We start from the raw sequence: 125099 nt of genomic DNA, 5'->3' as shown, positions 1-125099 counted from the left end.
CTGGGTCCTCTGCATCCCAGTCCGACGCTCTATCCACTGCACCACTGTCTGGTCAGGCTATATATATATTTTAAATATAAAAACCTTTATCATTTGTTATAGTATTATCATATATTTTATGCATTTATACATGTATGTTACAGATCAATACTGAATATACTAAACTATGTATACTGTTACTTTATGAGATTTGCATGAGTTGTTTTGACTAAACGAGATTTTTACCCATTCAATTATCACGCTATGGAGCATCTTGGAAATAGTTTACATTTTTCAAAGCACTCTGAGGTAACTAATCATTTGATATTTTTCATAAGCTGAGAAAACATGTCAGCAACATTAGTAGCCAGCTAGTGACCACTATATTTCAATCTCACCCTTTCATTTTACAGATGGCTAAACTGAGGCCCGGGGCAGGAAAGATGTTGGCAGAGGGACACCTAAGGAGCTGGGATTAGGATTCTGCTCTTTGTTGCTCTGTCGCTCAGCAGCTGCCAGGCACCACAGCCCCCAAACGTGTGTATGTATACCCCCAGGGGCTGAGGTAGGGGGTCAGGTGCCCAGAAGCTCCGTGGGGAAGGCATGCTGTGGTTATAATCACCATTTTTCAGGTGGGGACTCTAAAGCCACAATTCCAGGGAGAGGCACCTCCAACGGTGGCTTCTGCCAGGGCATCACCTAGTAGCACCGAAATTTGACAAGCAGCTAGGAGGCCTGGGTCTCATTGGGTGTCCCATGGGGTGGGTGCACTGGGTCTTTGTCCTATTATCCCAGGACCGGTGCCCAGTTAGGAACTGCCTCCTACCTCATCGGGTCCCCGCGGCTGAGTCTGGCCTTGCCCAACCTCCCCTGTCGCTATGGCAACTACAGGCTACTATTCTCAAGTCCACCTTCCTGAGTAACTCTAGCCAATGGTGTGCTCTGTTTCTTCAGGGCGAAAAGTTATTGGCCAATCCTAAGAGACGTTTTAAAAACCACAGGAAAGCTGCCAGAATTTTTGGCTTCTGCCGGCTGCATCAGGACCCGTGGGGAAACTTAATAGGGGTTTATCTAGGCGACCACTCAAGACTTGTGATAAACCACAAGCCTTACCATTTTGCCCACCAGCTCCTATCACTCACGCTCCAGAAGATTCTCGCATCAGTCACGCTGTCCTTTAGCAGTTTCTATAACGTGCCAACCTCGATCTTCTCTTGAGTGTTCCCTTGAGCTCTCTACCATAACTGGCTCTTTGTTATTGAGGGCTCTACCCAGATGTCATTTCTTCATCGGTGAAATGGGATGAGCTCAATATCTCACTGAGAAGGTTGTTGTGAAGATCTGAAATGAAATGCAGGTAAGTGACGAAGTGTAAGTTCCATCTCGCTAATTATTACAGTCGTGCGTTAAGGAAACATTAGTGTTAGGCTCATTGGAGGACCTGGAGTGTTGCTGAGCTGTGGACGTGCTGGGAGAGTTGGTAACTAATGCACCCAACAGGTGTTACGGGAGGGCAGGCAGCGATATATACATGGCTCTGAAACTTGGGGAAAACCGGGAACAGCAGGAGCAAAGTCCGGGAGGTGGCTCTGCGGAAGGACCCCTGGCAAGCTGCCCACCTGTCGGGCAAGTGGAGGTGATCAGTCATCTGGGCGCTACTGGACAAAGGGAGACAGGAAGCAGGGTGTGTTCCAAGGTCCTTCCCGTGGCCGCTAGAGGGGACCCGCTCCAGGTGAGCACAGCGCTCCCGCAGGACGCTGCCTTGCCAAGTCTCTCCCCGTACGCTTCAACCAAGCCTTGTGGCGCAACTAATAAAGGGTATGAACCGCCTATCCTCTCCTCGCAGCCACTCGTCTGAGCGAAGTGCCCGCCGGCTTCTGACTGGCAGGCGGCCAGACAAATCAAATCGCGGGCTTTGAAAGCAAAACAGTGCAGGACCCAGGCAGCTCTGAGTTGGGGAAGGAATTAAGGAGGCTGTGCCTCCGGGTTGCACGAAGAGTCCTAGGCATTGCTCAGACACCTCTGATAGGTGGGCCTTGGAGGAAACGGCGCCGGTGAGTAATGATTAAGACTGAGGGAGGGGACACTTGAGTTCAGCCTTCGTTTCTAGAAAAGAGAATGCCTTTGTAATCATGTAAGGTCCCCTGGTATAAATACCCTTTCTTCTTGCTGTCACCAGCCTTGTCAGCGTGGGTCTCGCTGCCTCAGAATGTTTTTTCCATTTTTGCATCGAGGGTGAAAGGATGAGGGGCATGGATTTGCCTTAATAAAGGGGGTGACAGACCTTATCAAATCAGCAAGTGAAATGGAGTAACTTTGCCAGAATTACTCTTCTACACGCTGACTCGGGCTTCCTGACGATAGCAGACGGTGGGGTTAGCAGGTGGAATAAGAGGAAGCGTTCTTGACCTACACAGCCTGCTGGAAGTTGTAGTTTCCAGCTCACTGGGAGGGGACTGGGGAGTTGTAACCCTTTAGTGAGCCACAGCCCTCGAAAGGAAAAGCGCTTGAGATCTAACTGGCACTCGCCAGCAAGAAGCTGAATCACCAGGTGGGAAAGGCGTATTATTTTTTAGATAGAGCCAAGTTCTAATACAGACCCTACTCTTAGCAGCCATGAGCTATAGATCTCTCATCTGTAAAATCTGCTCTGTGGGTTGGTGAAATAATTCATTGAGATAATGCAGAGTGGAGTGGAAGTGAGCACCTACTGAATTCCCTTTCTTTTCTTAAGGCCCAGACCCTGTGCTCACTGGGGACCGTGAGGGCCTCAAAATTAAGGGATTACTGGCACCAGAGTTGGTTACTTGCCTCTTGGGCATATGTTAGCCCTGGGAAAGTGCTTTGAAGTCTGGAAAAGAGAGTCACTAGGCAAAGAATGTGTGCCTTATAAGGAAGGACGAATTGCAAAGTGTTCTTCCAAGGATTTTATTCAAACTCCTACCAGCTGAGGAAGAGCCTGTTTTTTGTAGGCAATGCCTCAGAGGCCTTAGGGTTCCTGAGGTAGAAAGGGAAGCTGCTTTTTAAAAGCAAATTAAATGACAGCCACCACCACAAACAAAAGCAAAACCAGCTGGTCTAGAAGAGGTTAGCAGGCCTCGATTTCCATCTCCCATCACCCCATCGGCATGTCCCCAAGGCCTGTTTACTTTCTCTGACATCCTGTGGGTGGGGCAGGGTGTGTGCGTTGTATTTCTGGAGTTGCGGTTGATCGGCTGCAAAGTGGCCAGAGTGCAGCAGGTACTTAACAGGTCTGCCTGTGTAGCCTGTCAGTAGGTATGTACAGAGGTCACTGTGCAGGTTCTGGACTAGATCTGGGGAGGGAGCAATTGAACAGAGGATTCAGCAAACACCTTCCCAGAGTTTGTGCTCTCCAGTGCCCCTTCTGCTCCAGGTTGAAAGCCTCTAAGGGTCTTGCAGTGGTAGAGAGAACCCTAGGCCACTCTTTTTTCTCTATTGCACTAAAAAGTTAAGGAGACTTCTGGTCAAGATGCCGGCATAAATAAAAGTGGTATTCACCTTCTATAACCACATCAAAATTACAACTAATGTACGGAACAACCATCATTCAGAACTACCTGAAATCTGGCTGAATGGAAGACCTACAACTTTGAAATTAAAGAAGGAGCCCCATAAAGACTAGTAGTAAGGTGACCAACTTTTTTACAATGAAAAGGAGGACAAAAATAAGTGGAAGAAAACAACATTGTAAATAAAAGGAACATTTTATTCATTGCAACGATAATACACTATAATATGCACAATAAAAACATTTGTAATATTTTATATTGTAATTATGTTTACATGCCTATTTTTACTAATAATTGTAAGAAAAACGTACTCATTTAGATACAAATACGTCACATCACACGCAATGGATCGACTCTGCATCGATCGAATACGGACATTTACAGATTAGTCTTCCAACATCAAAAAGGAGGACATGTAGGAGGACAGTTTTCGAGGGAGGATAGAACTTACAAAAGAAGGACTGTCCTCCCTAAAGGAGGATGATTGGTCACCTTACTAGTAGAAGAGGCAGAGATGGGAACAGGCTGGTCCCACACCCACATGTAGTAAAAATTGGGATGGATATCTTAGCTGAAGAGGTTGCCCTGAAGAGCAAGGGGTACTAGGCCCCCCAGCCCAGGGTCCCAGTGCCAGGAAGAGAAGTCCCCAAACTTTCTGGCTGTAAAAACCAGTGGGAATTGAGGCTGAGGGAAACTGAAGACTGCTGGAGTCCCAAGGCAGTTTCTCTTAAAGGGCCTATACCTGGACTTATTCAGACTCACTCCCTCTGAGCTCCATCCAGCACCTAAGTATCAACCTGAAAGGCACCAGAGACATACTGGGAAGAACTGAATTGTCTGGCATCAGGTGGTGGGCAGCTTTCTCCCAGGCAGAAGTGCTGGCAGAGGCTGTTGTTCCTTTTTATTTATTTATTTTTAAGATTTTATGTATTGACTTCAGAGAGAGGAGAGAAAGAGAAAGGGGGGCAGTGGGGAGGAGCGAGAAGCATCAACTTGTAGTAGTGACTTCTCGTATGTGCCTTGACCTGTCAAGCCGAGAGTTTCGATCTGGCAACTTCAGCATTCATGTCAATGCTTTATCCACTGTGCTACCACAGGTCAGGTGACCATTGTTCCTTTGATGAGCCCGAACTACATTGAGTTGGCAGGCAGGTGCCATATCTTAAGTTTCCATCATCCTGGCTTACACTGTTTGCCCCACCCTGGTGATTCCCTGAGGCCCTGCCCCATCCAACTTTCGGGCCCACCCAGGCTGTTTCCAGTGGCTTTTCCATACAAATGACCTATTTTGGTTCATGCTTCAGATTTTCCTAAAATCTCTTCAACAAGCAGCAATCAGTGAACTCCATACCTCTTGCTAAGTGGCCCTAGGCCCAGCACTGGCAGCAGCCAGCTTTGGTTCACAGCTTGGCCTCACCTGGGCAGCTCCAAGCCCAGCACAAGTAGCAGTCATCTACAGATTGCTTTGTAGCTCATGCCAGGTGGTCCCTGGCATAACATAGTTGACACTAACCTTGACCTACACCTCCCGGGAGGCCCCAGAGCCAGTGTACCAAGGGGAGAGCTTCAGACCACGTCAGAGCACCACCACCCAAGGCTCCTGCACAACTGATCTTCCACAATGGTCCGTGGTCACAGTCAGTTCTTGCAGCTGATTGGCGTACAGGTAAATCCCTCCCATTGACATGCCAACAGCACTCAAGGCTTAACTACAAGAGGAGGCTATACAGGCCCAACAGAGGGGGGCACACCTGGAGTGCCCAAATTGGGTGATCGGGAAGGCTGTACCACTGGACCCCACAGAACATCTACTACATTAGACCACTCTACCAAGCCTAGGAGACGTGGCAGCTCTACCTAACACACAGAAACAAACACAAGGAAGGAGCCAAAATGAGGAGACAAAGAAACATGTCCCAAATGAAAGAAAAGAGCAAGACTCCAGAAAAATAACAAAATGGAGATAAGCAACCTACTAGATGCAGAGTTCAAAACACTGGTTATAAGGATGCTCAGTGAACTTAGTGAGAACTTCAACAGCATAAAAAAGGACCAATCTGACATGATGTATACACTAATTGAAATGAAGAATAATTTGCAGGGAGTTAAGAGTAGAGTAGGTGAAGCTGAGAATCAAATCAGTGACTTGGAATATAAGGAAGCAAAAAACACCCAATCAGAACAGCAGAAAGAGCCTGATCAGGCAGTGGTGCAGTGGATAGAGTGTCTGACTGGGATGTCGAGGTCCCAGGTTCAAAACCCCAAGTTTGCAGGCTTGAGCACAGGCTCATCCGGCTTGAGCGTGGGCTCACCAGCTTGAGCATGGGACCATAGACATGATCCCCTTGGTCACTGGCTTGAGCCCAAAGGTTGCTGGCTTGAAGCCCAAGGTTGCTAGCTTTAGCCCAGGGTTGCTGGTGTGAGCAAGGGGTTACTAGCTTTGCTGTAGCCCCCGGTCAAGGCACATATGAGAAAGCAATCAATGAACAACTAAGGAGCCACAACGAAGAATTGATGCTTCTCATCTCTCTCCCTTCCTGTCTGTCTGTCCCTATCTGTCCCTCTCTCTGTCTGTCTCTCTCTGTCTCTGTCACACACACACAGACAAAAAAAGAACAGCAGAAAGAAAAAAGAACCCCAAAAATGAAGATAGTGTAAGGAGCCTCTGGGACAACTTCAAGTGTACTAGCATTCACATCATGGGGGTACCAGAAGGAGAAGAGAAAGAGCAAGAAATTAAAAACCTATTTGAGGTCCTGGCCAGGTGGTCCAATGGATAGAGTATTTAAATTATCCCAGTGTGTCAAGATTGAGGGTCAGGGCACATATAAGAAGCAACCAATTGGCTCAGCGGTAGAGTGTCGGCCTGGCGTGCGGGGGACCGATTCCCGGCCAGGGCACATAGGAGAAGCGCCCATTTGCTTCTCCACCCCTCCCCCCTCCTTCCTCTCTGTCTCTCTCTTCCCCTCCCGCAGCCAAGGCTCCATTGGAGCAAAGATGACCCGGGCGCTGGGGATGGCTCATTGGCCTCTGCCCCAGGCACTAGAGTGGCTCTGGTCGCGGCAGAGTGACGCCCCGGAGGGGCAGAGCATCGCCTCCTGGTGGGCAGAGCATCGCCCCTGGTGGGCGTGCCGGGTGGATCCCAGTCGGGTGCATGCGGGAGTCGGTCTGACTGTCTCTACCCGTTTCCAGCTTCAGAAAAATACAAAAAAAAAAAAAAAAAGCAACCAATGAGTGTACAACAGAATGGAACAACTAAGTGGAACAATAAGTTGATGCTTCTCTTCCCCCATCCCTTCAAATCAATGGGAAAAATAAAGCCTATTTGAAAAAGTAATGACAGAAAACTTCCCTAACCTGGTGAAGGAAATAGACATACAAGTCCAGGAAGCACAAAGAATCCCAAACAAGATGAACCCAAAGAGGCCCACACCAAGACACATTATAATTAAAATGCAAAATTTAAAGACAAAGAATCTTAAAAGCATCAGGAGAAAAGCAGTTAGTTACCTTCCTAGGAGCTCCCATGAGACTGTCAGCTGATTTCTCAGAAACTTTGCAGGCCAGAAGGGATTGGCAAGAAATATTCAAGTGATGAAAAGCAAGGACCTACAACCAAAATTACTCTACTCAGCAAAGCTATCATTTAGAATTGAAGGGCAGATAAAGAGCTTTCCAGACAAGAAAAAGCTAAAGGAGTTCATCACCACCAAACCAACATTCTATAAAATGTTAACAGGTCTTCTTTAAGAAGAAGAAAAAAAGACCAAAAATATGAATAAAATGGCAATAAATACATGTCTATCAACAATTGAATCTAAAAAACAAAAATGAGCGAGCAGCAGAAGAGACTCATACAGAGCACATTTTGACAATTGCTAGATGTCAGAGGGGTGGGGGCAATGGGTGAAAAAGGTGAAGGGATTGAGATGTACAAATTGGTTGTTACAGAACAGCCAAAGGGATGTAAGGCAAAAGCAAAACATGAGGAATAGAGTCAACAATATTCTACTAACTATGTGTAAATGGGTGCGAGATTGGTTGGGATGATCACTTAGTTATGTAATGTCCAATCACTGGGATGTCCTGAAACTAATATAATAATGTATGTCAACTGTAATTGAAAAATTTTTAAATGATTTAAAAAAAATAGGGATACATAAATTTAACACAATAATGCGTCTAAAACACATAAAAATGAAGAGATGAATAATTAGATATATGTGTATATATGTGTGTATATGTACACACACACACACACACACACTGAAATATAACCACATCTGTAGGCCCTTTGATAAAATGACGCATGGGGCAAATAGTCTTCATGGCTGCCCCTGTGCTAAGCCCGGCATCTAGACATAGTGTTAGCCCAGGACATATGACTGTGCTATTCACACCAGGAACCAGCATTCCTGGGTCTAGGAACAGATAACAGAAGAAACTAGAAGCTACAGGAAAGACAAGAGGCAGCTTCCTAAGCCTGGAGACATGGCAGAGACTGTCTGACACATAGTAAGCCCTCAATAAATATTTGTTGCATGAATGCATGAGATAAAGAAAGGAAATATTCATGGGTAAACTAAATAATTAAACTGATAAGAATAAAATTAACACTAACAACAGCTGACATTCATTGACCGCTCACTGTGCGTGCATTTTATGTGCATGATTTCAGCAAATTCTCACCACCACCCTGTGGGGTAGGAATGTTGTTATCCATATTTCACAGTAGAAGAAACTGGCTGAAAGGTTAAATGACTCACCCAAGATAAAACCAGTAAGTAGCACATGGCAGATCAAAAGCAATTTAAAATATTTTTATATTAAAATAAACATAGACTTTGCGGTAGAATCCAAATTTGTATGCTTTTTTTTTTTATATATAAGGACCCACAACATTTGTGGTAGGGCCATGCCTCCTAGACCACAAGGGGCATTTTTTCTCTTTTCTATTTGGTAGAAAAGTTTGAGACACGCTGAAAATATCAGTCCAATGAAGTTAACAGGAATTACCACCATTGCTAGTTTTACTTGAAGTCACATTATTACCCCCACTTTACAGATGAAACAACTGAGTCTCCCAGTGATCAGGCCACACAGATCTTCCACCTCCCAGGCAAGTGTTATCACTCTGACCCTCAGTAGCAGCCCAGTTCTTCCCTCTTCCGTGAAATGACTTTTCTCATTCTTTCTTTCCTAAGCCAGAACCCAGATGGTTCCCTATGTATAACAGTGGGATGTATATATATATATATATATATATATATATAATTTTTGAGGCCTGGAGAAGTAGGCATAGGCAGTATTCATAAGGTGACCAACCGTCCTCCTTTAGTAAGTTCTATACTCCCTCAAAAAGTGTCCTCCTGCATGTCCTCCTTTTTGATATTGGAAGACTAATCTGTAAATGTCTGCATTTGATCGATGCAGAGTCGATCCATTGCGTGTGATGTGACGTATTTATAGCTATATGAGTGCTTTTTTCTTACAGTTATTATTAAAAATTAATAGGCATGTAAGCATAATTGCAATATAAAATATTACAAATGTTTTTATTGTGCATTTATCATATAGTGTATTATTATTGCAATGAATAAAATGTTCCTTTTATTTACGATACTGTTTTCTTCAATTTATTTTTGTCCTCCTTTTTATTGTAGAAAAGTCGGTCACCTTAGTATTCACTATGTAGAGGAGCCTGTGGCAAAGGGAGGACTTAAATTAAGATATGATGAGAGGAAGGAGGCAGAGGGGGAGAGGAAAGGGGGTTTTTAAAGGCCAGGGGAAAAGATTTTGAGGTAGATAAGCCATATCTTTATTAAGGTGGCCAAAGGCACGATATAATTTTTAAATGGCCTCACTTCTCACGGCCCTTTGTTTTTTATTCTAATGGTATTCTCAGGTTACAAACCTGGGCTCAATGTTTCATTGTACATGCAATTTTAATGTTCTCCCGCCCACCCACCCCCACCCCCCCACAGGGCGCCGTAAGAATCAGAAAACATATTCCTAGTTATCTGCTTGGGAGAGATGCAGAAATTGGCGTTTCTCTAAGTGAAGATGAGGAAAAGGCTGTAAATCAGCCAAAAGAGCCCGGAAGTCCTGTTTCGACGTGAGACAGAGACGGCTGGTGGAAGCAGGTGAACACCACAGGGAAGATGGCTCCGCGCGTGGGTCTCGCGTAGTGCAGCCCTGCTTCGGAGCCGATGCCGGAGCCCGAGCCGCCCGGGATGCACCGGTAGAGCAGCATGGACGGGGCCCACAGCGCAGCCCTGCAGCTGCAGCAGCTGCCGCCCACCAGCAGCGCCGACGCCGGGAGCCAGGGCTCCTTCTCCTACAAGGCAAGAGCTTTGGGGGTTTGGGACTTCAGTATTTCTCTAACAAGCAAGTAACAGGGCACAGCGTAAGCTAACGGAGACGTCCACGGTCCGCATGCCTATTGCTGCTGGCAGGTGTAGGCAGGCCCGCACACATCCAGCAGAATGTGTAATAAAAAGAAAAATGCTCATTTAAATAAATAAAAAATAAGGAGGTAGAGAAATATTTTTAAAGGAATGCAGTCAGACTTAGAAGATATGATTTTTTTAATAAATCACCTGTCTCATTACTCATAGACAATCTTAGTTCATGCTTCAGTATTACTTGCTTCCTGTCTCCTTCCGGTATTACAAATTTAAGGTCAGATTGTACAGGAAGTTTTGTGTCTCGGTAGTTTAAGTTCCCCTTGTTTGCGGACTGTTTCCCGTGTCTTTGAGTAGTGATTGAACGCAGGCTGTTGGAATGATTGCCCAGTAATCTGCTGAGCTTCCATATCAAAACGTGCTGGACAGGTCCCCTCTTGTTGGATGTTCAGACTGTGTCTAACCTGGGGTGACTGGCACCCCAGGTGACTGGAACCAGTGCTGCAGTGAATCCCGGAGTACACGCTCCTTTGCTAAGAATGGGCTAGGCCTGTGAGTCTGCCCCTAGTCAGCGAGGCCATAAATGCCAGAGCATCAAGGATACAGAAAAAAAGAAAATATTGTCAATACAGTTGGCCCTGCAGTGAATGGATGCCAAGGAGAAAAATACAAGATCAAAGAAACACAACACTCCCCCTGATGAGATTGCTAATAAGTTTCCATTTTAATCACAAATTAATTCAGTTACTTATTATAGAAATATAGCTTCACGCCAGAGCAAACACAAATAATCCATGGGGACTCTGCCAAAGAGCTTAAGAATTAAGATGGGAGATAAGTAGATGAAAAAGGGGGTATGAGCACCCCCAAAGGTGGGGTGAAATGAAGAAGCCTGTGTTTCTTTCTAGCTAAGTGACCTTGGACATAATGACTTAACCCCTCAGAGCTTCTGTTATGGGTAGAATGGTGGTAATACCTCCCTCCATCTCTAATCTCCCAGGGCTCTGTGTGCAGTGAAAAAGCACCCAGCCCACTGGTAGGCACGAAGCAGGTACTTGACTCGGAAACACCTCGTGGTTACCAAGTAGAACGTTAAGGTGCACAGAGCAGAGGAAGGTGAAGTTAATTCTGCCTGCAATAAGGGAAACGGTTTTTAAGGGAAGCTGCCTCCTTCTTTTGATTTTGTTAAGGCTGTTTTGGTTGCAAGGAATAAAACCCATTTCAGGAAAACTCAGGCAAAGGGGAAATTATTATAAGGCTACAGGGTAGTTCATGGAACCCAAGGAGCAGAAAGAGCAGTGGGGCTTGGAAGGTGCTAAACTGTCACATCCACTTTCAAAAGAGGGAAGATCTCAGTGGCCCAGCCTGAGTCAGGTGTCTACATGGGTCCAGTCAGTGTGGCCAGGGAGTGGGGTCACCTGGCAAACATGCTTTCTGGGGCTCCATCACTGTGGGAAACTCTCAGAGAAACATGGTCATGTGGTCGGGGCAGGCTGCCCTCAAATCACCTCTTTCCTTTGGGGCAAGAAAAACATTAAGAGGCCCCCAGTCCAGCTTGGTCAGTGGGATGAAGTTAGGAGCAGCCCTGCCCTCTGCCCTACCCAATAGGGAATGGATTCTGTTTGTTGGAGAAGGGTGGTCTATGAAGGAGAGGCCAGCAGGCTGAGCCGCCGAGGAGGCGGCATGACAGCCAGTCCTTGACATTGGGTGCTGTGCCTCAGCCCAGAAGAGTCAGGCCTGAGTTTCTTCTATGTAGCAAATAGGCATTTCAGCAATCTTGTCGATCCGTGCCTGCTCTGGGTGGGGTGGCAGCTGCATGCACTACTGAGACATCACTTCCCTGAAGGAGCCTACAGTCCACGAGGGAGGTAGGGGAAGCTATTTGCACGAGTACCTACCCTTCAGGACAGAGTTTGGTGCAACAATAGAGATAGAGCAGGGTGTTATGAGCATGGCCTATAGAATCAAAGATCCCTGTCTTCAAATGCCAGCTGTGTCTGGCATTGTAACTTGGGGAAAGCCATGTAACTCCTTTGCAGGTCAGTTTTTTTGTTTTTTTTTTATTTTATTTTATTTATTTATTTACAAGGACAGAGAGAGAGTCAGAGAGAGGGACAGATAGGGACAGACAGATAGGAACAGAGAGAGATGAGAAGCATCAATCATCAGTTTTTCGTTGCAACACCTTAGTTGTTCATTGATTGCTTTCTCATATGTGCCTTGACCATGGGCCTTCAGCAGACCAAGTGACCCCTTGCTGGAGCCAGCGACCTTGGGTCCAAGCTGGTGAGCTTTGCTCAAGCCAGATGAGCCCGCGCTCAAGCTGGCGACCTCGGGGTCTCGAACCTGGGTCCTTCCGCATCCCAGTCCGACGCTCTATCCACTGCACCACCGCCTGGTCAGGCTGCAGGTCAGTTTTAAATCCATCCCATAGGGTGGCTGGGAGGATGACCTGAGTTATAGAGGAAACTGAAGCTGCCTGCTCCCTCTGGTTTCTGCCTTTGGAAATCCTGCCCCATCCTTCCAGCTCCAGTTCAGGTGTCAGCTTTTCCATGACGCTTTTGTGACTGTCAGTCTTCCTGGCAGGAAACTATCTATCCTATATCCACACTTCATAGCCAGTTCACAATTACTGAAGTGATCTTCATCATCATCATGGCAGCAGCTAACATTTGTTGAGTGTTTATATGACAGGGACTATGCTAATCTTCACAAAACCCTTACAAAGTAGGTACTATTATAATCCCATTTTACATATGAGGAAGTTGGTACAGAGAGGTTAATTAACTTGCCCAATGCCACACAGTCAGTAGGTATAATAAAGCTGTGATTCTTTTTTTTTTTTTTTAATTTTTTAATTTTATTTTATTTTATTCATTTTTTTATAACAGAGGAGAGAGAGAGGGGGAGAGAGAGAGAGAGCAAGGAGAGACAGAGAGACAGAGAGAGAGAAGGAGGGAGGAGCTGGAAGCATCAACTCCCATATGTGCCTTGACCAGGCAAGCCCAGGGTTTCGAACCGGCGACCTCAGCATTTCCAGGTCGACGCTTTATCCCACTGCGCCACCACAGGTCAGGCCACTGATTCTTTATTTTTTAAGGTGAGAGTAGGGGAGATTGTGAGGCAGATTCCTGCATGCACCCAGACTGGGATCCACCCAGCAACCCTATCAGGGGCCGATGCTCGAGTATGGAGCTGTTTATAGTTCCTGAGGCTGATGTGCTCCAATGGAGCTATCCTAAGTGCCTGGGGCCATGCTCAAACCCCTTGAGCCACACTGACTGGGGAGGGAAAGAGGGATAAAGGGGGAGAGGGTGGGGGAAAAACAGATGGTCGCTTCTCCTGTGTGCCCTGCCCAGGAACTGAACCTGGGACATCCATATACCAGGGCCAAAGCTGTGATTCTAATCCAGTCTGTGTACTGCCAGTGCCCTTGGTTTTATCCCTCACTCCCTGCTGCCTGCATTATGCCAGCACTCTGGGAAGCCCCTTCTCTCCCTGGTACTGGTTATTAGGTGTTGAAATGGCAATGCCTCACCTGCGGCAGAAGGTGAGCATCTGGAGCTAGCCTGAGACCAGGTTATAGATGTAGCAGAGCCTGGTTAGCTAGACTGCTATATCTCTTATATTTGAATGTGAGTAACCCTCAGAGCGAGCCAGAATGCTTATACTTAACTGTTAGCAGTTTAAGCCCAAGGGATTGTGCAAGATAAGTTTAAATACCAAGTGATGACTAGTCTTGTCACCATGGGATTTAAATAGAGGCTGTTGTTGGCAGATGTAAAGCAGACCTTGGAAAGGGAGGTTTGAGCTGAGGTTTCAGCTGGATATCAATATCCAAGCAACATTTCCTGCCTCTGGGACCTCTGACTGCATTTCTGGGAACAGTTTATTTTCTTTCAGAGTTGTAGCCGGTAAAAGATCAATTCTTGGATCAGAGAATATCCGAGCCAGAAAGGTCCTTAGGACTGTTGCTAATAGTGACAATAGTAATAACAAAAACTATAGAAATAATAGTAACAGCTAAAATTGTTTTACTATTTATTATGGGTCATGTAATGTTTCAACGTGTACCTTATTTCACACAACATGACAATCATATGATGGCTACAGTCAGCTCCGTTTTTCAGAGGGGAAGCTAAGGTTCCGAGAGTCAAGCTGCTTCCCCTGAAGTCACACAGCAGTCCGTGGCAGAGGCAGGTCCCCAGCCCGGGTTTGCTGGTGTTCCAAGTTCCAAGTCCACACCAGGAAGCTGAAGCAAAGAGAGAAGCGGCTTGGGTTTGCTGCGCCCCCCAACCTTGACCCCGACCCCTGGATATTTGGGTCTGTTGAAGCCGTGGCTAGCACCTGAGTCTGAAATCCAGCTGCCTGCCCATAGTTTTGCCCTCACCCACTTTCCTTGCCAGCACCACTCCCCATTCAGAGACTGCACTAAAGTGCAGAAACCAAAAGTCCGGGTTTGTGCCTCATGTCCATGTGTTAATAAAACCCCCTATCGTTCTCAAAATATCCCGATTTTGACTGGATATGTCCTAAGTACAAGGTTCCTGATCATTGAGAAGCCTCACTACTTCCTCACCTGTAATATATTGGGGATCAAAATGTTAAGAGACCTGTGTTCAGGTCTGGTCCTACCACTTGCTTACTCTGTGACTTTGGCTGAGTCTTGGACCTTCTAAGGCAACTGAGATCCCCACCCCGCACCCAGGTATTTGCCTTCAAAATGAGGGTGGCCCTCTTCCCTTCCACCCCTCTCTTCTATCTCAATTAAAATCCAAGTAGGCATTGCAGGTGAAGACAGTGACCTGAGGCTGCCAGAAGACCAGCCCTCGGTGGGAACACCATTGTTTCAGTCTGCGTCTTTTCTTTCTTTCTTTTTTATTTTTATTCAGTGAGAAGAGAGGAGGCAGAGACAGATTCCCACATGCGCCCCAACCAGGATCCACCCAGCAAGCCCACTAGGGGGTGATGCTTTGCCCATCTGGGGCATTGCTCCATTGCTCAGCAACCAAGCTCTTCTTAGCGCCTGAAGCAGAGGCTAAGGAGCCATCCTCAGTGCCCAGAGCCAGCTCTCTCCAATCGAACCATGGCTGCAAGAGAGAAAAAGAGAGAGAAGCAAGAGGGGGAGGGGTGAAGAAGCAAATGGGCACTTCTCCTCTGTGCCCTGATCAGGAATCAAACCCGGGACATCCACACGCTGGGCTGATGCTCTACCACTGTGCCAACTGGCCAGGGCAGTCTGCATCTTTTCTTTTATTTATTTATTTATTCTTTTACAGAGACAGAGAGAGAGTCAGAGAGAGGGATAGATAGGGACAGACAGGCAGGAATGGAGAGAGATGAGAAGCATTAATCATCAGTTTTTCGTTGTAACACCTTAGTTGTTCACTGATTGCTTTCTCATATGTGCCTTGACTGCGGGCCTTCAGCAGACAGAGTAACCCCTCGCTCAAGCCAGCAACCTTGGGTCCAAGCCAGTGAGCTTTGCTCAAACCAAATGAACCTGAGCTCGAGCTGGTGACCTCGGGGTCTCGAACCTGGGTCTTTTGCATCCCAGTCCGACGCTCTATCCACTGTGCCACTGCCTGGTCAGGCTGGCTGCATCTTTTCTTAAGGAACAGAGTCACTAATGCCAGGGTCAGATTTCTATGCCTACTTATGAGCATTTAACACTTTAAATGACTTCTGTGAAAACACCTGGAATGTTCCTTGCAAAAAGAAAAGCAATGTAGACTGAGAAGTTCCCACTGGTGTCCAGAGGGGACAGCTGCCCGGGCACTGCCCTTCATTTCCTTGCAGGTCCAGCAGGCTTGGACACCCCTATTTTACAGTTGTCAAGCTCTGAGACTTGGAGGAGGAACGTAATATCAGAAGTCCTGTTGGTTGTTGCCTCAACCCAGCTGCCCTTTGCCAGACACTGGAAGGTGACTAATAGGTGTGTGCTCAAACTGGAATCCCTGGGCCCCAAGCAACTTCTTTACTTGACTTTAAATTCTTGTCAGATTGCACCAATCACCACTTCACAAAGGTTTGGGACATAATTACTGTTGATGATGTACTTTGAACCTCTGAGATGATGGGGCATTGGTTATATTACGTTGTTACTAACCGTGCCTGTAGCCAGTTATTATTCACTGAGCTTAATGTGCTTGTAGACAAAGCTTTTTAAAGAAACCTCAGCTGCCTCTGTCATTAGTGGGAAGGTAGCACTTACAAGGTGGGGTTATTTTTTTCCTAATTTATTCTGAAGCCATGGTCTGGAAGCGTAGTTAGTTACCCCTCCCCCCAGGAGACTGGAAGCCGGACCTCTAGTTTCAGATCTTTTCGTCCTCCCCTTGGGCAAGCAAGCCATTTTACTTCTCTGAGCCTTACTTTGTTTATCTATAAACTCCATTCAGCTTATGTGCTAAGAGTAGGACTCAGAGCAGTGCCCGCTGCAGAGGGTGGTTGGTGGCCCAGAGGAGGTGCAACATGGAAGGGGCTTGGCACCGTGCCCGACGTACATGGACGCTCCATCAACGTCAGCCGTTGTTACCATAGTGACCTTTCAGCTATGGGTTTGCCGCTTAGATGGGTTTATCCTTGTGAGCTTTACAGTCTTCATTTCTCACCACCCCCGCCCTGAAATAGTATTGGCCTGTCTGTGCGGACACACGGCTTGTTTCCCTTCATCTCTTCACTCCTACTTGGCCAGTTGTTACCACCACATTCGCAGGCAGCGTGGCAGCTTTAGTCATCAGAGGACAGCTTGGTCTCGCTGGGTAAAATAACAGAGCAGCTACCGGTAATAGGCTGAGTGAACCATAGGACACTGCCACTTTCGCAGGTAGACAGTTGAATATTGGCCATTTCATATGGTTTGCCCTAACACTAAGGGCTTTCTCCAAATTCTGCACCAACCCTGTCATCCCCCAGGGAGAAAGGAACCCGGACTGAAGCAAGCAAATCTCACTGACCGCTAGCCCTTGAACCTTTAACCCCCATGAGTTCTCTGAACAGCCTGGCTCAGGTCTCTGGTTTTTGCAAAACTCCTAGAGGCTGTTTCCGGCTCTTCTTCATGGCCAGTAAAGATGACAGAGCAGGAGCTGGAGTCTTTCTGTCTCCTACCGGCCCAAGGCAGTTTCTGTACAATCTGCTAGTTAGCTCTTTTTAACAATTCCTCCTCATTAGCATAGGTAAACTAAATCACTAGGCAGAACACAGGCTTGGCCACCAGGTATTTATTTGCATCTCAGGAGGTTGCAAAAGTTCTTTATAACTTTAAGAGTCACACTTGCCCCAGCCAGGCAGCTCGGTTGGTTAGAGCATCATCCTACTAAGCCAAGGTTACGGGTTGGATACCCAGACAGGGCACTTACAAGAATAAACCAATGAATGTATGAATAAGTGTAACAATAAATCGGTATCTCCTTCTCAAATCAATAAAAAAATAAAGAGCCACACTTAATGAAGGGCTCCCTTTGAGGTCCTCAAACTGGACCTTCCAAAGAAGCACTGTGTCTTTCCTCACACATTCTTTTAGTTGGTTTCCGGCACTGGGGCTCTTGGCTCCCCCAGGATAGAAATCGAGAGGAAACCTTAGAGAAATTTCCAGACAGATTTTATTAAGCTTATGCCTTGGCACACGGCAGGCAGCACAGAGGAAAGGCAGGTCCTCTGACTGGCTCGGGGGCTGGCTCTGCTTGGCTGTTTTATAAGCTGGGGACAAAGCAGGCTTGCATGAGACATGGCCTTTTTGAAAAAGGCAGGCTTGTGGAATTTTCCATTTCAAGGCAGGAGAATCAAGTGTGAGAAGGGAGATAAAATGTTGCTTTTTTGTTTGTTTGTTTTTTAGCAGGGATTAGAGTAGACAGGTGATGACATTCTTGCAGTCAGTGTATCCGACATTCCTTCTGGCCACCTGGCCTTAACCTGCTTTCCTGGTCACCCTGTCTGTGCATTTTCACTCTTGATCTCGAGTCCCTATACTGTCTTTTAAAACTTTCCATCACAAACTTAAATACTTTGCAAAGTATGTAGTTCTTGGCACATCTAAATACTAATTAAAACACACACACACAACTATAAAATAGAGCAACTATACAATATATGCAATTTTATGCACCTAACTGAAGTCCATGGAATATAAAGACCACTAGATACCTACTTTCAGCCTTCTGAAAAAGCCCTTCTTTAACAATTGGAAATTATACATCATTCCTTTTTCTCCTTGAATTTGTACTTTTCTTGTTTCCCCTAGCTGGAGCTATATCGGAACAAAGTTCCGTAAACTACTGAATTTAAATTGTTATTAATCCAGACTAAACTGTCATAAAATAAGGTGATAATGGTAATCTCCAGCACAATCACTAAGAAAATAACTAAAAAATATATAGTAAGAGAAATGGCAAAGGAATTAAAATGGTACCCTAGAAAATATTTCTATTTAACACAAAAGAAGACAGTAATGGAGGAACTGAGGAAGAAAAAGCAACATAAAGCACATAGGAAACAAGTAGAAAAATGACCCAAGTCTTTCAATATTATTAATTATATTAAATCAATTAAACTTTCCAATTAAAAGGGAGAGATTGGCAGAATAGATTTTTTTTAAATGACCCAAGTATCAATATATGCCATTTACAAGAGACTCACTTTAGATTCAAAGACAAAAATAAGTTGAAAGTTAAAAATGGGTAAAGATATTTTATGCAAACAGTAACCAAAAGAGAGCTCAAGTGGCTATACTAACATCAGGCAAAATAGACTTTAAAACAAAAAATATTATAAGAGACAAAGGACATTATATAATTATAAAAGAGTTAATCCATCAAAAGATAGAGCTTTGGCTCAGTGGTAGAGCGTCAGCCTGGTGTGCAGAAGTCCCGGGTTCGATTCCCAGCCAGGGCACACAGGAGAAGTGCCCATTTGCTTCTCCACCCCTCCCCCTCTCCTTCCTCTCTGTCTCTCTCTTCCCCTCCTGCAGCGAGGCTCCATTGGAGCAAAAGATGGCCCGGGCGCTGGAGATGGCTCCTTGGCCTCTGCCCCAGGCGCTAGAGTGGCTCTGGTCGCGACAGAGCGACGCCCCGGAGGGGCAGAGCATCGCCCCCTGGTGGGCGTGCCGGGTGGATCCCGGTCGGGCGCATGCGGGAGTCTGTCTGACTGTCTCTCCCAATTTCCAGCTTCAGAAGAAAAAAAAAAGATAGAGCAATTATAAAATGTATGCACCTAACAGAGCTCCAAAGTATATGAACAAAAATTGACAGAATAGAAAGAAGAAATAGTTCAGCAGTAATGGTTGAAGACTTTAATACCCCACTTTCAATAATAGATAGAAGAGCTAGTAGAATATCCGAAGGAAATAGAATATTTGAACAACACTATAAACTATAAACCAGCACTTAATATAAACAATACTATAAACCAGCAATAGCAAAATACCCATTCTTTTCGAGTGCAATGGAACAGTCTCTGGGATAGAGTATATGTTAGGCTACAAAACAAATGTCAGATCGAAATCATACAAAGTATGTTTTCTGATCACAGTGGAATGAAATGAGAAATCAATAACAAAAGGAAATTCACAAATATGTGTAAATTAAACAACAGATTCCTAAATAACCCATGGGTCAATGAAAATATCAAAATGGAAATTAGAGGCCCTGGTTGGTGGCTCAGTAGATAGAGTGTCATCCCTGTGTATGGATAGCCCGGCTTCGATTCCCAGACAGGGCACACAGGAGAAGTGACCATCTGCTTCTCCCTGCCTCCTCTCCTGCTTCTCTCCCCTCTTCTCCTCCTCTTCCCCTCCCACAGCCAGTGGCTTGATTGGCTCTAGTGAGGCCCAGATGCTGAGGATAGCTCACAACAGCCTCAGGCACTAAAAGTAGCTTTGTTCTGGAGAATTGGCCCAAGATAGAGTTGCTGGGTGGATCCTGGTTGGGGTGCATGAGGGAGTCTGCCTCACTATCTCCCCTCCTTTCACCTAAAAAGATAAATTTTAAAAAAAGAGGAAATTAGCAAATACCTGAGAAAGGCTCATCCTACAGTTCATAAAAAATGCAAGTCAGCCCAAGCCAAAACCATCTTGGAAAAAGAACAAAGTTGAAGGATTTCAACTTTTTTATTTCAAAAATTACTACAAGCTATAGTAATCAAAACAATGTGGTACTGACATAAGATAGATGTACAAATCCATACACAGCTCATCTCTATTTCTAAAATTTCCTTACAGGAGAACTTGATCGGTGCCCTGTTGGCAATTTTCGGGCACCTCGTGGTCAGCATTGCGCTTAACCTCCAGGTACGTTTCAGTCACCAGCGCTGTCTGGGACAGATACAGCCGACAAACCAGGGTGCCTGGTGCAGGCCCAGCTGCCTCCGCTCTGTGGGACATTGCCACTCCGTCTGTGCCCTGGGCCTGGGACAGTATTCTGCGGGTCTTTCCGGAATGTCTTGATTCTTTGCCACGACTTCATCCACCCATCACCCCTCATCTATAATGACAGTGCTCTTCATAACTTAAAAATCTCTGGCATGCAGGTTTATGTGGGAAGCTTGGTGTACACCTTGGGTGGTGGTGGTCGTGAGTGCCCATGGGGCAGCCTTCAACCAGTGGGGGTGGGAGCCAGCGGATTCATGCCCTAGGCTTCCATCCTCAGGGGGTCTGCTCTGAGGTGAGTTCACAGGGCTCTCAGAGGGTCCCCAGGAGGACTGAGCCCCATCTGCTTAAGGCACTGATTCACCCATGAACACAGTCCTCATTGTCTCTTCCCCTTCACTGTCTCACTTCCTGCTCCCAGATCAACTTCCTGCTCCCGAGACCTTGTTTCAGGGACTGCTTCTGGGACACACAGACTAAGACTTGACACCTGTGGTCAGAATAATCCCACAGCAGGGTGGCCAACGCCCCTTCCTGGTGGCGGTGTGTAAACACATGTGTATGTCTCAGCTCCCCTGTACACATATGTGTGGGCATGTTTCTGTGTGTTTCTGAGGCCAGGCCACATGGTCCCTTGGCTACTTGTCTGGTTCGTGCTCTTCTTTTTGCAGACCGGCATCCCTGCCTCCGCATCTGCCTCCGTGTCTGCTTCCATGCAACCCCCATCGTGACCCTCCCCAAAAGGCAGCCTTGGCCCTCTACATCAACATGACTTCCTAGTTTCCTTAGTTGCTGCCTCAGTTTCTGTGTCCCAGGTTCACATTTCCAGAATAAAGGATATTGGCCATACTTGGGCCAAGTATCCACTCGAGGGAGGTCAGGGTCCACTGAGACCCACAGGGCTGCCCAGCACAGCTGCCAACACTCCTACAGAACAGAGCATAGCAGAGCAGGCACCTGAACATGGGCACCACTGGGCATTGCAGTTAGACCGGGCATTGCCAGGCTAGAGTGGGGGTCCTCAGCCCATGGCTCCCACGCAGACTGCACACGGCTGCTGTGTGTGTTAGATATGCACATCTCCAGGCTTCACACACACCTCCTCTGAGAATGAGACTCATATATTTTTTCAATCCTTCCCAAGCAATTGTTAAGGCTTCCCAGCAAGTTTGAAAACTACTGACTAGGAATAACCATTTAGTATTTAGATGACTACTGCTTTACTTCCTGTTCTAGAAGTACAGCCACATCCGGCTGGCAGGCTCCAAGGACCCCCGAGCCTATTTCAAGACCAAGACATGGTGGCTGGGCCTGTTCCTGATGCTGCTGGGCGAGCTGGGAGTGTTTGCCTCCTACGCCTTCGCTCCGCTGTCCCTGATCGTGCCCCTCAGCGCCGTCTCCGTGATAGGTAAGACCAGGGTCCCCAGCCCTCCCCTGGGACTCCGCTGCCTGTGTGACCACAGTGTAACCACCAGGACCAAAGATACTCATTAAACATAGCAGCTTTTACTTTGATAATACCAGCTAGCGCTTGCAAAGGGCTTCATACACACTGGACCCTACTCTAAGCACTTTACAGATATTAATTCTTCTAATCCTCCGGCAGCCTTTTGAGGATATTCTTCATTATCCCCATTTTACAGATGAGGAAACCAAGGCACAGAATGGTGAACTTGCTTCCCCCAAATCACACAACTAGTGAGGAGCAGGACTGAGATAAGAACTAGGCTGTCTGGCTCCAGGATCTGTTTAAGATTCAGAAAGTTGATCAGAATTGTTTTGTACTTTTACTACAGAGAGAAAAGAAACCTCAACTCATTCATCCTGATTCCTTCAAGATAATCTAAGCTTTTATAGAGTTCAGGTATCTTATGCCTCGAAGAAGTTCAGCTTCTTTTCTGCTCTTTTTATATCAACCGATATCACTTTAAAAACATCATTAAATTCTCATATGTCATTTTTCTCTGACTTCTGTAATCACTGAATCAGTGTCTCAGAACCTTGGAGCCCACTAAAAGACAAAGGAACTTTAAAACCCATGAGGTCACAAATAAAATAGAATTAGAAAATAAGTATTTTCTTCTTAAATAAAATAGTAGATTACTGTTCAATCGCTTTTTGCACATAGAAGCAAGGCAACAGACTTGCTTTGAAATGTTTCCTTCTATCTTGCTGGCAAGCAGGACACTGCCTGGGAGCTCTTTCCTGCTCTTAAAGGAGAAAGTCATATTCTGAATTTTATTCTGCCTGAAATTAAGAGGGCCTCTTCTGCAATAGGGATGGCATATGTGTGGGAACCACATGTGTCTCCTGTGCCCACGGCAGACATCATTAATCAATCATAGCATTTTTTCCTAGCGGGCCTTGATGGGCTCTCAGAATTCTCAGAGCTTCAGGCAGTCACTGCCAATTACCAGGAGCTGGCAAAGGAGCAGAAACCTATTTGCTTTTGCTGACCCCATGATAAGACCTTCTTTTTCTTGAGCAGAGTTGGTAAACTGGCAGCCCACAAGATGAAAGACATCCTCAAGCATGTTCCTTCCCAAAAAATACACTTTTTTAAAAGATTTGATTTGTTGATTTTACAGAGGGTGGGGACAAGAAGTATGAACTCATAGTTGCTTCACTTTAGTTGTTCATTTATTGCTTCCCATATGTGCCTTGACCAGGCAAGCCCAGGGTTTCCAACAGGCAACCTCGGCATTCCAGGTCGATGCTTTATCCACTGCGCCACCACAGGCCAGGCCACACAGTATTTTTTTTTTTTAATATAGTTTGCCTTTAGTTGAGATAAGTAATTGGCGATAATCCCAACCTCTCCCCATTGTCTTCTGCCTGGCCCACTTCCTACATTTGTGATTCTGCCCAGACCTTTTCGCCATGTAGATTTATCCTCTGCGATTGCTCAGCTCGCCAAAGGGCTCTCAGAACTGACCAAATGCAGTAAACATTAGTCTTTGAATTTTAAGAAAAATTAAATAATCAGTCCAATTCTTCAAAACAAGAGGCTGAATTATAATAATGGGACTTCAGATATCAGCCACTGGACATTAACAGCTTCTCAAGTCACCCACTGAGAAATAATATTAAAAATAATGACCACCATTGACTGGTGCTTATTACTTATCTGTCACTATTCCAACCACTTTAATGATGATAGTGGCCCAGTTATTGAGCATTTACTGTGTGACAAATGATATACATGTATCATCTCATTGGTTTGCCCCTGTTACTCAGAGAAGTAGATATTTTCGTGGTGTGTGGATAAACCAACTTGGAGAGAGAGTGAGAGAAGAGAAAGAGATGGAGGGAGGGAGGGAGGGAGGGAGGGAGGGAGAGAAGGAGAGAGGGAGGGAGGGAGGGGAAAGTGAGAGGGAGAAGAGGAAGACCTGAGTGTAGTGTTTCTGATTTGTACAGTGTAAACACCTCCCACTGTGGCCGTTTCCTGAATATTTAATAATTCGCAGCTGGTGCAGGCTGGACCCAGCACACTAATTTGTAGACTAGGAGACTGAGACCTGGGAGAACTGACTGACTTTGCTCAGGACACACACCCAGGAGAGGCAAAGTGAGACAGTAGTCCAGGCCTGCTCACAGGGAGTGCCAGCCCCACCCATTAGGGCGGTCACAGGAAGTTTGAGTCCATCTGCACATGTGGACAGTCAGGGAGAAACGCGATCCAGGGTGAAGATGTCAGAAGTAGACATTGCGGAAGAAGGAGCCAGAGCCCTGCCGTCCCGCAGTCCTGAGTTCACCTTTTTTAGCCTTTGCCCACCAGCGGCATGATCTTGAGTGGGATCTTCACCTCTCTTAGCCTCGGTGTCCCCATTTTTCCAATGAGAATAACAATAGCACCCACCTCAAAGTGTGAGTATACCAGAAATAACTTTAGTGAATTGCCTATGGCCCAGCAAGTACTCAACACACAGTGCTCCTGGTCTTGTAGGAAATCCTCAGGAAGTCTCTGGGAGGAACCTCCCTTTCCCAGTTGGGAATATCACGCTCCAAGCAGATGAGCCAACCCAAAGGGCCTGGGCGAAGGGACTCCTTTGACTGATGGCAACCTCAATTCTCTTTTCCCTGTGCCTTTTTTTTTTTTTATAGCTAGCGCCATCATTGGAATCATATTCATCAAAGAAAAATGGAAACCTAAAGACTTTCTGAGTAAGTTCGCTGATTTGAGCCCCGGTGCTTCATTTTTGTGCTTGTGCTTTTTCTCATTATAAAACCAGCTCGCCCCAATTTAGAGGTCATCTGTGTCCTGCTCCGCAGAGTGGTCCTGTATTCCACTCTCATCGGGGGAGTTGGGTTTTTTAAATTAGTGGTTCCCAAACCACCTACTGTGGGATTTTAGAAAGCTGAATAAAAGGCACTCTCGTTCCCTAACTACGTTCCCTAAAACAATGGGAAATAAACACAGAAGTCAAGCACAGGAGATCAGAGGTTATGCTTTATTACTGACAAAAGCTAAATTAGAGCATGCAGCTTAGGTGTGCAGCCAAATGAACTCCCCCCCCCCCCGTGTGCCCCTCTTCCCAATTAGACCTTGGGCCAGTCTCCCAAGAAAACATTTGGGTTTGCAGAATGGAACTCTTACCCAGAATTACCGCCTCACATAGTCTGGGGCAGAAAAGGAAGGAAAAAGAACAAAGCCTCAGTGTGTAAATCCTTTTGATAGATTAGCTCCAGTCAGCTGAGGAATGCAGACAATGGAGCAAGAGGCAGAAGTGTTGGTCCATTGGAGGACCCTCCACATGGAAACCTGAGGAGTGGGGAAGATATATTCCCCCAGGCACTTACTAAGGGCCACACTCTGTGTGTTGGGGTGGGGGGGAGGCATACAATAAACATGTGAACAGCTAAATAAACAAAGTAATTCTAAATCTTAGTGAGTGCTTCAAAGAAAACAAAAAGCTTCTTGGTGGGGCACAGGGGACGTAGGGATACATTACTTAGACTGGTCAGGGTTAGACTCTCTGAACAGATGATTTTTGAACCCAAACCTAAATAATACTAAGGAGATTACTGCGCCAAGGTCTATGAGCAGTGTTCCATGTAGAGGGAACAGCAGGTACAAAGGCCCTGAGGCGGAAATAAGTTTGGTGTGTCAATATCAGGAAGGCCAGATAGATGTGTGATAATACAAGTATAATAACATGTCAATTTAGAATCTAGGTGGTAAGACTGTGGATACTTCCTATACAACTCTTTCAACTTTTCTTGTGTGTCTGAACATCTTTTTAATTAAGATGTCAGGGAGAGGAAGCTCCTAAGATGCTATGGAAACCTAGAGAGGTTTGGGAACCACTGTTCTGAGTCTTTGGTGTAGATAGAATAAGAGCAAGATGGGGCCAGGAGGCTGGAAAAGGAGAGAATCTTACACTGAAAAAAAAAAAAAAAAGCAGAATTACTACTTAGCAAACAAATCACACTAGGAAGACCAAAAGACTTAGAGTGATTTGCAGTAGTCCTGATTTGGGGGTGGGGAGAAATGCAGGGGCTGGGCTCGTGTTTCCAGGGTCATGTGAGTAGTCCCGGAATGAGAGGCATACCAGTCCAGGCCGTGCCCTATGGGAATCGGAATAAGATGCTCCTCTGGGCCTCTGTGGTCCTGGGGCACGTGCCTTAGTGAGCAGAGCCTAGGCTGGGTCTCAGTCCTCCTCACTCCTCCAGCTAGGTGTCCCTGTGAGGCGGGCACCCCGCACGGCTAGCTGCACATGGCTGCCCTGCCTAAAGTGCCATTACAGTCAGCAGACCTTCCCCCAGGGCTAGCCTGTGCTGGACCCCACAGGATGGAAACGAATCAGGAAGGCCAGATTTCCTGTCGCTGCCTGAAGGAAACTTAGGACAACGGGCTTGTGTATCTTAGCACAGCACTCACTCTGTAGAGTTGAACCGGGGGTCATTTGTTCGCTGAGCAATTGAACAACTCAATTTTTGAGCACCTTGTGAGGCCTGGAATGAAAATAAAAGACAGTCAATGTGGTATCACATTTTCTGGAGACGGTGGAATGAAATCGGTTGGTTAGTTCTGTGCCAGGAGAACCCAGCAGCCTGTGGTCACAGTATATGCAGCTCAGAACTCGGCCCTGTTGCGCTTGCCTGGGCTTTTCACCAACTTGTTCACTGGATAGTGCAGGGCCCTGGGAAGGAGTCGGGGGACTCTAGTCCTTAGCCAGGAGCATGCTTCCAGGCCACTTGTAGTCTCTGGCAGGTCTGTGGAATAGAATATTGACAGTATTTAGACAGTTCCCTGGGGAGTTAAGTTAAAAAGCTAGTTGGGAAAGGATGTGGTAGTTTTTTTTGGGGGGGGAGGTTATTTTGGGTTTTTTTGGTATTTTTCTGAAGCTGGAAACGGGAGAGACAGTCAGACAGACTCCCGCATGTGCCGACCGGGATCCACCTGGCATGCCCACCAGGGGCGACGCTCTGCCCACCAGGGGGCGATGCTCTGCCCCTCCGGGGCGTCGCTCTGCCACGACCAGAGCCACTCTAGCGCCTGGGGCAGAAGCCAAGGAGCCATCCCCAGCGCCTGGGCCATCTTTGCTCCAGTGGAGCCTTGGCTGCGGGAGGGGAAGAGAGAGACAGAGAGGAAGGAGGGGGAGGGGGGTGGAGAAGCAAATGGGCGCTTCTCCTATGTGCCCTGGCTGGGAATCGAACCCGGGTCCCCCGCACGCCAGACCGATGCTCTACCGCTGAACCAATCGGCCAGGGCGGATGCGGTAGTTTTTAAAGGTACATGATAGGCTCTGAAGGTTTAGTCTTCAGGTTTTGTTTTATTTGTGTTTTTTTTCTTTTTATCTTGCCCATAAAATGATTCTAGCTTTAAAATATTCTCTGTAAAATGCACGTTAAAACCACAGTGCAATGCCAGAGTGGCTAACATGAAGAAGAAAAAGATACGTAGTTTTATTCTCATACCCCACCAGTGGGAGTGTAAGTTAGTTCATCCACTTCTGAGAACCATTTGACAGTAACTGCTGAACTGACCGTCCACACATCCAGGAATCCCACTCCTAGTTTTATACCCAGCAGAAATACAGAGGTATGGTTTTCAAACGACATGTACAAGAGTGTTCATAGCAACATAACTTGTGATAACCCAAGACCAGAGACTACTTAAATGCCCATCAGCAGTCGAATGGATAAATTGTGTCACAGTCACACAGTGGACCGCTGCACAGCTGGGAGAACGAAGGAGGTAGCACTATACATACAATACAGGCCAATCTCACAGACATCATCTTGTGTGAGCGCAGACACAAGGAACATACTGTGTGGACCCACTTACGTAAAATACAAACCATGGCCATGGCTGGTTAGCTCAGTGGTAGAGCGTCGGCCTGGCGTGCAGGAGTCCCGGGTTTGATTCCTGACCAGGGCACACAGGAGAAGCACCCATCTGCTTCTCCACCCCTCCCCCTCTCCTTCCTCTCTGTCTCTCTCTTCCCCTCCCGCAGCCAGGGCTCCATTGGAGCAAAGTTGGCTGGGGCGCTGAGGATGGCTCTGTGGCTTCTGCCTCAGGCACTAGAGTGGCTCTGGTTGCAACAGAGCAATGCCCCAGATGGGCAGAGCATCGCCCCCTGATGGGCGTGCCGGGTGGATCCCGGTCGGGCGCATGCGGGAGTCTTGTCTGACTGCCTCCCCATTTCCAACTTCAGAAAAATACAAATAAATAAATAAATAAATAAAAATATAAACCAGGCAATTCTCAGCACTGGTAGAAGTCAGAGTGATACCCTGGGGGTGGAGTGTGGTGATTGGGAGGGGACCCAAGTGGGGATTTGGGGGTCATGCTAATGTTCCCTTTCTTGATCTGGTGCTGGTTACATGGGTGTGCTCACATTGTGAGAATTCATTGGGCACTTCTTTGTATGCATGCTACCCCTCATTAAATAATAACATTCAGGGAAGATTTTTTTTTTTTAATAAAGAAAACCCAAATATCCAAACAATAGCAGGTCAGCTGTGTTGCTCCAGAGCCCACACTGGCCTGGGGCCTGGACCTGCACTGAGCCCTGTGACAGCCTCCCCTTCCTTGCAGGGCGGTACGTCTTGTCCTTTGTCGGCTGTGGTTTGGCCATTGTGGGTACCTACTTGCTGGTGACATTCGCACCCAACAGTCACGAGAAGATGACCGGCGAGAACATCACCAGGCACCTCGTGAGCTGGCCTTTTCTCTTGTACATGGTAAGGGAAACCTCTGGTCCTTCCGCCTCCAATGTTGGGGGGGGAGGGTTGAGTCCCAGAAACCTGAGTGCCCAGCAGTGGGGGAGGCCGCGTAATCTGACGGGTTTCACAGTGCTGAAGGCCATGCTTGGGGAGAGTCCAGTGTTCACAGGAAAGTGCCTTTTTCACTTAGGTCTTGAGTAATGTCTACGACTGCATGGATAGTGTGATAACTTTATTTTTTTTCGAGGTTAGGTATGCACCTATAACGTATCTCTAAAAGACTAAACAAGAAGACAAATTCTGTCGGTAGTTCTCTCTAGGAGACAGAATTATGACTGTTTATTTTGTCTTCGTCTTTACATATCATCCAGACTTTCTTCAGGAAGCATTTAAAACTTCTATGGTAAAAAGGAAAGCAAAATTTTAAAGTGGTATTTGTTTTTGCCCAGTATCACACAGCTGATAGAAACACGGGGACACTGGAAACTCTGTCTCCTAAACCCCCAGCCAGAGCTCAGTCCCGCCTCTGCCCTGGTTACATCCCGTGTTAGGTCTGAAAGTAAACTAATCGAGGAAAAAACATCTAAGGCAGTGGTCTCCAACCTTTTTTGGGCCACAGACCAGTTTAATGTCAGAAAATATTTTCAAGGACTGGCCTTTAGGGTGGGACAGATAAATGTATCACGTGACCAAGACAAGCATCAAGAGTGAGTCTTAGGGCCCTGACCAGTTGGCTCAGTGGGAGAGTGTTGGCCTGGCATGCAGGAGTCCCGGGTTTGATTCCCGACCAGGGCACACAGGAGAAGCGCCCATCTGCTTCTCCACCCTTCCCCCTCTCCTTCCTCTCTGTCTCTCTCTTCCCCTCCCGCAGCCAGGGCTCCATTGGAGCAAAGTTGGCCCCGGGCGCTGAGGATGGCTCTGTGGCCTCTGCCTCAGGCGCTAGAATGGCTCTGGTTGCAACAGAGCGACGCCCCAGATGGGCAGAGTATCGCCCCCTGGTGGGCATGCCGGGTGGATCCCAGTCGGGCGCATGCGGAAGTCTGTCTGACTGCCTCCCCGTTTCCAGCTTCAAAAAAACACAAAAAAAATAAAAAAAAGATTAGTGAGTCTTAGACAGATGTAACAGAGGGAATCTGGTTATTTTTTAAAAATAAAACATCGTTCAGACTTAAATATAAATAAAATGGAAATAATGTAAGTTATTTATTCTTTCTCTGTGGACCAGTTCCAAATGGCCCACGGACCGGTACCAGTCCGCGGCCCCAGAGGGTTGGGGACCACTGATCTAAGGTGTTAGCTGAAGCTGCTGGTATGTTCCTGTTCTGTGCTTGGCAATGTGCTAAACTCTTTATATGGATCATGTCAGATTCTTTCAACAAGGAAGTGTTTTTCTCCCCATTTTCTGCATGAGAAGACCGGAGCTCAGGGAAGTTAGCTAACTTGTTCTGAGTCCCATGACAGCAGACACTGGACTTGAAGCCGGGCCTGCCTGGCCTCACGTGCCACCATCCTTCACCATGTCCTGCTGAAGAAGGCGTCCATGCTGCCCCTTCCGACTGAGCAGCCTGGGACTGCTCTAGAGGCCTCCGGACATCCCTTTTCCTCAGATTGCCCACAAGGCAGAAGATGATTTCCCCAAGATGGTGCTGTGTCACGTCTCACCCACCAGCCAGCCCCAGCATTTACCTGGTGGGCGTGGACGAACATCAGCAGGGCATAGCCAAAGACCTACCTCTTTAGGAAAAGGTTTATACCCTCAACAGAGGCTCGAATCTATTATATGCTGTGTGCTCTGAGCCTTATTCACTTAACTGGGAGCTCTGCCTCCTTCTCTAAACTGGCGGGCGTCACTGGACCTGGGCTGGTTTTTGAGAGAGAGACCCGAGGTGACATGGAAACCACGCAGTGCTTGGCAGCTGCTCGGTGACCAATTCTTCTTTCATTATGAATTAGTGCTGCCAGCTAGAGAGATTTGGCCAAATCAAAGTCAATAAATATTTTTTAGGTGTCTATTATGTTCTAGACACTGTGGATTTTAAAAAAAATAAATGTCACATGCTCACAGAACTTACAGTCTATCAGGAGGCACCAGTTTATACACAGCTGTCTTGCGAGAGAATGGCAGGTGCTGTTCCAGCTTGGCATTAGGCATCATGAAGAACGGCCAAGAAATGGGGCCCCCCTGGATGCACGGACGATGGTTGGGAATGTTAAATTACTCTCCATCTGCTTGATGGCCCATTCTGCAGCCATTAGAGATAATTATGACAACTTCATAAAACATGAAAATTGTTTAGGATAACTAAAAGCGGCCCGGTACAGAATTGTGCATTGACTATGATGACAAGTGAGCAAAATACGCATTCACCGTGACAAAGACGGGAGGAAACCGGAAAATGAAAACAGCTGTGTTTGGTGGCCTCTCGTTATGAGGAATTTTCTAAAATTCTCTTTCCAAATGCCCATTAATGTTTCTGCATCGGTTTTATAATAAATAAACTTTGGTAGGAGGTTGGGGTAGGCACATGGAGCTGAACCATTGTCAATTTTTTTTCTGCTTTAGTTTTGCTGGGTACTGGGGCTGGCTTCACTTCTTAGGAAAGTATTGCCCAGTGTCTGAGCCTTTACAGAGTAGAAAAAACAAGTTGTTGATCTAAGAAGGAGAGGGAGCATAACTTCTCAAACTTTAGATTTGTCATCGTCTAATAGTAAGAGTCTACTGATTGAGAGCCTTCTAAATGCTAGGCACATGGTCTCCTGTCCTCAGGCAGTGTAGTCTAGCGGTCAAGCACATGGGCACTGGAACCAGACTGTCCAGGTTCAAATCCTAGCTCTGCCATGTACTAGCTTGAGGTTGTAATAGTACCTACTTCACAGAGTTATTATGCTGATTTAATTATCTGAGTATAGCTAAAATGCTTAGAATAGACCTGGCTTATTAAGGTGTCATTATGTATAGGCTGTGCTTATGGCCCTACAAGGTAAGAATTACTATCCCTATTTCACATAGGAGGTAACAGGTCTAAAAAAGTTAAGTGACTTGCCCAAGGTCACACAACTAGTTTAGAAGCAGATCCAAGTTCAAACCTGGGCCTCCCTGACTCTAGTATCCTCTTCTGTCTACTAAGCTATGCACATTGGAGGCTTGGTTAGGAGGCAGGGGGTGTGTATACTTGTATACTCCACCAAAGAGCTCTTCCCAGTGAACAAGCGTCTCCCTCCGTCACCGACCCCAGTTGTCATGGGGTTGCTGATGGAGCGGTGAAGTGGGAAGAGACCGTCTCAGCCTGATGAATCCTGTCCATTCAAGACAGAGTGGATGTGAGGCCGCCCCCCACCCTCAGAGCTCGCCCAGGAAACAAACCTTTTCTCAGTGTTGTCCAGGGATTCAGGAGGTCCACTCGGCATTCCCTCCTTTTCCACTATGAAGGCGACTATGGAGGATTCCCTCCATAGTTTGAGGAATGCTGGGTGTTTCAATGCCCTCTCGACTCAGGGAGTCTGTGACTAATGGACTTATCAGCATAAGCTCCAGCCCACCAGGGTCTCCTGGTCTTGCCTGTCTCTGTGGCCCCCGCTGACCCCCTCTCGCTGCCTTCCATAGCTTGTGGAGATCATTCTGTTCTGCCTGCTGCTGTACTTCTACAAGGAGAAGAACGCCAACAACATCATCGTGATTCTTCTGCTGGTGGCATTACTCGGTAAGCGGGGCTCTGGGTGCTTGCATCTTGCCATCGCTGAGTGAGTAGCACCAGAAGGTCCCTGCTGGCCGGAGGCAGTTCCCGTGAGCTCCATCACATTGCTGGCTGCGTGCAGTGTTCTTGTTCAAATACTGAGTCTCCTAAGTGCCAGGAATGGTGCTGAACTGGCTACAGCGATGCACAGGACAAACAAACCTGGGGGTGCCCCCATTCTAAAGGGAGGACACAGCAATGAACAAGGGGACAAAGACATAATAATACACATTTGGGTGGGGGCGACTGCAATGAAGAAAAAGGTAGAGTAAGAGTGAGGAGGGTTAAGAGGTTATTCTAGAGAAGTCAGAGGTAGGGCAAGTTTCAATAACTGAGTCCATAAAGGTCCATCCATGTAAAACCAGTCAGAGCTTAGGAGGTATTCTGGATTCAAAGGCATTTTGCAAAGAATTGGTTTTGCTCTCTCTTTTTTTTCCCCTTTCTCTTTAGAGGGACCAGTGTAATGGGGCAGATGGTTCCTAAATCAGATTGGGGCGAGGCTCTAACCCCACATAGTGTGTGATTATTAGAGCTTTGGTAAATACCTATTCTTCCTGGAGGAGGAGAAGGGAGTGGATGAAACCCTGCCGCTGCCTCCCAGTTACTCTCCCTGTTTAAGCGACACTGTCCTCAAGCTATGGGCACGAGAGAACCCCCAGGTCTTGGGGTATGGGGCAATTCAATGAGATGAGCACAGGTGCCTGATACGTGTTCCTCTCCTGTCCTTCCCAGAGCGAGCCCAAACTCCAGCGGCAGGCTATCAGCCACACAGAGAAGTGTCACTGTAAGATAGGGTTAATTATTTTGATTTTTCTAAAAACACTTGTTTTGAGATATAATTCACATACCATAAAAAGTTCACCTGTTTAAAGTATGCAATTTAGTGGGTTTTAGTGTATTCAGAGTTATGCGAATGTCATGATCAAATTTCAGAACATTTTTGTCACCCAGAAAGAAACCCTGTGCCCATTAGTAGTCACTCCCCATTTCCCCATCCTCCCAGCACCTGGCTAACCACTGATCTACCTTCTATCCCTACGGATTTGCCTTTCTGGATGTATCATAGAAATGGAATCATACCGTTCCATTTATGTGTGGCTTTTTGTGACCTGCTCCTTCAACTGAGCATAATGTTAGAGATTCATCTGTGGTTTAACATGTCAGTGGTTCATCCCTTGGTGATTTTGTTTTGTTGTTTGTTTTTACAGAGACAGAGAGTGAGTCAGAGAGAGGGATAGATAGGGACAGACAGGCAGGAAAGGAGAGAGATGAGAAGCATCAATCATCAGCTTTTCGTTTCAACACCTTAGTTGTTCATGGATTGCTTTCTCATATGTGCCTTGACGGGGGGGGGGGGGGCTACAGCAGACTGAGTAACCCCTTGCTTGAGCCAGCGACCTTGGGTCCAAGCTGGTGAGCTTTGCTCAAACCAGATGAGCCCATGCTCAAGCTGGCGACCTCAGGGTCTCGAACCTGGATCCTCCGCATCCCAGTTTGATGCTCTATCCACTGCGCCACCGCCTGATCAGGTGGTGATTTTGTTTTAAAAGTGGGTTGGAAGAGAACAGTCCCAAAATATCTTCTCTTGCTGAGTAGCAAGGCAGAAGGTTCTGAGGCACGTTGGCCGCTCTCTTCCTGTCTCCTTCTCACTGACAAGGACAGCCTCAAGACCAGTGGGTGCTTGTCTTAACTGACTGTGAGTGTTTGAACACCAGTCTGTGGAGCCGAGAGGCCCAGATGCCCCCATGGGTAACAGGCTGTTGGCAGGAGAAAGCAAAATGAGCAGAAGCTGAGAGAAATAGGAAAGCAGGGCATTCAGCCAGAATAAGAGGCTCCATTTGTACCAGAGTTGGGGGTCATTTCTTTTAACTCTTGCTTTAGCGGGGGGGGGGGGGGTCTGACAGTGTAGAATTAGGAGTCATTTAGTGGTCCACATGGTGAGGTGAGCAAGGTGGTCCACCAGGTATGTGAGAACATATTATAATTTATTTTTATCTCCATCTTTTAATGGTATTTCCTACATGTTTAATAACTTACATATAAGCAGTGTTGCATGACTATAATTTTAGAATATATAAACATATATATATATATATATTGGAAAAGCATGTGCATATACATTAGAGGTAAGGTTCCAAAACATTTGGGGACCTCTGTCCAAAGAAGTGTTTTTGAAAATGCGACTGAGTGCCCTGGTCAGGTTGCTCAGTTGCTTGGAGTGTCACCCGGATGTGCCAAGGTTGTAGGTTCAACCGCTGGTCAGGGCACATACAAGAAACAACCAATGACTATATAAATGAGTGGGACAGCAAGTCACTGTTTCTGTCTGTCTGTCTCTCTCCCTTAAAACTATAAACAATAATAAATAAATAAATAGACAATTGAATACAATACGGTAAAAGAAAAAGAAAAAGCTCTTGACACATTACATGTTCTTCCTGTGATTGCCATGAGAATGATAATCAAAAAAGATTCATTTATCTATCAAAGATTGTTTGGACCTCCCACTGTGTTCCAGGCACAGCACTGCCACTTGGGGTTCAGAGACTTGATCTCGTTGCTTTTTCTCAGTAGAGTTTGGAAATAGATACCTGTCAGGACTTTCCTTTCCTTGCTTCTTTGACATAGCAGCACAAATAGCGGGCAGCCCATGGCAGAAGGCCCAGAGATCTGGACAAACTCATCTCCTCACCATGTGAATCACTGGACTGGCTGTGCCGGGGTTCCCTCCATCCTTTCACCAAGGCCTTTGGGATGGTAAACTGACTTCCGGGGTCTGACTCCCTCCACGTCCCCAAGGTCCCCACATGCCTGTTCACCCCCCCTGCAGGCTCGATGACAGTGGTGACGGTGAAGGCCGTGGCTGGGATGCTCGTCCTGTCCATCCAGGGGCACCTGCAGCTCGACTACCCCATCTTCTACGTGATGTTCGTGTGCATGGTGGCAACTGCCGTCTATCAAGCTGCGTGAGTTGCAAGTTCTTTTCCTGCTGGGTCTTGACATGCCGGGCCCTTCCATTTTCTGGGCCTTGTTACATTGTTTTTGAAGCAAGAGGGAAGGCAAAACATTCAGATGCAGGGTACCACCAGGGTTTTGCACCTGCTGTAGAGCTCAGGGCCGCTAATGGGCTGAGCTGTCACGTGTGGGGGCTCTGTTGCTTGAAAGATGAAGCCTGGAGTGGATGTGTTTGACCTTCCACTTCAAAACATCAGAAACGCCCAGTGGGGCAGCCTCGCTTCCCATCTGCCCTGAGGCTGTGCCATCCCCACGAGGCGCCTGTTTTTCACTTAGCTGAAAAACAGGAGGTTGTCATTTCTAGTCCTCAAGATACCCCAAGTGGAAGAGCAAGGTGATCACTTCTCTCTCTAAGCACAAGAATTAAGTCAGAAGCAGCCATACTGAGGGCAGGGCTGGGCCTTGTTCACATCTGAGACCTGGTGCCCAGCAGTAGGTCTGGACCTGAGCTCACTGTCCACCAGCGTGATCTGGAGGGATCGTGGAAGTGACTGACGTCCAGGGTAAGCAGCCTCTACTCTCACTGATTCCACATGAACGGATTCATTTCATCGCCACAACGCCCCATTCAGGCAGATGATAGAATTCTCTCATTTTGGATATGAGGAACTATGCAAAGTGAGGTTAAAAGGCCAGGAAGTGGTGGAGCTGAAATTTGAACCCAGGCATCCTGCTCCCAGCCCACGGCCCTTCCCCCTCTGCTCTGCCCCTCCCCCAGCTTCTCTGAGATGCAGATTCTGTGTCTACAATTGAGAATAATAGTCCTCACCTGAGAGAATCACAGAAAACTCTCATTGCAGCCCCCAGGATAATGTCCAGTGAATATCAGCTTATTTTATGATCATTGTTACTGTTACCATGTCAATTATTGCTGCTGTTAATCCTACTACAACAGTTCTAGTCATCGCCACTGAGCCCCTGCCAGGTGCCAGTCTCTGTGCTGAGCACTCCAAGGGTTACAGGACGAATCAGAAGCCCCGCCCACCTCCTGGGAGCTTCTCACTCACCCAGTCACACGCATTCACTGAGGGCCTACTGTGTGCAAGGCCTGTCCAGGGCCTTCCACACCCAGACAGGGAGCAACAGTCACTGTCCTCACAGTGCTCATATCCCTGCAGGGGGCAGCCCAGTAAACACGATTACAGTTGAGTGGCAAGTATGCTATGGTGTAAGCAGCTATAACTACACAGAGAACGGACAAAGAGAATATTCTGAAATGATGGCAGTTTTTATCCTAGATAGATTAGGAATAATTCCAATTTTCCACCTCTTTTTCCTCTCTACTGGGGTAGGCAAAAAGTAGGTTCACAGTTTTTTGTATGGGAAAAGGCATGCAGGTTACGATTATAATACAGAGGGTCCTTGGGTTACGACATGGTTTCATTCCTACAACGGTGACATAACCCGAGTTCTGGTGTAAGTCGAAACCTACCTAGCCTAACACAGACGGAACACTTGTGCTCTTAACAGTCCAAAATGGCGTGGGTAAGCATACTGGGGGACGCCAACTCCCTCCCTCACACTCCGAATTATTGAATATTCTTCCACCGCACACAACCAAACTAATTCGCCCATGTAGTCCGTAAGTACGATACTAATGGCATAAACCAAAACACTCATGTCTCAATTTTTAGTTTTTATGGGAGTGAGCATCATAAACTCGAAACGTCATATGTCAAGGCTGTCGTAACCTGAGGACCCCCTGTACAAGAATAAACTGTGTTGACTCTGGCCAGATAGCTCAGTTGTTTAAAGTGTTGTCCCAATATTCCAAGGTTGCAGGTTTGTCAGAGTACGTATAAGAATCAACCAATAAGTGGAACAGCAAATCAATGTTTCTCTCTCTCCCTCCTTTCTCTTAGTTTCTCCCTCTCTTCCTCCCTCTCTCTAAAAATGAACAATAAACCTGGCCTGTGGTGTTGCAGTAGATAAAGCCATTGACCTGGAATGCTGAGGTTGCCAGTTCAAAACCTGGGGCTTGCCTGGTCTAGTTACACAAGAGAAGCAACTACTACCAATTGATGCTTCCCAATGCTCCCCTCGAACTTTCTCTCTCTCGAAAAAAAAATTCAATAACAACAAAAAGAAAAACCCTGTTTCACATATAACTGTAAACCTACTTTTGCCAACCCCTGCATATTACAGTGATCACATTATTTTTGAATTAAGAAGAAAATGTATTTTAAAAAATTGTTAACAAGACAGAATGTGATAAGTAACATAAGAGTTTCTTAGAGTGTTTTAATGACCAGAAATGGCTCTTTTTAGTAGGGTGGGGACTCAGGGGACACAGAAGTGAGGGTGATAAGAAACATGTGGTCAAAGGTGTGAAGCCAGGACGCATGGCCTGCTTGGAGAATGGGGATGGGCCTCGGGCTATGAATCTGGGGAAGAACAGGAGCAAAGCATGGACCTCAGACCTAGAGATACTCAAGGACGGCACCTTTAGGAACCCAAGGATGGGTCAACTTCGTATTTCAAACCAAGGCTACTATCCTCAGCTTTCACCTCAGCCTTTCCGACATCCCCACAGCCTATTGACCGGAGTGCTTTTGTCCTGCAGGTTTTTAAGTCAGGCCTCGCAGATGTACGACTCCTCTATGATTGCCAGTGTGGGCTACATTCTGTCTACAACCGTCGCCATCACAGCCGGTAAGTAAGGGTGGCAGATTGCTATTGATAGATTTCTGTCTGCTACCTCAGCAGCAGGGACAGTACCCCAGCGTGGAGAGAGGAGGCCCCGCCTTGCTCAGAAGGCCAATTCCGCTGACTCGTTCTGCTCCTGGAGAAAGTGTAGGATTTAGAGTCCGAGAGACCTGGGTTTACATCGCAGCACAGTCACAGAACTGTGTGGCTCTGGGAAAATCACTTAACCTCTCTGTGGCAAAAAGTTCTATATTCATAAAATAGAATAACTCTCACCTCCTAAAATTGAAATATGTACTTTGTAGTACCTATGCAAGGTTTCTTTAACAATTTTTGCTGTCATCTGCTAACTCCATAGCTTCCATTGGACAAAGGACCACAATTTCTTCTTCTATATAAATTTTAGAGGTGTGAGTATATGAAGCATCAACAACATAATAGGAACTCAGTGATTATTATTATTATATCCCCCTTTGCTTCTACTCTACCCATATTTTTTTTTTTCATTTTCTTTCTGAGGTGGCTTTAGAGGCTGCAAACATGTCAGATTTGTTTGTTTTTAAGTGGCAATGGTGACTAAAATCTTGAGAGTGAAAAAGGCCAGTAAGAACCAACGTGCTTGCCTTTGAGGAAGGCCTGGCCATGATGCCCTGTGTGTTGCACTGCACGTCAGACAAGTGGTGCCCCAGTCCTACTTACAGAGGTCGGAATGAGCAGCGTGCATGCCTGCTGGGGCCTGTGCTGTAAGCAGTACCAGGGACCAAGTGGGGCATCGACCCAGAACAGCCTGGAAACAAACCTAATGCGAAGAGAAGTCATGGTCAAGAACTTGGGTCCAGCCAAGGTTGACAGGAAAAGCAAGCACCAGGGTAAAGTCAGAAGTTGGGCAGGGAGTCAGGAGCTCAGGAATACTGCATGAGTCCAGACAGACGCCGGCTGCAGGGGGAGGGTGGCAGGCCCGTGCCACTCCTAGGCTTGCCATCTGAAAGCTCAGACAGCTTAAATACGAAGCCTTCTTTATCTGTCCGAAGAAAGATGGGGGAAAGGAGTATATAAAAACCGGTAAACACGGTCTGTAGTTTACCTCGTGTATTGTTTCATTGAAGGAAGCTGGGGGGAGGGTCTATGGCAGGGGTCCCCAAACTTTTTACACAGAAGGCCAGTTCACTGTCCCTCAGACTGTTGGAGGGCCGCCACATACAGTGCTCCTCTCACTGACCACCAATGAAAGAGATGCCCCTTCCGGAAGTGCAGAAGTGCGGTGGGGGGCCAGATAAATGGCCTCAGGGGGCCTCATGCGGCCCGCGGGCCGGGCTGTAGTTTGGGGATGCCTGGCTATGGTAACCCTGTACTATTTTTGTGAGTCTCATGTTACCTCAAAATAAAAAGCTTTTTTAAAAAAGATGGAGATAAGAGGGGTCTGGGCCTGACCAGGCGGTGGTGCAGTGGATAGAGCAGGGGTCAGGAAACTATGGCTCACGAACCAGATGTGGCTCTTCTGATGGCTGCATCTGGCTCACAGACAAATCTTTAATAAAAATAATAATAACGTTAAAAATATAAAACATTCTCATGTATTACAATCCGTTCATTTCCTACTGCTCATGTTCATGGTTGCGGGTAGCTGGAGGCAATCACAGCTGTCCTCCGGACAACACCAAATTTTTATTGGATAATGAGTAACGTACACGGGTCGTTGTATGGCTCTCACGGAATTACATTTTAAAATATGTGGCATTCATGGCTCTCTCAGCCAAAAAGTTTCCCGACCCCTGGGATAGAGCGTTGGACTAGGATGCAGATGACCCAGGTTCGAGACCTCGAGGTCGCCAGCTTGAGTGCGGGCTCATCTGGCTTGAGCAAAAAGCCGACCAGCTTGGACCCAAGGTTACTGGCTCAAGCAAGGGGTTACTCAGTCTGCTGAAGGCCCGTAGTCAAGGCAAATATGAGAAAGCAATCAATTAACAACTAAGGTGTTACAACAAAAAACTGATGATTGATGCTTCTCATCTCTCTTCGTTCCTGTCTGTCTGTCCCTATCTATCCCTCTCTCTGACTCTCTCTCTCTCTGTCCCTGTAAATAAATAAATAAATAAATAAATAAAAATAAAAGAGGGGTCTAGGAGAGGGGAGAAGGAAGATAGCTGTTCCTTTACATGGCTTTTATTCCATTCTTCTAATATTTTACTAGGTGCAGACATGATATTTTTCGATTGCTTTGGTTTCCTGCAGGGAAGAGAGCTTGGCCAAAGCCCAGACAGACTTGCAAGTCGGTGATTTGAAAACAGCTCACCCATGTTTTCCATTATCTGCTGCAGGTGCAGTATTTTACCTGGACTTCATCGGGGAGGACGCACTGCATATCTGCATGTTTGCACTGGGGTGAGTTCCCTCCGCCCCTCTGGCCCCAGGGCCTCGGGCTTGCCTGTAGAGTTCCAGACAGGGTGCCTCTCTCCCCACTGTTGTTCTAGCCTCAACAGAGAGCCAGTGGAGCAGGTGGGACTGGAGCTTTGTCCCCAGAGGTGAGCACTTTACTTCCCCCAGGGCTTCATTTCCTTCCCCTTTCCTCTCTTTTGGGCTAAAATGTAATCTCCTTGCCATTTCTAAAAGTCACATCCCGGCCTCAGATCAAAGAAATGCATATTGAAGCTACAGGAGAAGCCACCCTTTTGCAAAACCTGACAGGATCGGTAATGTTCCTGTTGGCAGGAGGACAAGGAGACTGTGCGAGAGGACAATTTGGCCGTATCAATAAAATTTTAAGTGGGCATATTTTTGATGTAGCCTTTCATCTCTAATCATTTATCTTGGGAAAATAATTGAAATAGGACATAAAAACACATGAATGAGGCTACTTATTAATTTTAAAGTTAATTGTACAAGCAAATAACTGGAAGCAACTTAAATGCCCAACAGTAGAAACAGGTTAAATTATAGTATATTTGTATAATAAAGTACCATGGTGCCATTTTAAAAAATGGAGGCCAGTCTATAGGTACTGACATAGAACAATGTCTAGGATCTATTAGACAGAAAACATTACCCTTTTTAAATATATGATCTGGCCTATTCTAAGATCCCACATTTCCATTTCTAAATGTATTCCCAAAAGAAATAAGTACATATATTGATAAAATGATGTATATATGAATACTTATAGTAATTTAATTCATAACATGCCCAAATTAGATACAACCCAAATGTCTACAATAAGAGAATAAAAAACAAATTGTAATATATTCAGACAGTGGATTCAACACAACAATTAAAGATAATGAACTAATATTTAAAATAAAGTGGATGAATCTTAAAAACACTTATTGGGTGAAAGCAACTAGCCATAAAAGTGTCATATCGCCTGGCCAGTTGGCTCAGTGGTAGAGTGTTGGCCCAACATGTGGATGTCCCAGCTTTGATCCCCAGTCAGGGCCTCCCCCTCCCCTTGTCTGTCTGTTTGTCTGTCTGTCTGTCTCTCTCTCTCTCTCTCTCTCTCTCTCCCTCTCTCTCTCTCTTTCTTCCTGTTCTCCTCTGGCAGCCATGGCTTGGTTCTAGTGAGTTGGCCCTGGGCACTGAGGATGGCTCCGTGGAGCCTCTGCCCCAGGCACTAAAAATAGGTCAGTTGCAAGCATGGCCCCAGATGGAATTTGCAGGGTGGATCCCAGTCAGGCACATACAGGAGTCTGTCTCTCTATCCCCCTTCCTCTCACTTGGAAAAGAAATGTGGCGGGGGTGGGGGGAGAGTCATACACACTATGATGTAGCTTGGGAGACATTCAGAAACAGGCAAGTTGACTTTGTGGTGAGAGAAGTCAAAATGGCGTTTTCCACTGGAGAAGGGTTGTATGACCTGGGAGGAGGCCCGAGAACACCCTCTGGAGTGGAGGGAATGGAAATGTCTTCTCTGTTGGCAAGTGTGTATACACAGATAGAACTCATGGAACTCTATACTTACAGCCTGTGTATTTTACTGCATGAAAGCTATACCTCAGTGTTTAGAAAATGTTCTTGTTTATCTAAGCTCTAGGGAAAAGAAAAAGAAAAGACTGGAAGAATATACACCTGCCTGGAGTAGGGGGACTTGGGAAGCACAGGGACTTGCTGATTTTTACTTTATCTCTACACCTGCATTGATTAAATTTAGGTTATAAAGAACTTCTTAAATTAAAACAAACATTTTTAAAGGCAAGATTCTGAGATACAGGCTAAGTGGCAGTGAGGAACCGCGAGAGTTATGCCTGAGAGAGTCCAATTCATTCTGCTGAAGGCCCACGCAGAGCATAGTAGGGCGTATGGGGCTGTTATTATTCGTCTCATGTCTGCGCCCTGCTCTCTCAGGGCTGCTCCACGGTGAACACACCTCCCTCCGCAGCCTGCAGCCTTCTTTCTATCTTTTTTTCCATTACCTGGGTTTGAAAGTATCCGTCCCAAGCTCACGCTGGCCTTATTTCTCTTCCTCCCTTATCTCTCTGTCCCTCAGATGCCTCATCGCGTTCTTGGGCGTCTTCTTAATCACACGGAACAGGAAGAAGGCCATTCCATTCGAGCCCTATATTTCCATGGATGCCATGCCAGGTAACGTTCACATCCCTTGTCTCCAGCTGGCCAACTTGTCCATATAGAATGACTGCTGCTTCCTGTTTAAACAGAGACAACCGGCCGCTGGGTTTGGTACAGGGAAGATGTGCTGTGCCGTTTATGGTGTGACTGTCTCTCTCCCATTTTTTTTTTTTTTTTAATTTCTGTGCAAAAGAAGAGGCAGTGGCTGAGGAGCCTCAGCTGGTTTTGAGCACATCTTGCCAGTTCCCACGTCTATTTTGGGATCTTTTAAAGACAATCCTGATTCACACTGGATATAATTATGATCGGCAGCAGCAGGCTTCATGCCTGCAAAAGGAAAAATCCATTTAGCTATAGTTGGAATGGAGTGAACAGAGAAGGGAAGGAAAGTGGGATGAATGAAATTCAAATACTATAACCTCACTCCTTAGACTACGAAGGAGTGGACTGTTCTGAAAAGTCTAATTTCCCAGGGAGTTAAGGGTTCATTCACACTGAGAAGTACAGCTCCAGTGCAATGAAGGGCTAATAATCACATGAATGTGTAAATCAGCAAAGTACTGTGCAAAAAGGAGTGGTGGGGCCTGTGAAGAACTGGAGAGCATCTGTCCAAACCAAAGGGATGCAGATTTTAAAAGTTAGGAAAGGCCCTGGCCACTTGGCTCAGTGGTAGAGCATTGGCCCAGCGTGTGGATGTCCTGATTTTCATTCCTGGTCAGGGCGCACAGGAGAAGTAACCATCTGCTTCTCTACCCCTTCCCCTCTCCCCTCTCTCTGTATCTCACTCTTCTCCTCCCGCAGCTATGGCTCAGTTGGAGCAAGTTGGCCCTGGGCACTGAGGATGGCTCCATGGCCTCACCTCAGGCACTAAAATAGCTTGGTTGCCAACAGAGCATCGTCCCCTAGTGGGCTTGCCAGGGGGATCCCAGTCGGGGCACATGCAAGACAGGAGTCTGTCCCTCTGCCCCCACCACTTCTCACTGAAGAAAAGTGTTATTTAATTTTTTTTTTAAAAAAAGAGAAAAATTAGGACATTGTGCCAGCCCCATCTAGGTTTGCTGACCTAAATTCTCTGCGTTGCCAGTGACCACTAGCTTTCACTCATGATTTTTATTTTTGATATATTAGATTGAACACTCTCCCATGCTTCATTATGACAGTCTAATGAACAAAATATAATCACATTGATGGCATAGAGTGCTCCTAATTACAGAACTCTGTGGTGTATGTGTTCTCAGGGCTGACTGAGGAGCCCCTGCCTCAAATGACCCCAGGGTTTATGTGTCTGCTTTTTATATCACTTCCTCATCTCTCTTGCTGTTAAGCCGTTGTCTGTCATTCTTGCCGTTACCAGCCTGCCATTCCTGCCGTTACCAGCATAAGCACTCCAGGGCAGTCTTCTCCTTCGACCCAACTTGTTCGAATTGGGTATAAAATTAAAACAAATAAGCTCCAAGTTGGGGCCTTCAAGTTTCTCCTAGGAGTTAAATGCATGAGCTTTTACTGCATGGACTTTTTAAACATCTAACCTGGCTGCTCAGATGCCTTTTTTGCTTACTTCCTTGTTCTCGGCTGTGTTCCGGATAGATGAGGGCGCTGGATAGCTGAATTCCAGATAGGTGAGGTGTCAACTCTGTGTGTGCAAGTATGTGTATGTATCTATATGTGTTTGTGTGTTAATAAGCTGTGTATGTGTATATATCTATATAAGAATATGTATATGCATATATACAGATGTGTTTTCTGGTAGAAAATAGAAGGTAACCTAAGGTAATCCTGAAGATCAGCATTCTGTGGCCTGTTTGTGGATGTGGCTCTTGCTTCCTCTTTGTACCGTGTGACCAGTGGGAAGTCAGTGTTGAGGAAAGGAGGCCCTGCCCTGTTTCTCTGGCATGTCAGACACTTCTGGGTAGACGTGTGTTCTGTACTATGAAGAGCGTGGGCTTAGAGTTCAGATGATCTAAATTCAAATCCCAGCTCTATCCTCTACCCGCTCTGCTGCCTTGGGTCTGGACCTCCCAGGGCCTCTGACCCTCACTTGTAAATGGGGACTCCTTTCAAGGTGGTGGGGTAACATGTTAAAGGCCCCTTGCATGGTGTCTGGGACATGGTAGATGCCTGGTTACATTTGCTTTAAAGAAAAAACCTTCAAAAATTTCAAACATTCATTTGACCTGTTGCCAGGTAGAACTTAAAGAACAAAACTGCCTAAACAAAGTGGCTTTTCTAGGTATTTGGTTTCCCTGGTCAGCAGCAGGACCTTGATTTTGGCCTGCCTAGACTGGTGTCTTCACAGCAGGCTAGTAGCTACTGTTCAAGAGGCATTCAAAACCCAAAAGTTCACTATATGTCACAATTTGGAGAGGCTTTAAGTAATTCTACCACCTGAAAGACTTCCAAAGAATGAAAAAGAGAGCCCTGGCTGGATAGCTTGGTTGGTTAGAGCATCGTCCCGAAGCACAGAGGTTGCTGGTTCTGTCCCTGGTCAGCACACATACAGGAATAGATTGATGTTCCTGTCTCTCTCTCCCTCTCTCCCCTCCTCTCTCTAAAATCAATGAGAGAAACATTTCATTTCAAAAAATGAGGTCTGACCTGTGGTGGCGCAGTGGATAAAGCACTGACCTGGAATGCTGAGGTCGCCAGTTCGAAACCTTGGGCTTGCCCGGTCAAGGCACATTATAGGAGTTGATGCTTCCTGCTTCTCCCCCTTCTCTTTCTCTCTCCCCCCTCTCTAAAATGAATAAATAAAGTATTTTTTTAAATGAGGAAGAGAAAAGCAGGTCCTGATAGGCCTTGGTGCTCCCTGGCTAAACACAATTTCACAGAACGTCTACCTCAGACAGAGCCACTCCCTGACCCTGATGGATCAAGACACAAACAGGACCACCCCAGAATCATGTCTGAACACAGACAACACATGAACTTTGTCAAAAACCCAAAAAGGACCAACCATCCCCCTGATATAAATGACCACCGCTCTTTACCGATCACAGCATTAGCCTCCATCTGGTCTCTCTCCTTCTGGATAAGAATTATTAAGATCCTCAGTTACAGAATTATCCCCACTTCCTGACAGCATCTAATCTAAAGCAAAGCCTTTCTTCCTTAAACCCTCACCAGAATCACCTAACACAAACCCAAATAACACGTCCTTCTTACTGAAACACCCCACAGCTCCCCATGGTGTCCGCCTCCCTCGTGGCAATGAGTCAGTAAATCCAAATTTGTTAGACGGTAGGTGTGTTCCTGGTGGTTTTTGGCTGGAGAGCATTGACAAAATCCAGAAGCTGAACTATGCCTGATAAGGCAACTCTCTTCCCTGAGGAATGGGCATCACCTCCTCTTCCCCACCCCCCAAATTCAAACCACAGACTTAAACTGTATCCTTCAAGGCTTGTGCAATGTGGGAGCAAAGGACCTTCCACAAACTGTGTCTTCCCAGCCTGTTTGCAGAGTAAGCGCACAGGTTTTGGTGTCAGATCCCAGCTCTGTCTCATTAGCTGTGTGACCTTGGGCAGGTTACTTCACCTCTCTGAATCTGTTTTTCTGTCCAGAAAATGAGGGTAGTAATAGATCTCTGTCATAGGGATTTTGGAGATTAGGTGCAGGTATATAGGGTGGTCCACACAGCATTCCAGTTAAGAATGTAGGCTTCAGAGTTTAAACCACCTGAGTGTGAATCCTGACACTGACACTTAATAGCTGTGTGACCTACAACTGCCTCATTTTCCTTATTGGTAGTTGTAAGGATCGAATGAGATAAATCTTTATAACTGCTTAGAACAGTGTCTGCCACTAACTAAACATTTAGTACAGGTTAGTTATTATCATTATTGCTGTTGTTGTTACTATTACTATTTAAAGGACTTAGTCCAGTGCCTAAGGCATATTAAGCAGTCAGATGTCAGCTGTTATTATCATCATCCAGGTTTCATAGAAAGCACTTTGTATTCAATTTCTCATGACTCAGCCTGGGGCCAAGAGGAGAGTCTTAAATCCCTACAAGGTAAGAGTTGGCCTCAGAAAAGACCAGGTCCCACCTGACTAGGGGATTATAGAATAAGCTTCAAGGAATTGATGACTAAAGTCTTTGCCGTAAAGTGTAAGTAGAAATCCAACATCAATGTGCCCAGGAATAATAAATAAAATCATACCTTACCCTGTTTGTGGATTGGGGATGTTAATGTTAAGGTCAAAACTCTCCCTCTGAGCATCGTGATGCATCTGTCACCATGAGGTGTCCATGACACAAAAGTTACCCTCTTCTGCCCTGGCCGGTTGGCTCAGCGGTAGAGCGTCAGCCTGGCGTGCAGGAGTCCCGGGTTCGATTCCTGGCCAGGGCACACAGGAGAAGTGCCCATCTGCTTCTCCACCCCTCCCCCTCTCCTTCCTCTCTGTCTCTCTCTTCCCCTCCCGCAGCGAGGCTCCATTGGAGCAAAGATGGCCCGGGCACTGGGGATGGCTCTGTAGCCTCTGCCTCAGGCACTAGAATGGCTCTGGATGCAACAGAGCGACGCCCCAGAGGGGCAAAGCATCGCCCCCTGGTGGGCATGCCGGGTAGATCCCGGTGGGGCGCATGCGGGAGTCTGTCTGACTGCCTCCCCGTTTCCAGCTTCGGAAAAATGAAAAGAAAAAAAAAAGTTACCCTCTTCTGTCAACAACAGAGTGAAGTTTTCTGGATTCTGGTTTAATTCAGCAGAAAAGTGTTGGCATCTACCATGTTCAGAGCACAGCACTTAGTCCACTCACCCTGCGGTCCAAACAGACATTCCCACCTCATTCTATCTCTGATGATGGTTTCTCTTGACAGCAGCTGATCTGTGCATATTTCCTGAAGATGCAGTCCTTCTTGCTTAGCAACCATAATATGTCTAGCGTATATTTATGGGCATTCTTTTTTCAATATAATGCATTCAGGAAATCAACAATGCACATGATTAGCTCTCTAACGCTATAATTAGTCTGTGTCAGGATAGAGGAAGGTACAGCCTCCTGTGGCCCCCTCACCACATAATGATTTGGGGGAAATGGATTTCCTTTCAGGTTTGCAGAACATGCATGACAAGGGGATGACAGTCCAGCCTGACCTCAAAGCTTCTTTTTCCTACGGTGCCCTGGAAAACAATGACAGCATTTCTGAGATCTACACTCCTGCCACTCTGCCCGTCATGCAAGAAGAACACAGCTCCAGAAGTGCCTCCGGGGTCCCCTACCGCGTCCTGGAACACACCAAGAAGGAATGAGCCCACCTTGCAGGAGACTCGCCCGCCCTCCACTTATAACTGCTCAAGCCATGCTGGCAGTGGTTCAACTCTTAATTCAAAAACTTGCTTTTCAAGTCTTATTAAACCAAGACCTGCATGGTGGACGGGATGATTGAAAAGGCTTTGTCTCTGGCAGAGGATATGTTATAAAATATCTCAGTCTTGGAAATTTCAGATGTTGGGAGTGAGGGGAGAGGAGGAAAGCGGTATCCCAGGTCGGCGGCATGGAATTCAGCCTCTGCTGGTTAGCCCAGCCGGGTTTGGAAAGCCTCTAGCACCCTCAAGGTTGGTAACTGGGCTTCCTCAAGTCAGTGACCAAAGGTTGCCACCATCTTCAGAGCTAAAGCACGGCAGAGATTCCTCCACTTTTGCTCTTCAAATCCAGTGACAGGCTGAAGACCTCTAAGTCTGGTCTTCCCCCACCTCCCGTTACAGGCTGGATCTCTACCCCATTACTCGTGATTCTGTCTTTCTGATCACTTGGTATTGCCTGCACAAGGCCTGTGGGCCAGTCGTGGGAATTCTGGTCCTGGTCCCACTCACCCCTAGGCAATGCACTTCTGCCTTCCATTGTCTGCCCTCCCAGTGAAAATGTGCTTCGTGTGTTTATATTGGATCTACTCTGAAAACTAATTTGGTTTCAGTTCTGCAAACTACTGGATTGCCTTTTCCCCCCAAAGGAACTGGGAAGTTAAGAGAAAAGGGGGAGAATAAAGACAGGGACAGAGTGATGACACTTCAGCCCATAAAAGAGAAAGAATCCCTTTCCATCTTACAGAAAATGACTGCATCACTTATAAAAGGGTAGATGGGGAACTCTGGCTGTTTCTCATGTATTCTCCTGTACACCAGTGCCCTGGGAAGACGGGGTGGTCGCCTCCCCTCCATCCTCTCCATTATAGATCGACAGACCAAGCTTGAGTTCTTGGTTCATTTTCTTGGCATCAGTAGAGACCGTTTGGGTCCTCATCCCTGTGCACATGTATCTTGGAGACACAGGCTTTCTCAGAAATGGACCTGCCGCCATCTTTCTGGCCGAGTACCTTCTTCCCCTACACTTACTGTGTATTTTTGAGAATAAAGGTAAAGATTTGCAAACCTTAATGAGCATAAGAATCCTCTAGGGAGTTTATTTAAAATGCAGATTCCACCCCAATCACAGATTCTCTGATTAGGTGGGACTGGGGTAGGAGGGCCCAAGAGTCTGCATTCTTAAGTGGCAGCACAGGTGATTCTGATGCAGGTTACCCAAGGACCACACATCTTGAAAGCCTAATAATTGAAAGAGATGATCAGCTTTAAAACCCCCCAGGGGCCAGCACAATCCTACTGGAAAGTTGGAATTACGATTCCTTGTTTCCTCCCTGGGGCTCATTTGGCAGGTTACATAATCCCCTTAGGATCAGAGGCATTTCTCCATTCATTGATTACTACTTAGAGCTACACTTACTGCTTCTCTCAGCAGCCTTTAACTAATAGGCAAGATAACAGTGTTAATAGACCAGTGTTGATAGATCATTAACCTTTATGGATTGTGCTTAATACCCATTCAGTACCTTGACTTCAAAAACTGACTCTGTTGCCTGTGGTAACCATTTCTGTATTGTATCTTAACCACTTCTGTATTGTGTCTTACATCCCTAAGAAGGCAGCAGTGAATGACCTTTTCCCCTTTGGGATAGGTATCCACTCAATGCAACAATATTTATGAGACATTTACTATTTATTAAGCATTTGGAAGGTGAGGGCTAAATAAATAAATAAATAAATAAGGCCAGCAGGGGGAGACACAAAACCCAGGAGGCTAGGGAAAGAGGCAGAGCAGGCCAAGGACAACGGTGGGAAAATGACAGTTATGGAGGTCCTGCTAAAAGGTCAGGCCCTGAGCCCAGAACAAGGTATTCAGAATGGAGGTGATTTCGGCCACCCTCTCATTGATGAATGGGAAATCTTGTTAAGTTCTGGACAAAGCATAGAAAGTCAGGTGATCACCCCAGCCACCCTGCCAGCAGAGGAGCCAGCGTTTGCGAAGGTACAGAAATAGGCAAGGGAGATCACAGGGAAAGGAGAGCCAGGGAGGGTGGTGGGAGTTGAGCCTGGGAAAAAGAAGCAGCGGAAGCCACATCAGAGAGGGCCTTGAATGCCTAGTGGAGGAATTTAAGGTTAGGATATCCTAGAAGGCGTGGGAGTTCCCGATGGTTCATGAGGAAGAGAATGGCAGGACCAGCACTGATTGGAAAACAGGCCATAAGCAGTGTGGAGGGAGGATCTGAAGGGATAATAAATGTCACTTTTCAAGGTCAAGCTGCAATCCTGCAAGAACAGAACACAAAAGGGGAATTACAGTCTAGCTCCGCTGCTATTCAAGAGAGAATGACAACTTTCCACTCAACATCCCTGAATCTTTATTTTTTTCTCATGGCTCTGACATCCCCAAACCCTCCAGTATGTTCCTAGCAACATTAAATATCACACCTCTTTCTCCTTTCTAGCAGCCCCATACAGTTATATCTGGGTTAAACTTTTCAGTTGTTCTGTGGTCTTCCTCTCCTAACCCCCTCGTCTAGAGGCTGGGATTCTGGGTTTCCTGATCAGAGATCAGAACCAGTTCTTCGCAGACTGGCGCCTGCGGGTTTTGATGAGAGTTCAGCACCCCTTTCTTTGACCCCTCCCGTGAAGCCCCAGGTCTGATGATGCCATCCCAATAAGCTTCAGATCCTGTGGGGGTTTTGCAGCATGGAATTGAATGCTGGGCAAGGAAGGAGGGACTGATCTATCTTCATTACTTTTCTGGTGGAAACCAGCCGGCTTGTGTGTATAAGTCATCCATGTTGGGGTACCTCCAGCCTGTGGCCTTGTGAATTCTAAATCTGGTCCAACACTGGCTGAGAAGCAATAAAGAAGTTACTGTGTTTTTCTGAAGAGCTATGTAAATGAAGTCACCTTGGAATATATTCTATGTGGATGCTTATATTTTGTTAACTTCTTGACTACCATGGCATGTCTTATTTTTCAAAAAAATGTGTGTGCAAAGTGAAAATAAAATTATGAAGTGGTATTTAATTTTAAAACAGCCCATGTGATAGCTGTTGAGTTTGAGTCTTATGTTTGGCTAATACCTCCTAGAGTTATCGAGAGCATTGCTGTCCGATAGAATTTCCTGTGATGCTAGAAATGTTCTAACATGGCAGCCACAAGCCACACCCATTGTGATTGAGATACATCCCGGTGATTCAAAGAGAGAAAGAAAACAGACTTTACTCTGGGCATTTTCCAGTCCGCTGCTACCATTTTAAAACTGAAGACTGATAAATTCAAGAAAGGCTCAAAGCTCCTTAGGACACTTGAAGTAAAAGGGCAAGACATGTCAGGGCTGAGTCAATTCACCTCAAGTCAACTCACCTAAAGCAAACAGCCTGATCTAAGACCTACTTGGATAAAAGTTGCATTTCAATTTTAACCCATCTTTTGCAAGCCTCACCAGACCATGATTTTGGCTAACAATACTTTTCCTTTATATTACAAGCATCTAAGACAGGGGTTGGGAACCCATGGCTCGTGAGCCAGATGTGGCTCTTTGATGGCTGCATCTGGCTCGCAGACAAATATTTAATTAAAAAAATAATAACATTAAAAATATAAAACATTCTCATGTATTACAATCCATTTCCTACCGCTCATGTTCATGGTTGCGGGTGGCTGGAGCCAATCACAGCTGTCCTCCGGGACAACACCAAATTTTTATTGGATAATGCATAACATACACAGGTCATTGTATGGCTCTCACAGAATTACATTTTAAAATATGTGGCGTTTATGGCTCTCTCAGCCAAAAAGGTTCCCGACCCCTGATCTAAGAGCTGGAAATTAATCCCTTTCAATGTGACATTCCCATCTGCTTTTTTGAGATTCCCAGGGATGGTTTCTAGTGTACTGTGTGCTCTGCAGTATCTCTTGGGCTTTCTATTCTTTCTCATCTGCAGTCGCCTCTGCTCTAGCAGCCCCTTTGAAACCAGCACTCAGTGAGGTCAGCTGCCCCCTGCTGGTGACCTCTAACTGATACTCCCACCCTGTGGTCCTAGAGAGGCAATAGCCCTGACCATGAGCCTCCCCCTCCAAAGCATGGAACAGACCCTCCATAGCCTCTGAAAATGGCTTCTTGGACTCCCACCAGCAAAAACAACCCCAGGAGCCTTTCACAAGCAAGCGTCTCACCTGGCTCCAGATAGGCTTCCACCCCATGGGGCCAGTAACCCATCCCCTTTCTCCTCCACCAGGTTTCTCCAAGCACACGCAAGTCCAGACATGACTGACCCCATGGAGCCAGAAAGAACAAGTCTTTTCTCAAGAACTTGACTTACATCTGCTTCCTCAAAAAATCCCAACTCAGTGGTGGCCCTCCTGGAACTGAGGCAACTCAAGCCTCCACCCAGAAGTCAGAAAATATTTCAAATGGTAGATTTTTCCAGCTTCAGAAGTCTTATTAAGGCCTTCTCCAAGTACCCCCTTATACTAGGAGAAGATGATATTAATCAAGCCCTCCAGACAACTGGCAGCATCAAGGTGAATGCTGGTAGCATTTGAAACCCACACAAATAGCCACACATTTCACACAACCAGACACTGTGATCTCTGGTTTGATCACTTAGGTGGGTTTTAAATGTCATCCAGATCTTTGCATATCAGCATCCTCTCTGCAGAGATCTGGGTCCCAACTCCATGGGGTCCCTCCTCCTACCACTCTTTCTTAACAGCTTCATTGACATAATTCAAGTACCGTACATTTCACTCATCTCAAGTGTACAGTTTAATGGTTTTTGGTATATTCATGGATATGTGCAACCATCACCATCACAGTCAACTTAAAACATTTTCATCACCTCATTACCTTTGGTAATGCTGCTACCTAGTTGAAGGAAGACCCTAGACCTAACAAACAGAAGCACAGAGCACGACACCGGGACAGAGCCCAACATTGGGGCTAAGAGTGCAACCTTCAGAAAAAACACAACCCCTCCATGCCTCAGTTTCCTTATAGGTACAATTGGGGTAATACTGCCTCCCTTATAGGATGTCATAAGGATGGATTATAGAACAATGCCTGGTACATAGTAAAGTCTCAATAATGTGAGCTACTGACATTTTTTTTTCTTTAAGCCAGGGAGCAGTATAAGAGGCACAGAGTCATGAGGCTGAAGTGAAGATTTTAGCTTCCTGTATTTTATTTGGGTCTTGAGGCTCTGCTTGTGGTCACCCTAGAGCAGGAGGAGGATTACTATTCCAAAGACTTGTGTCTCATTTACAAGATTACAAGTTTCACCTTATCTCCAAGTTTGTGGGTACCTTTTTAAAGACACCCTTGCAGACGGTCTCTGAGGTTACAAAGCTAGTCTTAGTCATACGGTGGGACAAAGTCTTTCAGTTGCCAAGGTGTGCAAGTGCTATGGTCTGAATGTTTGTGTTCCCTGCCTCCCAAATCCGTATGTTGAAACCCTAATCGCTACATAATGGATATTAGGAGGTGGGGCCTTTGGGAGGTAATTAGGACATGAGAGTGGAGCCTTCATGAATGGCATTAGTGCCCTCATAAGGAAACTCCCAAGAGCTAGCTAGCTCTGCACCATGTACCAATACAGTAGAAAAGAGCAGTAAACCAGGCAGTGGGCCCTCACCAGAACCTGATCCTGCGGGTTCCATGACCTCGGACTTCCAGCCTCCAGAGCTGAGAAATTTCTGTTGTTGATAAGCCACATGTTTATGGTATTTTGTTATAGAAGCCTGAACTGAATAAGACAGCCAGTCATTAGGCTGTATTCTCTCCTTCTAGGGGATGGCTTTGGGATGCTGTGGCTGGAACTCTGCCAACCACCTTTCTGCTTTGCCAGCTGCTCCCATGACGAGCCTGTGAGGGCGACTCTGAGGCTGGGGGCAGCTCCTTCCTATTTCCTGTTCCTACGCAAGCACCTCAGCCACACTTCGTCACCCTAGTCTAACAGCAGCTGAGTCTAGCTTTACAGTTCTTCCCAGCTCTTGCACAATCAGCTTCATGCCCCCCACCCCGAGATATCAACATCCTCTCCGCAGAATCTGGGTCCCAACTCCATGGGGTCCCTCCTCCTACCGCTCTTTCTCAACAGCTTCATTGACATAATTCACGTACCGTCCATTTCACTCATCTCAAGTGTACAGTTTAATGGTTTTTGGTATATTCACGGATATGTGCAGCCATCACCATCACAGTCAACTTAAAACATTTTCATCACCTCAGAAGGAAACCCTGAAAAGTAATTAAGTATTGGCAAGGATGTGGGGAGACCGGAATCCTTGACTACTGCTAGTGGGAATGTCCAATGATACAGCCACTATGGAAAAACGAGTGATTTCTTAAAAAAAAATTTTTTTTTAATTTTTTTCTCTTTATTTATTCACTTTAGAGGGGGGGGAGAGAGAGAGAGACAGAGAGAGAGACAGAGAGAAGGGGGGAGGAGCAGGAAGCATCAACTCCCATATGTGCCTTGACCAGGCAAGTGCAGGGTTTCGAACCGGCGACCTCAGCGTTCCAGGTCGACGCTTTATCCACTGCTCCACCACAGGTCAGGCCTCAAAAAAAAATTTTTTTTTAAAGAATTGTTCCCACATGATCCAGACATGCCACTTCTGGGTATAACCAAAAGAATTGAAAGCAAAGATGCAAACAGATTTTGCACACCCATGTTCATTGCAGCACTACTCACAATAGCCCAAGGAGGGGAGAAACTCAAATGTCTATCAACAGATGAATGGATGCACAAATGTGGCATTTACACAATGGAATATCATTCAGCCTGAAAAGGAAGGAAATTCTGACATAGGCTGCAACACGGGTGATCCCTAAGGATATTATGCTGAGTGAGAAGAGCCAGACAGAAGAGGACAAACACTGTATAATTCCACTTTTATGGGGCACTTAGTCAGATTCATAGAGACAGCAGGTAGAATGATGGTTGCCAGGGGCTGGGGGTGGGGTGGGGTGGGGCAGGATAGGTGGGAGAATAGGGAGGTTTGGTTTATTGGGTCCCAAGTTTCAATTTGGCAAGATGAGAAAAGTTTTGGAGATGGATGATGCTGATGGTTGCACATCAACACAAAGGTACTTAATGCCACTAAACTGTACACTTGAAAATGGTTAAAATGGTAACTTTTAGGTATATTCTACCACAACTTTTACAAAACCCCTGCACCCTTTAGCTATCACCTCCCTACACCCCCATCCCACCCTCCTAGTCTCTGGCAACTACTAATCTGGTTTTTGTCTCTATCGAGTTCCCTATTTCAGATTTTCATATGGACGGACTCATATGATAATGGACTTGTGTGTGTGGCTTCATTCACCTCACATAATGTTTTCACAGTTCATGCAAGTTGTAGCATGTATCTATACTTCATTCATTTTTATGGCTGAGTATCCTCTTATCTTTTAAGTTTTAATAATTGCAACCTCTTCCCCTGGTTTCTTTCCTCCTGGGAATGGTACCTGCTTTCTGCACTTACTACTCCATAACCCCTGAAAGGTCCTTTTACCTGTTCAGTTACTAGTTAATAACTTTATACATATCTAGATAACAATTCCTTCTATTAAATTCTTCCTGGGCCCTGGCTGGTGGCTCAGTGGATAGAGCATCAGCCTGACATATGGATGTCCCAGGTTTGAGTCCTGGTCAGGGCACACAGGAGAAGCAGACGGTTGCCACCCCCTTCTCTCCCGACTTCTCTCCCGCAGCCAGTGGCTCGCTTGGTTTGAGCACGGCCCCAGGTGCTGAGGATAACTCAGTTGGAGCACAACAGCCTCAGGCAATAAAAATAGCTCAGTACTCAAGCATCAGCCCCTGATAGAGTTGCCAGATGGATCCCAGTAGGGGTGCTTGCAGGATTCTGCCACACTATCTTTCTTCCTCTCATAAATAAAAATAAATAAAAATAAATAGATAAATAAATTCTTCCTATTTACATCACTGGTGTGATTCCTGTTTCCTGTTCTACCCCTAACTGATAGTCAAGAAAAATAAAAATAATTTGAATATATGAGCTGTGCTTGCAGCGGCCCATTTTCAATGTTCCATTTTCTTCTCAGCTCTCTCTGCACCCCTTCATTTCTGAGTATGATCATTTGGCTCTTATTCTCCTCAACTCACCAACAGTTCAAATTAATCAGGAAATAAGAAATCCTCCTAACAAATTCAAGTATTATACTATTTAAAGAGCATCTCCTTCCAGGCTGGGTAGTATTCCATTATTTGGATACACCATAGTTTAAACAAATCATGCTTAAACATTCTTCTTTTGATGGATACTTGGGACATTTCCAGTTTGGGGATATTATAGATAAAGAGCATTCTTTTTTCTTTTTTTGTGTGTGTATTTTTCCAAAGTTAGAAGAGGGGAGGCAGACAGACTCTCACATGCGCCCGACCGGGATCCACCTGGCATGCCCACAAGGGGGCGATGCTCTGCCCATCTGGGGCATTGCTCTGTTGTGGCTGGAGCCATTCTAGCACCTGATGCAGAGGCCACAGAGCCATCCTCAGCGCCCGGGCAAAATTTGCTCCAATGGAGCCTTGAGTGTGGGAGGGGAAGAGAGAGATAAAGAGGAAGGAGAGGGGGAGGGGTGGAGAAGCAGATGGGGGCTTCTCCTGTGTGCCCTGGCCAGAAATTGAACTCGGGACTTCCACATGCTGGGCCAATGCTTTACCACTAAGCTAAGTGGAAGAGCATTCTTGTACAAACTTTTTTCTTTCTTTGGTGGACATTTGCTTATACCCTTGAGTATATACCTTGGAGTAGAATTTCTGGGTCATAGGGGAGGTGTACATTTAGTTTGATAAACTGGCAGTTTCCAAAAATAGTCATCTCCTTTTACGTTCCACCAGCAACGCATGCCTGTGAGATGGAGATCTTTGATCGCCTCCATTACTTCCCTAGCATAAACCTAATACAGACATGTTAAAGTACTGACTTTAAATCTACTCAAATAAGAACAAAATCTGAAATGAAATCGCCTGTCTGGAAATTCTCCTGAAAGGCAAGAGACGAGCTACTCAAGATGGGTAGCATCATCTGACAGCTTCTACTTGAGTTTTCCAGGACAGGAAAACACTTATCAGCCTTGGCACAGCTTCCAAGTAGAGCCACAAGGGATCAATTTCTCTCTCTCTCTTTTTTTCTCTGCCTGAAACTCAACCCTCACAATGAGGAGGAGGAGGAGGAAGAGGAGGAGAGATGAAGAGTTAGAAATGTGAAACTGTGTAAAGTTCATTCATAACAAGCATTTATTACACACATTGTGTGCCCGGTACCTCGCTGGACACAATGGTCAAGAGGAAAGAGGTGGAAGATTCCGTTCTTGTTCTTGAGCTCCTCATAACCTAGCTGATAGATGTATAAGATGGAAACTCTTGCTTTGCCCACTGTGTAAAGATTGACGCTGTTTTGGATTCTGTCCGTTGCCCTTACTGTGTTCAACTCCACCTGCTCTCCCTGGATCATCTCATCTGAGCCCACGGTTTCAACGACCCACCACGCCTCCCTCCCAAATCACTACGCCTGCGCTGAGTTCACTCTTAGGCTTCAGACCTAGGTTTTCCAGCTCCTTTCATCCTCAGCTCCTCTCTGATGGTCATAACTTACATATATAATTCATCAGTGAACTTTGTTAACTTTGCCCTTATAATATAGCCAGGATCATACTATTATTTTTCACCACTTCCTCCCCTAGAACCCTTGTCCAAGCCACTATCATCTCCGGTTGGCATTATTACTCTAGCTCTACCAAACCGGTTTGCTATCTTACTGCTGTTGCCCGCTCTTGATCATTTCCCTTTTTTTTTTTTTTAGTAATAGAAACCTGAATTACTTTTGATGAATATAACTATCAGAACTCCAGCAGGAGGTTAATCTGAGGGGAGCTTGGTAAAGGTTATTTACAAATGTGTGGGCATGGTTGAGGGAAACAAGACATGATGGTTTGATACCCTGTGCTTCCAACAGTAGGAGCCATTACCACCTGTAGGCCAAGAGAAGGGAGACGCTATCAGAACTAGGAGAGAGACCTGTATGAAGAGCATCACTTGACAGAAGCCTCAGTAGATGTATGTAGCCTACCTGCAGTGACCCAGAAGGGAAGGGGGCCTGTGAAATAATATCCTTACTTCATCTTCCTCCAACCTCTGATCTCCTCCCAATGTCTTCTGTTGGATAAATTCAGCTGTAAGTCAGAGGCACCCGTTGAAGCCTTCCATGCAGGTCAGCTTCCTGAAGCACAAACCAGGAAGGAAAAGGGTGGAGAGTAGATCTGAGGGGACCACAGAAAATAACTCACACCGGAAGCCACCTCTCCCCAGTTCTCAGTCCATGAGATTTGAGAGCTGCTGACCTCACCCCAGCTCCACAGGGAAGCACATGAGCCAGGCCTGGGCTCTGAGAATATTCCGTACCCCTTCTCCAGAGAGTGGTATAATGATATGCAGGTAACCAAGTTAGACCAAGAAGAAGCAGTTGTAGGGCTCTTGTTGACAACATCGAGAGAAATAAAAACCCTCTTTCTGCTGGTAAGGATGTGATTGGAAGTTGTGAGCAGCCATGCTGTCATCTCATTGGGCAAAGCAGCCTGGAGAATGAAAAGTCAGCAAAAAGAAAACAGTCAGGAAATGGAGAACAAGGACTCCATCCTGATGTCACAGCTTAAGCCTTTGAATCCAGCCATGCCTGAAGTCCATGACTTTTTTGTTACATGAGTCAATGAATTTTACTGTTGCTTAACACAGTTTGAGTGGTACATTGCATGAAAAAAAAAAGACTCTTTAAGAATATTTAATACCCCAAAGACCAACACAAAGGTATACTTATATGTCCCAATATGCTGTTATTTCTATGGAATGCCCTTTTTTATATCCTCCACCTAGAAAACTCATATTCTAATAGCCTCATAATTGCAAAGCATTCCCTTAATTTTCTAGACAGACTTGCTCACTTCTTTTTCTGCTTTGTCAGCACTCTGCAAATGTCTCTATGAGTGTATGTATAAAATTGTATCATAATTAGCTGTTTACTTGTCTACCCTAGCAGTGAGCCCGTGAAGGGACAGATTTGTGTGGGCCTCACCTTTGCAAGCCCAGAGCCCCAGCACAGGGCCTAATATCTCAGGGAAACTCTGAGTTAAGGCTACCTCAGACTTTTTATTTGGGGACTTCTCAGAGCCATTTTTGTGTTAATGTGTATTATGGATCCCCAATCAGGGGTACAGAATGCTGCAGTTTCCAAACTCATTTGACCTAAAAAATCTATTTTTGCCGAAGTTGCTGTTAGAGGAATTTAGAGAAGAAAAATTACTGTACTTCTTAGTGTGACCTTAACAAAAGAAGTGGCTCAAAATTTTTGTTAAGTAAATGAAAGAGAACTCGTTTAGGTCAAGGTGGGGAGCAGGGGCAGCCAAGCTGGAAGCAGCAGAAATAATAGAAACAATGAGCAGGAAGCAGGAGGGGGAGATTCTTGGACATAACTCTCTGATGGCACAGGCTCAGTTGTGAAAGTGATTGGGAATAGAATCCAACTCTGTTTCCTTAATTTAAATCTAACAGAGATTAGATGTATTCTACACACTTTAGTCCTTCCTCCTCTCACCATGATCCAGGTGCTGAGTGCCTGACAACACCGCCTCTTTGATTTTGACCTTCAATTTGCCTCACTTTGACTCTGAAGGGGCTCATGGATGGGTGATAGGAGCCAATTTTCCTCCAATGGCACATTCTTTTTCTGGGGGGCAGGGAGGGAGATGAGAAATATCAGCTCATAGCTGTGTCACTTTGGTTGTTCATTGTTTACTTCTCATATGTACCTTGACCAGGGAGCTCAGGCTGAGCCAGTGATCCCTTGCTCAAGCTAGCAACCTTTGGGCCCAAGCCAGGGACCTTTGAGCTCAAGCCAGATACCATGTTCAAGCTGGTGACCTTGGGGTTTCAAACCTGGGACCTCAGTGTCCCAGATTGATGCTCTACTCACTATGCCACCACCAGCCAGGCTCCAACTGCACATTCTTAAAACAAATTCTTTTCTCGTTCTGTGCTTCTGTTTTCTCTCTGTGAACTTAAGAGAAGAGATACAGGCTCCCTCCTAAGCTTAGTCCGAATGTCTTGTAAAATAATAATATTTACCAAATAAAGCCCCAGTCCTACCACTAGTTGTAACTTTGGACAACTTGGAACAGCTTAGACCCTTGCTCTACTTGTGAAATAAGCATAATTATGCCCCACTGTCTCCCGGGGCTTCTGAGAGAATCAAGCAAGACTGCGTGGAAAGTGTTTTGTAAATGAGGGAAAAAAGATCTAGCCCTATCAGGGTGGCTCAGTGGATAAAACATCAATCCTGGCCCAAGGTCAAGGGTTGGATCCCTGGTTATGTAAGAGAAGTAATCCATGAGTGCACAACTAAACAGAACAACTAAATGGAACAGCAAGTTGATGCTTCTCTCCTTCTCTCTCCCTACCCCTTCTTCTTCTCTCTCTCTCTCAAATCAATGGGGAAAAAAATTTTAATCAAAAATGTAAACATTATTTTTTGTTGATTGATTTTAGAGAGATAAGGGTAGGGAGAGAAAGAAAGAAACATCGATTTGTTGTTCCTCTTCTTCATGCACTCATTGGTTGATTCTCTAGTATATGCCCTGACCCAGAATCCAACCCTCAACCTATCCATAGGACGCTCCAGGGTAATTTTATTAACATCGTACATAGGGTGAAGAGGAGTGTGGTGGAGGAGCAGGTGGAGGGGCGGCGACAGTATCCCAGTGTGGTTAAGAGCCCAGGATAAGGAGTTGCACACCCAAGTGCTACCTATAGCTCAGCTACCTACTAGCAATCTCTTGTCAAGCTTTTAAGCACGTGAAAGGCCTCCTCATCATAAAATGAGGATAATAAAATACGGTTCACTGCTTACCGAGAGGTTAAATGAGGTAAAGCTCGCAAAGTACGCGGCGCATTGTACCTAGTAACCGGCCCTCAGTAAATGCTCATCATATCCCTACTATTCCTCTGACTAACATAAGGGCTAAGCAGGAAAAGCAGATAAACTATTTCTGGTCCCGGTGTAACACGAGAAGGTCGCTAAAGGTCCTACGGTCGTGAGTACCTAACGCCCCCACCCCAGAGTGACAAACCAAACCCACAACCGCCCAGAACGAGAAAATCAGCTGTGCGAGCCAAGTGCGCGCGCGCCCAGACCGCGCCCCGCCCCCACGGCCGCGCGCCAGGGGCGGGACCGCTTCCTGACGGCGTCTGGTTCCCGCGCACCCCTCCGGGCCGCTGACCCCGGGCGCCTGCGCCACGCGCGCTCCGCTGGAGGAGGAGGCGGGGCAGGGCGGGAGCGCGCGGTGCTGGGTGCGCGCGCGCGCGTTAGGCGATCAGCTTGGCTCTGACGCCGCTCGCTCCCGGGCCCAGGCGGTGGCTCCCGCTGGCGTCGAGGGCGTGGCGGTGAGGCTGCGGCGCACTCCTGCCCCGACTGCCGGGTCGCGCGTCTACCCAGGCCGGGCTCCTCGTGGCGCCACGACTCAGCGCAGCCCCGTCGGGCCCCCCGGCCTCCGCCCTGGCTGCCTGCCTACCTTCTGCAGCGGCCAAGCGCGCAGGTGAGTTCTCCCCTTCGCTGCGTGGGGCGGGCCCGTGGCATCTCCGAGCAAGGTATGCAGTCATCACCCGGGAGGGCGGTGAGCACGGGGTGCGGAAAGTGAAGCAAAAAAAAAAAAAAAAAAAAAAAAAAGGTGAAAGAAAAAGAAGAAACAGTCCGCAGATACCCGGGAGGGGTGGGCGCTCTGGTCCCCCAGACCGTCGAGACCCTGCCGCGTCCTTGCCTCCAGGTCCAGCCCCCTTTGCGTCCAGCGTCTCCTCAGGCAGCTCTGGGTGGTGTCTTGGAAAACAAAACCAAGAAAATTGTCCTCTCCCCTCCACCAGCAGTTTCTCTCAACTGTTTGACTTTTTGAAAAGCTGACAGGCCCAACCTGCTCCTGAAAGCAAGCCAGGTGCAGTCGGTAAAACGGAGGAGACGAGAAGTTGGAAGCCCTTCTTTCTCGCTTCTCCTCCCCCGTCTCGCACGGATAACCATCGTATTCCTAATTCGCCAACTTCTTGAAACTTATCTGCTTCCATCTGCTGCCTGGACCCGTAGAGCAACGGTGCTGTTTTCAGGTTTGCTCGTTCCAGCTTCCGTGCAAAATCTGATCATCTCCTTCAAGGATTAGGAGTCTCGTGTAGGGAGCAGTTCATATCTGTGTTTCAGGTACAGACTAGGATTAAAATGATATTTTAGGGTAGTGCTCAGAGCCCAAAATATTGATCCCCCCCTTACTGAAAATTAGCACACTGCATGTATTCTAACTTTTTGTAGAACTCTGCATTTGGTAAGAGAAGCAACTGACTTATTTGTAGCTGTGATTACGCATGATTTTAAAGAATTTATTTAAGACGATTTCATTAGCTCTGGTTCTGTATATTAAATTATAAAAACACAGTGTTGTGACTGAGGATACAGATGTTTGCGTGTCACGTAAATTTGTACTTTTCGGTGAGGATTTTATAATGGTACTCTAGAAGTGCACTTTTGATGCAGGAAGACAATGAAAGGCCTGAAAACAGCCCCTTTTTTAGCCATGCCACCTGGTTTACATTTTACCAGATGGGCAAACCTTTTATTTCTTAATTTGGGAAGAGATTTCAGTGCTTTTAGGGAAAACAAGATTTTTCCCGCTTTTGAATTGTAATACTATATTTGTAAAGCTTTTAAATATGTAAATGTTAAGTGTTACAGATGAGAACAAATTTTGCATGGCGCTGGAGCAGCGATTTTCAACTTTTTTCATTTCATGGCATACATAAACTAATTACTAGAATTTTGCAGCACACCAAAAAAATATATCTTTTGCTGAGCTGGCAAAAAGAAATAGGTATAATTCTGATTCATTCACACCATACAGCTATTGTGTTGGCTATTGTCATTTTTTTAATTTGACAATCTAAGGGAAAAGAAGTCAGTGCCCCAGACTAAGTAATCAGGTATTGCATGTTTTAAAAAATTGTGGAAAAAAAAAATTGTGACATACTGGTTGAAAATCACCATGACAAAGGATTGCTGGTTGAATTCAAGACTTAAGCCAAACATCATGAAAAATAGTGGGTTTTGGAAATCCATTAAGCTGAAGCCTGTGAAATAATGGAAACTCTAAAGTTCAATATCATTTGTTATTTAAACCCAAAAAAACCACAGAAGGTGGAGGTCAGACAGTGGATCTCCATTTTTCTCTTAGAATGTAGTTAGAATGAGGGAAAATGAATTATATGCAGTGGAACAAGTAGCATCAGTCTTTTATATCTCTGCTTCAGTTATTCTTTAAAATCTATTCTTTTCCTGTGTTCTGACAGTTGATTTGTGTTTGTTTTTGTTCTCTCTCACGCGACAAGTACCACCATTCCCGGCAAAGCACTGAACCTCAGTGATTCTAACAAGACCAGTTTGAGATTATGTATGAAAAGAGGGCTTATAGGTAATTGAAACATACAAAATTTTAAAAAAATCTAGTTTCTCCTGTTTTACTTTACAGTTGTACTAATTTTATTTTTACTACAGCTATTAAAATGTAGTAAAATTCTGCCTACTGTATAAATGGGAAATGAGTAGGGAATAAAATAGAAGGTATAGAATTGTACGATAGCCATTCAGAATCCCACACTGACAATCCTGAGGTGTTTCTTTTTAAAAGAAATTTAGTCTAAATTTATAATTTAGAAGTTTTTAAAAGGAATTTAGTAGCTCAGCAGCATCTGGGAATATGTGCCTTATGTTATATGTGAGAGAACAAACAAAACAAAAGCCAAGTGGCTTTCCCAAGGTTATTCAGCAGAACACTGTAGAGCTGGAAATGGCATACTTGTTTGCTTCCAGTATTGTTCAGTAACATTTTGAACACATCAAAAAATAAGTGCCGCTAGCCTGTGGTATTCTAAATGGTCATCAAGTTGAGAAGCATATCATTTTCAAAAATTACTTAAAAAAAAAAGCGTGGAGTAGGAGGAATTCTCATTTTCTGGTTGGAACTTAAAATGCAACAGTCAAATCCTTGTGCTTGACATTTTGGCTTGATGGATTACTTTTGTCACAAGGCTTGTGTTAGCAGAGCAAATGGTCATGCTCCTTGGAGTTTTCCACTCATTTGATGTTTCCATTGAAGAAACAATTTGCCAGAAGCCAGCCACATCTCCAGTTGCGCTGGAGATGATGCTAAAGCCTGATTAGCACAGACTTTTGCTTACAGAAGCTGGAGGGTATTGGTTCAGCGCTTTCTGTTCAACCAGTTCATACTCCCCTGGGTTAGTAAACTGAGAGACTGTTGAGTCTTGCAGTAGTTGGAGTTGGGGCAGAGTTAGCGACAACTCCAGTAATAACAGCGCAGAAACAGTATACGTTTCTAATTTTTTTCTTCCCTTTAATAAAACCAACTTTTTAAGCACCAGCTGAATTACTTTATATTTTCTTTATACATGTGCTAGGATTGTCATCTCCACCGGCTGACTTTGATCACATCTCTTGCTATTAAAATCTAACTGCATTTATAATGTCAAAAAAATATGAAATGGTTGACAATGTTGACGTAAGCTCTATCCAAAAATAATCTCATGGCTTGCCTTTAGCAAGGGAACCATCATCTGAACGATAATGTCTCTAATACTGTGTGTACTGAATTACAACATAAAAGTTTGTGAGGCCTATTTCAGCTAATTCCCTGATGTTACATCTGTAAACGTTCTGATACTGCAGCCATATAACGACTGCAAGTGGCTGCTCGGGAGCTGCTTTTATTGATGGGTCTGTGCTTAAACAGTTTTCTTAAAATGGCACAAAGTGATTTATTTTTGTAGGCATTATCAGTTCCACCAATGGTTCTGATACGATTTGGGTCCTTCCAACCCAACAATGTATTGATATAGGTTGTGCCTATATTATAAAGTGCTTATTATTGAGCACTAATTATGTATATGCAAAGCATTATTCTGAGCACTTAGTGTATATTCTTTCATTTAATTCTTCTAATATCCAAGGATTATTGTCCCCATTTTATAGTTGAAGAAACCAAAAAGGAAGCAAAGCTATTTACCTAACAGAGTAGAAGGGGAGCCATAGTTTAAATCTAGAAAAGTTATTATGGAGCCTGATAACAGGTCTGATGGGGTATATACTTAAAGACTGTTCAGACTTGCCTGACCACGTGGTGGCGTAGTGGGTGGAGCATCAGCCTGGGAGGAGCCAGGCTTGAAACCCTGAGGTCATCAGCTTGAGAGCAGGCTCATCCACCTTGAGCCCAAAGGTTGCTTGCTTGAGCAAGGGGTCACTTGCTCTGCTGGAGCCCCCCGGTCAAGGCACATATGAGAAAGCAATCAATGACCAACTAAGGTGCCGCAACAAACAATTGATGCTTCTCATCTCTCTCCTGTCTGTCTCTCTGTCTCTCTTGCTAAAAAAAAAAAAAAAAAAAAAAAAAAATACCATTCAGACTTATTTGTAGGTATTGTGGTATTTCATCAATCCATCCTTATAAACTATCAAATATACAGTAATATATAAGGGAAGAAAATGTAACAAGACTATAAAGATTATTGAACTATCTTGGGACAAAAGGCAAATAGTAATTTAACAATAATCTTAAAAAAAATTGAAGAGAGAGCCCTGGCCGGTTGGCTCAGTGGTAGAGCGTCGACCTGGCGTGCGGAAGTCTCGGGTTCGATTCCCGGCCGGGGCACACAGGAGAAGCGCCCATCTGCTTCTCCACCCCTCCCCCTCTCCTTCCTCTCTGTCTCTCTCTTCCCCTCCCACAGCGGAGGCTCCATTGGAGCAAAGATGGCCCGGGCGCTGGGGATGGCTCCTTGGCCTCTAGAGTGGCTCTGGTCGCAACAGAGCGACGCCCCGGAGGGGCAGAGCATCGCCCCCTGGTGGGCATGCTGGGTGGGTCCCGGTCAGGCGCATGCGGGAGTCTGTCTGACTGTCTCTCCCCGTTTCCAGCTTCGGGAAAAATACAAAAAAAAAAAAATTGAAGAGAAATAGAAAGGGTATTATTGAGATAACTGATAGAATTTTAATATAGACTGACTTAGATGACAGTATTTACATCAGTGTTAAATTTCCTGGTTTAGCCTGACCAGGTGGTGGTGCAGTGGATAGAGCATCAGACTGGGATGTAGAGGACCCAGGTTCGAGACCCTGAGATCGCCAGCTTGAGCACGGGTTCATCTGGTTTGAGCAAGGCTCACCAGCTAGAGCCCAAGGTCGCTGGCTCGAGCAAGGGGTCACTCGGTCTGCTGTAGCCCCCCAGTCAAGGCACATATGAGAAATCAATCAATGAACAACTAAGGAACGCAACGAAGAATTGATGTTTCTCATCTCTCTCCCTTCCTGTCTGTTTGTCCCTATCTGTCCTTCTCTCTGTCTGCCACAAAAAAAAAAAAAAAAAAAATCCTGGTTTGAGTAACTGTAGTGTGGGTTATGTTAGAAAATAATATTGTTCTTACACATCTTACTCCCAGTGGTTTAGGGGGATAGTATATATATGTATAAAAAGAAAGAATGATTTTAAAAATAGGCAAAAATGTAAGTAATTGGTAACTCTGAGTTGAGTATACTGGAATTGCTTGTACTATTCTTAAAACTTTTCTGTTTGAAATTATATCCCCTTCAAAAGAGTTACCCAAAAATGAAGGTAGAAAACAGGAAATGAAGGTGTAATATTCTAAGAATTTTTTTTAAGTCAGGTGAAGGATTGTTTCCTATGCGCTGATTTTTTTTTTTTAAGGCGTTGGAGGAAGGAACTTGAAACAAACCAAAAAAAAAAATTATCAAAAATAACTTGACTTTCTGAAATTTCAAAATCTAGCCATTCAGAACTCCCCAACTCTCCCACGTCCGAAAAAAACGGGCACAGTAGTTTCCTCACCTCTTTTAAATGGGTTGGAGGTAGGGGGACATTCAAAACACGAGTGCCTATGAGAGCTAAGATCCAAAGATGGTCCATTTTTAGTGATATTGAAAGATAAATTGGGTTTGTTATATTGTTTCCCTGCCTAAAAACCTTCAGTAGCGTGCTGATACTAACTGGGTTTTATGTCAGAACTCTGTAAGCTTGTTTTTATGGGTTCCTTGCCCACGCCTACCTTTCTCACTTCGTCTCGTGCTGTCCCTACCTAACACAGACACTGACCACACTGGATCACATGGTCTTTGTGCGTGCTGATCTTTCTGTCTTCCTGCCTTTGCCCGTGAACTGTTGGTTTTGCTTGGAATACACTCTCATTTTCTTGCTGAAATTCCATTTATCCTTTAAGTCTTAGCATAACCTCCTTTGGGAAGCTGTCTCTAATCTCATGCAGAATTGAATTTTCCTTTGTCTGTGCTGCCACATCAGTGGTATAAACTCAGTACTCTCTGCTTTCACCCAGCCAGCCTTATTAAGCACATACTGTGAGCTAGAAATTGTATCAGGAACTAGGGATTCAAAGGCACTCATGACCTGGTAGGTAGGAGCGATTTGTAAACAGATAGTCACAAGATAAGTCTATAACAGACAAACAAGCAAAGTGCCATGAGAGCTAAGAACTCCACCTGACAACTCAGGTTGACAAAGAAAAGATTACAGTGAAAGCCACAAAGAGATGCCCTTTTCCCCTCATCGGGTTCCTTTCCAGATTGGAGATCTACGGCACAATAATCTAATTAAACGAATAGGTTTAAAACAATTGTAGTACCTGTGGGCTAATCAAGTAGATAATATTCAATAGAAGTCTAGAACAGTGGTCAGCAAACTCATTAGTCAGCAGAGCCAAATATCAACAGTACAATGATTGAAATGTCTTTTGAGAGCCAAACTTTTTAAACTTAAACTATATAGATAGTTCCATTGTTATTAACTTAATTAGGGTACTCCTAAATTGGCCTTTGCTAAAAACATCCTCAATCTGATTGAGCCGCATGTGGCTCGCGAACTGCGGTCTGCCGACCACTAGTCTAGAACTCAGGAGAGGGAGGTGGAGTCTGAGTATATAAATTATACAGAGCAGTGCTCTTCCGTGTGCTCAGGCAGGCAAGACCCAGGGGCAGATCACAGCCTCTTGGGAGTGTGTACCTTTTCCAAACTCCCCATCCCCTTCATTGCCCAAGATTCTGTTCCTGCTTCCCAGTCAGCTTTTGGTGACCACCTTCCAGGGCTGAGATCATTGTATGAAATGGGAGACAGTATTGATCCACACGTTATGTGAGTGCACCATAGGGAGGCAAGAAACAAAGTTGAGAAGCACTGGTGGTGAGGTAGTTAAATGCTTGGGTGTGGAAAAAACCACCCAGGAAGAGGAAGAAGGGGAAGAAGATGGAGAGGAAACCTCAAAGAGACAAACTGTAAAGTGGGGAAAGAGGAGCCAGTGACAGAGACAGTTGACAAAGAAGGAGAGGCAGGAAGGACCAGTACCCAGAAGGCGGTGGCCCAGGGAGGTCCCAGAGGGCCACTGGTGGGCGACAGGGTCTCCTGCTGTAGAGATAGGTTGAGGCCTGCAGTTAGATTTCCAGGTGTGAAGAAACCATTGCTATCCACAGTGAGGGCAAAGGGTAGTGGCAGAAGTCCAGCAACACGGAATTCAGGAGTGGCTGGAGTTGAGGAAGTGAACTCAGCAAGTCCATTACTCTTTCCAGGAAGTTGGTAGGAAAGGGGGAGAAGAGACAGAGAGGTCGATTGAGGGGAAGGTCGAATCTGAAAGGAAGATTTTCTATCTTCTTTTTTTTTTTTTTTTAGATGTTATTTATTCATTTCATAGAGGAGAGAGAAAAGGGGGGAGGAGCAGGAAGCATCAACTCCCACACGTGCCCTGACCAGGCAAGCCCAGAGTTTTGAACCAGTGACCTCAGTGCTCCACATTCATGCTCCATCCACTGTGCCACCACGGGTCAGGCAATTTTCTTTCTTCAACACCAGGTGGATGAGGACAGGGAACCTTGTTGCTGGGAACCTGGTCCGAGACATGTTTTACTGAAGAAAAGGAACAGATGGAAAAGGAGAAATTGCAAGTACAGGGACCAGTTAATGGAACAAGATCCTTTAGCAGTGGCTAGTGTTGGGAAGAAATTCTTGTTTTGTGGAAGCTCCTTGAATATAGGAACCATGTCTTACTTACCTAATATCCCTAGTAATCCCTACATGCACTAGGCATTCAAAAAATGTTTATAAAAGTGAGTGAAGCTTTTACTTTTTAGAATTGTCTTTTCCTGATTGATGTAGTAGAATAACAAGAAACCCCGCTATTTTTATCCTGTAATTAAACATTCTGCAACGTGCTCTATGTGAGCAGTAGATATGCAGCTTTTATATTCTTTGCAATAAAAGGGGAAATATATTGGGTAATATTGAGGTAATAATAATCACGATCACTTAATTTTTCCGTGCCTGATGTTTCTTGAATTCTTCATCTTCAGATGTGTTGTGTACAAGGCACTCTGCTTGGTGGGTGTGGGTGCAGTTCATTGGGGGAGACAGAGACATGCACATAAGTAGTCCGTATAGACTCTCTTCCACTGGTTGACAGAGCGACACTGTCAGCTCCACCCTTTGGGATTAAAAATACTGATTTTTAAACATTCAAAAAAGTATATTGTTTTGATTGTCATCTATGTTAGATTTTGCCTACTGTAGATATTTCTAATATTAACAAAGACTGACTTTATATAAAACTTTTGGTTCTGTGTAACTTAATTCTTTGAGAGTATATTCAAAAAAACCAAATTGGTGAAGGAAGGTAAAGTCAGCTCATCACAGACCATATTTCAGGGTGCAGATGGTGAGTGAATCAGTGTGGGTTTTATTCTGCCGTGCCAGTTTTAGTGTTGTAGACCTAAAACCCACAACAAATATGTGAAGGCAGTTCTGGTTCACATTTCCCTTCCTACGCCTTGTAAGCTAGTGTACATATTGATGTTATCTTATTTTGTATTATCTTTTTTTCCCTCAATTTCACTAGAAAATCGTTTGCTCTTTTTTTTTGTATTATATCATTGCCATTGAACACAAAATATGCTAAGCAAACCAAATTAGTTAATACAGAATTCACGTATGAAGACTGTAATGAGTTGATTTAAACGCTGATTTATCTTTGCTGATTTATCTTCACTGAATAAAATTGTTTCCTTTGATGCATTGCTGCCTTGAGAATTGACTGGAACATTATTTGGCCTTCAAAGTCTTATCTCTGTTGTTTTCTTCTTTTTTTTTTTTTAACAGTAGGTGCCTGGTAGACATCTTAGAACTTTAAAACGGAAAAGACCTGCTTTTAGGGGATAATGCTGAGGGACACTATGAAATCTTGGAATGATAGCCAGTCAGATCTCTGTAGCAGTGACCAAGAAGAGGAAGAAGAGATGATTTTTGGTGAAAATGAAGATGATTTGGAAGAGATGATGGATTTAAGTGATCTGCCTACCTCACTTTTTGCTTGCAGTGTCCATGAAGCAGTGTTTGAGGTGCCAGAGCAGAAGGTAGGCATACATCCTACCTTTCTCTGCATTTGGTAGCATGTTGAATGTACTATATGTATTCGGGGAAGCAGAGCAGATGACTGCCCATTTGCAAGTTTGTTACTGGTCCGTGACAATCACAGAAAGTGCGTATAACCGTTAGACATTGCTACAGCATTTTTATTGTATTTTATAAGAGTGTCAACCTGCAACAGGGAGAAATATTTATTTTTTTTTTTGTTTTGTTTTGTTTTTAGTTTTATTTATTCATTTTAGAGAGGAGAGAGAAAGGGAGAGAGAGAGGAGAGAGAGAAAGTGGGGAGGAGCTGGAAGCATCAACTCCCATATGTGCCTTGACCAGGCAAGCCCAGGGTTTTGAACCGGCGACCTCAGCATTTCCAGGTCGACGCTTTATCCACTGTGCCACCACAGGTCAGGCTAACAGGGAGAAATATTTAAAAATTGGTCCATCCTCACAAATATTTTGAGAACTACTGGTTTATAATGAATCAGGTTTTACTAAGCGTGTTCATTCATTCATTTATTTACTTTTCGAGCCTGTACTTAAGGAAGCTACTGATTTTTACTGTGGCCTCCGATTACTTGGGAGTAAGTTCACAAAAGAAGGAATTTTTTAAAGCCTTTTTTCTGGGGCTAGTTACATAATTAAGACTATTTTATTACTTTATTGTAACAGTTAACATTTCTTGTTTACTTTTTATAGTTTGACTTGGGCAAAATGATTGAGTTTATTTTTTAAAGGTTACTCTCCTTTAGTTTATTTATTATTTACCTGGAAAGAGAGAGGTTTTGTGTGTTTATTTTTCCATCATGACTTCACAAAAGCCTATAGGTCTCAGCCCTACAGAAGTCAAATAAATAGTTCTCCCATTGGTTTAAATTTTGCACATCCCATTCTGAGACTTTTTCTCACAGTGCTCTCAGCAGCTCTTTCCTTTTGTATCTGTGTACTCAGGGTGTTTTCCTGCCAGTAACTTTCTCGGAGCATGACTCCATGTAGTTTGACTCAATACATACTTGAGTGTCTCCAATGTGTAAGGCACTGTTCCAGTTGCTTCAAGGGACGGAGCAGGAACCAGCTTCCGCCTCAGACAGTTTAGTCCTACAGTGGAGATGATAAGTCATTTAATGTAAGATGGAACACCACTGCCTTTAGAGACATTGAAAGTACATTGGGACCTGACCAGGTGGTGGTGCAGTGGATAGAGCATTGGACTAGGATGCAGAGAACCCGACCCAGGTTTGAGACCCTGAGGACTATGGCTTGAGCGTAGGCTCATCTGTCTTAAGCAAGCAGTCACTGGCTTGAGCCCAAGGTCACTGGCTTAAGCAAGGGATCACTCACTCTGCTGTAGTTCCCCAGTCAAGGCACAGATGAAAAAGCAATCAATGTACAACTAAGGTGCTGCAACAAAGGATCGAAGGATCGATGCTTCTCACCTCTCTCTCTCTCTGTCTGTCCCTATCTGTCCCTCTCTCTGATTCTCTCTCTATCTCTGTAAAAAGAAAGAGGGATGGAGGGAGGGAGATAGAAAAAAGAAAGAAAGAAAGGGAGGGAGAGAGGGTAGGAGGGAAGAAAGGAAGGAGGGAAGGAAGAACAGAAGGAAGAACATTGGGGTGTCAGAGGAGAGAGGATCACAACCAGTTAGAATAAAAGATCTTACAGAAAGATGGCATTGAAGGAGAGCTGTGAGCATTGGGTAGGAGGTGAGCAAGGAAAGGACAGGAAATTCTGGCCAGAGGGAAGAGAATGAACAAAAGAACTGAAATCACTAAGTGTGAACCACTTCAATGTGTAGTAAGCAGTTCAGTGTGGCTGGTGCATACACAGGTGAGATGTAGCCAAAGTCAAGAGAAGTCAGGCAGGAAAGGTGAGTGTGGGCATTCTGCAAAGCTCAGGAGCTTAGCCCTCTGTGGCACATAATCTTGTGAGCAAAGGAGTGACAATTAGTGTTACACTTTAGGGAGATCACCTGACAACTTGGGAAGGCAGAGGGGGGGAGGAGAGCAGCCCCAGGGAGCAGTTAGGAGAGAGGATGCTGAGCAGTAAACCTGCCGGAGATGCTGAAGACCCGGAAGTGGGACATTGTATCAGGAGAAATTCTAGTAGCAGGTCAGTGGATTTCAGGTTAGATACAATTCTTAGTCATTGTAAATTTTATATAAAAGCCTTAATGGTAATGAACTGAAAGTGTGAAATATAAAATATCTATATAGCAAAGTTATATGTATCATTAATTGGATATAAATGTGAGGAGAATCAGATGTTCCCTTTACATTTCTCTTCTCGTTCTGCTGTGTGTATCCTGGGATAACCCGTTTATGCAGGCCATCTACATGAGTGAAAAGAACAAAGCAAACAAAATCCATTTCTGGTGGATTATAGGCAGGATAATTGTGATTGCAATTAAACACTTTTTTTAAAGATTTATTCATTTTTAGAGAGAGACGGGAGAGAGAGAAGGAGAATGGGGGAGGATCTGGAAGCATCAACTCCCTTGACTGGGCAAGCCCAGGATTTGAACCGGCAACCTCAGTGTTCCAGGTCAACGCTTTATCCACTGTGCCACCACAGGCCAGGCCAAATGCTTTATTTTTAAAAGAATTTTAGGTGTTTCTTCTGACTTGAAGAGTTTTTTGTCTTGATAATTTTATAATTGTTGGAATGAACTTTTTTTAAAAAAGTGTGTATGAGATGAGGTGGGGGAGGAAAAGCTCAGGATATAATAAACTGTAAGAAAAATAAACTGAGGAAAAGGCTTATCTCTTCACTTATATTCCTGCAGCAGCACAAGGGTTAGTTTGGTGCATTTGCTCAGCTAATCGGTAGCTCCATCAGGAGCACTGCCGCTTTGGCCCCTAATTTTTCTGTAACAGATTTGGATTTTTCCCAGTATGATTTTATTTACTTGTTTGTTGTTTTTTAGCCTAGTTTCCCCCCCTTTTTGTATGTGTGTATTTTTCTGAAGTTGGAAACGGGGAGGCAGTCAGACAGACTCCCACATGCGCCCGACCAGGATTCACCCGGCATGCCCACCAGGGGGCGATGCTCTGCCCATCTGGGGTGTCGCTCTGTTACAACCAGAGCCATTCTAGCGCCTGAGGCAGAGACCAGAGAGCCATCCTCAGCGCCCAGGCCAACTTTGCTCCAATGGAGCCTCGGCTGTGAGAGGGGAAGAAAGAGACAGAGAGGAAGGAGAGGGGGAGGGGTAGAGAAGCAGATGGGTGCTTCTCCTATGTGCCCTGGCCGGGAATCGGACCCAGGACTCCTGCACGCCAGGCCGACGCTCTACCACTGAGCCAACCGGCCAGGGCCTCCCTTTTTTTAAAATAAGGAAAACTTAATCAGGCTTCTGATTGAGCGTAAAAGCTTTTAAAAATACAAATTGACTTTTTATAATGTAAGAAATAGGACTGTTCTTTCTGTCTTAGGTCTGTGTGTCTGAGAGGACTCAGTAAATGTTAATGCAAAGCAATATTGTTGAAACGAACTAACTTTATAAACAAAAGCACATGATTTTTGGATTATAGTCCCTTCACAAAGTACTATCCTAAAACTCTCTCTACTGATCTGCTCACCATAGAACATATGATCTGAGTTGTTTTTCTAATGATAATGGTTAGGGCAGTGGTAGTCAACCCGGTCCCTACCACCCATTAGTGGGCGTGCCAGCTTTTATGGTGGGCGGTAGCAGAGCAACCAAAATATAACTCAAAGATAGATTTAACTATAGTAAGTTGTTTTATAAAGATTTATTCTGCCAAACTTAGTGAAAATCCAACATAAAGTACTTGGTAAGTAATTATTATTATATGTTTTAACTTGCTGTAACTCTGCTTTATAAATTTTATAAAGTAAAGTTACTTCCCTACTTTATAAATCACCATTACTGTGGAACCAGTGGGCGGTTAGAAAATTTTACTACTAACAGATACAAAAGTGGGCGGTAGGTATAAAAAGGTTGACTACCCCTGGGTTAGGGTATATAGAATATAGAAAACATCTCTACTTGCTCTTTTGGTCCTGCTTTTTGATCAGTGACACTTAGCATCTTATACAGTTCTCAGGACAAGATAACACCTGTTAAATGTTTATGAATGAGTTGGAGCATCTTCCTGAGCAAAGTAAATAAATGTGTGTTTATGAATGAATGGGTTCTGTAAGGTGGTTGTCAAGGATTGGTGCTGTGATGAAGAAATACAATTATGAGCTGAGTGAGGTTCAGTCGTACATCAGAGAGTTCATCTGAAATGAAATTATAATCTCAGATTATAATTATAAAGAAGACCTTTGGGTCTTCTTTTGTGGTCTGTGTAATCATATGCACAATATAAATCTTTCTATGTAGCATTTCATCCTACAACCTCCATTTAAAGAGAAAATACTATTCAAGAGAAGTAAATAGTCTTTGAAAGTTGCTTTTCGGACTAAATCAGTTGAGTGCTTTCCGACACAAACTTCAATCCAGAAGTAGTAAATCCTTCCTTGAGAAAGTGGTTTGTTTTAAATTTGGGAATTAAAAAAGGGATTTAAAATAAGAATGTTTCTGTTTAGCGAACTGTGTTTTTAATAGTGCATGGACTATAATCAGGTTTCAGTAAATATTTGTTTAATTGAATCTGTAGTGCCATTCTGGGTACAGATAAGTGGAAAAACATCCTGTGTCCATAGACTGGAAGACAGTATTGTTAAGATGTCAATACCACTGAAAGCAGTTTACAAATTCAGTGCAATTTCAATCATAGTTCAATGGTATTTCTTGCAGAAATAGAAAAACTCATTTTAAAATTCATGTGAAACCTCAGGAGATCCCCAACTAACCAAAACAATCTTGAAAAAGAACAAAGTTGACTGATTCACACTTCCTGATTTCAAAACTTACTACAAAGCTACAGTAGTCAAAACAGTATATACTTTTATGTCAATTATATCTTAATAAAAAATAAACCAGTATGATAGTGGCATAAAGACTGACATATTGATCAATGGAATAGAACAGAGACCCCAGAAGTGAACTTTTGCCAGAAGTGAACAGCTATTATAAAACCAGAGAAGTGTTGACAAGGAGGTGGAGAAATTGGAATCCTTGTGCAACGCTGGTGGGAATGTAAAATGGTGCAGCTGCTATGGGAAACAATACAGCGGTGTCTTAAATTTAAGCATAGAATTACCATATGATCTAGCAATTCTGCTTCTGGGTAGGGACTCAAATAGATATTTGTGCATCAGTGTTTATAGCAGCATTATTCACTATAGCCGAAAGGTGGAAACAACCGAAATGTCTACGGATAGAGGAATAAACAAAACGCAGTACATACTGTACATGCAATGGAAATTTATTTAGCCTTAAGAGTGAATGAAATTCTGATGTGTGCTACAGCCTGAATGAACCTTTAAAGACAGCACAGTGGGTGAAATAAGCCAGACATAAGAGGACAGATACTACTACGAGATACCTAGAATAGTCAGCTTCAGAGAGACGAGGCAGAAGGGTGGCTGCCAGGGGCTGGGGAGGGGGGATAAATAGGAAGTTACAAGATACAGGGTTTCAATCTGGGATAATGAAAAAATTCTGGAGAAGGGTAGTAGTGATACACAACAGTGTGAATATACTGAAGCCAGTGAATTGCACACTTAAAAATAGTTAACTGGTAAATTTTGTGTTTTGAATATTTTACCATTATATAAAAATGCAAGGAAAGAACCCGTTTTCTTCACTTTTTCTTTGTAACATTTATATATAAGTATTTTAAAAATATAATGGGCTTTTATATGTATGTATACACACGAGTATATATGCACCTACATGCATACATAATTCCGAGTATGTAATATGTATGTATGGGACACCTTTTCACTGCAGCTGTTGCTGCAGATTCTGTCGCAGACTGGTAGCAAAGTTGGTGGATTTGCACTGGGTCCTCAGACAGCACCATAATGTATAGAATGTTTAGGGATTTTCAAGTCTCTTTTAAGATTTTGAAATGAAAAAGCTCTCTTCACTTAACTTCAGTTATATTTGTAATTTTCATTGTGAATACTTTGTCTCAAAAAAAAAAAGGTTAAAAAGGATTTTAGGTTACTTAGTTAAGTATCCTAGTTGGCTGTTCTTGTTCTTAGAGATCGTTGGTTTACAGATCCACATTCTTCCTCCCTTCAAGTCTGCAGTAAGTGCTATTTGAACGTTGTGCTGGGCACCGTTTAGTTCTAGGGAGACAGGTGAACAGGATGAAACGCCAGCCCTCACAGCACAGGGACAGGAGGGCAGTAACGTGCAAACTAGTGAATAAGAAGTTGAGATGATAGCAAGTACTATGAAGAAAATAAAATAGTGGAGGGATGGAGAATGACTTGATGGGTGGCGATTTTTAACTAAAGTAGTCAGGGGAGGCCTGTATGAGGAAGTGACATTTGAGTGAGACCTGAATGATGAGAAGAACTAGTATAATATTTAATCACGCTTGGCTTCCTATGATTTAATTGAAATACATCCTAGCTTTCTTTTTTTTTTTTTTTTTATGATAGAGACAGAGTGGGAGGGACAGATAGAGACAGACAGGAAGGGAGAGAAATGAGAAGCATCAGTTATTCATTGCGGCACCTTCATTGTTCATTGATTGTCTTGGGTGGGGGGGGGAATAGAGCAAAGCAAGTGACCTCTTGCTCAAGCCAGCGACCTTGGGTTCAAGCCAACACTTGGGCTCAAAGCTAGCAACTATGGGTTCATGTCTATGATCCCATGCTCAAGCCAGCGACCCCATGCTGAAGCTGGTGAACCTGCGCTCAAGCTGGCGACCTCGGAGTTTCAAACCTGGGTCCTCTGACCAGAAAGAAGACATACTTCTACACTGGAATAAATCACACAATCAGCATTTGTCCTTCAGCACCTGGGATATGCTGGACCTGAGTGAGTGTGTGAATGGATGAACAGTGAGAAAGAATTTAACAAGGCGGACCTGGATGGAGAAAAAAATAGATCTTCAGGTTACTGCCGGTCACAGAGCACATAGGCAAGGCCAAGAAGGAAATTTGTTTTGATCTTTGTGCATAACTGACCTCCATGAAGAAGAATCCAGTCTTGCTGCTCCATATTTTCCTTATGTGCTTTAATAATTCCATATTGGCCACTTCCATTTGCTTTAAGTGGCTTTTCATTCTCCTTTACTAGCCTGACGCCCTGAATACATGCAGAACAAAGCACTTTCAAGGCCCTCATCGAACAGTCGGTTTTAAGAAATAGAAAAAAAATGTAAAATTAATAACATTAAAAGCCACTGAAGTGAAAACTTTTTTCAATATGTAGAATTTGAATATAACTACCATAAAAAAGAAATTTCCTCTTCCTTAACTCAAGTTCCAACTTCATAACAGCGTAACACAGTCCTCCGTGTCATAACAGAGAAGCAGTTTTCTTTGCTTCAAAGGGTCAGAGGTCATACGCCAAGTTCTGAAGGGTCCTGGGAAGATAGACATTGATCTAATTAATTGGTGGTGCGCTTTGTCACCCACTTTGCCGGTCTCCTGGGATGGCACATCTCCTAGGTGACTGCTCCAGGCCTGCGATGCCTCTGAATCACTAAAGGACCACTAGGAAGGCAGATTCTAATTTTCTGTTGGCAACCCCCATAGCAGCTGCTGTCTTCTTCATATTATGGCATGCATACACCTCCTGTCTGTTGACTCCACATCATACAGAAAAGCCACTGTTTTTTTGTGTGACCACAGAATGGCAAGTGGACTATTGCAAAAGCTCTACCCTGTTTCTGCTTAGTACAGTATTAGTACTCTCAGCTGGTGTTAAGTAGTCACTCCTTCTAACCTCAACAGTAACCCAATGAATTGGGTACTTTTATTGTCCTCATTAGCAGCTAAAACTGTAGGCACAGCTTACCCATGTCGCACAGCTGTGTGAGAGAGCCAGGAGCCACTCAGATGGACAGCCTAGCTCCAGAGTTCTGTTACTTGAGAAAAGAAGTGGCTGGTAGAAGCCTTAAGACCTTCCTGAGGTTTTTCTTTTGTGGTCTCATGTTTGAAGAAGTGAATGTTTTGTTACTGGATACTGAAAGGAGTATTTTGTCCATGCTAATGGCCAAAGAGCAGAGAGCTTCCAGTTCTCAGGAATGGATAGTGTCCTCTCACGACCCTCTCACATGTGGAGGAGGGGTTAGTATGTTCATCAACGCAAGTACTCTGTCCCCAAAGTCACAGAGAAGACCACCATGTTGATGACACTGTCTCTGGGCCATCTGAGCATCTGCAGGCTGGCACACACCATTCTGAGGCTGGGCGTGAAGTTCACCCTGAGCCTGGGCTTCCTGCTCTTTCCCACCCCATGGACAGGGAGAACAAGAAAGTGGAGTGAAGAGTCAAGCGGACATCCTGGAGAGTGGGGACACGGATCTCCCGTGCAGCTGGCATGGATATACGGTACTGACCATGACAACGGCAGTCTGGGTACTAGCAACAGCAGCCTGGGCAACTGAAACTGTTTCCTTTTCCTGGGGAAATGTACATGGTTTTCAGAGGAAGAACTCACTTCTGTGGTTTTCTCACCTCTGATGTCTTAGATTAGCAATTTTCAACCCGTGTGCTTGAGTGCGGTACCTTTATATCTTGAAAAAAAAAAGAGAGAGAACGAGAGGAGACTCTTCGGTAGACACCCTGGCTGCTGCCTAATCAGCTTAACTATCATATTAATGATAGTTAAGACACACTGGTGTGCCGCAGAACGTTTAAAACACGCATACCTGACTGTGGCGTCTGGGGCACTGACCTCTTTCCCCTAAGGTTGCCAAATAAATAACAGCAGCCAGCATAACTCTAGCCGTCCAGTGTGAGTGAATCAAAATTATACTTCTTTTATTTTTTGGTCATATCGGCAAAAAATATCTTTTGGTTTGCCTGAGAATTTTAGTAATTAGTTTATGTGTGCCATGAGATGAAAAAGGTTGAAAATCACTGTCTTAGATCAAAACTATATGTTTGAGTCTTAAGTGCCATCTTGAATCTTTGGATAATTGCCCGCCTGTGATCTGACTGCCTCTTCAAGATGCCCACCAACCAGCTCTGCAGGGTGGTGAGCTCACAGGTGGAGCTCCAGGCAGAATTCTCTGCTTCCCACCTTTTGTCTGCTCTGCTCAGTTCTGTTTATCTGCTCTTTCCTCCAGGGGGCTTTGTAATAGGCTCCTCTGTCTTTGCTCTTTTCTTTTCGTTAGACAACCAAAACAACCTTTAGGCTAAAAAGAAGAAACTATTGCTTCTGCTGGGGGACGATCAAGAGCTGGGATCTCATTAGAAGTTCTCACAGTTCTGGTTTAAAGATTGTGCTTCTCTTATCAGTTGTCCCCGACTTTCCTGTTTACCCTTGGGTTGCGGGTGGGCAACAGGGTTTGAGTGTTATTGATTGAGTGCGGTACCTTTATATCTTGAAAAAAAAAAAAAGGGAGAAAACGAGAGGAGACTCTTTGGTAGACACCCTGGCTGCTGCCTAATCAGCTTAACTATCATATTAATGTGATTGGGTGGTGGCTGTGGTTGCAGATCTCATCCTCACGAGGCTGGCTGGGTTTTCCAGGTGTTGTGAGACTAGCAGTTGGCCACCAAACTGCTTGAAAATGGCTTCTGCGTTGTGCACACATCTTCTGTAAAATCACAATCATAAATCTTTCCCAGTTTAGCCACAGGAAAAAAGAGAGGTGCTTTTATAACTACAATTATTACTAGTAATTGAAGATGGAAAACAGTAGCTGACCAAAGCCACCTGACTGTGCTCCCAGCTAGATCCGTGGCTCTGGCCTTCACAGGCCCCGGTGCTCCCTGTCTTTGCAGGCAGTGTGACCCACCTCACCCTACCCCTTCTCTTGTTTTCCCTTCTACTTTTGTAAAAATTGATTTTAGAGAGAGGAAGGGAGAGAGAAAATAAAACATCTTTGTCGTTCACTTATTTATGCATTCATTGGTTGATTCTTGTATGTGTTCTGACTGGGGATTGAACCCACACCTTGGCATATCAGGATGATGCTCTTAAGCAACTACCTGGTCAGGTCCTCCTTCTACTTTTTAAAATAATTTGGCAACGGTTGGCTCAGTGGTAGAGCGTCGACCTGGCGTGTGGAAGTCCCGGGTTTCATTCCAGGCCAGGGCACACAGGAGAAGCGCCCATCTGCTTCTCCACCCCTCCCCCTCTCCTTCCTCTCTGTCTCTCTCTTCCCCTCCCACAGCCAAGGCTCCATTGGAGCAAAGTTGGCCCAGGCGCTGAGGATGGCTCTGTGGCCTTTGCCTCAGGCGCTAGAATGGCTCTGGTTGCAACAGATCAACACCCCAGATGGGCAGAGCATCACCCCCTAGTAGGCGTGCCAGGTGGATCCCAGTCGGGCGCATGCGGGAGTCTGTCTGCCTCCCCATTTCCAACTTCAGAAAAATACAAAAAAAAAAAAAATGATTTATCACTAACACCTTCTTGTAGATGGTATAAGGAATATTTCAGATCTGGGGGGAAAATCATAGTCCTTTAAGAATTCATTTTCCAGTAAGGCAGAGTATATGTTTATAAACATGGTGACTATTAAAACAGAAATCAGTACTGAATAGGTAGTATTACATGTATTCTTTGAATTTTAATTCCATTTCATGCTTCTTTCTGATCTGGAAAGGGGTTGAAGGCGTATACATGCTACAGGCCACAGGTTATAGAAGGATTTTAAATTGTGGTGTGTTCCGCCTGACCTGTGGTGACGCAGTGGATAAAAGCGTCGACCTGGAATACTGAGGTCGCCGGTTCAAAACCCTGGGCTTGCCCGGTTAAGGCACATATGGGAGTTGAAGCTTCCTGCTCCTCCCCTTTTCTCTCTCTCTCTCTCTCTCTCTCTCTCTCTCCCCCCCCCCTAAAATGAATAAATAAAAATAATTTTAAAAAAAGATTTATAAATTGTGGTGTGTTCCGCTCCCCTCTGGCACTTCTGGATTTAGATCCAGAACTTTTACAAGTGCTCAGGTTCTATCAAAGTCCCATTATTTAATCCACCTACCTAGGAGTGTGTACTTTTTCTCTGACCAGTGATGTCTGCCCCTCTGGCTATTTAGTTAGCAGTGACCCCTAGGACACCCATCAGCACTGGAGACTGCCTCTGACACCCATGAGCCTGCAGCCTCTGGATGCTGGAGAGATGAATGTTTCTGTCTGTCTACAGAAAGGCATAGAATGTGAAAAACCTCTTGCCTTAGGATGTCAAAGATCATTTCACTTCTGAGTACAGGGAAGCATCGCTTCTTCTCTGCAGTGAAATTATACCTCTTAATGTGGAGGAATCGGTGGGCGCCTCAGGGTTTTTTAGTCCAAGGCAAAAAGTACAGCAAAATTGTTTTCATGGCTTGCTCCTCAGTGAAATGGATAAACTTCACATTCTCTGCTTCGAGATAGTATTTCCAGAAAGGTCACTTAGATGCCATCCTCATCTGTTACTCCTTGAAAGCTATCTTCCCGTAAGACCTTTCCACTTTTCTCCTTTAATAATTTTAGTACGCCTCTTGCCCAGCTACAAAGTGCTCTTCTTAAATTCTCAAGAAAGCTGTAGGTTACATGAGTTCCTTGCACATTTTAGGATGCAAGTTATTTGTTGTCATTTTTACTGCTTCTACTCTATATTTTATGGAAAACTTATTTACATAATAAGAAAGGCCTTAGGGATTATTTTGGACGGGGGGGCTGAATTATTTGTCTTATTCCTTTAGATGTACTGCCAGAGGGGTTTAGAGTGGGGGAAGAGAGAGAGTAAGAGGGGGAAAGCAGGAAGCATCAACTCATAGGAGTTGCTTCCTGTATGTGCCTTGACCAGGCAAGCTCAGGGTTTTGAACCAGTGACCTCAGCATCCTGGGTTGACACTTTATCCACTGAGCCACCACAGGTCAGCCTCTCTCTCTCCCTCTCCCTCCCTCTCTCTCTCTCTCTCTCTCTCTCTCTCTCTCTCTATATATATATATATATATATATATATATATATATATATATAATATCTCTATATAAATATTATATCATATATCATATCATATCATATTATAGTAAGTGAGAGGTGGGGAGACAGAGAGACAGACTCCCGAAAGCACCCCATCCAAGATCCACCCAGCGAGCCTCCTATGGGGGGATGCTCTGCCCATCTGGGGCATTGCTTCCACAACTGAGCTATTTTAGCACCTGAACCAAGGCTGTAGTGTCATACTCAGCACCCAGGGCCAACTTGCTTGAATGGCCATGGCTGTGGATGGGGTGGAGGGGAAGAGAGCAGAGGGAGGGGGAGGGGTGAAGAAGCAGATGGTCACTTCCTGTGTGCCCTGAACAGGAAGTGAACCCGGGATTTTCATACACTGGTCCGAGACTACCGCTGAGACAACCTGCCAGGGCCTAGCCTCCATTATCTTTTTTTTTTTTTTTTTAACAGAGACAGAGAGAGTCAGAGAACGGAATAGACAGGGACAGACAGACAGGAACGGAGAGATGAGAAGCATCAGTCATTAGTTTTTCATTGTGCGTTGTAACACCTTAGTTGTTCATTGATTGCTTTCTCATATGTGCCTTGACCGCGGGCCTTCAGCAGACCAAGTAACCCCTTGCTTGAGCCAGCGGCCTTGGGCTCAAGCTGGTGAGCTTTTTTTGCTCAAACCAGATGAGCCCACGCTCAAGCTGGCAACCTCGGGGTCTCGAACCTGGGTCTTATGCATCCCAGTCCGACGCTTTACCCACTGTGCCACCGCCTGGTCAGGCCATTATCTTAATTAGAAGTAAATGTGCACCCTGAGCAGGTAGCTCAGTTGGTTGGAGCATTGTCTCTATGTGCCAAGGTTGCAGGATCAATCCTCAGTCAGGACACACACAAGAATCAACCAATGAATGTATAAATAAGTCGGACAACAAATTGATGTTTCTCTCTCTAAAATCAATAAATAATTTTTTAAAAAATAAATGTGCAACCATCACTTAACAGGATATTATAAATTTTTTTATTTAGAACATTTTTTTTATTGATTGATTTTTTTAGAAAGAGAGGAAGGGAGAGAGAGAGAAAAAAAAATGACTGATTTATTGTTCCACTTATTTGTGCCATCACTGGCTGATTCTTGCATGTGCCCTGACCAGGGATCAAACCTGCAATCTAGGCGTGTTGGGATGTCACTCGAACCAACTGAGCTACCTGGCCAGGGCCAGATCATACTAATTTTTTATCATTAGAGAATTCAGAAACTTATAAATGTGAATTATTTCTAAACTAATTCTAAGGAGACAAATAATTTGGTTTCTGAATTGCATTATGTTTGTCACAAGTTATTTGTCACAGGTAATCTTCAGTCTGTGTTTATGGATTCTTTCTTTTTTATAGCAAGCAAAGCAAGAGTTTATTGGCCGTGCAGGAATACACTCAGGAGAGCTGGAGCAGGCAGCTCACTCGCGAGAACAAGTGCCCATGTTTATGGATTTTGTCCTCACTTCCTGCCTGTAGTCCTCCAAATCCCTTTTGCGCTCCTGCCCGGTTGCTGGGGACAGCCTCGGGAATCTCTGTGTTGACATCTGTAGGTTCATAGAAGGGCAGAGCTTCCAGCTAAGGGCTCTTACCTTATTCCTCACATAGGAAATAGCAGTAGTTTTGCTTCCACATTAATTTTTCATGCTTTCTACAGCACCTCACAGCTAGAAGTTCTACATTTCCTACACCATATTTATGCTGCACCAAGGGAAAAATTGATGTGAAAGAGAGGGAAAGAACTAACAGAACTTTAAAAAGCATGCTAATCAACTCTTGCACGGCTTCTTTTTTAATAAGTCCTTTTTTTATAAACTCATTAATTTTAATGGGTGACATCAATAAATCAGGGTTCATATGTTCAAAGAAAACATGTCCAGGTTATCTTGTTGATCAATTATGTTGCATACCCATTTTTTTTTAATTAATTAATTTTTTTTTGTATTTTTCTGAAGCTGGAAATGGGGAGAGACAGTCAGACAGACTCCCGCATGCGCCCGACCGGGATCCACCCGGCACGCCCACTAGGGGGCAACGCTCTGCCCCTCTGGGGCGTCGCTCTGCCGCGACCAGAGCCACTCCAGTGCCTGGGGCAGAGGCCAAGGAGCCATCCCCAGCGCCTGGGCCATCTTTGCTCCAATGGAGCCTTGGCTGCAGGAGGGGAAGAGAGAGACAGAGAGGAAGGAGGAGGGGGGTGGAGAAGCAAATGGGCGCTTCTCCTGTGTGCCCTGACCGGGAATCGAACCCGGGTCCCCCCGCACGCCAGGCCGACGTTCTACCGCTGAGCCAACCGGCCAGGGCCCATACCCATTTTAATAAGTCTTAATTGGTTCACGGGTATTGGAATTGAGAGGAGAGAGACCCATATAATAACCCTTTGCTGTCATCTGCATGTTACATTCAGTTACAATGTATTTCTGGAGTGCTACAAGAAATTGTTTTGAAAGGAAAAAGAAAGATGTGATTATCAAGTAGCTGTTTAGTTTGCAAGATAACTTGTGTTATTGTCACTATGAAAAATTCATTGTGGGAAATTAGGAATAAATACATGGTCCTTTTACCCTGGGAAAGGAGAATTGTTTTATGTGCAGAATTACAAAATACTGATATTTCATAAACCATGCTTAATTAGTTCTTCCTTAGTCTTCTTTTTTATTATGTTCAGTGTTGGAGTTTCTTTTTTTTTAAGAATGTCTTTTTTTTTTAATTTTTTTTAAATTTTATTTATTCATCTTTAGAGAGGAGAGAGAGGGAGGGAGAGAGAGAGAGAGAGAGAGGAGAGAGAGAGAAGGGGGGAGGAGCTGGAAGCATCAACTCCCATATGTGCCTTGACCAGGCAAGCCCAGGGTTTCGAACCGGCGACCTCAGCATTTCCAGGTCGATGCTTTATCCACTGCGCCACCACAGGTCAGGCAGTGTTGGAGTTTCTTAAATAGCTCATGTGAGAATTTTAATATTTAGTATTCAAAATATGTTGAAAGTAAGCATCTACCAAGAATTAAATGGAATTTTGAAAAAGTGATAAAGCCAGCTATCTTTGAAAAGGAGGCTGAGCAACCTTTGCAAAGTGCCTAGAAGTATGAATAATTATTAGTATTTACATGTTTATATTTATTTTTAGAAATTACATGGTATTTTAAAATCCTTACTATCTTTATAAAGTTATTTTTTATATTACTTTTAATATGTAGAAGTAATATAGTAAATAATAGGATGGATCTTACAGCTTACCTCATTTGTAGTCATTGAAAATCCAGCCCTTAGCACAAGATCTGGCATGCAGTTGGTTGCTTAATATATATTTTTAAATGAATGAACAAAAATTAAAATACAATTTTTAGGATAAGTTACATTTTTTTAAAAAATGAAGTATATTTGTACATCAGGAAAATAAGTATTTGTACACAAATCATTTTTATTTTGTCCAATTGGAGATATGTTGCAGTAGTATGTATAATGTTCAAATTAAGAGAGGTTAATAAGTGAGGTAATATATGACTATCAACAGGCAGTGGGAAGATTTCACATAGATCAAAACCAAAGCTAATTTATATTGGGTTACCATTAGGAAACCTAAGGAGTATTTCTAAAGATATTGAAAATGTTCTTAGGTCTCTATTGCTATATTTATTAAACCATTGCATAAAGGTGACCAGGAAAGCCTGACCAGGCAGTGGCGCAGTAGGTAGAGCATTGACCTGGGACACAAAAACCCAGGTTCAACCTGAGGACACTGGCTTGAGCCCTCCAGTCAAGGCACATAAGGGAAAGTAATCAATGAACAACTAAGGTGCCACAAGGAGGAATTGATGCTTCTCACCTCTCTCCCTTCCTCTCTTGTCTATCCCTCTCTCTGTCTCTCTCTCAAAAAAAAAAAAAAAAAAAGTGACCAGTAAAGAAAATTAGCCCTGGCTGGTTGGCTCAGCGGTAGAGCGTCGGCCTAGCGTGCGGAGGACCCGGGTTCGATTCCCGGCCAGGGCACACAGGAGAAGCGCCCATTTGCTTCTCCACCCCTCCGCCGCGCTTTCCTCTCTGTCTCTCTCTTCCCCTCCCGCAGCCAAGGCTCCATTGGAGCAAAGATGGCCCGGGCGCTGGGGATGGCTCTGTGGCCTCTACCTCAGGCGCTAGAGTGGCTCTGGTCGCAACATGGCGACGCCCAGGATGGGCAGAGCATCGCCCCCTGGTGGGCAGAGCGTCGCCCCTGGTGGGCGTGCCGGGTGGATCCCGGTCGGGCGCGTGCGGGAGTCTGTCTGACTGTCTCTCCCCGTTTCCAGCTTCAGAAAAATGAAAAAAAAAAAAAAAAAAAAAAAAAGAAAATTAATGTTGTTGTTATTCTGGTAATTGAAGTTAGATTTTTCACTATCCTAATTCATTAACAAATGAGAGAACTTTTTTCTTAGCCTCATAGAATGACTCGAATGCCACTCCTTTTCTGCTGTATTCAGTCTCAGAATACTTAGGGCATGTATGATATAATTTTACTTCTACCAAAAAAAAAAAGAATGCTATTTTTGTGGAATTGTATACTCTTAAGTGAAACTTGAGAAAAAGTCAGTTGGTTTTCCATCGTAAAGGAAGAACGGAGGCCGTAGGTTGTGAGGCATCCAGAAAGAAGGTGCTGAGTGCACATTAGCATCTTCCATAGAAATTTCATGCGGAGGGGGGAAGAGAAAAAGGAAAGTATCACTTGAAACGAAGGCAAAAATGAGAAAATGAGCATAGAAAATGTGAGACAAACAGATAAAATAAGATGGTAATCACAACAGTGGACTAATTCCTCCTATTAGAAGATAGTAATCGCCAAACTGGATATATTGCCAAACTTGGGCACACACACGCATTCTTTTTATGAGGTTTATCTAAAATATAAGGATGCATGGAGTTTAGATACAAAGGATGGAAATTGAGGTCCATGTAACATCTAACCAAAAGAAAGCTACAGCAGCTGTATTAATACCAGACAAAAACAGACTTAAGGCAAAGGCATTCCTCAAGATAAAAAGGACCGCTACCTAATGACTACAGGTTCAATTCACCAGGAAGAGAAAGCAGTTCTGCACTTATGTGCACACAGTGATATAACACGACTTCATAAAGTATATGAAGCAAAAATGACCAAATTATAAGGGAAAATAAATGCACCTAAGAGTGGGAGATTTTAATAGACCTCTCTTGGTAATAAATAGTTCAAATAGACCCCCCCCCCAAAAAAAATCAGTATATAGACCTTTTAAAGAGCACAAGCTTAAAATACTGCACGTTTACAAAACTGTACCTAACACGTGCAGAAACATTCTTTTCAAGCACATATAGAAGATTTAAGAATAATGATGACATTGAACCAAAAGCAAATCTCAAAAATGTTGAAGGATTGGCATCACTATGGATAAGTGATAAGAAATAAAATTTCTCCAAAAAATGAAATTATATATCATAGTGAAAATAAATTAGGCATATAAAAGATAACAAAACCAAAACTCCTGTCTACTTGGAATTTAAGAAACATCTAAACAATTCATGAGACAAGGAAGGAATCTAATGGAAATTAGAAAGTATTTAGAATCAAATGATAATGAAAATAGTGTATATCAAAACTTGTGGGTGGGGGAGGCTGTCCAGGTGGCTCTGTGGATAAAGCTTAGACCCAGCACACCAGAGGTTGCAGGTTCAACCCCCACTTAGGGCACATGTGAGAAGCAAACAGTGAATACACAACTAAGTGGAACAATGAGCTGATGCTTCTCTCTTTCTTCCTCTCTCTGGCTCTCTCTCTCTCTCTCTTTCTGCCTCAAATCAATGGGAAAAAAAACAACTTGTGGGGACAGCTAAAATAATATTTAGAAATGTATATTCTTTAAACCTTTATATTAAAAAGAAAAAAAAGCTGGAATAACAATAGACTAAACGTCCATCTTAAGGAGACAGAAAAAGAAAAAGCCTGAAAGAATAAAGGCAAGAGCAGAAATTAATGAGATAGAAAATAAATATACATAGAGCCAGTAATGTCTAAAAACGATTCCCAGAGGAGAAAGTTGTATCTACTTATTTGGGTCTTTAATTTCTCTCAACTGTGTTTTTTTTTTTAAGATTTTTATTTTTTTAATTTTTTTTACAGGGACAGAGAGTCAGAGAGAGAGATAGATAGGGACAGACAGGCAGGAACGAAGAGATGAGAAGCATCAATCATTAGTTCCTCGTTGCAACACCTTAGTTGTTCATTGATTGCTTTCTCATATGTGCCTTGAACGCGGGCCTTCAGCAGACCGAGTAACCCCTTGCTGGAGCCAGCGACCTTGGGTCCAAGCTGGTGAGCCTTTTGCTCAAGCCAGATGAGCCCACGCTCAAGCTGGCGACCTCAGGGTCTCGAACCTGGGTCCTCCGCATCCCAGTCTGACGCTCTATCCACTGCGCCACTGCCTGGTCAGGCTCAACTATGTTTTACAGTTTTCAGTGCACAGGGGGAAGGATAATCGTTTCAGCAATTGGTGCTGGAACAAAGGGAAAAATGAACTTTGACCCTTGTCTCACATCATCTATAAAAATTAACTAGAAGTGGGTCATAAACCTAAATGTATGTAAGAGCTAAGCTATGAAACATATGGAAGAAAACATGGGAGAAAATCTAAGTGATGTAGGGTATGGTGGAGATTAAAATATGACACAAAAAGCACAAGGTATTTTTAAAAAACCAACAAAGTAGATTTCATCAAAATATAAATAAAAACCTTTTGGTTTTCAAAAGATGCTGTTTCAAAATGGAAAGGTGAGGCAAGGACAGTATTTGTGAAACATAGATCTGACAAAGTACTTATATCTAGAATGCATAAAAGTGCTATTACAACTTAGTAAGACAGCCCAAGTTAAAAATGCGAAGACGCCCTGGCCCAGTGGCTCTGTGGATAGAGCATTGTCCCAGTGTGCTGAGGTGGCGGGTTCAATCCCCAGTCAGGGCACATACAAGATGCAAGCAAGGAGTACACAACTAAATGGAACAACTGAGTGGAACAGTGAGTTGATGCTTCTCTCTCTTTCTCTCTCTCCCTCTCCCTTTCTAAAATCAATGGGAAAAATAATTTTTTTAATGGGAAATGATTTGAACAGACACTTGACCCAAAAAGTTATAAAGAGGGCAAATAAGCCTATGAGAATATGCTCAATGTCAGTAGTTATTAGGGAAATGTGAATTAAAACTACAGTGAGATAATACTGCACACTCAGTAGAATGGCTAAAATTAGACTGACCATACCAAGTGTTGGTGAGAATGTGGGTAGCTGGAACTCTCGTACACTGTTGGTGGAAATGTAAAATGGTACAACCACTGTGGAAAGCAGTTGAGTGGTTTCTGAAAAGTTGATCATACACCTGTCATACAGTTCAGCCATTCCTCTCTTAGGTATCTACCCAAAAGAAGTAAAATCATATCCACACAAAACCTGTACATGAATGTTCACAGCAGCTTTATTTGTAATGGTTCAAAACTAGAAACAACCCAAATGTCCATCAGCAGGTAAAGGGATCAACACCACACAGAGTGTCAGGTTTGTCTACCTGACAATAAAAGGGATAAAAAAATAAATAAAAAAAAAAGAACATAGGCCCTGGCCGGTTGGCTCAGTGGTGGAGTGACAGCCTGGCGTGCGGAGGTCCTGGGTTTGATTCCCGGCCAGGGCACACAGGAGAAGCGCCCATCTGCTTCTCCACCCCTCCCCCTCTCCTTCCTCTCTGTCTTTCTCTTCCCCTCCCGCAGCCAAGGCTCCATTGGAGCAAAGATGGCCCGGGCGCTGGGGATGGCTCCTTGGCCTCTGCCCCAGGCGCGCTGGAGTGGCTCTGGTCGCGACAGGGCGACGCCCCGGAGGGGCAGCGCGTCGCCCCCTGGTGGGCGTGCTGGGTGGATCCTGGTCGGGCGCATGCGGGAGTCTGTCTGACTGTCTCTCCCCGTTTCCAGCTTCGGAAGGATACAAAAAAAAAAAAGAACATAGTAACGGATGAATTGCAGACCCCCTCCCCTGCAGAATCAGTAGTTGATGTTGTTTAGTTGGGCATGTTTGTGTCTTTTTTATAATACTTTATAGTTAATTTGTAATACTTTACATTTATTTTATAATTTGAATCTATACAGCCTGACCAGGTGGTGGCGCAGTGGATAGAGCATCGGACTGGGATGTGGAGGACCCAGGTTCGAGACCCCAAGGTCGCCAGCTTGAGCATGGGCTCATCTGGCTTGAGCAAAGCTCACCAGCTTGGACCCAAGGTCACTGGCTTGAGCAAGGGATCACTCGGTCTGCTGTAGTCCCCCAGTCAAGGCACATATGAGAAAGCAATCAATAAAAACTTAGACAAGGATTGGGAACCTTTTTGGCTGAGAGAGCCATGAACGCCACGTATTTTAAAATGTAATTCCATGAGAGCCATACAATATGTTTAACACTAAATACAAGTAAATGTGTGCATTTTATGTAAGACCAACACTTTTAAAGTACAATAAGTCTCTGAATTCTTTTTAATAACATTGTTATGCTGTTGCTAACCAATGATGAATAAAGTACTTCTTACCATTAATGCGACTTCTGGTGCTGCATGTTTTGCTGATGGCTTTGTAGTCTGGTTGATACGTGGTGAGGTTAAACTTCATGCAGACGTTGAGACTTCTGTCCATTAAACGCAATTGTAGGTTGGTCTTAACGTTCTTTATATGTGAGAAAGACTGCTCACATGCGTATGTAGAGCCAAACATTGTCAGTACAGCAATACTCATATGCTGCAGTGTGTGGTATATGACAGGAAGCATGTTCCAAGTTTTGACAAATCAGCTGGTCCGCGGGTTGAAGTTTTTTCATTTCTCCTCACTTGTGTTTGCTCGCCAACTCTGCTTGCTGTCGTGCAAGTCTTTACAAATCTTCATTCAGTGACTTGAACTTATTCACCTACATGTCTGAGGGCTTCAGGTCAGCAGCTTGTAGCGCAAAATCTCTGATGGAGACACCGAGGATTAACTCAGGTCAGCGCTGTCCACTGCACATTTGTGTGGATGGGTGACAAACTTAAAAAGACGAGTGCACTCACAAAATTCTCCAAAGTGCGCTTTGAATGACTGCAGGAGATTAGATATGAAGCCGCTAGCTGCTGGAGATCAAGATGTTGAGCAGGGTCACTTGCTGTGCATGCATCTTTAAACTCTCCCAGTTTTTCAAAGTGTAGTAAATGACCTGTTTCAATGTCGGCGATGAAGAGTTCCATCTTGTTTTCAAATGCAAACACTGCTTGTTGAAGGGATAAGACTGTATTTCCAACGCCTTTCATTTTCACATTTAGCTGGTTCAGATGTTCAGTCATGTCCACGAGATAGTAGAACTTCAGGAGCCACTCAGTGTTAGCTAACTCAGGATGCTCGACGTTTTTCATTTCAAGAAAAGTCTGGATTTCGCTCAGACAAGCCACAAAATGGCTGAGCACCTTCCCTCTTGACAACCAACGCACATTGCTGTGCAGAAGCAGACCAGGATAATTATTCCCAACTTCATTCAGCAGTGTTTTAAACTGGCGATCATTTAAAGCTCGGGCAACAATAGAGTTGACCACCCGAATGACCAGCGACATCACCTCACCAAGCTGCTCGACACACATCTGAGCACAAAGCACCTCCTGATGTAGGATGCAGTGAAAACTTAGGATGGGTCTCTCTTCATGTTCATGAAGAAGCACTACGAATCCTCTGTTTTTCCCCACCATGCACGGAGCACCATCAGTACACACCAAAATAAGTTTATCCATCGGTAGATTTTTTTTCTTTAGTGAACTCAGTGGAAGACTTGAATAAATCCTCCCCTCTTGTTGTCTCTTTCATAGGCAAAACAGCAAGACTTTCCTCATGTAGTGTATCACCGACAGCATACCTTGCAATCACGCTGAACTGGGATAAATGGCTTACATCTGTTGACTCATCCAAAGCGAGAGAAAGGAATGGTGCTGCATTTATGTCCTTCACTTGTGTTGCCTCAATTTGATTTGCCATCATGATGGTACGATCGTGAACAGTTCTTGCCAACAGAGGCATGTCTTTTATTCGTTTGATTATCTTGTCTTTATCAAAAAAGTCGTCAAAAAGTTCATTGGCAACATCAAGCATGAATGTTTTGGCATACTCCCCATCTGTGAATGGCTTTCCATTTCTCACAATTGCTAAAGCACCAGCAAAGCTAGCCGAATTTCAGTCACCTTGTTGGGTCCAAACATGGAGTTGCTGCTGACTAGCTTGCACTCTGCACAGTAGCTCTTGACATGCTTTCTTCCTGCTGTCCCCTGCTAGATATTTCGATGCAAATGTAGTATGGCATGTGTTGAAGAGCTGCTTTATATTTGACTGTTTCAACGATGCAATTTTATCATTGCAAATTAGACACACTGCAGAACCTGCTCTCTCCACAAAAGCGAATTCCTCTGTCCATTCCTGCTGAAAAGTACGATACTCCTCATCTTTTTTTCTTTTAGCCATCTTCTTCGTCAAAAGGGTTTCTGCAATTAGCTAGCTGACTACTTGATTAAAAGGAGAGAAATTTACTTCCTGACCTCACAACGACCCATGTATGTTAGGCATTATCCAATAAAAATTTGGTGTTGTACCAAGGACAGCTGTGATTGGCTCCAGCCACCCGCAACCATGAACATGAGCGGTAGGAAATGGATTGTAATACATGAAAATGTTTTATATTTTTAACATTGTTATTTATTTTATTAAATATTTGTCTGCAAGCCAGATGCAGCAATCAAAAGAGCCACATCTGGCTCGCGAGCCATGAGTTCCCGACCCCTGAACTAAGGTGTCGCAACGAAATACTGATGATTGATGCTTCTCCTCTCTCTCTGTTCCTGTCTGTCTATCCCTCTCTCTGACTCTCTGTCTCTGTTAAAAAAAAAAAAAAAAAAAAAAAAATTGAATATATACAATATTTAATAATTACTTTTAAAATAAGTACAATTGCAGAATTTAGCATATGAATAACAATATACCTGTTCTTGTATACCTGCAGAAAAGCATGTTTGTTTTTTTTCAGTGGGGGGAAGCAAATTATAATGGGTTCTAGCGCACTACTTGTGTTTAATGATTTAAATTTCCTTTTGTTAAAAATTTTTCTATTTTCTTTCTCCTTCCCTTCTCTCTGCCCTGCTGCTCCTCAATTTGTAGGAGAGATTTGAAGCACTTTTCACCATCTATGATGACCAGGTTACGTTTCAGCTGTTTAAAAGCTTTAGAAGAGTCCGAATAAATTTCAGCAAGCCTGAAGCAGCAGCAAGAGCACGAATAGAGCTCCACGAAACAGACTTCAACGGGAAGAAGCTGAAGCTGTACTTTGCACAGGTGCCTCAGAGAGCCCGGGATGCTGTTCTCTAAACTTGGTCCTCTCCACCCAAAAATACCACCCGTTCTCCACTTTCTGTACTCCATCTGAGGTCTTAGACATGAGCAATTCCAATCACCAAATTGTGTAAAGATATTTTTTCCTTTATTTTACAGCTATATAAATTTATGTATTAAGTGTATTTGCCTTTCTAACTTGGCTTTGCTTAGACTAATAGTTAAAGGAATTCATTCTTCTGGCAACTTTTCCTAACTGGGATTTCATGAGGAGTTAAAGCCCTAACACCTGAAGAGCGGTGGAGTAACTTTTCTCCTAACATTCAGCCTGGCACTCGTGATGTAACGTCCTTGGGAGATTTGAGAAGACATGAAATCATTTCTGTGTTCTGTAATTGATCAGACACGCCCCATTGAAAGTGGCTGCCGGCTGAAGGGGTGCCCGGGGAGGTGGCATAGCGCTGGGCCCCGGGCCTCTTAGACTTTGAAATCGCAGCAGATCCTGTGGTTCCCCAGAAGCTGCCGTCCTTATTATTCACTGATGCAACCCGAGAAACCAATTGCTTCTCAGAAGAATTGGTGAGATAAAGACATTAGATCTCTGCTGACGTATTATTATTTTATTTTCAACAAAGTTTTTTTTTTCTTCTTGGTCTTAGCTTCCAAATTCCAAAGAAAGAAGTTTGTTGTCTCATGCTCTAAATGAAAGCTGTCTGGACATTTTGTGGAGGAGTTGATTGAGATGGAGACTATATAACCTCATCTCTCCTAAAATTAGAATTTATTGCTTACTGTCATTCACTATGCATTCATCTATTCATCAGTTATTTTCTATTCAACTGTTATTGAGCGCCTGGTTCGCGTGGGCTCTGTTCTGTGCACTGAGTGTTCAGCGGTGAGCCAGACAGACCCAGACCCCGCCGCTGGCAATATAGACTGTTAAAGAGAACGTTTTAATTTTCTCCAAAGAGATGTAACAGTGAATGTAAAAATGAAAATGGAAAAAATAGCCTGGTTGCAAACTTTGGGTCTCTCCTCTCCCGCAGGTCCAGATGTCCGGCGAGACAAGGGACAAATCGTACCTCCTGCCGCCGCAGCCAGTCAAACAGTTCCTCATCTCCCCTCCCGCATCCCCGCCGGTGGGGTGGAAGCAGGGTGAAGATGCAATGCCTGTTATTAATTATGATTTACTCTGTGCTGTTTCCAAATTGGGACCAGGTAACAAATATCTGTCTGTCCTGTTTTCTTCCAAAGAAATTTTTATTTTAAAGATTGTATTTGGGAATTTGTGGTTATAGGATTAAAGGAGGTATGTGTTATACTCAGTAAATCTAACTGCATCTGGTACTGATACAAATTTTACTAGTACCTGACAGGCCGTTAGTGAATACTAGTTGCCTTTGCCTTCTCTCCGGCTCGGTCCAAGTATCAGAGAGACAACTTCTCCACTGAATAAGTATTTCAGGGAATTGATGGTGATACCATATCATCCCTTCCAAATTCTCCCCTTTATTTCTCATTTCCTCTTTCCCTCCCTTTTATTTCTCTCTCTCTCTCTCTCTCTCTCTCTCTCTGTCTGTCTCTTTCTCTCTCATCTCGATGCCATTCACTGCCGGTTCAGACTAGTTGTCCACCTAAGACAATGTTATGTCTGTCTATGGGACACAAGAGTCATTTTGTGGGGAAATAAATGGCTTTGTTTTAAATGTTAGATTTGGATCTTGCAAATCTGAGGTCCTGTAATAAAGAGATTGCTGGTGCTGCCTAGAGTGTCAAAGTGTGTCCCAAGGGAAAACCAAAACCATTCTGAAGTTGAGAGATTCACTTATTCTGTTCACAGAACAGTAATTAGCGTTTTAACTCCCAGACCTCAGCGTTCCTTACCAGCTTATTTTCTGAAATGGCTAAACTTTGTAAGAACCTTAAAGTATCAAAGCTCTAATGTCAAAACAAGATAAAGTACTTGACAGGATTTAAAGATTTATTTTTATTTATTTGAGAGACAGGGAGAGAGAGTCAGAAAGAGGGACAGATAGGGACAGACAGACAGGAAGGGAGAGAGATGAGAAGCGTCAGTTCTTTGTTGTGGCTCTTTAGTTGTTCATTGATTGCTTTCTCATATGTGCCTTGACCCGGGCTCCAGCTGAGCCAGTAACCCCTTGCTCAAGATAGCGACCTTGGGCTCAAGCCAATGACCTTGGGTTTCAAGTCAGCAACCATCTGGTCATGTTTGTGATCCCACGCTCAAGCCAGCAATCTTTGGGTCTCAAACCTGGGTCCTCAGCGCCCCAGGCCAACCCTCCATCTGTGCCACTGCCTGGTCAGGTGGATTTAAAGGTTTAAACATCAATAATCACCAATTAAAACATGAGTAGAACAAGAAGTTTCAAGACACAAAACACTTCTTTTTGCTTTTTACCTCTACAGGAGAGAAATACGAACTTCATGCAGGAACTGAGTCAACACCCAGCGTCGTGGTTCACGTCTGTGAAAGTGAAACTGAAGAGGAAGAAGAAACAAAAAACCCCAAACAGAAAATTACCCAGACAAGGCGCCCTGAACCTCCAGCCACAGCGCTGAGCGAGCCCCAGACCTTCGACTGTGCTCTCTGAGGCCTTTGGATGTGGTGCGTGGGAGCCCCGCCACTGTGGGTGTCAGTCATGGAGATCGTGCGCCTCCTGCTGGTGCTTTGCTGCTAGTGGTGTAGGTGAGGTGAGCAGGAAATGAGCTGTGTATTCACCAAGCCTGCTCTGTGGACATGGCAGTCTAGAGTAGAGGCTGATTTTACCTGTTTCATATTTTAACTGACATTCTGAAAGGCACTTTAAAGGATTAGCCCCCAACACGCAGCATTTCTTGACCGTTTTTAAAGAGTAGCGAATGAGGAAAACAGCCTCCTCCAGGAATGTTCCGTTCCCTGATTCTGTGTGGTATGGTGTACCCAAAAACTAAACCTGCTGTCACCGAGTGCAGTACCATTTTTATGAATTTAAAAGGAGTCTTGCAATTTTAATAATCTACGGTGGGTATTTTTGTACTGGTATGTAGCTTCTAATTAAATCTCTTGGTCAAAGGTTAACTGTTATTCAGTATACCTGAAATTTTTTGCACGAAAAGAAGGCTGAGATATAGAATAATTCCTAGAAAATCATTTATTCTCTAATATATTTTCTCTTTAACTTTGAGGAAGAAATGCCAAATCCACATTGACTGTCAGAATCTAATGGCACAGATCTATGTGCATGTTCTCTTACTTGGAATTTGAGGAAAATGACACACACATCACTGTCCTTGTGTGTCATGGCGCCCAGAGAAAGAGCGGCTACTTTGGTAGGGGCTGTGTCGCCAGTGAGCTTGACTGATTATGACTGCGGTGGCTGCTGCAGTCTGCCACCTGTGGCCGCGTTCTGGCCTGTGTAGCATACCGAACTGTCCCGTTCAGTTTTTCTTTGCTATACACATTTGTGTGTGTCACTTGTAGACTTGAAATTAGAAAAGGTAATGAACAATAAGATTTTTTTGTAGACCATTTTAAAAGTATCCTAAATGTAAACATTTTTCAGCTGGAAAGAAAAGTCACACGTACTCCATTTCTATGAATTAGGGGAAGATGGTGGGAAGGTCGTTTTGGTAGTCAGACTTTTTTTTTTGGTGAAAATCTTTCACCGTGGCTTACAGTGGGTGCTTTTCCCTAAAATAGAATTGTTTCTCATTTATGTTTCGGAGTAGATAGTTGAACTTCCTAAGTAGAAGCAAGCAACTTTTTAATTCTTTGGGGTCTATTCAGAGTGTAAAGTCCTTTTTATAGAAGAGTCTCTTAACTAAACGCTTTGCTTTTGGCCAGGCGGCTCTGCTGACTCTCCACTCGCACTGCCGTTTTCTTTGTGTGGCAAATGTTGGAGCCCCTGGTAGGTATGCGAAGGGGCCGCACGTAGGAGTTCGGGTGCCTATACCAATGTGGCTGCCACGACAAAGAGAAAAACGCAGAAATGCAGACTGTGATGTCTGTACAAGTTTGGTAACATATTTTGGGGGTTTATATGTTCTAAGTGTGATAGAATTGATTTCTGAGGACTCAAACTGTATTGTAAAAAAAAACAGTTTTGTATGTTTTCCTTGCCCTGGAATACTCTGAGGTGGTAAACTCTTCTATTTGTATATATCTACTACTGCTAAGCCTCAATGTAAATTGAGTTCAAATTTGTGACTCCATAAGCAGTTTATTAAATTCAGATCGCCATTTGGCAATTTAGCTGACAGCCATGAAATTCAGCTTTTTACCAGCTTTTAATCTTGTCTGGTTGTGCTAACTTATCATTGCAGAATTCTTGTAAGCCAAGAAATATATGTATTTTCAACAGCTGGCGATTTTTAAAATTTTCTTTTAGATAATATTTACTTGCTGTAATTTCCTAAGTGATCAAAATCCATGTTGTATTTATTATTCGCTTGACTTTCATGTTCTTCCTTCCACTTGAACAATATTGTGTCCTTACGTATAAAACTTTTTAAAAAATTAAGCAGTGCTAATTACCCAAATTTTTTTTATTGTTATATTTTGAGAGCATTAAATAAATTGAAGAAAAACTTAAACCAAAAGTAAGTATACATATATAATTATTTAATATATATTAAACTTTTCTGAATGGAGAACATTGATATGTTCATTCTAGTATAATATTTCCATAAGATAAACTCTTAAAAGAAAAAGTGTTAAATGCCCACTTATTTTTTAATATTGTGAAGCCATCCAGGATCTCAACAGGTTTTCTGGCCTTTTATTGACTATTATATAACCAGTTCATGTAAACATTTTGCAAGAGATGAGTCTCTTTTCTAAGTTCTTTTTATTAAGTTTCTCTACATCTTTTATATTTTGAAATTGAGTTATTATTTAGATTTAACTATGATAGTATAGTAGCCATGTTTTCTTCAGAAATCATAACCTCATTTTGGGAATCAAATTATTTAAATAACTGTGAGGGAAGAAAACGAGGCTTTGGGTTAGGAACAGTCATTTGTGAAGGGTACAAAAGCTTCAACAGAACCTATGATGCATTAGCTCTTATGTTCTAGGTCCCTGGTCAGCAAACTGCGGCTCGTGAGCCATGTGCGGCTCTTTGGCCCCTTGAGTGTGGCTCTTCCACAAAATACCGCGTGCAGGTGCCACCTCGATAAGGAAAGTACCTAACTATATAGTTTAAGTTTAAAAAATTTGGATCTCAAAAGAAATTTCAATTGTTGTACTGTTGATATTTGGCTCTACTGACTAATGAGTTTGCCGACCACTTCTTTCAACAGACCCACCTATTAAAACCCAAAATAAATCTTTTTTCAAGATTCTTTTTTTTTTTTTTTTTTTTACAGAGACAGAGAGAGAGTCAGTGAGAGGGATAGACAGGGCCGGAGAGAGATGAGAAGCCTCAATCATTAGTTTTTCGCTTTCGTTGCGCATTGCGACACCTTAGTTGTTCATTGATTGCTTTCTCATATGTGCCTTGACTGCGGGCCTTCAGCAGACCGAGTAACCCCTTTGCTTGAGCCAGCGACCTTGGGTCCAAGCTGGTGAGCTTTTGCTCAAGCCAGATGAGCCCGTGCTCAAGCTTGGAGTCTTGAACCTGGGTCCTCGGCATCCCAGTCCAACGCTCTATCCACTGCGCCACCGCCTGGTCAGGCCCAAAATAAATCTTTTTTAAAAGCCTACTTAAAGTTTAAGAGGCAGAAATGGTGAGAACAGTTCCTTTGAAGAGCTGAAAATCGGAAATTTGGAAACAAACTAGTCTTTTCACGGTCTGCTTCTTCAAAAAGTTTTGTACTAAAACCAATGGATAATTAAAAGCCAAACAAAAACTACTGGGGAGTTTTCAAGTTCAACGTAAAGGTCGATGCAGAACATTGTAGTTTATAGGATGTTTCCATCAAAAAGATCCCAGGGAATTGAAGTTAGGTGTAGCGTTTTCATTCTAGGCAACAGTTGTTTTTGTTTCCCTTTAACATTAATTCCATCTTCTGGAAATGTGATATAACCCAAGCCTGAGCTCTGCCCTCCAGGCTGCGCTGATGCTTGTCGCAGAGGCAAAAATAGGATTGGTCCTGTTTTACAAGTGGACAAGCTTAGCTGAAGGAGACCAAATGACAGCCCCAAAGTTACTCAGATGGTGCTGAGGCCAGGAGAGGTCGGGAATCCAGACGCCAGAATCTGGTCTGGCGCGGAACCAATCTGAAACTTCCTAAAAGTTGGGCGGCTAAGAGCGCTGACCCCGCCCCGCAGCTCTTCTGGGCCTCACGATAGGCTCCGGGTGAGCCGGGGCGGGGCGCAAGGCAACGTGAGAGATTCAAGCGCGGTGGGCGCAGCTTGCAGTTGTCCGCACCAGAGGCGGTAGGTAGGGTTGGGTGAGAGATTCTGGGGCTGCCTGGTCAGGAGTACCCCACTTTCCACCTCGTTTGGTGTTGCATGATTCTCCTTGGGAGCTGCTGCAAAATAGAAATGCTCTCGGTGGTGGAGAATGGACTGGACCCCCCTGGCTACTATCCGGGTCTCCAAGAAGAAGCTAGTGGAATCCGTGATAGCATTGCAGAAGCAGTACGTGTTCTTGGACAGAGGGGTCACTAGGAAGACGGAGATGCCAATAACCATGTGCAGCTCCCTGGAGGCCGTGTTTATCCACGGATGCATGCCAAACATTCTCGTGGAGGCCGGGGGTGGGGCTAGGAAGAAGAGTGCCTCCCAGAAGCCTCTGCCTCAGCCTGGCTTCTGACCTCTCCTGAAAGCTGTCACCCACAAACACATCATCTCGGAATGCTCGGCCTGGCTGTGGCTGGCCCTCACGCATGGCGTGATGGAGTGCTCCCCGAAACTGCCCCAGGAGCAGGCCTGACTGTTTGAGTACTGTCAGCCTACCACCCTCCTTCGAGGTGCCCAGGAGGGCGAGTTCCTCCTCAGCTTCTTGTAAAGACTAACCTGCTTATCCTTGGAGCTCCCCTGCAGGTCCAGTGGCCGCTTACCCCACTGGCCCTCTCTGTGCTTTGCCCACTCTGAGCTCCACCCTGTTACTACCTCTGGTACAAACTACAGGAGACTCTGGATTCCATTTGCTCAGAGGACATCGAAGTCCTGAACCAGCCAGGTTGTCCCAGCTGTCCTGCCACCTACTCTCTGATAGCCTCCAATCGGAGAGAATGACTCCAAGAGTCCTTCTAAGGAGCTCCTGTTGAAGGACTCAGACTTGGGGACAGTAGTGCTGACGATTCAGACCTATCTCTGCAGGAATGAGTATTTCTCCTCTACTCCTTCCCTTTCTTCCTTCTTTCTTCTTTCCCTCTTTGCGTCCCTCCTTCCCTCCCTTCCTGTAGCGTGGGACTGCCTGTCCCTGACACAGAACTCTATTAGAGGGCGTAAGGAAAGGCGAAGGGAGCAATCATCTCTCTTCCTCAGGGACTGAGGTTGCTGGGAGCTGTAACTGGGGGCAAAATGGGGGCAGTGAGGAGAATGGGTTTTGACAGGGCTCAGAGCTGGTTCAGGCTCCAGCTCTGTCCTGGGTGACTTGACAGGTTATAAATTAATTTAATCTCTCTGGAACTCAGTATAAAATGTTACTGTCTTTTTTTTTTATCTAGAGAGAAGGAAACATAATTATAAGCTATATTTACATCTTCCAAAAAATACAATGAAGCATGATGCATATGAGTGATCTTCTGTGACCTCACAGATCAGTAGTATGATCTTGGTAGCCAGCAATTGCATTGACATTTTATATAGGTTTTCCTAGATTTAATAGTGATGAGGGGCCCTGGCCTGTTGGCTCAGCAGCAAAGTGTCAGCCCAGTATGTGAAAGTCCCAGGTTGAATCCCAGGTCAGGGCACACAGGAGAAGCACCCATCTGCTTCTCCACCTTTCCCCCTCTCCCTTCCTCTCTCTCTCTCTCTTCCCCTCCTGCAGCCAAGGCTCCATTAGAGCAAAGTTGACCCCGGCACTGAGGACGGCTCCATGGCCTTCGCCTCAGGCGCTAGAATGGCTCCAGCCACAGCAGAGCAATGACTCAGATGGGCTGAGCATCGCCCCCTGGTGGGCATGCCTGGCGGATCCCAGTCAGGCACATGCGGGGAGTCTGTCTGACTGCCTTTCCGCTTCTAACTTTGGAAAAATACCAAAAAAATAGTGATGAGGATAAAATACAGATTCATACTTGAGATGTGATTCTAATGAAGCAGCATGAGATCTAATTATGATTTGGAAATTGCTAGCATGATACTCAGTGCTAGTGAAATCCCTGTAAAAGACTGATGACTGTGCTTCACAGTTTTATATAGACTTTTATGGACCATGGTTTTATTTATAAAAGGGAAAAATCTCAAACATAATTAGGCAGTGGAAAATGTATGAAATTCTTTGGTGCCTCAGGTTCACTGTCTGCTGGATGTGATTCTTTCCCCCAGAGTAGGGTACTGCATACCCATCACACCGGTGGACACGGGCAGTCCTCCTTTTTCCCATCACTGGGCTCCTTTTCGCCTATTTGCATTCACACCTTCCTGTACAAAAAGGAGACAGATGACTTATATAATAAGTGTGCCAATAAAGGAACAAAAGACTTGAGGAAATAGTTGCCTCCTAGCTGGGGTGGTAAGTCCACGTTGAAGAAGCTCACCTTTTAGAAAGTTAAATAAGTTTAATGAACACAGTTTATGAACATTGTCTAACAATTCAGTGAATGCTCAGTTTTTTTTTTCTGAACTCCACTAGAATGTGAGTCAGCCATATCATCTTTTTTTTTTTTTTTAATTTTGTATTTTTCTGAAGCTGGAAACGGGGAGAGACAGTCAGACAGACTCCGCATGAGCCCGACCGGGATCCACCCGGCACGTCCACCAGGGGGCGACGCTCTGCCCCTCCGGAGCGTCGCTCTGTTGCGACCAGAGCCACTCCAGCACCTGGGGCAGAGGCCAAGGAGCCATCCCCAGTGCCCGGGCCATCTTTGCTCCAATGGAGCCTCGCTGCAGGAGGGGAAGAGAGAGACAGAGAGGAAGGAGAGGGGGAGGGGTGGAGAAGCAGATGGGCGCTTCTCCTGTGTGCCCTGGCCCGGAATCGAACCCGGGACTTCTGCACACCAGGCCGACGCTCTACCACTGAGCCAACCGGCCAGGGCCAGCCATATCATCTTAAGTGGAACACCTTTGTTTTCTCTAACCATGAATCAGGGGGAAATGGTAATAACTTGAAGAATTGTGACCTTGCCGGGTAGCTCAGTTGGTTAGAGCGTCATTCCAGTACACCAAGGTTGCAGGTTCATTCCCTGGTCAGGGAACATAGAACAGATGTTCCTGTCTCTCTCCTGCTTTCTCCCTTCCTCTCTCTAAAATCAATAAAACAAACATTAAAAAAAAATTTTTTGTCTAATTATTTTTAAAAGGAGTATTGTTGTTATTACCAAATATACAAGCAACAAAGAACCAAAAATTGCAACAATTGCTAGGTTTGCTGACCAAAGAGATTATTAAAATGGTCATATTCAAGATAGAAGTTTCCAGGCAAGGTTAAGAAGAAATGTAACCTTGGGCTGAGTCAAAGTATCTCAGCCCATTTAAACAGTCTATTTTAAACATACATTTCCTTTTGAAACAAAGTCACGTCCTGTAAACACCCAGCTTTGACAGAATGTTCATTCTTGTCATAATGGAAGATTTACATCTATGCTGATAATACGTGTTTTTCTACATTGTCTTCTGTTTTGTCCCCAACCTTCCTAACTCACATTGGGGACTGAAGAGAGAGAAGATGGCTGATTGTGCCATATTCTTGCAGCTGCTTCTCAGCCTGAACTCCCTCTAGTACCGGTTTAACATTGCTGCTCTATTGTGCATATCCTCCAAGTTAAAGAAAAGTTTCATCCTTCTATCTTAATTGAACCCAGGAGTTGAATTTATTATTTTGTCTGAATGTGTTTGTAATCTTGGGTTATATTTTGGGGCACATTACCTTGCTGAAACTTATAAACTCCAGTGACCATTGTACTTCAAAAGCCTGGTCAATAATTTACATATGTGTATTCCACATTTTAGCGTGCTTGAAGTGACAGTCCATTGTAGTCATGTTACTTGTCAACTCTGGCTACGCTGTATTTTGAGGACATTTAAACATTATCCTATCCAGGTGACAAAAGCAGAATGTAGGGGTTTTTTTGGAGTCTTTGTGATTAATTGTAACAAGTTTTGTTTTTCAGGCTAATAAAAATAAAGTTAGTGGTTTTTTTTTTTTTTATCAAGCCATTGAATTGTGTTCTTTGTGTATAGTATTTTCAATAAATATCACTTATGTTTCGATAATAACACATAAAAAGATAGAAAATGAAATACTATGTTTGTTCCCTTACCTAGATTCCTGTTGAACTTGAATGCTGGTGGTGCCAGTTAGTGCCAACTCCTGCCAACCCTGGAAATAACCACCATGATTTGTGTACTTCACCAACAAAAGTTGTAAACCCTGCTTTGCTCCTCAGTTCAAAATAATTTATTCCTATTAAAGGCTTATTTTTGGTCTTGGTTTTGAAAAAAAAAAAAAGATATCTCCAAATCAAAATATTGAAGCTGCCCTTGCCGGTTGGCTCAGAAGTACAGCGTCAGCCTGGTGTGTGGAAGTCCCAGGTTCAAATCTCAGTCAGGGCACACAGGAGAAGTGACCATCTGCTTCTCCTCCCCTCCCCTTCTACTCCCTCAACCATGGCTCAATGGTTTGAGCAAGTTGGCCCCAGGCACTGAGGATGGCTCCATGGCCTTGCCTCAAGCACTAAAATAGCTCAGTTGCCGAGCAACAGAGCAGAGGCTCCAGGTGGGCAGAGCATCACCTGGTAAAGGGCTTGCTGGATGGATCCTGGTTGGGGCACATGTGGGAGTCTGTCTCTGCCTCCCTACCTCTCAATATGAACATATATATATATAGAGAGAGAGAGAAGCTAGCAGTGACTGTAGAGGTTTATCTTACACCTATTTTTAAGCCATAGAACTCTGCTCTTTGTTCAGATGAAACCTTATAGAAGAAGATGAAAACTGATTGTGAAACAAGGGTGGGGTTAAACAGAGCTGCTCCTTTTGAAGGGAGTGGGGGAGTGGGGATCTGAGGCTCCTCTAACCAGAAGCTCATCTGCCAACCTCCAACCCTGTGAGATCTCACCAGAGTAGTTCGTATACTCCCCACTCTCCAGACCCACCACTCACTTGTACAAGCAGATGGCCCAACAGGCATTGCCAATCCACGTTTCTGGGTGGGAACCCCCTTGGGATCAGAATCTTAAGTTTCTTGCCTCTGTCCCAGGTTCTTTCTACCACACACCACTGCTGTGTCAAACTGAAATCTTTAGTATTCCAGAAGAAAATGCATTAGGATTCACAGACTTTTTAAATTGTTAGTGTTCTTGTTTATTTTAATAAACCTGGAGTAGCTGGAGACATTTTCATTAAGCAGATACTTTTCCAGGCTGTGTTCTATGGGGCTGCCTGCAGGTGGAGCTGAGGTTCCAGGTTACTGGGGCTCTGTACGCCTGCTTTATTTTTATTTGTTGTGCATATGGTCATAGAATAAGATTTCACTTGAGCTAAGGATTCCTTGGCTAAAACCGCAAGTTGGGAAAACACTGCAAATAACCTAAAGATAAAATGCTTTTTTTTTTTAGAGCCAGGAACAGACAGGGACAGACAGACAGGAAAAGAGAGAGATGAGAAGCATTGACTCATAGTAGCAGCACTTTAGTTCATTGCTTGCTTTCTCATAGTTGCCTTGATGGGGGGGGGGGGGCTCGAGCTGAGCCAGTGACCGCTTGCTCAAGCCAGCGACCTTGGGCTCAAGCTGGTGAGCCTGCACTAAAGCTGGCGACCTTGGTGTTTCAAACTTGGGTCCTCAGCATCCCAGGTTAACGCTCTATCCACTGCACCACTGTCTGGTCAGGCAAAATAACTTTTTATTTTTTTATTAATTTTAATTTGAAGATAAAAATTTTTAAACGCAGAATAGAAAATACAAGGTTTAAATAATAAACTGAATTGAAAGTTAAATTCAACAATGTATGTATCAGTGCCTGATTATCACCAAGAGACATATTAAAATAGAGAGTGTGAGCAATAAGTCATTCAGCCCTCACTGAACATAAAAAATACCTTCTGTGGCTGGTTAGCTCAGTCAGTTGGAGTGTCCCAAGACGCCAAGGTTGTGGGTTTGATCCCCAGTCAGGGCACGTACTGGAGGCATGAATGCACAACTAAGCAGAACAAATGAATGCTTCTCTCTCTCTCCCTCCCTCCTGCCCTCCCTCTCTTTATCCCCCTCCATCCCCCCAAAATTTTAAAAATAAAAATAATATGAAAAATCTTGCTGTGATTTATTTAGGTGAAATTCAGATTGTATTGGTGATATTTGTGTCTTTTAGGATAAATACTTCAGAAAAAATCAGGTACCATCTATTCTATTGCTAGATGCATTGTATAAAGGATTTGAATCTCCAAGTAAGTCACATCGATTTTTTATTAAATGTTGCTGACCTTAAAAATAAAACAGTTGATTGCCTGACCAGGCGGTGGCACAGTGGATAGAGCGTTGGACTGTGATGTGGAAGGACCCAGGTTCGAGACCCCAAGGTCGCCAGCTTGAGCGCGGGCTCATCCGGCTTGAGCAAAAGCTCACCAGCTTGGACCAAGGTCGCTGGCTCCAGCAAGGGGTTACTCAGTCTGCTGAAGGCCCGCAGTCAAGGCACATATCAGAAAGCAATCAATGAACAACTAAGAAGTCGCAACACGCAACAAAAAACTAATGATTGATGCTTCTCATCTGTCTCCATTCCTGTCTGTCTATCCCTGTCTATCCCTCTGACTCTCTCTGTGTCTCTGTAAAAAATTAAATAAATAAAAATTAAAAAATAAAAACTTAAAAAAATAAATAAAACAGTCAATTATTTTAACAGCAAAAATGTGTTTATTTGGGAACAGCCAAGAATTGCAATCCGGGACATGTGAGCTATAGCAAAGCCATAGGCAAATCCAAAACACAAAGCAGAGGGGCGCTATTTTATGGAGAAAAAGGAGGATTTTGGGAGGGGTCACTGTGAACAAAGACCATTGGAGAAAAGCTAAGAATTCAGGGAGATTTCGTTTCTCATTGGCTGAGTTGCTGGGGTAGTTGATTTCTTGTAGGAGATGGAACACACATTTTTTTTTCATGGACTTCTAAGCTATTATATCTTCTTTGGGGAAATGCCTATGTGCTTCTGTAATGGGCTGAATAGTACCCCCCCCCCAATCCATCTACCTGAAACCTGTTCATGTGACCTAATTTAGAAATAGGATCTTTCCAGAAATAATTAAGATAATGTGATGTCATACTAGATTAGAGTGGTCCTGAATCAAATTTGACTTGTGACCTTACAAGAAAATAGAAATTTGTGCCCAACCAGGCAGTGGCACAGTAGATAGAGCATCGGCCTGGGACACTGAGGACCCAGGTTCAAAACCCCGAGGTCACCGGCTTGAGTGTGGGCTCATCTGGCTTGAGCATGGCATCGCTGGCCTAAGTGTGGGATCATTAACATGACCCTATGGTCACTGGCTTGAGCCCAAGGTTGCTGGCTTGAGCAAGGGGTTACTGGCTTGGCTGGAGCCCCCCCACTCAAGGCACATATGAAAAGCAATCAATGAACAACTAAGGTGCCATAACTATGAGTTGATGCTCCTCATCTCTCTCCCTACTTGTTGGTCTGTCCCTCTCTCTCACTAAAAATAAAAAAGAAGAGGGAAATGTGGACATGACACAAAGACAATGCCATGAGAAGACAGAGGAAGAGATTGGAATGATGTTCTGCAAGCCAAGGAACACCAAGCACCAGAAGTCAGGGGAGCGACAAAGGACAGACCCGCTCTCAGAGCCCTCAGCAGGAACCAACCCTGCTGACACTTTGATTTCAGAGATCAGGTAAACAAAAAATAAGTACAAATAAGCCCTGGCTGGTTGGCTCAGCAGTAGAGCATCGGCCCGACGTGTGGAAGTCCCAGGTTCAATTCCCAGCCAGAGCACACAGGAGAAGGCCCATCTGCTTCTCCACCCTTCCCCCTCTCCTTTATCTCTCTCTTCCCCTCCTGCAGCCACTGCTCCATTGGAGCAAAGTTGGCCTAGGTGCTGAGGATGGCTCCATGGCCTCCACCTCAGGCACTAGAATGGCTCCAGTTGCATTGGAGGAACGGCCCAGAGGGGCAGAGCATCACCCCCTGGTGGGCATGCCGGGTAGATCCCAGTCGGGCGTATGCGGGAGTCTGTCTCTGCTGCCTGGTGCTCACTTCAGAAAAATACAAAAAAAATAAATAAAATTAATCATATATTACAGGTAATGGATATAGCATACATTGCATTATATAAAATATACATTATATTGTTGCACTCTCCACACAGGAGCCTTTCCGCAAGGCCAGATGAGGCTCTGACTCCGGTCACACACACATTAACATCTCCTGGGTAGGCCCTGGCCGGTTGGCTCAGCGGTAGAGCATCGGTTTGGTGTGCAGGAGTCCCGGGTACGATTCCCGGCCAGGGCACACAGGAGAAGCGCCCATCTGCTTCTCCACCCCTCTCCCTCTCCTTCCTCTCTGTCTCTCCCTTCCCCTCCCACAGCCAAGGCTCCATTGGAGCAAAGATGGCCCGGGCGCTGGGGATGGCTCTGTGGCCTCTGCCTCAGGCGCTAGAATGGCTCTGGATGCAAGAGAGCAACGCCCCAGAGGGGCAGAACATCGCCCCCTGGTGGGCATGCTGGGTGGATCTCGGTCGGGTGCATGCGGGAGTCTGACTGCCTCCCTGTTTCCAGCTTCGAAAAAATGGGGAAAAAAAAAAGGAAAAAAAAAAAAACATCTCCTGGGCAGCTTGTGGGGGGCAGAAGAAGTGAATGATTCAGGGGACTGCAGGGTGACCTTCACCTCAACAGTTTTTCAAAGCACCCAGGTGATTTTAAGGGACAGCCAGGACCAATGAACATTCAGGTTCCATTCCAGCGGGCCATGATTCGAACTGACTTGGGTTCTCATCCCTGGATCACACATTCTCTGGACCTTCAGAATCTCAGTAAACGCGTTAATTTTACAAAATGTTTATTTTCAATATTATAATTACTCTTTATATTTACACAGCCCATTACTGTTTGAGGAAGTATTACGCGCATTAACTCATTCAGTCCTCATCACAACCCTTTGGGGGGGACAGGGGCTGATATCACTCTTCCACCTCACCTTTATTTTTCTCCAGAGCACTTACCACCCTCCAACATGCCATACCATTGGCTTCTTTATTGTTACTGTTTTCTTTCAACATCAGACTGTAAGCTTGCTTCATCAGGGTGGGGGTTGTCTCCTTAGTTCACTGCTGGCATATAACAGGCAATCAGTAAATAATTGTCGAATGAATGATTGAATCAAAGAAGAGTTAACAAAAGCCCAAAGAGGTTAGGAGATCTGCCTGAGGTCACACAGCAAGTAAATGGAGTAGCTGTTGAACTGCTTCTTCCGTGGGTGTGTGTGAGCGTTCTTTCCACTCTTGCTGTAAATTTCCTAGTGTGCCTGATATTAGGATGGATCTGGAGGTACCAGGAGAGAGAGGATTCGGCAGCTGAGACAGTTGCAAATGGGCTAACTGCTACCAGCAAGTGTGCCTAGAATCCCTAGGAGTGGGGGGAGCACCATTCTTTGTCAAGGTGAAGAAGAGCAGCTTCTGCTGACAGCCAGAGGGCTTCATTTATAGCCTCTCATTTTCATTCTGGAAAGAGAAGTTTTTTCCTTGCACACACCTGCAAATGATTTGTGCTAATACACTGACACTGACTCACAGGGTTCCTAAACATGTGACATAAAAATGAGGAAGTTGCCAGGTAATTTACCTGGACGAGCTTTTAAAAGGGGTGGTCATGTCAATCAAATTTCCCGTGGAGCCTCAGCAACCAAACAGTCTAACCTGCCACTTCACAGGTGAGAAAACAGAGGCCCAGGGAGATCAGGTGACCTGCTGGGGGTTACAGACACCTGGATCAGCCTCCCTCACTCTCTTCTCCCTCTAAATCCACCGCACAAATGTACCTGGAGGTAAAATGGGGATAAACCCCAAAGCAGGACAATGGCTTGTGGAAGGGGGGCCTGCCTCCTCTGGATCTTATCTCTGGATAACACGTTTATCTGGGGAGCAGCGGAGAAGTCTCACTGTGTGCACTGCAGATATTCAAGAACCATGACTTCCTTTGTCCTTTGCTCCTTTCTCCGCCCCCTTGGATGAGAGGCATGGAATTGATTTCAAAATCAACTGAACCTAAGTATGTTTTTATTTATTTATTTATTTGACTGGATTAATCAGTGTGGACTTAAATTTCTCTGGGTTCATGATTCTCTGTACTTCATCTCCCCCTGAAATTGAATTCTAATCCTAAATGACATTTGTCTGGTTTCCCAGGCAACCACCTCTAAAGCCATAAACAGCAGATTAAGGTTTTTGAGGGAAGAAGCGAGAGAGACTGCACAATCCTGGCCAGGGGAACCAATCCAGGTGCTCAAAGGCTGGGCGGCAGCAGCCCCCTCTGCCAATAGGAAAAGAGAAACACCCTCTGCTAGCTGGTGCAGTTGTGTGTGTGTGTGTGTGTGTGTGTGTGTGTGTGTGTGTGTGTTATTTTTAAATCTCCCAGCATCTAAGAATCCATACGGTACATCTGAAACAGGGGTAGTTTGTTGGGTAATTTTATAAACAATTTTCATTGACTTACGAAACTGTTTTCTATAAATATCTTTACACACACACACACACACACACGAACATGGAAAATTAGCACACTTTATTTATATTCCACCAATTTTCTTCAAATCTCAATCAGTATACAGACATACTTTTTTTGTGTGTGTGACAGAGAGAGAGACAGAGAGAGGGACACATAGGGACAGACAGGCAGGGAGAGAGATGAGAAGCATCAATTCTTTGTTGCAGCACCTTAGTTGTTCATTGACTGCTTTCTCTTATGTGCCTTGACCGGGGGGCTACAGCAGAGCAAGTGACCCCTTGCTCAAGCCAGCAACCTTGGGCTCACGCTGGTGAGCCTTGCTCAAACCAGATGCGCCTGTACTCAAGCTGGTGATCTCGGGGTTTCGAACCTGGGTCCTCCGCATACCAGTTTGATGCTCTATCCACTGAGCCACCGCCTGGTCATGTTTCCTCTATTTGCAATACCCTGCTTTAATTTTGACACTTTTGGTCATCAGATGTGGGGGGGAGGAGGAGAAGGGTTTCCAAGCAGTGCTCTGCCACCAGCTGGGTGTCCTACAATTTAACTCAATTCTGACGCTACCTGGAGATAGCATCAGATCCCACAGGTTAAGGGCTCAGTCCCACAAGACTGGCCACCCCCATCTTCAGATGCCAATCGGAAGTCCATCCAGGCTGTTACCTGTGGTTCTGATGACCCGGTACAAATCAGAGGTTCCCATGATCCTCCCCTTGGCTTTAATTTGTTAGAGTGACTCACAGAGCTCAGGAGAGCTGTTTACTTCCTAGCTTGCTAGCTTATTACAAAAGATATTTAAAAATACAAATGAACAACCAGATAAAGAGATACATAGGGTGATGTCCAGAAAGGTCCCAAGCACAGAAGCTTCTGTCCCATGGACTTTGAGTTGTGCCACCTTCCTGGCTTGCTGCCGCATTCTTATTCACCAGTCTGGGACCTCTCCAAATCCTGTCCTTTTGAGTTTTTACGGGGGCTTCATCATGCAGGTATGACTGAATCATTAGCCATTAGCGACTGAGTCGGCCTCCAGCCCCTCTCCCTTCCCCAGATGTGGGTGGTGAGCACTGAAAGCCCAGCCCTCCAATGACTGGCCGGTCTGGCAACCAGCTTCCATCCTTAAGTTAACCAGAGGCTTTGTGAATATCACTTCTTAATGTAAACTCAGGTGTGGTTGGAGGGGGCTTGTTATGAATAACAGAAGACATCCATTTCACCTTTATCACTCTTAAGTTATTTTAGGGACTGAGAACAAAGCCAAAAATTGTAACAAAAGATGCCTCTGTTGCTTTAATCATTTAGGAATTACGAGGGTTTTGGGAGCTGTGAGCCAGGAACCATAGATGAAGATCAAAATACATATTTCATATCATTACTCACATCACACACACACACACACACACACACACACACACATCTCCAAGAGTTGGAAATGCCTGAGTATTTGTATGTCTGGTGCCTCAACTATGAAGCACAATTGGCATGGCCTTTCTCCATCATTTAGAATTGTGGTCATTTTTTTTTACAAAGAATATAATTTAATAGTCTTACTCTCTTTTCCTCAAATGACCTGTTCTTGGTTTGCCTGAGGTACAAGTCAAGGCCAGGGGGTTAGGCTTTGGACTGGGAGCTAGGGTACCTCTGCCTTTACCTGTGACACTACGGGGTTTCCCTGCCTCCCTGGGCTCAGACTCTGTGGGTGTAAAATCCAGCGGAGACCCAAAGGTTTCGAAGTTGCATCAGCTCAGCCAGAACGGGGAATCAGTGATTCTGGTCACGGAAGTCTCTGCTGCTCAGGGCACAATTGACTCATCAGTAACCAAACTGCCATATGGTGTTTTTTGTTCTTTTTTCTTTCTAAAATTTTTTTATTTATTAACTTTAGTGAGAGAGGAAGGGAGAGAGAGAAAGACAGAAACATCAATCTGTTCCTGTATGTGCCCTGACGGGGGATTGAACCAGCAAACTCTGTGCTTCAGAATGATGCTCTAACCAACCGAGCTATCCGGCCAGGGCTCTTTGTTATTGTTGTTGTTGTTTTTTAATGGAATACATTTGACATGTAACATTGTGTAAGTTTAAGGTATATAAGGTATTACTTTGTTACATTTTTATATTGTAGTATAATTGTGGATTCAGCAATACTTACCACATTCCATCATTATAGGACAATATTATTATCCATATTCATTATACTGTGTATTGGCTCCCTGTGGCTTATTTACCACCCCTGACAAGTTTATACACTTAAACATCATCACTTTTACCTGCCCACTCTTCCTACCCCTTGGTAGGAACTTTTCATACACTGTCCTTCTCTTGTGTTACCATCCTTTCTGGTTTGGTATCCACTGTCCCCCTGGCCCCACTGGAAGGTGAGGTCTGCAGGCTGCGCGGTGGGGCCTCCACTGTCTCTGCCCCACCTTGCCAAGTGCCTGGCCTGTACGGAACGTTCAGGAGGACTTCAGGAATAAATAAACTGAGAGCTGAAGGTTGGCTTGAGCCTTTTTATGCTTCTATCTCACTGGGCTTGGCCAGGTACCTGACCCACGTCAACTCTCTACAGGGGAGCCTGGTGAGAGAGAGTGTCCTTCTCAAATCTCTCGCAGTAGGAGTGTGCAGACTTATTCTGACATGGCAGGTGTCCTTTGGCTTGGTTGGCTTGGGTTAAGGGAGAAAACAGAAGGTGTAGCAGAGACCTGGGAGACAGGGCTGAAGACCATCAAATCCTGCACAGAGGGACCTACCCAGGGTGCCAAGGTTCTCTTTGTGTCAGCTTGTCTCCCTCCCCAGCCCCTACCATTTAGCACAATAATTCTATTTATCCAGCATTTTGCAAGCATTATCTCATTTTTTATCCTCACCACAGTTATACTGAGGTAAGCATATTATCTTTATCCAACCTGAAGAAACTGAGTCTCAGAGCAGTAATAGAAAGTGCTCCTGCCTTGCAACTGGTAAGCAACCGAGTCCAGATTAGAACCAGAGACAACCTGAGTGCCAGGCCCTTGACCCTGCGCACAGTCCAGCAAGAGGTTCTGGAAGCGGCCTGAAACAGCCCCGTGGGATTCAGGTCTCAGGCCCCAGCCCTTCCCCCAGGGCCCTCCCGTTCCTTGGCGCTCTGCTCTGGGGACAGAGCTGCCTCTCCCTCTGCAGGCAAGCTCTGGGAAGCCAAGAGTTGATCCGGTGTCTTTGGTGAAGTAGAATCATAGAACTATACTTCCTAATCAATCCTTGTTAATAAAGACCACCTTGGGGTTTCCTATGAAAGCGCAGTGAACTCTCTTAGTTCTCAGTCGGCCCCAGAGGAAGTTACCAAAGCTTTGATGGCGTCTCACCGGCATCCAGGGCCAAGGGATAAGCCCATCACCAAACACTTTCTGGAAATGATTTGAAGACAGACCGAGGAAGCCTGGTTGTTCTGCTTCTGTCACTCACCTGCCGTGTGACTTTGGACAACTCACCTCTGCTTCCTGGGCCTCAGTTTTCCTGCTTGTGAAAGGAGAGGCATTAGGATTCCCCTCTCAAAGGTGCCTTCTCTGTTTCTGTAAACATGGATTGAGGCCTTATTGTGTGCTGCATGGAGTGCCGGGCTCTAGGGAGACAGAAGTAAACCAGTCTGATGAAGGAGCCATCCACCAGAAGTCCTTGGGACCCAGGCCCGGGAGACGCACGAAGACACCACGGGGAGGCGCTGCCACTCCAGTGCCCCCCGCCTGGCACCCCCGAGGCGGCCCCCTAGTCCTGGGCGCCGGGATCACCTGCGCGAGGCGGGGCGAGGCGGGCCGGGGGCGGGGTCCCCAGGCGGGTAGAGCCCGGGCGGCGCTGGTGGCGCCGGCGGGAGGCTGAGCGGCGGCGGGCTGGCGCGTGGGACTCACCGGAGTAGGTAAGAGGCTGTGGGCGCCCGACCCAGGCTGGTGGCTCGCTGTCCACCTGCCGGCCGCGCTTGGAGACGGAGAGCCGGGGTGGGGGGATGAGCGGTCCCAGTGTCCCCACCACCACCTTCGCTGGAGGAAGCGTCTCCCGGGCCTGGGGTTGGCGCGAGAGGGCGGCGGTCGTGGGAGGGGGTGGTGGGGTGGTGGTGGTTGATCATCTACAGTTTGGCGACAGGGATGGGGCATGTGTAAAGGTGCCCAGAATGCGAAACAGTCTCAACCCAGCGCGGAGAATCGCCCTGGGAACCAGCCTGCGTTTAGGGCTGGATATGCCGGACATCCAGAAAGCACTTAATTTCCTCGTTCCATTCCCCGGGGGGGAAAGGGCCAGCGAGGACGTAGAAGGGATTTTGAACCACTCAGGACCTGTGTTTGTTTTCTCTGTAATGCGGGTGTCTCGATGGGTGATCTTGAGCGGAGGCCCCATCCGGCGAAAGCTCTGAGAGTCAATGAGCCACACCGGGGGAGGAACCCAGGGCTGTAGGTAAGAGCGGCAAGTTCGGTAGACAGGTTGGGAGCAGCCCTCTGGACCAGCTGCTCCAGAGAAAAGATACAGGACGGGACTCCTGTTCTGTGGTCTGGGTGCACTGGTGAGAGGAGGAGATGGGTGTGTCAAACGCAACGGGGGTTTCAAGGGCCCAGGGAGCCCTCTGGTTCTGGGAATCTCCGCTTTGAAACTTCTCCCCAAGGTCCAACTTTGCCTCTGGCAGAACCTTTCATTTCTTTATAATTCAGTTTGATGTGCTCCTTAAACAAAGCAATTTCTCAGACAGATTAAGTAAAATAATCCAGATAAAGTGCTTAGTACAGGATCTGTATATAGTAGGCACTCAGTCAATATAAACTAGACTATAGCTCCTTGGGGGCAGGGACCAATGTCTGTTTGGTTCACCATTATGTGGTGCCTGACCTGTAGTAAGTCTCACTGCATTTTTGTTGAATGAATGAGTACACAATCTGAGTCTATGCTTGGCATGTGGTCAGCAGTCAACAAATACTGAATTTAGAGACGGCCAGATTCTAACAGATGGGTATGGATATGGGAAACAGTGTCTAGGCCAGTGGTTCTCAAACTTTTTGAAGTTGGGGTGCATTTAAAATCCTGCAAATAATTGTAGGCGCACTATATACAAATTTCTGAGAAATGTGTTATAATAATTAAGTCAAATATTAAAGAAAAAAATATAAAGTCCAAGCGTGCTTTTATGGTAATTAAACGAATAAATACGACAAAATTAAGTTTATTCTGACATTAAAAATTTTTTATGTTACATTTTTGTTATGCTTTTTAGAATTTGTAAAAACGAGGGGTTAAAAAATAAAAAAATGAAACCCTGGCCGGTTGGCTCAGCGGTAGAGCGTCGGCCTAGCGTGCGGAGGACCCGGGTTCGATTCCCGGCCAGGGCACACAGGAGAAGCGCCCATTTGCTTCTCCACCCCTCCGCCGCGCTTTCCTCTCTGTCTCTCTCTTTCCCTCCCGCAGCCAAGGCTCCATTGGAGCAGAGATGGCCCGGGCGCTGGGGATGGCTCTGTGGCCTCTGCCTCAGGCGCTAGAGTGGCTGTGGTCGCAACATGGCGACGCCCAGGATGGGCAGAGCATCGCCCCCTGGTGGGCAGAGCGTCGCCCCTGGTGGGCGTGCCGGGTGGATCCCGGTCGGGCGCATGCGGGAGTCTGTCTGACTGTCTCTCCCTGTTTCCAGCTTCAGAAAAATGAAAAAAAAAAAAAAAAAAAAAAAAAAAAAAAATGACAGCTCTTCCGGGGACGGTGTCTTTAAGGCAGCCACAATGGTCCAGCGTTTGACATACCATCGGAGGCTGTCCTACAATACAGCCTCTAACAAAACCAGACTGTCCCAAACCCCTGGTAATCGAATTGTTTACCTTTATACCAAGAAGGTTGGGAAAGCACCAAAATCTGCATGTGGGGTGTGCCCAGGCCGGCTTCTTGGAGTTCATGCTGTAAGACCTAAAGTTCTAATGAGGTTGTCTAAAACGAAAACACATGTAAGCAGGGCCTATGGTGGATCCATGTGTGCTAAATGTGTGCGTGACAGGATCAAGCGTGCTTTCCTTATTGAGGAGCAGAAAATCGTTGTGAAAGTACTGAAAGCACAAGCACAGAGTCAGAAGGCTAAATAAAAGTTGAGGCTCTTGGCCCTGGCCGGTTGGCTCAGCGGTAGAGCGTCGGCCTAGCGTGCGGAGGACCCGGGTTCGATTCCCGGCCAGGGCACACAGGAGAAGCGCCCATTTGCTTCTCCACCCCTCCGCCGCGCTTTCCTCTCTGTCTCTCTCGTCCCCTCCCGCAGCCAAGGCTCCATGGGAGCAGGGATGGCCCGGGCGCTGGGGATGGCTCTGTGGCCTCTGCCCCAGGCGCTAGAGTGGCTCTGGTCGCAACATGGCGACGCCCAGGATGGGCAGAGCATCGCCCCCTGGTGGGCAGAGCTTCGCCCCTGGTGGGCGTGCCGGGTGGATCCCGGTCGGGCACATGCGGGAGTCTGTCTGACTGTCTCTCCCTATTTCCAGCTTCAGAAAAATGAAAAGAAAAAAAAAAAAAAAAAAAAAAGTTGAGGCTCTTTTGAGTAATAAAATAAAAAAATTAAATTAAAATTTAAAAATGACAAAAAGGTTATCTTTTTATATCTATAGATACATTCTTAGTAAGATTTAGTAAATTCGGCAGGTCCCTGCACGAATGTGTTAAGCTTTTTCATTCTTATGTTTATGAGAAACATAAGCCTGATGTGTCCTAGTGATTTCTTCAATGTTTGGGCATATATTTGAAAGGCAGACTCTCATTTCTTCGTCAATACTTTAAAGAATTTCTCTCTTTTTACTCTTAATTGTGTTGAGTGAAGAAAAGCCCCACCATACATATCATCTTAACTTTACACCAAACAAAGGATAGAAGAAACTTGTCTCCAGTCTTTCTGGGAAACATGGGGGGTAGTGTAAACAATCCAGCACCACAATTTTTTTTTTAATAAATTTTTATTAATGGTAATGGGATGACATTAATAAATCAGGGTACATATATTCAAAGAAAACATGTCTAGGTTATTTTGTCATTAAATTATGTTGCATACCCCTCGCCCAAAGTCAGATTGTCCTCCGTCACCCTCTATCTAGTTCTCTGTGCCCCTCCCCCTCCCCCTAACTCTCTCCCTCCCTCTCTCCCATGTCCTCCCTCCCCCCACCCCTGGTAACCACCACACTCTTGTCCATGTCTCTTAGTCTCGTTTTTATGTTCCACCAATGTATGGAATCATGTAGTTCTTGTTTTTTTCTGATTTACTTATTTCACTCCGTATAATGTTATCAAGATCCCACCATTTTGCTGTAAATGGTCTGATGTCATCATTTCTTATGGCTGAGTAGTATTCCATAGTGTATATGTGCCACATCTTCTTTATTAACAGCCTTTTACAACCTAATCAGGCAAGTAAGGTGGGGGTTGGGCAGACTGTCAGCTTACAGCCAATTTCCCCCACCTCTGTCCCCCCAAAATCTAAACTCCAAAAACCCTGTTGGTTATTTGGTCCCCAACAGGCACATATTTCTCTGGAATATCATAGGGTGCACCTGGAAATCTTCTAGGGTGCACACTTTGAGAACCACTGGATTAGGGACACCCCTGTGGGGGAGGAAGAAACTTTCTTCTATCCTCACGGTTATTTTGGCTGGTCTAATAATCAAATATACATGAGACAGATTAGCAGGAGAAAATAACCAAACTTAATACACACCTACGTATGGAGACCCCCGCATACATGAGAGAGTCAGAGACTCCACATGCACAAGAGGTTCAGAGACAGAAAGAGAACATGGGTATATGACATCCTGAGCTAGGATGAGGTAAGGCCTTGAGGGTTTTAAAAAGTCATTGCAGGATGATAATAAGAGCAGATGTTTAGTAAATAGAAGTTTGTCCTCCCCTATAGATAGATCAAAAGAGGTTATTGCTGATTATCTCTTATATGCAAGGCTCCCAATTCTTCTAGGTAGTTGGGATGAGAGGCAGAAATTTCTCTTAAGCCCACAGCTAAAGTTGCCTTTAGCTAGAAATAATCTATATACCACAGAGGCACATCTTGGGGTGACTCACTCTGTATCCCCAGTCCCCACTCTTTTTGGGTGGAGAGGGGTAATAGGATAGTCAGCCAGAACACAGAGGTAGAGAGGGCATACAAAATCCTGAAATCCTGAACCCCAGTTGCCACATGAGAGTAGACAGAGGAGCTGGAAGTCTAGGTAGGCCAAGTACCTTTCTCATGTCCTCTAAGTGTCCAACCCAAGGTTACAGGGTTAAGGGGAGGAGGGAAGGGCACCAAGAGACAGCAAAGAACTATGGGTGCCTGATGGAGCTGGAAGATGGAAAGGGGCTCCTAGGACCCCTTCCTGGGGATGGGACATTCCTCACCTTGTCCCTGCTGGTCTCCACGCTAGCTGGTCATGAGGTAGCTGAAGGGGGCAGTGTGGGTGCCAAGTGAGCCCACCAACCAGTATGTGATGGGTCAGGCACACAGTGAGCTGGGCTGGAGGGACGCACTGGTCTTTGTGGGGATCTGCTGTAACTGTATCGTATCAACAGCCCTTCAAAACTTCCCTCACTCTATATCACACCACTGTGGACTGCGGCCATTCCTGCCTGAGGCCGGAAGGAAGCTGTGTCCTTGAGGTGGAGCCACTCTGAGCACAGTTAGGGACCTTTAACTTTTCTGACTCCTGACAGGCAACCTTGTGGGGGTTTCATCTCCCAGGTGGGGAAACAAAGGTCCGAGGTGGTGGTGAGAAGTCGGGAGCATCTACAGGTGACAGGAGACACTGTACCCTTCAAAAGAGCCAAGTCTGAAGCTTTGGCTTATAACACTTTTTAGAATTGCTTCTATTTGCCCATGACACACCTGTTCCTGAGACCCTTGGGGGTCCGAGAGGGTAAAGCAGTGTCCACACTGTTCCCCATCCCCTTGCTCCAGGAATGCAGGGTCACAGACTCAGAGCTACGGGGACCCCTCACGGTAATAGAGGGCACCTCCACTTAAAGGTGGGGAAACGGGGGTCCCGAGAGGATGCTCTATGCTCAGTCAGGGAAAGTTAGGGGAGACCCCGAGTCTCCTAATTCCCAGCGCTCGTATCACCACAGTGGGCCATAAAATGCTCTGGGAATTGAGAACGCAGTACTTCCTTTTTTTTCCAATCTGCCAATAAAATGGAAAGAAAAGTTTAAAAAAAAGTAAAATGGATTTTAAGTTGCCCAATAGACCGTTTTAATTTTTTTTTTTTTAAACCTGATGTATGATAAAAATAAAGACCCAAAACAACCTCTATGTTTATTTTTTAAAAGATGTATGTTTAATACTGAAGAAAAAGAATTCAAAATAGGAACCTCTGTAACCTCGGCTGCCGCTCGCCGGCCAGAGGGCCTGTGTGAAGACGCGCTCTGTGCGCTGCGGTCCGAGGGCTCTGAAGGCAGCCGGGAGCAGCAGCGAGTTTATTTCTCCTGGACCGTTTTCAAGCCCCATGAATGCTGCTCCTATCGGTTTCCCCATCTCCATCCATCCGCCTGTTGATGCCGATGGCATCCTGGCCTCTGGCAGGACTCTTTGCTTTGGGGTCTGGCAGAATGGCTCCCTCTTTGTTTTCTCTCAAATGAACTCCTTATCAGACCTATCGACCCTAGGGAGGCAGGAGGAGGCAGGGGAGGAAGGGGACCCCGCAGAGGCGAGAGTGGGCCGGCCGCCTTCTGAGGATTCCTGAGCAGGGCGGGGTGTAGGTAGAGCTGAGGGGGCGGGGCCAGAGTGTGGCTGTGGGAATGGAACCTCTCCTGCGGTTTGAACTCCTGGGGGTGATGGCTGCAGTTTGGTCTAAGGAAGAGGGTGTGCCAATCTCGAAGACAGAGAGGCCTGTTCTTCAGCCAGCTTCCAGACCTGTTCTGAGGGGCCTCCTGCCGGGGTGGGACATTCCTGAGCTGTTGGGGCCCTCTGTGGGGCTACCAGATCCTAGGATACCCGCTGGGGGCCCCAAGGGAGGGGACAGAGTGGTGATAGAAGCACTGCACTTGGATTGGTGCAGACCCTGGAGGGTCAGCAATCCTGCTCCAGGGCAGCCTTGGGCAGAAGTGGCTGTGGTGAGGATGGGGCAAAAAGCAGGGACTTTGCTATGGGGTTTTTCTTCAAGGCACATAGCCTCTCTGAACTTCAGTTTCCTATTTGTTCCAGAGGATACTACCCACAGCAATCACTTTAATAAATATTAGCTTCCACCTGAACAGGCGGTGGCGCAGTGAATAGAGCGTTGGACTGGGATGCAGAGGACCCAGGTTCGAGACCCCGAGGTCGCCAGCTTGAGCAAGGGATTACTCAGTCTACTGTAACCCCGCGGTCAAGGCACATATGAGAAAGCAATCAATGAACAACTAAGGTGCTGCAACAAAAAACTAATGATTAATGCTTCTCATCTCTCTCCATTCCTGTCTTTCTGTCCCTATCTATCCCTCTCTCTGTCTCTGTAAAAATAATAATAATAAATAAATAAATAAATAAATATTAGCTTCCAGGCCCTGTCCAGTTAGTTCAATTGGTTAGAGTCGTCCAGAAACACCAAGATTACAGGTTTGATCCCTGGTCAAGGCACATATCAGAGACCAGTGAACGCACAGCTAAGTGAAGCAACAGATGAATGCTTCCCTCTTTCTCTCTCTCTCTGTCTCTCTCCCTTTCTGTCTCTCTAAAATCAATTGATTAATTACAAAAAATTACATAAATATTAGTTTCCCTTCTCCGTTAGAGAAACTTGTGTCTTGGGACCTGTTGAACCAACTTTTAGGATCAACTGTCTCAGGATTTTTAAATGTCTCTACAGTTCGTTCATCATTCATTCATTCATTCATTCATTTACTGGTCACTCATCCCACAGCTCCAGGGCTAAGGCCTGCCCCAGGTCTGTGCTGGGAACTCAGAGACAGCTCTTTTTGCTGTTGTCTGGCTCTCGCAGCCCCAGCACAGTAGGGCCCTACTTTGCAGCTTCCACCTAGTCCTCCACCTGAGGTTGTCTCTCCAGTCATCTCTGCAATGAAAAGCAGTTATGTAACTGGTGTCCCGTCCCGTCGTCCCCCCCCCCCGCTGTACCTCATCTCCTAACCCTCTTTGGGGTTTCCTAAGGTTTTAGCCTACAGGTCACAGGGAAATAAATGGTTGACTCCTGTTTGCTGAGGGCTTGCCGGTGCCCACACAGTGCTAAATGCTGCTCACGTCTCAGTCCCTTTAACACCCCCAGCATCCCAGGAAGTGAAGAGCATATTTCCTCTTTCAGAGACATAGCAACTTGCTGGTTGTCACAGAGCTAACCAGGAACACATCCTGGCTTCCCTGGGCCCTAGGCCTAGGCAATTTTGCCTTCCTAGTCCCCTTCCTCTGCAAATATACTGCTCACAAAAATTAGGGGATATTTCAAAATGAATATGGAGCGATAAAAAAAAGCATTTGATTTTTTTTTTTATTAAACAAAAACATCAGAAAAGCAAACAAGTAAAAGAAAGTTGTTCAATTATGCAAACAAGATACAAAACCAACTTTTATTTCATTGGTGAAAATGCACAGTACAAGACCCTGGCCAGTTGGCTCAGCGGTAGAGTGTCAGCCTGGCGTGCAGGAGTCCCAGGTTCGATTCCCAGCCAGGGCACAGGAGAGGCGCCCATCTGCTTCTCCACCCCTCCCCCTCTTCTTCCTCTCTGTCTCTCTCTTCCCCTCCTGCAGCCAAGGCTCCATTGGAGCAAAGTTGGCCCAGGCGCTGAGGATGGCTCTATGGCCTCGCCTCAGGCGCTAGAATGGCTCTGGTTGCAACAGAGCGACACCCCAGATGGGCAGAGCATCGCCCCCTGGTGGGCGTGCCGGGTGGATCCCGGTAGGGCGCATGTGGGAGTCTGTCTGACTGCCTCCCCGTTTCCAACTTCGGAAAAATGAAAAAAAAAAAAGAAAGAAAGAAAGAAAATGCACAGTACAAAAGGCTGAAAGTGCTGGAGTATCTGCATGTTCCCTGATCCCCTAGTTTTTGTGAGCAGTGTAGTATTTACAGTGATAATAACGTCTGCATTGGTACATTAAAACATTTGCTTTAACCTAAAAGTTTCTTTTTTCTTCTGATTTTGGAAGAAACGAAACATTTTTATGGGGTCCCTACAACTATTGCAGGCCCTGGACACTTTGCGTCATGTGCCCATTGGAGACCTCGGGCCCAGAGCTAAGGAGAAATGGCTGAGGAGGTCAGAACGTCCACACCCATCCCTGTGGAAGTTCTGACCTCCTCACTGCATTGCCCTTTGCAATTAAAAAAAAAAAAAAAAAAGACAAGCAAAGAACTAGGGGAAAGGGACTAGTGGTATTAATAGTTCTCTCAGGAAAATGGAATTTGATTTGTTTGTCTTCCGTGTCTCCCCACCCCCTTCACTCCAGTCACAGACTTTAAAGGTAACTGGCTTATCTCAAGGACAAAGGGGATTCATTAATCTTTTAAAAGCAGCTCCCGCCTGACCTGTAGTGGCACAGTGGGTAAAAGCATCGACCTGGAACACTGAGGTTGCTGGTTCAAAACCCTGGGCTTCCCTGGTCAAGGCACATATGGGAGTTGATCCTTTCTACTCCTCCCTCCCTTCTCTCTCTGTCTCTCTCTCTCTAAAATGAATAAATAAAATCTAAAAAAAAAAAAAAAAAAAAAAAAAAAAAAAAAAAGCAGCTCCCAGTTCATACCAAATCCCTGATAACAATATCATTGGTAATAATAATAATAATAAACGTTTTCGAGAGCACTCGGTGTGCCAAGCATTGTGTGAATCACTTGACATGTAGTCTCCTGAAAGCCTCGGTAACCCTATCAATGGTCATCTCCCTTTTGCAGATGAAGAAACTGAGGCTTAGAAAGACTGAGTTGGACAAGTGGCAGTGCCAGGATTGGGACCTGAGTCTTTTGAGCATGACTTCCCTGAGGGCAAGGATTGCTTCCTGCTGTTTCCCCTTCACCCAGCACAACACTTTGGTACATGCAAACTTTTTTTTTTATTAAGTGAGAGGCAGGGAGGCAGAGAGACAGACTCCCACCTGCGCCCTGACTGGGATCCACCTGGCAAGCCCATTACCAGGAGATACTCTGTCCATCTGGGGCCACTGATCCATTGCTTGACAACCAAGCTATTTTAGCACCTGAGGCAAAGGCCGTGGAGCCATCCTCAGCACCTGGGGCCAACTTGCTCAAACCATTTGGGCCATGGCTGCAGAAGGGAAAGAGAGAGAGAGAAGAGGGAGGGGAGGGGTGGAGAAGCAGATGTGCCCTGACCAGGAATTTAACCCAGGACTTCCACATGCCAGACCCACACTCTACCGCTGAGCCAACAAGCCAGGGCCCATACAAATTTTGAGCATGGAATGAATGAATATTTGACTGACCTCAGAATCTGAACTCCTAAGCTTCTTCACTGTCCTGCTCTTTAGGGAAGCATACCTAGTTTAGGTGCTGCCCCTGTAGTGCCAGAGTGAGCAGCTACAGCCCCGGGGTGTCTGGGCGCAGCTCAGAGCCCTGATGAAGTGAGGAATTGATCAAGACGCATTCACTTGATTCACACAGGCATTCACTCTTCCACCAAGGTCCTCCGCCCCATCCCACCACAGCCTGCAAGATCCCACTGAAGGAGTCTATCTCCTGCCAATGATCCTTCTCCATGGGATCTCAGAAGGGCAGCCTAACGTCATATCTCAGAGCGCCACCCAGAGGAGGGTGGCAAAAGGTGTCTATGTGGCTCTTTGCCTGGAGGTTCATGTTTTTCCTCTCCTTTTATGCCTTTGGCCCTTCCCCAGGGCGCATTACCACAGTTAGATGGTACACCCAGGGGAACCTGAACTCACCCACCAAAATAATTAGACAGCTGAGAAGTACCACTACTGTAAAGGAAAGGCAGTAAGTCAAGCTACCCATGCCATCTGACGCAGAATTATAGAACCAGATGGACCAAGGTTGCAAAGTAAAGTGTGATAATTATATCAATATATAAGGAGTTAGGGAAGAAATTCATAAAATAATAAAAGAATAAGAAATCATAGGAAAATTGGAAATAAACGTAAATTTATCTTCCAAAAAACAGTCATAGGAGAGAACCAAGTGAAAACATTAGCTATGAAAAAATATAGTACTGAAGATAAAAGACAAGAGATGGCATAAATATCAGGACGAATGCAGTTGAAGAATTAACTAGCAAAGAGACAGATCAGATTGAGAACTGTCCCAAAGGAAGCAGCAAAAGATAAGGAGATAACAAATAAAAAAGCAAAGCCAAGAGGTATGGAGAGTAGAAGCAGGTGTCCCAAAATGAAAGAGAAGTTAAAAAGGAGAAGAAGCCTGACCTGTGGTGGCGCAGTGGATAAAGCATCGACCTGGAATGCTGAGGTCGCTGGTTCAAAACCCTGGGCTTGCCTGGTCAAGGCACATATGGGAGTTGATGCTTCCTGCTCCTCCCCCGCCTCTCTCCCCCCTCTAAAAAAATGAATAAATAAATAAAAATAAATTTTTTTAAAAAAGAGAAAAAATAATTGAAGAAACAATAGAGAGTAAATGTTCTAGAATTAAAGAAAAATTAATGAGTTCAAAGTGAAAGAACTCATGGTGTAGCCAACAGTAGAAATAAGGAATAAATCACACACAGATATTGGGTGAAATTGAGAATATGAAAGACAGAGAGAGAGCAGAGAGAGATAGCCTACCTTACAAAAAGGAACAAGAATCAGATTGGCTTGTCAA

At 45.0% G+C, this 125099-nt stretch overlaps 4 protein-coding genes and 1 long non-coding RNA gene across 17 annotated transcripts in view; 4 read left to right on the top strand and 1 right to left on the bottom strand.

Annotated features, from left to right (window-relative positions):
• Nucleotides 1-9624: 9624 nt before the first annotated feature.
• On the top strand, nt 9625-50737 carry NIPAL3 (NIPA like domain containing 3). Of its 3 annotated transcripts, none has more exons than XM_066270097.1 (12): nt 9625-9853; nt 15713-15848; nt 20127-20195; nt 21510-21681; nt 24378-24437; nt 28318-28463; nt 32050-32146; nt 35010-35145; nt 37758-37846; nt 40159-40222; nt 42318-42412; nt 47444-50737. In XM_066270097.1, exons 4-12 carry the CDS (start codon nt 21594-21596, stop codon nt 47641-47643), a joined length of 975 nt encoding a protein of 324 aa, XP_066126194.1. In that variant the 5' UTR covers nt 9625-9853; nt 15713-15848; nt 20127-20195; nt 21510-21593; the 3' UTR covers nt 47644-50737. The 3 variants fall into 3 exon arrangements, with proteins under 3 accessions (XP_066126194.1, XP_066126193.1, XP_066126192.1); XM_066270096.1 differs by lacking the exon at nt 15713-15848 and adding an exon at nt 43985-44016 and having other exon boundaries at nt 47444-47506; XM_066270095.1 differs by lacking the exon at nt 15713-15848.
• A 10309-nt stretch (nt 50738-61046) lies between these two features.
• Nucleotides 61047-98400, top strand: RCAN3 (RCAN family member 3). 4 transcript variants are annotated; one of them, XM_066270094.1, is made up of 5 exons: nt 61047-61315; nt 92100-92272; nt 93436-93609; nt 94653-94824; nt 96034-98400. In XM_066270094.1, the coding sequence occupies exons 2-5, from the start codon at nt 92267-92269 to the stop codon at nt 96216-96218; spliced, it is 537 nt and encodes a 178-aa protein (XP_066126191.1). In that variant the 5' UTR covers nt 61047-61315; nt 92100-92266; the 3' UTR covers nt 96219-98400. The 4 variants fall into 4 exon arrangements, with proteins under 4 accessions (XP_066126191.1, XP_066126187.1, XP_066126189.1 ...); XM_066270090.1 differs by lacking the exon at nt 92100-92272 and adding an exon at nt 69986-70239 and having other exon boundaries at nt 61050-61315; nt 96034-98396; XM_066270092.1 differs by lacking the exon at nt 92100-92272 and adding an exon at nt 69986-70239 and having other exon boundaries at nt 61315-61367; nt 96034-98397.
• Nucleotides 98401-106561: 8161 nt separating this feature from the next.
• On the bottom strand, nt 106562-114104 carry LOC136331503 (uncharacterized). 4 transcript variants are annotated; one of them, XR_010730491.1, is made up of 3 exons: nt 113850-114104; nt 108885-108992; nt 106562-107919 (listed from the first exon to the last, which is right to left on the bottom strand). It is a non-coding gene; the product is annotated as an uncharacterized lncRNA (long non-coding RNA). The 4 variants fall into 4 exon arrangements; XR_010730492.1 differs by having other exon boundaries at nt 108905-108992; XR_010730493.1 differs by having other exon boundaries at nt 108885-108989.
• A 55-nt stretch (nt 114105-114159) lies between these two features.
• NCMAP (non-compact myelin associated protein) overlaps nt 114160-125099 on the top strand; it is a 45160-nt gene continuing 34220 nt past the window's right edge. For 2 of the 5 annotated variants that reach the window (XM_066270086.1, XM_066270082.1), the window contains exon 1: nt 114160-114271. The gene's annotated coding sequence lies outside the window, so the exon portion shown is untranslated. The remainder of the gene's footprint in view (nt 114272-125099) is intronic. The other 3 variants (XM_066270087.1, XM_066270084.1, XM_066270085.1) reach the window with 3 other exon arrangements.
• LOC136329185 (large ribosomal subunit protein eL34-like) lies at nt 116094-116466 on the top strand. Its single transcript, XM_066265134.1, has one exon. The coding sequence runs from the start codon at nt 116106-116108 to the stop codon at nt 116457-116459; it is 354 nt and encodes a 117-aa protein (XP_066121231.1). The 5' UTR covers nt 116094-116105; the 3' UTR covers nt 116460-116466.

This window comes from Saccopteryx bilineata, chromosome 3, assembly GCF_036850765.1.
Source record: "Saccopteryx bilineata isolate mSacBil1 chromosome 3, mSacBil1_pri_phased_curated, whole genome shotgun sequence".
Classification (NCBI taxonomy): Eukaryota; Metazoa; Chordata; class Mammalia; order Chiroptera; family Emballonuridae; genus Saccopteryx; species Saccopteryx bilineata.
The sequence above is the reverse complement of the archived record's forward strand: the minus strand, read 5'-3'. Positions and strand labels throughout refer to the sequence as shown.

Excerpts from the sequence above, each read along its gene's own strand:
- NIPAL3 (XM_066270095.1), top strand. The coding sequence starts at position 9,761 with ATGGACGGGGCCCACAGCGCAGCCCTGCAGCTGCAGCAGCTGCCGCCC. Across the intron at positions 37,847-40,158 it reads AACCGTCGCCATCACAGCCG|GTGCAGTATTTTACCTGGAC; the intron begins GTAAGTAAGGGT and ends TATCTGCTGCAG. Across the intron at positions 40,223-42,317 it reads ATCTGCATGTTTGCACTGGG|ATGCCTCATCGCGTTCTTGG; the intron begins GTGAGTTCCCTC and ends TCTGTCCCTCAG.
- RCAN3 (XM_066270092.1), top strand. The coding sequence starts at position 70,045 with ATGCTGAGGGACACTATGAAATCTTGGAATGATAGCCAGTCAGATCTC. Across the intron at positions 70,240-93,435 it reads TTGAGGTGCCAGAGCAGAAG|GAGAGATTTGAAGCACTTTT; the intron begins GTAGGCATACAT and ends CTCAATTTGTAG. Across the intron at positions 94,825-96,033 it reads TGTTTCCAAATTGGGACCAG|GAGAGAAATACGAACTTCAT; the intron begins GTAACAAATATC and ends TTACCTCTACAG.
- LOC136329185 (XM_066265134.1), top strand. The coding sequence starts at position 116,106 with ATGGTCCAGCGTTTGACATACCATCGGAGGCTGTCCTACAATACAGCC.